The sequence below is a fragment of the Festucalex cinctus genome, chromosome 1 (assembly GCF_051991245.1).
Source record: "Festucalex cinctus isolate MCC-2025b chromosome 1, RoL_Fcin_1.0, whole genome shotgun sequence".
Classification (NCBI taxonomy): Eukaryota; Metazoa; Chordata; class Actinopteri; order Syngnathiformes; family Syngnathidae; genus Festucalex; species Festucalex cinctus.
This window is the reverse complement of record NC_135411.1, coordinates 68942480-69086658: the sequence shown is the minus strand read 5'-3', so window position 1 is coordinate 69086658 and position 144179 is coordinate 68942480. Positions and strand designations below refer to the sequence as shown.

Here is a 144179-nt window from a genome sequence, read left to right as displayed (position 1 = left end):
CTAGTGGCAATTTTTTTTCTTACGAATTTTCTTCTACGTTTTTCTCCAAACACGTTAACTGGACCTACCTCATATTTGCTCAGATGAGGGTTTCGGCCTTCATGATGTCACAACACGAAGTTTGTGAGTTTTCGCGAATTGCTGTGGGTGTGGCTAAGCGCTGTTCGCCAAGAAAACAACGCCAGTTTTGAGGGTCTAAACATGCACAGAAGCTCATGAAACTTGGCACACACATCTGGCCTGGTAAAATGAGCAATATTTTATTGTTGATTGTGCTATTTTTACAAAAATGACTCAATAGCGCCCCCTAGAAGTTTTTAACGAAGCAGCCCCGGTTGTACGTTTAAGCAAGAACGACAAATATTTTTAGGTGTATGAGGGAGCCCAAGACCTACAAAAAAGTCTAATGGACCCATATGCTAAAATGAACAGGAAGTGAGCTACGAATTTTTGAATGTCCCATTTTTGACAATTTTTTCACATTCACAGGGGGCAGACTTTTGCCCACTTCTCCTACACGTTTCATCTGACTGAGTTAAGACTTGACCTGGACCATGTCAAGACCTGAGCCAACGACAGGGGGAAAAATCTTGACCTTTCAAAATACTATATGATGAAGGCGGGGCATCAAAATTTGTGTTTCGCACTGAAAAAGGATATGCTTAATAACTCCCCGGTACATGCTCCAAAAAATCCCAAACTTGACATGTATGTTTATCGTCAAGGCCTGAAGCTATCTCTATGACAACATTCAGTTATATATGCAGCGCCACCTAGCCCTTGAGGCATTAAAAAAAAAATACCCCACATACGGTATTTTGTACAAAAAATGTAAACTCATTCTAAGTGTGATAACTAAGTCATTTATGAATATTCTTTTAGTTTCCACCACTCAAAATGTTCACTGGCATCAGACTTATCCAAACATATATATATTTTTATTCATTTTTGATGGCCTCTGTGGACATTAAAAGCAATATCGTGAATGAAGGATATGCTTAATAACTCCACGGTACATGCTCCAAAAAAAATCCCACACTTGACATGTATGCTTATAATCAAGGCCTGAAGGTATCTCGATGACAACATTCAGTTATAAATACAGCGCCACCTAGCCCTTGAGGCTTATATAAAAAAAAAAAACACATACGGTATTTTGTACAAAATTTTTTTAACTCATTCTAAGTGTGATGACTAAGTCATTTCTGAATATTCTTTTAGTTTCCACCACTCAAATTGTTCACTGGCTTCACACCGATCCAAATGTATGTACGTTTCCATTTTGTTTTATTCATTTTTGATTGCCCCTTTGGACAATAAAAGTAACATTGTGCAATGAGTACAACGAGCGATGATGTATATATACACTTTTACAAAAAATACCAATCAGGGCAACTCATTGCCTAAAAATAAAAAAGGACGCTGATTTTTGCAGGTCTTAACAATCACCAAAACCCGTTGAGCTTGACACACACTGGCAAAAAAAATATTCTACATGTAAACGTTTATTATGCCATTTTCAAAGAAATTTTGCTTCCAATATGCCAGTACCCCAACGTGCCAGTACCCCAACGTGCCAGTACCCTAACGTGCAAGTACCCCAACGTGCAAGGACTCCAACGTGGCCCGGGCTGCGAGGGCCCTTTATAGCTGCTCGCAGCTCTAGTTAGGGCCCGAGCAGCGACCGCTGCGAGGTCCCTATTGTTTTTGTAAAAATTATTATTAGGGCCCGAGCAGCGACCGCTGCGAGGTCCCTATTGTTTTTGTAAAAATTATTATTATTATTATTATTATTATTATTATTATTAGGGCCCGAGCAGCGGCGGCGGCGGTGCCGCTGCGAGGCCCTATTGTTTTTGTGGGAATTCTTCTTATTATTATTATTCTTATTATTATTCTTCTCCGCAAACAATCACATTTTTGAGACACTAAACGTGACCGAAAACTCACCAAACTTTACACGCACATCAGGCCTGGCGAAAAATTTGATATTTTAAAGTCGCCATACATGATAACAGAAAAATGGCTCCATAGCGCCCCCTACATAGGTTAAACGGATCCCTGTCCTGCTACGATTGTCCGACGGCTATGAAAATTGTGTGGCACCTGTAGCACATCCCAATGAACAAAAACCTCTTTGAAGTGTGTACCCTAAAATAGACAGAAAGTGAGGTATGAGTATTTAAATGTCCAATTTTGGCCCAGTTTTGCATATTTACAGGGGTCATACTTTTGCCCGCTTCTCCTACACGGTTAACCCGATTGACTTCAAACTTGGGATGTACCATCTCAACACCTGGGACAACATCATTGTGAAAAATGAAAAGTTTTTGATATACTATATGACAGCGGCGGCGCATCAAATTTAGAGTTTAAAAATTCTTACTTCACGAGGCATTGCCGGTTGTACGTTTAATCTAGAGCTACGAAAATTGGTACACATATGTAACAGACTATGACCTACAAAAAACTCTTTTTGAACCATATGCTAAACCTAACAGGAAGTCCACCATTTTGATTTATTTTGGAACGTGTTGCCATTTTTTTGGCCATTTCATTGGGGTCTTATTTTAACGAACTCCTCCTACAGTGTTTATCCGATCATCTTCAAACTTGGTGTGATTCATCTTAAGATGTTGAAGATGAAAAGTTATTGAAAGCTTTGTATTTCGTCGCACGCTGTTGTCATGGCATGCACTGTTTGCAAAGGAAAAAAAGTATCCTTAAAGAAGCATTGCCAGTTGTACGAAGCAGCTAGAGCTACGAAAATTTGTAGACATATGTAACAGCCCAAGATGTACAAAAAAGTCTCTTGGTGCCCTGTGCTAAACCCAACAGGAAGTCCCCCAGGGGCCGGGCATCACATTTTGAGCTAAAAAAAACTCCTCTTTAACAAAGCATACCCGGCTGTACGTTTCACCTAGAGTTACCAAAATTTGTAGAGGTATATAACAGCCCTCGAGGTACAAAAAACTCTTTTTGAACCATATGCTAAACCTAACAGGACGTCCGCCATTTTGATTTACTTTGGAATGTGTTGCCATTTTTTTTTGGCCATTTCATAGGAGTCATATTTTAACAAACTGCTCCTACAGAGTTTATCCGATCATCTTCAAACTTGGTGTGATTCATCTTAAGATGTTGAAAATGAAAAGTTATTGAAAGTTTTTTATTTCGTCACACGCTGTTATCGTGGCATGCACTTTTTGCAAAGGAAAAAAATCCTTCTTAATGAAGCATTCCCAGTTGTACGAAGCAGCTAGAGCGACGAAAAATTGTAGACATATGTAACAGCCCAGGATGTACAAAAATGTCTCTTGGTGCCATGTGCTAAACGCAACAGGAAGTCCCCCAGGGGCCGGGCATCACATTTTGAGCTAAAAAATTCCTCTTTAACGAAGCATTCCCGGTTGTACGTTTCACCTAGCGCTATGATAATTTGCAGGCATACATAAGAGCCCACGATGTACAAAAAAGTCTCTTGGAACCATGTGCTAAACCAAACAGGAAGTCTGCCATTTTGATTTATGATGGGATTTGTTGCCATTTTTTGTGGCCTTTTTCAGGGGTCATATTTTAACGAACCCCTCCTACAAAATTTATCCGACTGTCTTCAAACTTGGTGTGTTTCATCTTAAGATGTTTAAGATGCAAAGTAATCGAAAGTTTTTTATTTTGTAACACGCTGTTGCCATAGCAATGCATTGTTTGTCAAGTGCTGCTTTTTTTTTTTATACACATGAAAACTCATGAAACTTTGCAAACACATCAGACTCGTCATGAACATGAATTTTCAGAGATTTATTGTGCAATTTGCAATAAATAGCGCCCTCTAGACATTTTTATGAAGCCTTTCCGATTGTATGATTATGCTAGACCTACAAAAAAGTATTATGTAGCCATTTGCCAAACCAAAGAGGAAGTCCGCTATTTTGATTTTATTTTGGGAATTATACATCATTTTTGGCCTTTTTCATTAAACTTTGCACAGACAAGGCATGGAAAAAACTAACATTTTAAATGGTCCTTGTTCCATGTAACAGTTGTCAAGTGCTGCTTTTTTTTTTTTTTTTTATATACATGAAAACTCATGAAACTTTGCAAACACATCAGACTTGTCATGAACATGAATTTTTAGAGATTTATTGTGCAATTTGCAATAAATAGCGCCCTCTAGACATTTTTATGAAGCATTTCCGATTGTATGATTATGCTAGACCTACAAAAAAGTATTATGTAGCCATTTGCCAAACCAAAGAGGAAGTCCGCTATTTTGATTTTATTTTGGGAATTATACATCATTTTTGGCCTTTCTCATTAAACTTTGCACAGACAAGCCATGGAAAAAACTAACATTTTAAATGGTCCTTGTTCCATGTAACAGTACCCCAACGTGCCAGTACCCTGACGTGCAAGTAACCCAACGTTGTGCTCAATAGCGCCCTCTATGCATTTTTATGGAGCATTTCCAATTGTATGATTCAAGCGATACACAACTAAAGATGACTTGACCAAGATTTATGAAAACTGGGAGGCATACCTATTAGCTTAAGACCTACAAAAGGTATTCTGTAGCCGTATGCTAAACCTAAAAGGAAGTCCACCATTTTGAATTTATTTTGGGAATTGCACACCATATTTTGCGTTTTGATTATACTTTGCACACACAAGGCTTGTCAAAAACATTTTAGATGGTCTTGTCCTATTTGACAGTACCCCAACGTGCCAGTACCCCGACGTGCAAGTACCCCAACGTGGCCCGGGTTGCGAGGGCCCTTTATAGCTGCTCGCAGCTCTAGTTATTATTATTATTCTTCCTCTTCTTCTTCTTTATTCTCCGCAAACGATCGCGATTTTGGGTACCTAAACATTCACGAAAACTCACCGAACTTTGCGCACTCTTCGGGCCCGGCGAAAAATTTGATATTATGAAGGCGTCATAACAACGCGACTCTATAGCGCCCCCTAGCGTAGAAAAATAATAACCAAGCCCGGCACGTTTGAGCTAGAGCAACGAAAATTGGCAGGCACGTGTAGCACCCCGAGACGCACAAAAAAGTCTATTGGGACCATGTAGCTAAAATGTACAGGAAATGAGCTATGAATTTTTTAATGTCCAATTTTGGCCTATTTTGGCACATTCACTGTGGTCATGCTTTTTCCCCCTTTGCAAACATTTTTCATCCAGTTGACTTCAAAATTGGCATTTATCATCTCAAGACCTAAGACAACAACTGGGCAAAAAACCTTGACTTTTTGAAATACTATGTGACGGGGGCGGGGCATCAAATATTGCCTTGAAAATTTCATTTGTCCAGAAAGAGCAAATGCTTAATAACTCCCATGTTCAAGCTCCGAAAAATCTCAAACTTCTCAGAAAACGTAATAGTCACGGCCTGAAAACATCTATATGATAAAATTCAGTTATACATATAGCGCCACCTAGTGGTAACAATAAATGTCATACTTTACGTTTTTAGCTACAGTGCTGAGCTCGTTGAAGGGATCCAGTTGAAAATTGGTCAGAAAAGCCTTAAGATGTTGATCATGCCCCACACCGAATATTGTAACTTTTCGCCAAAGGGCGTGGCCGCTACGGTGACGCAAAGTCTGAAGATTTTTCGTGACAATAAAAGCTGCATTAACTTGACCGAGATGATCCTATCTTCTCAAAATTTCACACATTTGATGAGAGTCCAGCCCTAAAGACATCTACGAACTTATATTTAATCTTACTGATAGCGCCACCTAGTGGCATTTTTTTTTTCTTACGAATTTTCTTCTACGTTTTTGTCCAAACACGTTAACTGGACCTACCTCAGATTTGCTCAGATGAGGGTTTCGGCCTTCATGATGTCACAACACGAAGTTTGTGAGTTTTCGTGAATTGCTGTGGGCGTGGCTAAGCGCTGTTCGCCAAGAAAACAACGCCGGTTTTGAGGGTCTAAACATGCACAGAAACTCATGAAACTTGGCACACACATCTGGCCTGGTAAAATGAGCAATATTTTAATGTTGATTGTGCTATTTTTACAAAAATGACTCAATAGCGACCCCTAGAAAATTTTAACGAAGCAGCCCCGGTTGTACGTTTAAGCAAGATCTACGAAAAATTTTAGGTGTATGAGGGAGCCCAAGACCTACATAAAAGTCTCTTGGACCCATATGCTAAAATGAACAGGAAGTGAGCTACGCATTTTTGAATGTCCCATTTTTGACGATTTTTGCACATTCACAGGGGGCAGACTTTTGCCCACTTCTCCTACACGTTTCATCCGACTGAGTTAAGACTTGGCCTGGACCATGTCAAGACCTGAGCCAACGACAGGGGGGAAAATCTTGACTTTTCGAAATACTATATGATGAGGGCGTGGCATCAAAATTTGTGTTTCGCAATGAAAAAGGATATGCTTGATAACTCCCCGGTACATGCTCCAAAAAATCCCAAACTTGACATGTATGTTTATCGTCAAGGCCTGAAGTTATCTCTATGACAACATTCAGTTATATATGCAGCGCCACCTAGCCCTTGAGGCATGAAAATAAAATACCCCACATACGGTATTTTGTACAAAAAATGTAAACTCATTCTAAGTGTGATAACTCAGTCATTTATGAATATTCTTTTAGTTTCCACCACTCAAAATGTTCACTGGCATCAGACTTATCCAAACATATATATTTTTTTATTTATTTTTGATAGCCTCTATGGACATTAAAAGCAATATCGTGAATGAAGGATATGCTTAATAACTCCACGGTACATGCTCCAAAAAAAATCCCACACTTGACATGTATGCTTATAATCAAGGCCTGAAGGTATCTCTATGACAACATTCAGTTATAAATACAGCGCCACCTAGCCGTTGAGGCTTATATAAAAAAAAATTAAAAAAATACCCCACATACGGTATTTTGTACAAAAAATGTACACTCATTCTAAGTGTGATAACTAAGTCATTTATGAATATTCTTTTAGTTTCCACCACTCAAATTGTTCACTGGCTTCACACCGATCCAAACGTATGTACGTTTCCATTTTGTTTTATTCATTTTTGATTGCCCCTTTGGACAATAAAAGTAACATTGTGCAATGAGTACAACGAGCGATGATGTATATATACACTTTTACAAAAAATACCAATCAGGGCAACTCATTGCCTAAAAATAAAAAAGGACGCTGATTTTTGCAGGTCTTAACAATCACCAAAACCCGTTGAGCTTGACACACACTGGCAAAAAAAATATTCTACATGTAAACGTTTATTATGCCATTTTCAAAGAAATTTTGCTTCCAATATGCCAGTACCCCAACGTGCCAGTACCCCAACGTGCCAGTACCCTAACGTGCAAGTACCCCAACGTGCAAGGACTCCAACGTGGCCCGGGCTGCGAGGGCCCTTTATAGCTGCTCGCAGCTCTAGTTAGGGCCCGAGCAGCGACCGCTGCGAGGTCCCTATTGTTTTTGTAAAAATTATTATTATTATTATTAGGGCCCGAGCAGCGACCGCTGCGAGGTCCCTATTGTTCCTGAAGGAATTCTTATTATTCTTCTTCTTCTTCTTCTTCTTCTTTTTCTTTGTTATTATTCTTTTCCGCAAACAACCACATTTTTGAGGCACTAAACATGAACGAAAACTCACCAAACTTTACACGCAGATCGGGTCTGGCGAAAAATTTGATATTTTAAAGTCGCCATACATGATAACAGAAAAATGGCTCTGTAGCGCCACCTACATAGGTTTAACGGATCCCTGTCCCGCTACGATTGTCCTATGGCTACGAAAATTGTGTGGCACCTGTAGCACATCCAGATGAACAAAAACCTCTTTGATATGTGTACCCTAAAATAGACAGGAAGTGAGGTATGAGTATTTGAATGTCCAATTTTGGCCCATTTTTGCACATTTACAGGGGTCATACTTTTGCCCGCTTCTCCTACACGGTTAACCCGATTGACTTCAAACTTGGGCTGTACCATCTCAACACCTGGGACAACATCATGGTAAAAAATCTAAAGTTTTTGACATACTATATGACGGTGGCGGGGCATCAAATTTACAGTTTCAAAATTCTTACTTAACGAAGCATTGCCGGTGGTACGTTTAATCTAGAGCTACGAAAATTGGTACACATATGTAACAGACTATGATCTACAAAAAAGCCTGTTGGTGCCATATGCTAAACCTAACAGGAAGTCCGCCAGAGGCGAGGCATCAAATTTTGTGTTTCAAAATTCTAACTTAATGAAGCATTCCCGGCTGTACATTTCACCTAGAGTTACCAATATTTGAAGACATATGTAACAGCCCTCAAGGTACAAAAAACTCTTTTTGAACCATATGCTAAACCGAACAGGAAGTCCGCCATTTTGATTTACTTTGGAACGTGTTGCCATTTTTTGGGCCATTTCATAGGGGTCTTATTTTAACGAACTCCTCCTACAGAGTTTATCCGATCATCTCCAAACTTGGTGTGATTCATCTTAAGATGTTGAAGATGAAAAGTTATTGAAAGCTTTTTATTTTGTCGCACGCTGTTGCCGTGGCATGCACAGTTTGCAAAGGAAAAAATTACTTCTTAATGAAGCATTCCCAGTTGTACGAAGCAGCTAGAGCTACGAAAATTTGGAGACAAATGTAACAGCCCACGATGTACAAAAAAGTCTCTTGGTGCCATGTGCTAAACCCAACAGGAAGTCCCGTAGGGGCCGGGCATCACATTTTGAGCTAAAAAACTCCTCTTTAACGAAGCATTCCCGGTTGTACGTTTCACCTAGCGCTATGATAATTTAGAGGCATACATAAGAGCCCACGATGTACAAAAAAGTCTCTTGGAACCATGTGCTAAACCAAACAGGAAGTCCGCCATTTTGATTTATGATGGGATTTGTAGACTTTTTTTGTGGCCTTTTTTAGGGGTCATATTTTAACTCCTCCTACAAAATTCATCCGACCGTGTTCAAACTTGGTGTGTTTCATCTTAAGATGTTTAAGATGCAAATTTATCGAAAGTTTTTTATTTTGTCGCACGCTGCTGCTATAGCGATGCATTGGTTGCCAAGTAAAGTGCTGCTTTGTTTTTTTTTATCTATACATGTGTGAAAACTCGTGAAACTTTGCACACACATCAGACTTGTCATTAACATGAATTTTTAGAGATTTCTTGTGCAATTTGCAATAAATCGCACCCTCTATACATTTTTTATGGAGCATTTCCGATTGGATGATTCAAGCGCGAAATAACTAAAGATGACTTGACTTGACCTAGATTTGTGAAAACTCAGAGGCATACCTATTATATTATTATTATTTTTTGTACCTTACAAGATTATCTCTTGTGCCACATTAAACCCCTTTGCAGGCCTGAGCCAAACCACGGTCCATACATTTGATACCACTGCTTTATTTCAATGGTCAAGTACTTCATAACCACACCTACTTATGCTTGTCCTTGCATATATAGTAGACAACAAAGAGCTCTTTCAACAAAAGACATTTCCATCTACAAAGTCATACAAGGTAAGCACTCTATAAATTCTGCAATCACTACACTTCTATTCCTAAATTATCACTTCAAATACCAACAATGGTTAATACAGCTACAAATTTCTTGTATGTTTATGAAGTATGATACTGTATTTATTTCTACTCCTTTGCTTTTCTACAGAACATGAACAAATCAACAAGCAAATTCTCTTTTGATAAAGACCCTCTAATCATCTCCATACGCAAAGATTGCCAACTTTTTTCCGTAAGTATACAATACATAAACTAAACAGGACAACTTTCTCAATCATATACAGTATGCCATACATATATGTATTAAGTTCTCATTTATTAACAGGTTTGTTAAAGGCACCTTTAGTGTGTTTTTCTGTTTGTAATGTTTCTCCACGAGCACGTCTAGCCATTGATATCATGTAGAACACATATGCTAACCTTTTAGAGACAATTGAAGCTTACTTGCACAGTAGCCACTATCTTAACCACTTAATTCACATGTCTACTTGACAACTTATTACATGTAGTGAAATGGTACTTTGTGCGTCTTATGCTTTTTTCTGAACACTGCTTTTCAACTCTTTCCTTAAAACCAATACATGCGGCACTGTTATACTGTATAAATATATATGTCCGTGTGTATATATAACCATTTATGTACCTGTCGTATCCTTACTTTTATTCATCATTTCATCACACAATCCTAAAACATTGCTTTTTGACCCAGAGGATTCAACTATACCATTTTTGCGTGTCTTATTACTTACTAGCTATATTATTTATTAACGGGCAAAAACTATGAATATAAGATCACCGTCAAATATTACGTCTGTAATATCCATATACAGTGCATTACATAATATGCATTTGTATTAAGACACTACCATGCTAAAAATATGCACACGACTGTTCTGTAAACTACACCTAAGACAACCAAACTTCACAGATCTAACATGATTCTTCATTCTTTTTTGTTCTACAGATGTATCAAATGCTGCCACACAGACAGAAGAAGCCACTGAGGACATGCACGAAGACGATGATCACAATATAACAGGACAGGTTAACCCCCCTGAAGTTTTAGCCCGCAGGTCAAAGCGTCCTAGGACTAATTCATCCATGGAGGTTACATTATCCTAAGACAGACTATGTGCTAACCCAAACTCTTTGACCCCAAGGGATTCATCTGTCCCAGAAAACTTTTACACTAAAGAGTTTATCTGTCCTAGGGCGCTGTTAACCCCAGGTTAAAGTGTTATTTAATCTGTCCTGTTACAACAGCTATACATAAACAGCTGCATTCCTCTCCTGTTCCATCTCTCGCACTTCTTTCATCTCTTTTTCTCCTCTACTTATACCTATGCTTGCTCATGTGCTTTTTTCCCCTTTAGATGATGTCATTGGTTAGCCTGCTTCAAAGCTACATTTTTTCATGAATAACTGTCACACATTTACTGTTTGCTGGACCCTACAAAACTGTCACAATACTTCACTATGTCATGAATACATATGTGTTGCACAGCGACACCACATTAAGAGTCATCAAAAAGCTTTTTATTTGATCACACACCATCTCTGTGCCATGCAATGTTTTCAAATAAACAGATGCTGGTTTTGAATATCAAACGAGCGACTTTTCATGAAACTTTGCACACACATCAGAAAGTCCACACTTTTGAATTTATTTTGGGAATTGTGCATCATTTTTGGCCTTTTACTGCACCTTTTTACACACAAGGCACGGCAAATGCATTTCTATTTTCCATGGTCCTTGTCTATTTAATAGTACCCCAACGTGCAAGTCCCCCGACTTGCATATACCCCAACGTGGCCCGGGTTGCGAGGGCCCTTTATAGCTGCTCGCAGCTCTAGTTCTTCTTCTTCTTTATTCTCCGCAAACAATCGCGATTTTGGGTACCTAAATATTCACGAAAACTCACCGAACTTTGCACACTCCTCAGGTCCGGCGAAAAATTGGATATTATGAAGTCGTTATAACAACGCGACTCTATAGCGCCCCCTAGCATAGAAAAATAAAAACCAAGCCCGGCACGTTTGAGCTAGAGCAACGAAAATTGGCAGGCACGTGTAGCACCCCGAGACGCACAAAAAAGTCTGTTGGGACCATGTAGCTAAAATGTACAGGAAGTGAGCTATGAATTTTTTAATGTCCAATTTTGGCCTATTTTGGCACATTCACTGTGGTCATGCTTTTTCCCCCTATGCAAACATTTTTCATCCCATTGACTTCAAACTTGGTATTTATCATCTCAAGACCTAAGAGAATAGCTGGGCAAAAAGTCTTGCCTTTTCGAAATACTATATGACGGGGGCGGGGCATCAAATATAGCCTTTAAAATTTCATTTGTCCAGAAAGAGCAAATGCTGAATAACTCCCATGTACAAGCTCCAAAAAATCTCAAACTTCTCAGGCAACGTAATAGTCACGGCCTGAAAACATCTATATGACAAAATTCAGTTATACATATAGCGCCACCTAGTGGTTACAATAAATGTCATACTTTACGTTTTTAGCTACTGTGCTGAGCTCGTTGAAGGGATCCAGTTGAAAATTGGTCAGAAAAGCCTTAAGATGTTGATGATGCCCCACACCGAATATTGTAACTTTTCGCCAAAGGGCGTGGCCGCTACGGTGACGCAAAGTCTGAAGATTTTTCGTGACAATAAAAGCTGCATTAACTTGACCGAGATGATCCTATCTTCTCAAAATTTCACACATTTGATGAGAGTCCAGCTCTAAAGACATCTACTAACTTACATTTCATCTAACTGATAGCGCCACCTAGTGGCAATTTTTTTTCTTACGAATTTTCTTCTACGTTTTTCTCCAAACACGTTAACTGGACCTACCTCATATTTGCTCAGATGAGGGTTTCGGCCTTCATGATGTCACAACACGAAGTTTGTGAGTTTTCGCGAATTGCTGTGGGCGTGGCTAAGCGCTGTTCGCCAAGAAAACAACGCCAGTTTTGAGGGTCTAAACATGCACAGAAACTCCTGAAACTTGGCACACACATCTGGCCTGGTAAAATGAGCAATATTTTATTGTTGATTGTGCTATTTTTACAAAAATGACTCAATAGCGCCCCCTCGAAATTTTTAACGAAGCAGCCCCGGTTGTACGTTTAAGCAAGAACGACGAATATTTTCAGGTGTATGAGGGAGCCCAAGACCTACAAAAAAGTCTCTTGTACCCATATGCTAAAATGAACAGGAAGTGAGCTACGAATTTTTGAATGTACCATTTTTGGCGATTTTTGCACATTCACAGGGGGCAGACTTTTGCCCACCTCTCCTACACGTTTCATCCGACTGAGTTAAGACTTGGCCTGGACCATGTCAAGACCTGAGCCAACGCCAGGGGGAAAAATTTTGACTTTTCGAAATACTATATGATGAGGGCGGGGCATCAAAATTTGTGTTTCGCAATGAAAAAGGATATGCTTGATAACTTCCCGGTACATGCTCCAAAAAAATCCCAAACTTGACATGTATGTTTATCGTCAAGGCCTGAAGTTATCTCTATGACAACATTCAGTTATATATGCAGCGCCACCTAGCCCTTGAGGCATGAAAAAAAAATACCCCACATACGGTATTTTGTACAAAAAATGTAAACTCATTCTAAGTGTGATAACGAAGTCATTTATGAATATTCTTTTAGTTTCCACCACTCAAAATGTTCACTGGCATCAGACTTATCCAAACATATATATATTTTTATTTATTTTTGATAGCCTCTATGGACATTAAAAGCAATATCGTGAATGAAGGATATGCTTAATAACTCCACGGTACATGCTCCAAAAAAAATCCCACACTTGACATGTATGCTTATAATCAAGGCCTGAAGGTATCTCTATGACAACATTCAGTTATAAATACAGCGCCACCTAGCCGTTGAGGCTTATATAAAACAATTTTAAAAAAATACCCCACATACGGTATTTTGTACAAAAAATGTACACTCATTCTAAGTGTGATAACTAAGTCATTTATGAATATTCTTTTAGTTTCCACCACCCAAATTGTTCACTGGCTTCACACCGATCCAAACGTATGTACGTTTCCATTTTGTTTTATTAATTTTTGATTGCCCCTTTGGACAATAAAAGTAACATTGTGCAATGAGTACAACGAATTACAACCGAATATTGTAACTTTTCGCCAAAGGGCGTGGCCGCTACGGTGACGCAAAGTCTGAAGATTTTTCGTGAAAATAAAAGCTACATTAACTTGACCGAGATGATCCTATCTTCTCAAAATTTCACACATTTGATGAGAGTCCAGCCCTAAAGACATCTATGAACTTATATTTCATCTAACTGATCGCGCCACCTAGTGGCAATTTTTTTTCTTACGAATTTTCTTCTACGTTTTTCTCCAAACACGTTAACTGGACCTACCTCATATTTGCTCAGATGAGGGTTTCGGCCTTCATGATGTCACAACACGAAGTTTGTGAGTTTTCGCGAATTGCTGTGGGTGTGGCTAAGCGCTGTTCGCCAAGAAAACAACGCCAGTTTTGAGGGTCTAAACATGCACAGAAGCTCATGAAACTTGGCACACACATCTGGCCTGGTAAAATGAGCAATATTTTATTGTTGATTGTGCTATTTTTACAAAAATGACTCAATAGCGCCCCCTAGAAGTTTTTAACGAAGCAGCCCCGGTTGTACGTTTAAGCAAGAACGACAAATATTTTTAGGTGTATGAGGGAGCCCAAGACCTACAAAAAAGTCTAATGGAACCATATGCTAAAATGAACAGGAAGTGAGCTACGAATTTTTGAATGTCCCATTTTTGACAATTTTTTCACATTCACAGGGGGCAGACTTTTGCCCACTTCTCCTACACGTTTCATCTGACTGAGTTAAGACTTGACCTGGACCATGTCAAGACCTGAGCCAACGACAGGGGGAAAAATCTTGACCTTTCAAAATACTATATGATGAAGGCGGGGCATCAAAATTTGTGTTTCGCACTGAAAAAGGATATGCTTAATAACTCCCCGGTACATGCTCCAAAAAATCCCAAACTTGACATGTATGTTTATCGTCAAGGCCTGAAGCTATCTCTATGACAACATTCAGTTATATATGCAGCGCCACCTAGCCCTTGAGGCATTAAAAAAAAAATACCCCACATACGGTATTTTGTACAAAAAATGTAAACTCATTCTAAGTGTGATAACTAAGTCATTTATGAATATTCTTTTAGTTTCCACCACTCAAAATGTTCACTGGCATCAGACTTATCCAAACATATATATATTTTTATTCATTTTTGATGGCCTCTGTGGACATTAAAAGCAATATCGTGAATGAAGGATATGCTTAATAACTCCACGGTACATGCTCCAAAAAAAATCCCACACTTGACATGTATGCTTATAATCAAGGCCTGAAGGTATCTCGATGACAACATTCAGTTATAAATACAGCGCCACCTAGCCCTTGAGGCTTATATAAAAAAAAAAACCACATACGGTATTTTGTACAAATTTTTTTTAACTCATTCTAAGTGTGATGACTAAGTCATTTCTGAATATTCTTTTAGTTTCCACCACTCAAATTGTTCACTGGCTTCACACCGATCCAAATGTATGTACGTTTCCATTTTGTTTTATTCATTTTTGATTGCCCCTTTGGACAATAAAAGTAACATTGTGCAATGAGTACAACGAGCGATGATGTATATATACACTTTTACAAAAAATACCAATCAGGGCAACTCATTGCCTAAAAATAAAAAAGGACGCTGATTTTTGCAGGTCTTAACAATCACCAAAACCCGTTGAGCTTGACACACACTGGCAAAAAAAATATTCTACATGTAAACGTTTATTATGCCATTTTCAAAGAAATTTTGCTTCCAATATGCCAGTACCCCAACGTGCCAGTACCCCAACGTGCCAGTACCCTAACGTGCAAGTACCCCAACGTGCAAGGACTCCAACGTGGCCCGGGCTGCGAGGGCCCTTTATAGCTGCTCGCAGCTCTAGTTAGGGCCCGAGCAGCGACCGCTGCGAGGTCCCTATTGTTTTTGTAAAAATTATTATTAGGGCCCGAGCAGCGACCGCTGCGAGGTCCCTATTGTTTTTGTAAAAATTATTATTATTATTATTATTATTAGGGCCCGAGCAGTGACCGCTGCGAGGTCCCTATTGTTTTTGTAAAAATTATTATTATTATTATTATTATTATTATTATTATTAGGGCCCGAGCAGCGACCGCTGCGAGGTCCCTATTGTTCCTGAAGGAATTCTTATTATTAGGGCCCGAGCAGCGGCGGCGGCGGTGCCGCTGCGAGGCCCTATTGTTTTTGTAGGAATTCTTCTTATTATTATTCTTATTATTATTCTTCTCCGCAAACAATCGCATTTTTGAGACACTAAACGTGACCAAAAACTCACCAAACTTTACACGCACATCAGGCCTGGCGAAAAATTTGATATTTTAACGTCGCCATACATGATAACAGAAAAATGGTTCCTTAGCGCCCCCTACATAGGTTAAACGGATCCCTGTCCCGCTACGATTGTCCGACGGCTATGAAAATTGTGTGGCACCTGTAGCACATCCCAATGAACAAAAACCTCTTTGAAGTGTGTACCCTAAAATAGACACAAAGTGAGGTATGAGTATTTAAATGTCCAATTTTTGCCAATTTTTGCACATTTACAGGGGTCATACTTTTGCCCGCTTCTCCTACACGGTTAACCCGATTGACTTCAAACTTGGGATGTACCATCTCAACACCTGGGACAACATCATGGTAAAAAATCTAAAGTTTTTGACATACTATATGACGGTGGCGGGGCATCAAATTTACAGTTTCAAAATTCTTACTTAACGAAGCATTGCCGGTGGTACGTTTAATCTAGAGCTACGAAAATTGGTACACATATGTAACAGACTATGATCTACAAAAAAGCCTGTTGGTGCCATATGCTAAACCTAACAGGAAGTCCGCCAGAGGCGAGGCATCAAATTTTGTGTTTCAAAATTCTAACTTAATGAAGCATTCCCGGCTGTACATTTCACCTAGAGTTACCAATATTTGAAGACATATGTAACAGCCCTCAAGGTACAAAAAACTCTTTTTGAACCATATGCTAAACCGAACAGGAAGTCCGCCATTTTGATTTACTTTGGAACGTGTTGCCATTTTTTGGGCCATTTCATAGGGGTCTTATTTTAACGAACTCCTCCTACAGAGTTTATCCGATCATCTCCAAACTTGGTGTGATTCATCTTAAGATGTTGAAGATGAAAAGTTATTGAAAGCTTTTTATTTTGTCGCACGCTGTTGCCGTGGCATGCACAGTTTGCAAAGGAAAAAATTACTTCTTAATGAAGCATTCCCAGTTGTACGAAGCAGCTAGAGCTACGAAAATTTGGAGACAAATGTAACAGCCCACGATGTACAAAAAAGTCTCTTGGTGCCATGTGCTAAACCCAACAGGAAGTCCCGTAGGGGCCGGGCATCACATTTTGAGCTAAAAAACTCCTCTTTAACGAAGCATTCCCGGTTGTACGTTTCACCTAGCGCTATGATAATTTAGAGGCATACATAAGAGCCCACGATGTACAAAAAAGTCTCTTGGAACCATGTGCTAAACCAAACAGGAAGTCCGCCATTTTGATTTATGATGGGATTTGTAGCCTTTTTTTGTGGCCTTTTTTAGGGGTCATATTTTAACTCCTCCTACAAAATTCATCCGACCGTGTTCAAACTTGATGTGTTTCATCTTAAGATGTTTAAGATGCAAATTTATCGAAAGTTTTTTATTTTGTCGCACGCTGCTGCTATAGCGATGCATTGGTTGCCAAGTAAAGTGCTGCTTTGTTTTTTTTTATCTATACATGTGTGAAAACTCGTAAAACTTTGCACACACATCAGACTTGTCATTAACATGAATTTTTAGAGATTTCTTGTGCAATTTGCAATAAATCGCACCCTCTATACATTTTTTATGGAGCATTTCCGATTGGATGATTCAAGCGCGAAATAACTAAAGATGACTTGACTTGACCTAGATTTGTGAAAACTCAGAGGCATACCTATTATATTATTATTATTTTTTGTACCTTACAAGATTATCTCTTGTGCCACATTAAACCCCTTTGCAGGCCTGAGCCAAACCACGGTCCATACATTTGATACCACTGCTTTATTTCAATGGTCAAGTACTTCATAACCACACCTACTTATGCTTGTCCTTGCATATATAGTAGACAACAAAGAGCTCTTTCAACAAAAGACATTTCCATCTACAAAGTCATACAAGGTAAGCACTCTATAAATTCTGCAATCACTACACTTCTATTCCTAAATTATCACTTCAAATACCAACAATGGTTAATACAGCTACAAATTTCTTGTATGTTTATGAAGTATGATACTGTATTTATTTCTACTCCTTTGCTTTTCTACAGAACATGAACAAATCACCAAGCAAATTCTCTTTTGATAAAGACCCTCTAATCATCTCCATACGCAAAGATTGCCAACTTTTTTCCGTAAGTATACAATACATAAACTAAACAGGACAACTTTCTCAATCATATACAGTATGCCATACATATATGTATTAAGTTCTCATTTATTAACAGGTTTGTTAAAGGCACCTTTAGTGTGTTTTTCTGTTTGTAATGTTTCTCCACGAGCACGTCTAGCCATTGATATCATGTAGAACACATATGCTAACCTTTTAGAGACAATTGAAGCTTACTTGCACAGTAGCCACTATCTTAACCACTTAATTCACATGTCTACTTGACAACTTATTACATGTAGTGAAATGGTACTTTGTGCGTCTTATGCTTTTTTCTGAACACTGCTTTTCAACTCTTTCCTTAAAACCAATACATGCGGTACTGTTATACTGTATAAATATATATGTCCGTGTGTATATATTTGTATATTCTTTCAAATAAACTCGTTTTGACACACACAGCCATTGAGTAACATGCAACACGACCACAACGTTTTGCACCAACACGTTACACTTACATAACCATTTATGTACCTGTCGTATCCTTACTTTTATTCATCATTTCATCACACAATCCTAAAACATTGCTTTTTGACCCAGATGATTCAACTATACCATTTTTGCGTGTCTTATTACTTACTAGCTATATTATTTATTAACGGGCAAAAACTATGAATATAAGATCACCGTCAAATATTACGTCTGTAATATCCATATACAGTGCATTACATAATATGCATTTGTATTAAGACACTACCATGCTAAAAATATGCACACGACTGTTCTGTAAACTACACCTAAGACAACCAAACTTCACAGATCTAACATGATTCTTCATTCTTTTTTGTTCTACAGATGTATCAAATGCTGCCACACAGACAGAAGAAGCCACTGAGGACATGCACGAAGACGATGATCACAATATAACAGGACAGGTTAACCCCCCTGAAGTTTTAGCCCGCAGGTCAAAGCGTCCTAGGACTAATTCATCCATGGAGGTTACATTATCCTAAGACAGACTATGTGCTAACCCAAACTCTTTGACCCCAAGGGATTCATCTGTCCCAGAAAACTTTTACACTAAAGAGTTTATCTGTCCTAGGGCGCTGTTAACCCCAGGTTAAAGTGTTATTTAATCTGTCCTGTTACAACAGCTATACATAAACAGCTGCATTCCTCTCCTGTTCCATCTCTCGCACTTCTTTCGTCTCTTTTTCTCCTCTACTTATACCTATGCTTGCTCATGTGCTTTTTTCCCCTTTAGATGATGTCATTGGTTAGCCTGCTTCAAAGCTACATTTTTTCTTGAATAACTGTCACACATTTACTGTTTGCTGGACCCTACAAAACTGTCACAATACTTCACTATGTCATGAATACATATGTGTTGCACAGCGACACCACATTAAGAGTCATCAAAAAGCTTTTTATTTGATCACACACCATCTCTGTGCCATGCAATGTTTTCAAATGAACAGATGCTGGTTTTGAATATCAAACGAGCGACTTTTCATGAAACTTTGCACACACATCAGAAAATCCACACTTTTGAATTTATTTTGGGAATTGTGCATCATTTTTGGCCTTTTACTGCACCTTTTTACACACAAGGCAAGGCAAATGCATTTCTATTTTCCATGGTCCTTATCTATTTAACAGTACCCCAACGTGCAAGTCCCCCGACTTGCATATACCCCAACGTGGCCCGGGTTGCGAGGGCCCTTTATAGCTGCTCGCAGCTCTAGTTCTTCTTCTTCTTCTTCTTCTTTTTCTTTGTTATTATTCTTTTCCGCAAACAACCACATTTTTGAGGCACTAAACATGAACGAAAACTCACCAAACTTTACACGCAGATCGGGTCTGGCGAAAAATTTGATATTTTAAAGTCGCCATACATGATAACAGAAAAATGGCTCTGTAGCGCCACCTACATAGGTTTAACGGATCCCTGTCCCGCTACGATTGTCCTATGGCTACGAAAATTGTGTGGCACCTGTAGCACATCCAGATGAACAAAAACCTCTTTGATATGTGTACCCTAAAATAGACAGGAAGTGAGGTATGAGTATTTGAATGTCCAATTTTGGCCCATTTTTGCACATTTACAGGGGTCATACTTTTGCCCGCTTCTCCTACACGGTTAACCCGATTGACTTCAAACTTGGGCTGTACCATCTCAACACCTGGGACAACATCATGGTAAAAAATCTAAAGTTTTTGACATACTATATGACGGTGGCGGGGCATCAAATTTACAGTTTCAAAATTCTTACTTAACGAAGCATTGCCGGTGGTACGTTTAATCTAGAGCTACGAAAATTGGTACACATATGTAACAGACTATGATCTACAAAAAAGCCTGTTGGTGCCATATGCTAAACCTAACAGGAAGTCCGCCAGAGGCGAGGCATCAAATTTTGTGTTTCAAAATTCTAACTTAATGAAGCATTCCCGGCTGTACATTTCACCTAGAGTTACCAATATTTGAAGACATATGTAACAGCCCTCAAGGTACAAAAAACTCTTTTTGAACCATATGCTAAACCGAACAGGAAGTCCGCCATTTTGATTTACTTTGGAACGTGTTGCCATTTTTTGGGCCATTTCATTGGGGTCTTATTTTAACGAACTCCTCCTACAGAGTTTATCCGATCATCTCCAAACTTGGTGTGATTCATCTTAAGATGTTGAAGATGAAAAGTTATTGAAAGCTTTTTATTTTGTCGCACGCTGTTGCCGTGGCATGCACAGTTTGCAAAGGAAAAAATTCCTTCTTAATGAAGCATTCCCAGTTGTACGAAGCAGCTAGAGCTACGAAAATTTGGAGACAAATGTAACAGCCCACGATGTACAAAAAAGTCTCTTGGTGCCATGTGCTAAACCCAACAGGAAGTCCCGTAGGGGCCGGGCATCACATTTTGAGCTAAAAAACTCCTCTTTAACGAAGCATTCCCGGTTGTACGTTTCACCTAGCGCTATGATAATTTAGAGGCATACATAAGAGCCCACGATGTACAAAAAAGTCTCTTGGAACCATGTGCTAAACCAAACAGGAAGTCCGCCATTTTGATTTATGATGGGATTTGTAGCCTTTTTTTGTGGCCTTTTTTAGGGGTCATATTTTAACTCCTCCTACAAAATTCATCCGACCGTGTTCAAACTTGGTGTGTTTCATCTTAAGATGTTTAAGATGCAAATTTATCGAAAGTTTTTTATTTTGTCGCACGCTGCTGCTATAGCGATGCATTGGTTGCCAAGTAAAGTGCTGCTTTGTTTTTTTTTTATCTATACATGTGTGAAAACTCGTGAAACTTTGCACACACATCAGACTTGTCATTAACATGAATTTTTAGAGATTTCTTGTGCAATTTGCAATAAATCGCACCCTCTATACATTTTTTATGGAGCATTTCCGATTGGATGATTCAAGCGCGAAATAACTAAAGATGACTTGACTTGACCTAGATTTGTGAAAACTCAGAGGCATACCTATTATATTATTATTATTTTTTGTACCTTACAAGATTATCTCTTGTGCCACATTAAACCCCTTTGCAGGCCTGAGCCAAACCACGGTCCATACATTTGATACCACTGCTTTATTTCAATGGTCAAGTACTTCATAACCACACCTACTTATGCTTGTCCTTGCATATATAGTAGACAACAAAGAGCTCTTTCAACAAAAGACATTTCCATCTACAAAGTCATACAAGGTAAGCACTCTATAAATTCTGCAATCACTACACTTCTATTCCTAAATTATCACTTCAAATACCAACAATGGTTAATACAGCTACAAATTTCTTGTATGTTTATGAAGTATGATACTGTATTTATTTCTACTCCTTTGCTTTTCTACAGAACATGAACAAATCACCAAGCAAATTCTCTTTTGATAAAGACCCTCTAATCATCTCCATACGCAAAGATTGCCAACTTTTTTCCGTAAGTATACAATACATAAACTAAACAGGACAACTTTCTCAATCATATACAGTATGCCATACATATATGTATTAAGTTCTCATTTATTAACAGGTTTGTTAAAGGCACCTTTAGTGTGTTTTTCTGTTTGTAATGTTTCTCCACGAGCACGTCTAGCCATTGATATCATGTAGAACACATATGCTAACCTTTTAGAGACAATTGAAGCTTACTTGCACAGTAGCCACTATCTTAACCACTTAATTCACATGTCTACTTGACAACTTATTACATGTAGTGAAATGGTACTTTGTGCGTCTTATGCTTTTTTCTGAACACTGCTTTTCAACTCTTTCCTTAAAACCAATACATGCGGTACTGTTATACTGTATAAATATATATGTCCGTGTGTATATATTTGTATATTCTTTCAAATAAACTCGTTTTGACACACACAGCCATTGAGTAACATGCAACACGACCACAACGTTTTGCACCAACACGTTACACTTACATAACCATTTATGTACCTGTCGTATCCTTACTTTTATTCATCATTTCATCACACAATCCTAAAACATTGCTTTTTGACCCAGATGATTCAACTATACCATTTTTGCGTGTCTTATTACTTACTAGCTATATTATTTATTAACGGGCAAAAACTATGAATATAAGATCACCGTCAAATATTACGTCTGTAATATCCATATACAGTGCATTACATAATATGCATTTGTATTAAGACACTACCATGCTAAAAATATGCACACGACTGTTCTGTAAACTACACCTAAGACAACCAAACTTCACAGATCTAACATGATTCTTCATTCTTTTTTGTTCTACAGATATATCAAATGCTGCCACACAGACAGAAGAAGCCACTGAGGACATGCACGAAGACGATGATCACAATATAACAGGACAGGTTAACCCCCCTGAAGTTTTAGCCCGCAGGTCAAAGCGTCCTAGGACTAATTCATCCATGGAGGTTACATTATCCTAAGACAGACTATGTGCTAACCCAAACTCTTTGACCCCAAGGGATTCATCTGTCCCAGAAAACTTTTACACTAAAGAGTTTATCTGTCCTAGGGCGCTGTTAACCCCAGGTTAAAGTGTTATTTAATCTGTCCTGTTACAACAGCTATACATAAACAGCTGCATTCCTCTCCTGTTCCATCTCTCGCACTTCTTTCATCTCTTTTTCTCCTCTACTTATACCTATGCTTGCTCATGTGCTTTTTTCCCCTTTAGATGATGTCATTGGTTAGCCTGCTTCAAAGCTACATTTTTTCTTGAATAACTGTCACACATTTACTGTTTGCTGGACCCTACAAAACTGTCACAATACTTCACTATGTCATGAATACATATGTGTTGCACAGCGACACCACATTAAGAGTCATCAAAAAGCTTTTTATTTGATCACACACCATCTCTGTGCCATGCAATGTTTTCAAATGAACAGATGCTGGTTTTGAATATCAAACGAGCGACTTTTCATGAAACTTTGCACACACATCAGAAAGTCCACACTTTTGAATTTATTTTGGGAATTGTGCATCATTTTTGGCCTTTTACTGCACCTTTTTACACACAAGGCACGGCAAATGCATTTCTATTTTCCATGGTCCTTGTCTATTTAACAGTACCCCAACGTGCAAGTCCCCCGACTTGCATATACCCCAACGTGGCCCGGGTTGCGAGGGCCCTTTATAGCTGCTCGCAGCTCTAGTTATTCTTCTTCTTCTTCTTCTTCTTCTTTTTCTTTGTTATTATTCTTTTCCGCAAACAACCACATTTTTGAGGCACTAAACATGAACGAAAACTCACCAAACTTTACACGCAGATCGGGCCTGGCGAAAAATTTGATATTTTAAAGTCGCCATACATGATAACAGAAAAATGGCTCTGTAGCGCCACCTACATAGGTTTAACGGATCCCTGTCCCGCTACGATTGTCCTATGGCTACGAAAATTGTGTGGCACCTGTAGCACATCCAGATGAACAAAAACCTCTTTGATATGTGTACCCTAAAATAGACAGGAAGTGAGGTATGAGTATTTGAATGTCCAATTTTGGCCCATTTTTGCACATTTACAGGGGTCATACTTTTGCCTGCTTCTCCTACACGGTTAACCCGATTGACTTCAAACTTGGGCTGTACCATCTCAACACCTGGGACAACATCATGGTAAAAAATCTAAAGTTTTTGACATACTATATGACGGTGGCGGGGCATCAAATTTACAGTTTCAAAATTCTTACTTAACTAAGCATTGCCGGTGGTACGTTTAATTGAGAGCCACGAAAATTGGTACACATATGTAACAGACTATGATCTACAAAAAAGCCTGTTGGTGCCATATGGTAAACCTAACAGGAAGTCCGCCAGAGGCGAGGCATCAAATTTTGTGTTTCAATATTCTTATTTAATGAAGCATTCCCGGCTGTACATTTCACCTAGAGTTACCAACATTTGAAGACATATGTAACAGCCCTCAAGGTACAAAAAACTCTTTTTGAACCATATGCTAAACCGAACAGGAAGTCCGCCATTTTGATTTACTTTGGAACGTGTTGCCATTTTTTGGGCCATTTCATAGGGGTCTTATTTTAACGAACTCCTCCTACAGAGTTTATCCGATCATCTCCAAACTTGGTGTGATTCATCTTAAGATGTTGAAGATGAAAATTTATTGAAAGCTTTTTATTTCGTCGCACGCTGTTGCCGTGGCATGCACAGATTGCGAAGGAAAAAATTCCCTCTTAATGAAGCATTCCCAGTTGTACGAAGCAGCTAGAGCTACGAAAATTTGGAGACAAATTTAACAGCCCACGATGTACAAAAAAAGTCTCTTGGTGCCATGTGCTAAACCCAACAGGAAGTCCCGTAGGGGCCGGTCATCACATTTTGAGGTAAAAAAACTCCTCTTTAACGAAGCATTCCCGGTTGTACGTTTCACCTAGCGCTATGATAATTTAGAGGCATACATAAGAGCCCACGATGTACAAAAAAGTCTCTTGGAACCATCTGCTAAACCAAACAGGAAGTCCGCCATTTTGATTTACGTTGGGATTTGTAGCCATTTTTTGTGGCCTTTTTTAGGGGTCATTTTTAACGAACTCCTCCTACAAAATTTATCCGACTGTCTTCAAACTTGGTGTGCTTCATCTTAAGATGTTTAAGATACAAAGTTATCGAAAGTTATTTATTTTGTCGCACGCTGTTTCATGGCGATGGATTGTTTTCCAAGTAAAATGCTGCTTTTTTTTTTTTTTGGTCTAAACATGTGCAAAAACTCATGAAACTTTACACACACATCAGGCTTGTCATAAGCATGAATATTTTAGAGATTTCTTATTAAATTTGCAATAAATGCTTCAATAGCGCCCTCTAGACATTTTTATGAAGTCTTTCCGATTATATGATTCAGCTAGATGTGTGAATATTGGCAGGCATGCCTAATATATTCAAAAAGTATTCTATATAGCCATGTGCCAATCCATTTTGATTTTATTTTGTTAATTGTGCATCATTTTTGGCCTTTCCATGAAACTTTACAAACACAAAGCATGGCAAAAACGTTTAAAATTTAGATGGTTTCCTATTTGACAGTACCCCAACATGCCAGTACCCCGACGTGCAAATACCCCAACGTGGCCCGGGTTGCGAGGGCCCTTTATAGCTGCTCGCAGCTCTAGTTATTATTCTTCTTCTTCTTCTTTTTCTTTGTTATTATTCTTTTCCGCAAACAACCACATTTTTGAGGCACTAAACATGAACGAAAACTCACCAAACTTTACACGCAGATCGGGCCTGGCGAAAAATTTGATATTTTAAAGTCGCCATACATGATAACAGAAAAATGGCTCTGTAGCGCCACCTACATAGGTTTAACGGATCCCTGTCCCGCTACGATTGTCCTATGGCTACGAAAATTGTGTGGCACCTGTAGCACATCCAGATGAACAAAAACCTCTTTGATATGTGTACCCTAAAATAGACAGGAAGTGAGGTATGAGTATTTGAATGTCCAATTTTGGCCCATTTTTGCACATTTACAGGGGTCATACTTTTGCCCGCTTCTCCTACACGGTTAACCCTATTGACTTCAAACTTGGGCTGTACCATCTCAACACCTGGGACAACATCATGGTAAAAAATCTAAAGTTTTTGACATACTATATGACGGTGGCGTGGCATCAAATTTAGAGTTTCAAAACTCTTACTAAACGTAGTATTGCCGGTTGTATGTTTAACCTAGAGCTACGAAAATTGGTACACATATGTAACAGACTATGACCTACAAAAAAGTCTGTTGGTGCCATATGCTAAACCCAACAGGAAGTCCGCCAGAGGCGGGGCATCAAATTTTGAGTTTCAAAATTCTTACTTAATGAAGCATTCCCGGCTGTACGTTTCACCTAGAGTTACCAAAATTTAAAGACATATGTAACAGCCCTCAAGGTACAAAAAACTCTTTTTGAACCATATGCTAAACCTAACAGAAAGTCCACCATTTTGATTTACTTTGGAACGTGTTCCCATTTTTTTGGCCATTTCATAGGTGTCCTATTTTAACGAACTCCTCTTACAGAGTTTATCCGATCATCTTCAAACTTGGTGTGATTCATCTTAAGATGTTGAAGATGAAAAGTTATTGAAAGCTTTTTATTTCGCTGCACGCTGTTGTCGTGGCATGCACTTGTTTGCAAAGGAAAAAAATTCTTCTTAATGAAGAATTCTCAGTTGTACGAAGCAGCTAGAGCTACGAAAATTTGTAGACATATGTAACAGCCCACAATGTACAAAAAAGTCTCTTGCTGCTTTGTGCTAAACCCAACGGGAAGTCCCGCAAGGGCCGGGCATCACTTTTTGAGCTAAAAAACTCCTCTTTAACGAAGCATTCCCGGTTGTACCTTTCACCTAGCGCTATGATAATTTGGAGGCATACATAAGAGCCCACGATGTACAAAAAAGTCTTTTAGAACCATATGCTAAGCCAAACAGGAAGTCCGGCATTTTGATTTACTTTGCTATTTGTAGCCATTTTTTGGGGGCCTTTTATAGGCCTCATATTTTCTACAAAACTTATCAGATTGTCTTCATTCTTTGGCATGTTTCATCTGAAGTATTGCCGGTTATACGTTTAATCTAGAGCTACGAAAATTGGTACACATATGTAACAGACTATGATCTACAAAAAAGCCTGTTGGTGCCATATGCTAAACCTAACAGGAAGTCCGCCAGAGGCAGGGCATCGAATTTTGCATTTCAAAATTTTTACTTAATGAAGCATTTCCGGCTGTACGTTTCACCTAGAGTGACCAAAATTTGAAGACATATGTAACAGCCCTCGAGGTACAAAAAACTCTTTTTGAACCACATGCTAAACCTAACAGGAAGTCTGCCATTTTGATTTACTTTGGAACATGTTGCCATTTTTTTGGCCATTTCATAGGGGTCTTATTTTAACGAACTCCTCCTACAGAGTTTATCCGATCATCTTCAAACTTGGTGTGATTCATCTTAAGATGTTGACGATGAAAAGTTATTGAAAGCTTTTTATTTCGTCGCACGCTGTTGTCGTGGCATGCACTGTTGGCAAAGGAAAAAAAAATCCTTCTTAATGCAGCGTTCCCAGTTGGACGAAGCAGCTCGAGCTACAAAAATTTGTAGACATATGTACACATTTGTCCACATATATATATTTACATATGCATGTAAAAAAATTATGTCAGGCTAAACTAAATGGTTGATTAGGCCCCACACATTTTCACCTTACCATACCCGGCCCTCTTTGCAAAAGGTTTGAACACTCCTGGCCTAAACCTAGGTGTATACTCAAACTATGCACGCACATAAAGCCTGGAACAAAATGTGTAATTTAGAGGGTTCTTGTTTTGTTTTTTGTATTCCTTATATTTCATGTCATTATACTTGACACACTATTTTTACTACTCACTGAATCAGTTATAAGAACATTTAATTGATACAATCCAATCACATCCTAGAGAATTGAAAACACATTCAATCATGAGGTTGTTAAGACACATTTACTTCTGTAGCACTTAACCACAAACAAGTTGCGACATCCCCTGATCTAACCCTCCAACCGGGCAAGGAAAAACTTTTGAGTCATATTTTAACGAACCCCTCCTACAAAATTTATCCGACTGTCTTCAAACTTGGTGTGTTTCATCTTAAGATGTTTAAGATGCAAAGTAGGGGTGTGAATTGCCTAGTACCTGACGATTCGATTCGTATCACGATTCAAAGTTCACGATTCGATTCGATACCGATTAATCCCGATACGAATTTATAAGTCGATTGTTGCGATTTTTTTTCATTCAAATTTAGAAAATACTAATCAGTAAGCTTGTAGAGTGTAAGATTTATATGAAAATGTATTATTTATTTATCTGAAATTTCAGTCTTATAGAGGTTGTAATCTGTTTCATGTTTGAACAGCATTAAAATAAAATATTAAGGCTTAATGTTCCGTTCATATAACATTCTTCCATGCTCACGGTGTGAATCCTAACCCGAAGTCAGACGTTTTGTTGAATATTTTTCCATTAAAAATGGAAGTTTAAAAATTGATTCACACACACACACAAAAAAAAAAAGGCAATGATGATAAGACGTTGAATCGGTAAGACTACCGAATGAACAATTCTGAGCTCTAAAAAAAAAAAAAAAAAAAAAAAAAAAAAAAAAAAAAAAAATCGATTTTTTTTTTATTGAATCGATTCGAGAATCGCGCGATGTAGTATCGCGATATATCGCCGAATCGATTTTTTTTAACACCCCTAATGCAAAGTAATCGAAAGTTTTTTATTTTGTAACACGCTGTTGCCATAGCAATGCATTGTTTGTCAAGTGCTGCTTTTTTTTTTTATACACATGAAAACTCATGGAACTTTGCAAACACATCAGACTTGTCATGAACATGAATTTTCAGAGATTTATTGTGCAATTTGCAATAAATAGCGCCCTCTAGACCTTTTTATGAAGCATTTCCGATTGTATGATTATGCTAGACCTACAAAAAAGTATTATGTAGCCATTTGCCAAACCAAAGAGGAAGTCCGCTATTTTGATTTTATTTTGGGAATTATACATCATTTTTGGCCTATTTCATTCAACTTTGCACAGACAAGGCATGGAAAAAACTAACATTTTAAATGGTCCTTGTTCCATGTAACAGTTGTCAAGTGCTGCTTTTTTTTTTTTATACACATGAAAACTCATGAAACTTTGCAAACACATCAGACTTGTCATGAACATGAATTTTCAGAGATTTATTGTGCAATTTGCAATAAATAGCGCCCTCTAGACATTTTTATGAAGCATTTCCGATTGTATGATTATGCTAGACCTACAAAAAAGTATTATGTAGCTATTTGCCAAACCAAAGAGGAAGTCCGCTATTTTGATTTTATTTTGGGAATTATACATCATTTTTGGCCTTTTTCATGAAACTTTGCACAGACAAGGCATGGAAAAAACTAACATTTTAAATGGTCCTTGTTCCATGTAACAGTTGTCAAGTGCTGCTTTTTTTTTTTTATACACATGAAAACTCATGAAACTTTGCAAACACATCAGACTTGTCATGAACATGAATTTTCAGAGATTTATTGTGCAATTTGCAATAAATAGCGCCCTCTAGACATTTTTATGAAGCATTTCCGATTGTATGATTATGCTAGACCTACAAAAAAGTATTATGTAGCCATTTGCCAAACCAAAGAGGAAGTCCGGTATTTTGATTTTATTTTGGGAATTATACATAATTTTTGGCCTTCTTCATTAAACTTTGCACAGACAAGGCATGGAAAAAACTAACATTTTAAATGGTCCTTGTTCCATGTAACAGTACCCCAACGTGCCAGTACCCTGACGTGCAAGTAACCCAACGTTGTGCTCAATAGCGCCCTCTATGCATTTTTATGGAGCATTTCCAATTTTATGATTCAAGCGATACACAACTAAAGATGACTTGACCTAGATTTGTGAAAACTGGGAGGCATACCTATTAGCTTAAGACCTACAAAAAGTATTCTGTAGCCGTATGCTAAACCTAAAAGGAAGTCCACCATTTTGAATTTATTTTGGGAATTGCGCACCATATTTTGCGTTTTGATTAAACTTTGCACACACAAGGCTTGTCAAAAACATTTTAGATGGTCCTTGTCCTATTTGACAGTACCCCAACGTGCCAGTACCCCGACGTGCAAGTACCCCAACGTGGCACGCCTTTGCTGTAGCGATGCATTGTTTGCAAAGAATTTTTTTTTTTATATGATTCAGCTAGATGTGTGAATATTGGGAGGCATACCTATCAGCCGAATACCTCGACAAAGCATTCCATAGCAATGTGAACAAACACAAAAAGCATGGCAAAACATTTACAATTTAGACGGTTTCTTATGAAACAGTACCCTAACGTGCCAGTACCCCGACGTGCAAATACCCCAACGTGGCACGGGTTGCGAGGGCCCTTTATAGCTGCTCGCAGCTCTAGTTATTATTATTATTCTTTATTCTCCGCAAACGATCGCGATTTTGGGTACCTAAACATTCACGAAAACTCACCGAACTTTGCACACTCCTCAGGCCCGGCGAAAAATTTGATATTATTAAGTCGTCATAACAATGCGACTCGATAGCGCCCCCTAGCGTAGAAAAATAAAAACCAAGCCCGGCACGTTTGAGCTAGAGCAACAATAATTGGCAGGCACGTGTAGCACCCCGAGACGCACAAAAAAGTCTATTGGGACCATGTAGCTAAAATGTACAGGAAGTGAGCTATGAATTTTTTAATGTCCAATTTTGGCCTATTTTGGCACATTCACTGTGGTCATGCTTTTTCCCCCTTTGCAAACATTTTTCATCCAATTGACTTCAAACTTGGCATTTATCATCTCAAGACCTGAGAGAACAACTGGGCAAAACATCTTGCCTTTTTGAAATACTATATGACGGGGGCGGGGCATCAAATATTGCCTTTAAAATTTCATTTGTCCAAAAAGAGCAAATGCTTAATAACTCCCATGTTTAAGCTCCAAAAAATCTCAAACTTCTCAGGCAACGTAATAGTCACGGCCTGAGAACATCTATATGATAAAATTCAGTTATACATATAGCGCCACCTAGTGGTTACAATAAATGTCATACTTTACGTTTTTAGCTACTGTGCTGAGCTTGTTGAAGGGATCCATTTGAAAATTGGTCAGAAAAGCCTTAAGATGTTGATCATGCCCCACACCGAATATTGTAACTTTTCGCCAAAGGGCGTGGCCGCTACGGTGACGCAAAGTCTGAAGATTTTTCGTGACAATAAAAGCTGCATTAACTTGACCGAGATGATCCTATCTTCTCAAAATTTCACACATTTGATGAGAGTCCAGCCCTAAAGACATCTACTGACTTATATTTCATCTAACTGATAGCGCCACCTAGTGGCAATTTTTTTTTTTACGAATTTTCTTCTACGTTTTTCTCCAAACACGTTAACTGGACCTACCTCATAATTGCTCAGATGAGGGTTTCGGCCTTCATGATGTCACAACACGAAGTTTGTGAGTTTTCGCGAATTGCTGTAGGCGTGGCTAAGCGCTGTTCGCCAAGAAAACAACGCCAGTTTTGAGGGTCTAAACATGCACAGAAACTCCTGAAACTTGGCACACACATCTGGCCTGGTAAAATGAGCAATATTTTATTGTTGATTGTGCTATTTTTACAAAAATGACTCAATAGCGCCCCCTCGAGATTTTTAACGAAGCAGCCCCGGTTGTACGTTTAAGCAAGAACACCGAATATTTTTAGGTGTATGAAGGAGCCCAAGACCTACAAAAAAGTCTCTTGTACCCATATGCTAAAATGAACAGGAAGTGAGCTACGAATTTTTGATTGTCCCATTTTTGACGATTTTTGCACATTCACAGGGGGCAGACTTTTGCCCACTTCTCCTACACGTTTCATCCGACTGAGTTAAGACTTGGCCTGGACCATGTCAAGACCTGAGCCAACGACAGGGGGAAAAATTTTGACTTTTCGAAATACTATATGATGAGGGCGGGGCATCAAAATTTGTGTTTCGCAATGTAAAAGGATATGCTTGATAACTCCCCGGGACATGCTCCATAAAATCCCAAACTTGACATGTATGTTTATCGTCAAGGCCTGAAGTTATCTCTATGACAACATTCAGTTATATATGCAGCGCCACCTAGCCCTTGAGGCATGAAAAAAAAATACCCCACATACGGTATTTTGTACAAAAAATGTACACTCATTCTAAGTGTGATAACTAAGTCATTTATGAATATTCTTTTAGTTTCCACCACTCAAATTGTTCACTGGCTTCACACCGATCCAAACGTATGTACGTTTCCATTTTGTTTTATTCATTTTTGATTGCCCCTTTAGACAATAAAAGTAACATTGTGCAATGAGTACAACGAGCGATGATGTGTATATACACTTTTACAAAAAAATACCAATCAGGGCAACTCATTGCCTAAAAATAAAAAAGGACGCTGATTTTTGCAGGTCTTAACAATCACCAAAACCAGTTGAGCTTGACACACACACTGGCAAAAAAATATTCTACATGTAAACGTTTATTATGCCATTTTCAAAGACATTTTGCTTCCAATATGCCAGTACCCCAATGTGCCAGTACCCCAACGTGCAAGTACCCCAACGTGCAAGGACCCCAATGTGGCCCGGGCTGCGAGGGCCCTTTATAGCTGCTCGCAGCTCTAGTTATTATTCTTCTTCTTCTTCTTCTTTATTCTCCGCAAACAATCGCGATTTTGGGTACCTAAACATTCACGAAAACTCACCGAACTTTGCACACTCCTCAGGCCCGGCGAAAAATTTGATATTATTAAGTCGTCATAACAATGCGACTCGATAGCGCCCCCTAGCGTAGAAAAATAAAAACCAAGCCCGGCACGTTTGAGCTAGAGCAACAAAAATTGGCAGGCACGTGTAGCACCCCGAGACGCACAAAAAAGTCTATTGGGACCATGTAGCTAAAATGTACAGGAAGTGAGCTATGAATTTTTTTATGTCCAATTTTGGCCTATTTTGGCACATTCACTGTGGTCATGCTTTTTCCCCCTTTGCAAACATTTTTCATCCAATTGACTTCAAACTTGGCATTTATCATCTCAAGACCTGAGAGAACAACTGGGCAAAACATCTTGCCTTTTTGAAATACTATATGACGGGGGCGGGGCATCAAATATTGCCTTTAAAATTTCATTTGTCCAGAAAGAGCAAATGCTTAATAACTCCCATGTTCAAGCTCCAAAAAATCTCAAACTTCTCAGGCAACGTAATAGTCACGGCCTGAAAACATCTATATGATAAAATTCAGTTATACATATAGCGCCACCTAGTGGTTACTAAGGGTGTCACGATTTCGATTTTTTATCGAAATCGATCGAAATTACGTCACGATTTCGAGCATCGAAATAGAAGAGAGGACACTCGATTCGCCGCCCCCCCCCCCCCCTGGCGTGCCGCAAGCCTTCCGCAAGGATAGACCTATTTTCTATTTTTGCCGGACGCCGCAGCGGTAGGCCTCCGGCAAATGGCAAGCTAGCACAAAACACATCGAGCGGGACAGGAAGACAGAGGCAGTTTCAAAATAAATTTCCGGTTACCTTTCAGAAAAAAACACTCGCCAGCTCCTATTTCGCAAGCTTATCAGCAGAACGTGACGTGGGCGTCGCCGGGCCATGTGCTCATTCACGGTTTAGACACCAGCGAACATGGACGCGGAGAGGTTTAATAAATTGGAGGTGGAAAACCACAAAATAATATATGACACGGCACTTCCTTTTTATAAAGACTGTAATGTATTGTGAGTTTGATGTTCGCGATTGCTTGTTGTGCCCGTCTCGCTTGCCGTACTGAGCGGCAGCCGGACGCGGAAGACAGAAATAAAGAGTGGCGCTCGCCTTGAGCACGCACTGACCCGACTCTCGTTATTAATATACTTTACAAGGACAACCAAAAAAAAGATGCTGCATGGAATCTCATAGCAGAAGAAGCACAGACTTTCTGTATGTTTGTCGTTGTGAAATGCCACATGATCGCGCGCGCACGGTCCCGCGAGATACGTTGGGAAGTGGGCGGCGACGGAGCTGCCGGACCGCAGCTGTGCGGAGCCGGTGTGGATTGACAAAAAAATTGACCCGTCCGGAGCACGCAGTCAAGACGCACCGCACCGCAACCGCAGTCAGTGAAAACCCGGGGTTAGCTGACTTCTCCTGCAGTCATGATGGCAAGCGAAGACAGACACAGCAATGGTGCTTCAAGCCGCTCCCGCTTCTCTCGTCACCAGTTTGGAAACATTTTGCGTTCCCGGTGAGTTATGTCGACAACGTTCACGTTGTCGATAAAAAGACCACAGTTTGCAAGATATGCTATGTGCGCGTACTGTACTCGGCCACGGGAAACACGACAAACATGACGGGACATTTACGCAGGCATCACAAAGATTTAGATTTATCAAATTCAACTAGAAGTGGGAAAACAACGGTCCAACCAACTATTTCATCCTCATTTACAGTGAAACTTCCACACACTTCAGCTCGCGCGAAACGCCAGATCCATAGGTCTATTTATAGCAGCAGACCTGCAGCCTTGGAAAACGCTGGATTCAAACATTTAATTAGTGTACTTGAACCACGCTACAGTATGCCCAGCAACTGTAAATGTTGGGATATAGTTTGTTCAGGCTGTATTTGTTCCATGACTTTGGATACAATATATTTTTTGTTGTTGTTGCACATTATTTTAAGAGGAACGCACAGCACACTGTTGTAACCAAAAACAGTCAATAGATGGCAGGCACCCACTGTGACTTTTTGTTTTTGTTTTTTTATTTTTTATTTTACACTTCAGTAAGAACAAGACGGTTAACTTTATATTGTAAATAAATTCTTTGAATTTGATCATTCCTGCCTAATGTCAATTATCATATATTACATAAATTTACACAAAAATAATATGGAAATTGCATCACCTATATGTAGCTGATCTTTTGAAATAAGATTTACTGTACAATGAATAGAACCAATGATCATAGACTAGCCTTAGCCTACAGAAGCATATGCCTCTGTGTTATAAAGTGGGGGAGTGGAGAAAAAAAAAAAAAAAAAAAATCGAAAAAAAAATCGAATCGTGACCCCAAAATCGAAATTTAAATCGAATCGTGGAGTTGGCGAATCGTGACACCCCTAGTGGTTACAATAAATGTCATACTTTACGTTTTTAGCTACTGTGCTGAGCTTGTTGAAGGGATCCATTTGAAAATTGGCCAGAAAAGCCTTAAGATGTTGATCATGCCCCACACCGAATATTGTAACTTTTCGCCAAAGGGCGTGGCCGCTACGGTGACGCAAAGTCTGAAGATTTTTCGTGAAAATAAAAGCTGCATTAACTTGACCGAGATGATCCTATCTTCTCAAAATGTCACACATTTGATGAGAGTCCAGCCCTAAAGACATCTACTGACTTATATTTCATCTAACTGATAGCGCCACCTAGTGGCAATTTTTTTTATTACGAATTTTCTTCTACGTTTTTCTCCAAACACGTTAACTGGACCTACCTCATATTTGCTCAGATGAGGGTTTCGGCCTTCATGATGTCACAACACGAAGTTTGTGAGTTTTCGCGAATTGCTGTGGGTGTGGCTAAGCGCTGTTCGCCAAGAAAACAACGCCAGTTTTGAGGGTCTAAACATGCACAGAAACTCATGAAACTTGGCACACACATCTGGCCTGGTAAAATGAGCAATATTTTATTGTTGATTGTGCTATTTTTACAAAAATGACTCAATAGCGCCCCCTAGAAGTTTTTAACGAAGCAGCCCCGGTTGTACGTTTAAGCAAGAACGACAAATATTTTTAGGTGTATGAGGGAGCCCAAGACCTACAAAAAAGTCTCTTGGACCCATATGCTAAAATGAACAGGAAGTGAGCTACGAATTTTTGAATGTCCCATTTTTGACGATTATTGCACATTCACAGGGGGCAGACTTTTGCCCACTTCTCCTACACGTTTCATCTGACTGAGTTAAGACTTGACCTGGACCATGTCAAGACCTGAGCCAACGACAGGGGGAAAAATCTTGACCTTTCGAAATACTATATGATGAAGGCGGGGCATCAAAATTTGTGTTTCGCACTGAAAAAGGATATGCATAATAACTCCCCGGTACGTGCTCCAAAAAATCCAAAACTTGACATGTATGTTTATCGTCAAGGCCTGAAGCTATCTCTATGACAACATTCAGTTATATATGCAGCGCCACCTAGCCATTGAGGCATAAAAAAAAAATACCCCACATACGGTATTTTGTACAAAAAATGTAAACTCATTCTAAGTGTGATAACTAAGTCATTTATGAATATTCTTTTAGTTTCCACCACTCAAAATGTTCACTGGCATCAGACTTATCCAAACATATATATATTTTTATTTATTTTTGATAGCCTCTGTGGACATTAAAAGCAATATCGTGAATGTAGGATATGCTTAATAACTCCACCGTACATGCTCCAAAAAAAATCCCACACTTGACATGTATGCTTATAATCAAGGCCTGAAGGTATCTCGATGTCAACATACAGTTATAAATACAGCGCCACCTAGCCCTTGAGGCTTATATAAAAAAAAAAAACCACATACGGTATTTTGTACAAAAAAATGTAAACTCATTCTAAGTGTGATGACTAAGTCATTTATGAATATTCTTTTAGTTTCCACCACTCAAATTGTTCACTGGCTTCACACCGATCCAAACGTATGTACGTTTCCATTTTGTTTTATTCATTTTTGATTGCCCCTTTGGACAATAAAAGTAACATTGTGCAATGAGTACAACGAGCGATGATGTATATATACACTTTTACAAAAAATACCAATCAGGGCAACTCATTGCCTAAAAATAAAAAAGGACGCTGATTTTTGCAGGTCTTAACAATCACCAAAACCCGTTGAGCTTGACACACACTGGCAAAAAAAATATTCTACATGTAAACGTTTATTATGCCATTTTCAAAGAAATTTTGCTTCCAATATGCCAGTACCCCAACGTGCCAGTACCCCAACGTGCCAGTACCCTAACGTGCAAGTACCCCAACGTGCAAGGACTTCAACGTGGCCCGGGCTGCGAGGGCCCTTTATAGCTGCTCGCAGCTCTAGTTATTATTCTTCTTCTTCTTCTTTATTCTCCGCAAACAATCGCGATTTTGGGTACCTAAATATTCACGAAAACTCACCGAACTTTGCACACTCCTCAGGTCCGGCGAAAAATTTGATATTATGAAGTCGTTATAACAACGCGACTCTATAGCGCCCCCTAGCATAGAAAAATAAAAACCAAGCCCGGCACGTTTGAGCTAGAGCAACGAAAATTGGCAGGCACGTGTAGCACCCCGAGACGCACAAAAAAGTTTATTGGGACCATGTAGCTAAAATGTACAGGAAGTGAGCTATGAATTTTTTAATGTCCAATTTTGGCCTATTTTGGCACATTCACTGTGGTCATGCTTTTTCCCCCTATGCAAACATTTTTCATCCCATTGACTTCAAACTTGGTATTTATCATCTCAAGACCTAAGAGAATAGCTGGGCAAAAAGTCTTGCCTTTTCGAAATACTATATGACGGGGGCGGGGCATCAAATATAGCCTTTAAAATTTCATTTGTCCAGAAAGAGCAAATGCTGAATAACTCCCATGTACAAGCTCCAAAAAATCTCAAACTTCTCAGGCAACGTAATAGTCACGGCCTGAAAACATCTATATGACAAAATTCAGTTATACATATAGCGCCACCTAGTGGTTACAATAAATGTCATACTTTACGTTTTTAGCTACTGTGCTGAGCTCGTTGAAGGGATCCAGTTGAAAATTGGTCAGAAAAGCCTTAAGATGTTGATGATGCCCCACACCGAATATTGTAACTTTTCGCCAAAGGGCGTGGCCGCTACGGTGACGCAAAGTCTGAAGATTTTTCGTGACAATAAAAGCTGCATTAACTTGACCGAGATGATCCTATCTTCTCAAAATTTCACACATTTGATGAGAGTCCAGCTCTAAAGACATCTACTAACTTACATTTCATCTAACTGATAGCGCCACCTAGTGGCAATTTTTTTTCTTACGAATTTTCTTCTACGTTTTTCTCCAAACACGTTAACTGGACCTACCTCATATTTGCTCAGATGAGGGTTTCGGCCTTCATGATGTCACAACACGAAGTTTGTGAGTTTTCGCGAATTGCTGTGGGCGTGGCTAAGCGCTGTTCGCCAAGAAAACAACGCCAGTTTTGAGGGTCTAAACATGCACAGAAACTCCTGAAACTTGGCACACACATCTGGCCTGGTAAAATGAGCAATATTTTATTGTTGATTGTGCTATTTTTACAAAAATGACTCAATAGCGCCCCCTCGAAATTTTTAACGAAGCAGCCCCGGTTGTACGTTTAAGCAAGAACGACGAATATTTTCAGGTGTATGAGGGAGCCCAAGACCTACAAAAAAGTCTCTTGTACCCATATGCTAAAATGAACAGGAAGTGAGCTACGAATTTTTGAATGTACCATTTTTGGCGATTTTTGCACATTCACAGGGGGCAGACTTTTGCCCACCTCTCCTACACGTTTCATCCGACTGAGTTAAGACTTGGCCTGGACCATGTCAAGACCTGAGCCAACGCCAGGGGGAAAAATTTTGACTTTTCGAAATACTATATGATGAGGGCGGGGCATCAAAATTTGTGTTTCGCAATGAAAAAGGATATGCTTGATAACTTCCCGGTACATGCTCCAAAAAAATCCCAAACTTGACATGTATGTTTATCGTCAAGGCCTGAAGTTATCTCTATGACAACATTCAGTTATATATGCAGCGCCACCTAGCCCTTGAGGCATGAAAAAAAAATACCCCACATACGGTATTTTGTACAAAAAATGTAAACTCATTCTAAGTGTGATAACGAAGTCATTTATGAATATTCTTTTAGTTTCCACCACTCAAAATGTTCACTGGCATCAGACTTATCCAAACATATATATATTTTTATTTATTTTTGATAGCCTCTATGGACATTAAAAGCAATATCGTGAATGAAGGATATGCTTAATAACTCCACGGTACATGCTCCAAAAAAAATCCCACACTTGACATGTATGCTTATAATCAAGGCCTGAAGGTATCTCTATGACAACATTCAGTTATAAATACAGCGCCACCTAGCCGTTGAGGCTTATATAAAACAATTTTAAAAAAATACCCCACATACGGTATTTTGTACAAAAAATGTACACTCATTCTAAGTGTGATAACTAAGTCATTTATGAATATTCTTTTAGTTTCCACCACCCAAATTGTTCACTGGCTTCACACCGATCCAAACGTATGTACGTTTCCATTTTGTTTTATTAATTTTTGATTGCCCCTTTGGACAATAAAAGTAACATTGTGCAATGAGTACAACGAGCGATGATGTATATATACACTTTTACAAAAAATACCAATCAGGGCACTCATTGCCTAAAAATAAAAAAGGACGCTGATTTTTGCAGGTCTTAACAATCACCAAAACCCGTTGAGCTTGACACACACTGGAAAAAAAAATATTCTACATGTAAACGTTTATTATGCCATTTTCAAAGAAATTTTGCTTCCAATATGCCAGTACCCCAACATGCCAGTACCCTAACGTGCAAGTACCCCAACGTGCAAGGACCATAACGTGGCCCGGGCTGCGAGGGCCCTTTATAGCTGCTCGCAGCTCTAGTTATTATTATTCTTCAACTTCTTCTTCTTTATTCTCCGCAAACGATCCCGATTTTGGGTACCTAAACATTCACGAAAACTCACCAAACTTTGCACACTCCTCAGGCCCGGCGAAAAATTTGATATTATGAAGTCGTCATAACAACGCGACTCTATAGCGCCCCCTAGCGTAGAAAAATAAAAACCAAGCCCGGCACGTTTGAGCTAGAGCAACAAAAATTGGCAGGCACGTGTAGCACCCCGAGACGCACAAAAAAGTCTATTGGGACCATGTAGCTAAAATGTACAGGAAATGAGCTATGAATTTTTTAATGTCCAATTTTGGCCTATTTTGGCACATTCACTGTGGTCATGCTTTTTCCCCCTTTGCAAACATTTTTCATCCAATTGACTTTAAACTTGGCATTTATCATCTCAAGACCTGAGAGAATAACTGGGCAAAAAGTCTTGCCTTTTCGAAATACTATATGAAGGGGGCGGGGCATCAAATATTGCCTTTAAAATTTCAGTTGTCCAGAAAGAGCAAATGCTTAATAACTCCCATGTTCAAGCTCCAAAAAATCTCAAACTTCTCAGGCAATGTAATAGTCACGGCCTGAAAACATCTATATGATAAAATTTAGTCATACATATAGCGCCACCTAGTGGTAACAATAAATGTCATACTTTACGTTTTTAGCTACTGCGCTGAGCTCGTTGAAGGGATCCAGTTGAAAATTGGTCAGAAAAGCCTTAAGATGTTGATCATGCCCCACACCGAATATTGTAACTTTTCACCAAAGGGCGTGGCCGCTACGGTGCCGCAAATTCTAAAGATTTTTCGTGACAATAAAAGCTGCATTAACTTGACCGAGATGATCCTATCTTCTCAAAATTTCACACATTTGATGAGAGTCCAGCCCTAAAGACATCTATGAACTTATATTTCATCTTACTGATAGCGCCACCTAGTGGCAATTTTTTTTCTTACGAATTTTCTTCTACGTTTTTCTCCAAACACGTTAACTGGACCTACCTCATATTTGCTCAGATGAGGGTTTCGGCCTTCACGGTGTCACAACACGAAGTTTGTGAGTTTTCGCGAATTGCTGTGGGCGTGGCTAAGCGCTGTTCGCCAAGAAAACAACGCCAGTTTTGATGGTCTAAACATGCACAGAAACTCATGAAACTTGGCACACACATCTGGCCTGGTACAATGAGCAATATTTTATTGTTGATTGTGCTATTTTTAAAAAAAAGAATCAATAGCGCCCCCTAGAAATTTTTAACGAAGCAGCCCCGGTTGTACGTTTAAGCAAGAATGACGAATATTTTTAGGTGTATGAGGGAGCCCAAGACCTACATAAAAGTCTCTTGGACCCATATGCTAAAATGAACAGGAAGTGAGCTACGAATTTTTGAATGTCCCTTTTTTGATGATTTTTGCACATTTACAGGGGGCATACTTTTGCCCACTTCTTCTCCACGTTTCATCCGACTGACTTCAGACTTGACCTGGGCCATGTCAAGACCTGAGCCAGCGACAGTGGGAAAACTCTTGACTTTTCGGAATACTATATGATGAGGGCGGAGCATCAAATTTTGTGTTTCGCACTGAAAAAGGATATGCTTAATAACTCCCCGGTACATGCTCCAAAAAATCCCAAACTTGACATGTATGTTTATAGTCAAGGCCTGAAGCTTGAACAAATGACAACATTCAGTTATATATGCAGCGCCACCTAGCCCTTGAGGCAGAAAAAAAAATACCCCACATACGGTATTTTTACAAAATTTGTAAACTCATTCTCAGTGTGATAACTAAGTCATTTATGAATATTCTTTTAGTTTCCACCACTCAAATTGTTCACTGATTTCACACCGATCCAAACGTATGTACGTTTCCATTTTGTTTTATCAACAAGTGGCTACTACATGAGTGTCACAGTAACAGATTAGCAGAGATGAGATTTTACAAAATTATATAATTTTCATTTCATTTAGTCCAGTTTTTATTAAGTTAACTACATTTTCGCCTCGTCTTAGTCGACAAAAATGCTGACTGATTTAGTCCCACTTATTATTATTATTGAGGATTTTAGTTGAGTCTAGTCTAGTTTTAGTCCAGTGAAAAATGTATGTTGATGAAATTATTTTTTTCGTTTTTGTTGATGAAAGTAACACTACTTTTGCGTGTGTCTCAGGCACCCGCTCATGATGGACTCACAAGTGAAGCCACTGGCAGCCATCTTATGTTGCCACTACAGAACTAATTTCGTCAACACACATTTTTCACCGGGTGAAAACTAGCCTAGACTAAAACCCTCATTTATAAACAATAATTAAATCAGTCTGCATTTTTGTTGACTAATGAAGAGGAGACAAAAATATTTTTCACGTCATAAAAACTGGACTGAAATCTAGACTTAAACTTGACTTTATTGATCCCTTTGGGATGGTAATAAGAACAGATAATAAAATCAAAATAATTCAATTAACCAATAAATAAGGTTATTACAGCAGAGATTTAATTAATAATAATAATAATAATAATAATAATAATAATAATAAAATGAAAATTCAATAAATCAATAAATAAGGTTATTACACCAGAGATTTAATTAATAATAATAATAATAATAAAATAAAAAATGTAATCAATCAATAAATAATCTATTTTTATTCATGAATAAAAATGATATGATTTTGTAAAATCTCGTCTCTGCTAAGAACATTCCTGAACGAATGTCTAATGTTGCGTGATGGCGGCTGAAGTGCGTGTGCGTGTGAATCAGTCTTCTAGTAATGGGATTTATGGCTCTTTGATGGGAGCCATTCAACCAGGAGCCATTCACTTAAAAGAGCCGTTGAAAAGACTGGCTCTATTATGCTTTTTAGGATTATTTTTGTGTTTGTAGGCTGATGGCGGAGGACAAGCGCGCGGTGTGGGAGAAGAAGGCCTTTTGCCAGACGGAGAGCGGCGCGCTGCCGCTAGTGCTGGCCAGCGCCCCCTGCTGGCAGTGGGCCTGCCTGCCCGACATCTACGCGCTGCTGGCCCAGTGGGCGTGTCCCGGACCTTTGGACGCACTGGGACTGCTGCACGCCTCGTGAGTACGGTTGGCCGGTGGGTTGGGGGTCGAGTACGCGCCGGCCCCGCCCCGCCCGTGACCGGCTCCGCCTTTCAGGTTCCCGGACCAGGAGCTTCGGAGGACGGCCGTCCAGTGGCTGGACGCCATCTCCGAACCCGAGCTCATTGACTTCCTGCCTCAGCTGGTGCAGGTAGACTTCGGCTTGATGGATGGATGGATCAATTGATTGATTTTTTAGGAATGTGATCAAGCAATAGGTTGATTTTGTTTTGTTTTGTTTCATTATTAATCATTACATTTATTTTATTTTATTTTTTTTGTCCATTCAGGTTTGTTTTGTTCATTTTTATGTTGTCATTGATTTTATTTTAATCAAATTTAGTTTTTTGATGTAATGGTTTTTATTTGTACTTTATTTAATCATAAAATTAATTTTATTTCATCCATTCAGGGTTTTTTTTAGTTAATTTTTATGTTGAGCCATTGATTTCATTTTAATAATCAAATTTATTTTTTCATGGATTTTTATTTGTACTTTATTGAATCATTAAATTAATTTTATTTTGTCCATACAGGTTTTTTTTTGTTTTGTTCATTTTTATGTTGTCATTGATTTTATTTTAATCAAATTTATTTTTTGATGCGATGGATTTTTATTTGTACTTTATTTATTTATTAAATTAATTTTATTTAATCCATTGAGGTTTTTTTTTTTTCCTTTTTATGTTGAGCCATTGATTTCATTGTAATAATCAAATTTATTTTTTGATGGATTTTTATTTGTACTTTATTTAATCATTAAATTCATTTTATTTTGTCCATTCAGGTTTTTTTTTTTGCTTTGTTCATTTTTATGTTGTCATTGATTTTGTTTTAATCAAATTTATTTTTGATGGATTTTTATTTGTACTATATTTTCATCTTTAATAATTTATTTATTTGATTCATTTGAATGTTTTTTTTTTTTATTGTATTTTATTTTATGATCTTTTCTCATTTTATTTATTCAAATAGTTTTTTGGAGTTTTGTTTTCATGATTGCAAATGATTTTGTTGGCTCTTCATTTTGCTTCTTTGTTTTTATGTCATTTTTTTCTTGTTATTCTGTTGGGTAATCGAGTGAATGTTGTGTTTTAATTGCAATTTGAATGTTTGGTTTTGTTGATACAGGCGGTGAAGTACGAGTGCTACCTGGACAGCTCGCTGGTGCGCTTCCTGCTGCGCCGCGCCATCGGAGACCTGAGCGTGGCTCACTACCTCTTCTGGTCAATTTTATTTTATTTTTTTGCCCTCCTTTGGCCACCTTTTTCGTTTCAACTCCCCTCCTTTTTGCGTGTCAGGCTGCTGAAAGACAACGTGCAGGACAGCCAGTTCCGCGCTCGCTATCAGCACCTGCTGGCCGCCCTGCTGTGCTGCGCTGGCCGCGGTCTCCGAGAGCAGCTGGACCGCCAGTGCTGGATGGTGTCCATCCTGACCAAAGTGGCCCACAGTGTCCGAGACGCCACGCCCGCTACCAGACAGGTAGGGCTGGGCGATATGGACCAAAACTTATATCCCAATATATTTTGGCTTAATATCGATATACGATATATATCCCAATATATATATATATATATATATATATATATATATATATATATATATATATATATATATATATATATATATTTTCCCCCCGTAAGAAAATTCTGAGTCGAAGCTAAATATAACCTGTCACGAATAGTTTTATTTAGGGATGTATATTTTAGCCGATAAAAAGGTCCGATATATTTATTAATGTCTGTACACTGTTTGCAACACGAGCAGCCTACAGTAGACCAAGTCGCGCTGATTACGTCATGTATAGACCACGTCGCGCTGATTACATCATGTATAGACCACGCCGCGCTGATTACATCATCTATCACGCCTCTCGTTCTTTTAGACCGGCCATCTCTAAAAAAAAAAAAAAAAAAGGCCGGCCGCCCCACACTACTGTAGTAGACTACCACATAGCAATCAACATGTCCTCCTCACCAGTGTGGTGTTTTTTTTTCTTCTCCATGGCAGAAGATCAAAACATTTTCAGCAAGGATTCTAAGAGGGGGAAAGAAGGCTTTTGCTCACCTGAAATCCGTCATGGCAGAGCCGTTTTGAACGAACGTGAATGAGGGAGCAATGAGGGAGCATCTGCAGCAGCAGCTAACGGTGCTAAGCTAACAAACCAGCAAAGCAGCACCAAGGCTAAAGCCATGAACGCCAAAGTGATGGCATTTATAGCGCTAGACAAGCAGCCGTTTTCTGTAGCTGACCCACGTTTTTGAGAGTTAATAGCACATTTGGACCCACGTTGCATCCTCCCAAGTGCTTGATTGACAATAACGGACTACAAGTAAGTTTCACCGCAGTTGGAGGGTGGGTGTGTTGTGCTGTAGAGTGCGAAGTGTCGCCTCTCCCTCTTTTTTTTTTTTTTTTAACTGCGATTTGCATGATTGAGTGAAGAGAGAGAGCACTTCACAAGGGTGGAGCCCCCCCAACCCCCCCCCCCCACACACACACACACACCTCCTGTACACGAAAGAGGAGGGCCTGGGGCCGCACGGGGCAATGAGTAGAGCAGAAGTGGAGCACACAGCGCAAGTTTAACTATATCGATATAGACGAAATGGCCTAATTTAATATCCCATTTAAAAATATATCGATATAATTTTTATATAGATATAGCGCCCAGCCCTACAGATAGGTCGGATGGCGATGGCATCGCCATCCTACGGAAGCGTAGAGCTGCCAATGTGGAGTAAACATTTTTGGCTGGCGACTATGTTCGAACATACTCGCAAATATGTTCGAACATACTTGCAAATATGTTCGAACGTATTGAAATACGTTCGAACATACTCGCAAATATGTTCGAACATAGTCGCAAATACGTTCGAACATACTCGCAAATATGTTCGAACATACTCGCAAATATGTTCGAACATACTCGCAAATATGTTCGAACATACTCGCAAATACGTTCGAACATACTCGCAAATATGTTCGAACGTACATGTAGGCTACATGCTACAAAGTTAGCATACCTTCCCATGATGCTACGGGGTATTATTTGCGCATGCGCGAGTGAAAACAAATCCAATTTTTTAGGCATTTGGGCCACGTTACCAATTCATTAGAAAATTAAGTAGACAAAAAAACAGTGTTTATTCGTAACTTTTACTATTTATTATGTCTGCCGTGCATGATTTAGGTTCGTTATTTTCGCCCCATAATGCAATGCGGTATGACGCTGGCGCACGAGTACCACAGCAATCGATTGGCGGGACAGAGCCTCGCCGACAGGGAAAAGCCAGTAAGTAAACATCGTTTGTTCATATTTTTTTTATGGCTTTATTGTTAAGTCGACCATGCATGATTTCCGTTTGGCCAACTGGTTGAATCGTATGCCAAACGCAGTGGTGACTTTGCCGTGAGCGACAACTCGCCATCTATCTATCGAAGAGAGACAGGAAGAAGGAGCCGCGCACATTGTAAGGCTCGCGGCAATATAACCGATTCACAGCAGCCTACGCATCATGCTAAAATAACTTCTTGACGGGCAAGCTATTGCAATCACGGTAAAATAGCCGTTGACGCCAGGTCAAGAATATATCACGAAATCACAGCTGTTCACGGCTAATTAACACTAGCAGGAGAAGAATTGCCAGTCAAGGCAAAATAACCACAGCCTTATGTTAAGCGCTAACGCTGCCCTCCATTTACCCTCGATTGGAAAACCCCCTTTCTGTCATTTTTGTTCCAAATGTTGAAGGAATATTTTAGGACAGGAGTCACCAAGGTAGTCACCGACCTCATAGGTAGCCTGCTGGCCTTTTCCAAAAATAGTTCACCGGTGATGGGGCATTGCGATTTTCTAGAGATGTTGTATAAGTAATGTTAATGTAAACAATGGTAGATATTTTGAGAAATAAAATGCTGCATATTGCTGTTTATCTGTTGTAAATATTGTGATCAGTGTCTTCACATAAATGAATGTCATGAATTATTAATAGTTTTCACAATTTCAAACAAACCTTTTTAGAATTAATTATTTTTTCAATTATTTCACTGGTTACTCACTGAACCCCTTTTGAATGTATTTGACCAATACCCCCCCCATAATGCCACAGGGTCTTGGCATGCACAAGTCTGCACAACAGGCACTAATCGGCAATCAGTAGGTAGACGGGATGAGCACACCAGCACTCCCAACAGAAAAAAGTAAGTGTGTCTATATAAATGGGTATATATTTACATATATATATATATATATATATATATATATATATATATATATATATATATATATATATATATATATATATATATATATATATATACACATATTTTTATAATGCTGACAATTTCTGAACGTCTCATTGACAGATTAACAGTCGGCAGATAATTGTAAGGAAATGGAGAGCGGAATGGAGGCACTCTGTGCATTCTTGCGACGCCGCAATATTAGCGAGGACAACATAGAAAAAATACAAGATGACAAAGTAGGTTGCCTAAAGATTTAGCTCCATTCACTGTTGCTAAATATTACACACTATGCTCTATAAATATACATAGCTCAACTGTCATGTTTATGAAAAACATTCTCCAAAGGGCTCTGCCTCTTTTGTGCTCTCGTTCCACACTTTGGCTGAGCCCACATTGATTGTCCCCTCAGCCCAAGAATATTACCCCCAATTCATTTGTGGAATTGTACGGAGCTAGTGCCAGGGTATGGAAAAAAGAAAAATGTATTTATTTAGTTATTTTTCTGGGAGAGGGTGTAATCTGTACCCACAGTTTAGTAATCTGTACCCACAGTTTAGTAACCTGTACCCACAGTTTACCACATCAATAAGAAACAAAAACGAACACTCAAATATTTAGACAAAAGTTTGATTGTTTTTTTTTTGTTTTGTTTGTTTTTTAAACTGGTGTAGTGTGCAGTATGAAACAGGTGAGAAACTCCATGCCATTTTGATTTTGTGGAAATGAGAGCAGGTTAAAATAAGTGTTTTTTTTAACTGTAGACAACCAGGAAACCATGGTCTTCACCAATGCAAAACTGAGAAAACACTGCCATCTTCAGGCCAGAAAATGCAACATGACGTCACTATACAGTTTGTTCTTTGTGTGTTCTTTTTCGTTTCTTATTGAAATGCTAAAAAGTACTTATTAGTGCCCCCCCCACCCCGCCACAAAAAAAAACGTTTTTTTCTTACCCTGTCACCAAAGAGGCTCCGTAGAATTTACCAAAATAAAGGGAAATGACACAATTCTGTGGAATTCCTGTCCCCGTGCTGAAAAAAACTTTACAAGGTTAAAGTATTATTACATATTCCATCCATCCATCTTCTTAACCGCTTGTCCTCACAAGGGTCGCAGGGGCACCGGAGCCTATCCCATTATTTCATATTTCATAATTTATATAGGTGTCATTTCAAAACATGTTTCAAAGTACATGCCCGTGCATCCTTGCAGTTGCCGTTTTTAGCGACCTTCTGCTTGTGTGCAGCAGATTTTGACGTGGCTACAAGCAGTTAATCACAAATCCAGGTGTGGAACAAAAAATTAATACAATTTAAAAAATAATAAAATTGCATTAAACAAGGATTTTGAACAATACGACCCCTACCTTAGATGTTGTGTGAACAATACGACCCCTACCTTAGATGTTGTGAACACGTAGCAGTGTCCATGATTTCACAGTAGCCACAAATGGTCTAAAAAAATTAATCTATTGAATGTGAGACACCTACAACTGCCTTGGTACATACATGTAGTACACCCAGCCTATGCACACAATGTTTAAGATGTTCTGAGTTCATAGTCTACCATTTGCATAGATTTGATAACTCTTGTATTAATAATCAGATTTTTGTTTGTTGTTGTAGATAGACATTTCCGTTGTTGAAATGATGGAAGACCGCACCTTGGCTACTTACATTCCTGTCTATGGGGACAGGATTGCCACTCGAAGATTTTGTCTTGAGTATCAAAGAAAAGGTCAGAAGGACACACAAAGGCAATCACTACTTGAAAAGCTCAGACGAAAGATGACGACTAACAACGCCTTGGATGAGTGATATATAGTAACACTGCGGCATATGTCAAAAAGTGATTTATGACCCCCAATAAAACAATGATTTATTGCCCCCCCCCCAATAAAACTTTATTGCCCCCCCCAATAAAACTTTATTGCCCCCCCAATAAAACCATTCATATCCTAGTCCTTTGAAGTAAGCCCCGCCCCCTTCCGCTTTCTTAGCCAATCAGAAGCCGTTATTTTGAATTAAGCCCCTACCCACTTGCCACCTTCTTAACCAATCAGAGGCCGGAAGCCAGCTTCTGTCAAAAATGATTGATGATATTCTGCACCCCCCTCCCCACCCCCCTCTTCGTCTTAACCAATCAGAGATCGGAAGCCGCCCCTCTCATCGTCTTAACCAATCAGAGATCGGAAGCCAGCTCCTGTCAAAAATGATTGATGATTTTCTGTTTCCCACAACATCAAACACATGTTTTCCGGCCCCCCCACCCTTCAACAAACAAATGATTCCTTTGAACCCTACAAACAGTAGCTTTTGTTGTTTTCCGGTCCCCCCACCCTTCAACAAACAAATGATTCCGGTCACCCCCCAACCGACTGTCTACGTACTTTCTTTGAACCCCCAAACAGTAGCTTTTGTTGTCCGGCTGATAATATTATTTCGACATCCTCGTGTTAATAAATTATTTTTTATCTTACAGGAAGGATCCTACCACCAGCTTTTGAAGCAACAATGGGGGGAGCGCGCCCCTGTATTCGAATTACTGATAAAGCTGCCTACTTTGAAGAACAAAGTGTATCAACCGAAGGGGGTTTCGTGCGAAAGGACCAAACTTCACACCCAGGATGTGCGTGCGTGAATGTAAATTAGTCACTTATTCTAGTTAAAGTGAATATTTAAAAAATGTTATCCATTTGTTTTATGTTTTTTAAAATAAATAAAAGAGACTTACCGATGTTTCGGAATATGAAGTCGCGTCTCCTTCGAGGGTTTTTTTTCATCCTTTAAAAATAAAAAAAATAAATAAAATAAAAATAAAATGTCGTCGGTTAGAAACAGACGGAGTTGGTTTTATAGAGGTGAAAAATAGATTATTCGTGCGTAAAGGGCGGTTATTTAACCCATTTTAGAATAGCGTCCTTCTTTTTCCTCAGGCTAAAAACTTGTAAAAAAAAAAAGCCAGAGGAGACCGCCTTGAGGGAGGTGTGACCCCCCTAAAGCCGCGGTAAACGGCGCCATCTAATGGGTAAAGGATGTTACTGCATATGGTCAGGGGTGGGAGATAAGGAGGAGCTACCTATCTCTTATAACCACGTCAAAGCGTATCACGTCATCAGTTCATACCCGCGTTGGATTTACCAAGAAGTTTGTCTTTTGAGGTCTCTGAAAAAACCGGCATTCACAATGGTGAAAGGTAATAATCTTTTTATTATTATTTGTATAGATGATATAAAACTATATCGCTATTATATTTCGTATCTTTCAGATACTGTTACAACGGCCGCAGAAGTGTATGATGCTTGTGAGTTTACTAAATTTTAATTATTCGTAATATTCTTCTTAATTTAATATAGGAAATTGTTTTAAAAGGTTCTCAGCAGTTCGACTTTAGCGATGAGGATTTTTCAAAAGAAGATTACGGTGAGCATCTACGTCTAGTCAAAAATATTAGTAGTGTATTGAATTTTAATGTATATTTTGTTTTTATTTTCTAGATTCTATAAAAGCCAAGGAGCTTTCAGTTCTGCATGAAGAGTTACAATCGTTTCCTTTACTCTGGAGAAATCCACCGGAGGAGGTCGCTGTTTTGGCTAACGAGGACTCAAGGCCGGTCGCGAGCGGAAGAGGCGAAGAAGAACCGAGAGCTGTTTCCGGAGAGGCCGCCGGCGCTAACGTATCGGAAGCCGTTCCTATTCCCCTCGTTTCAGGGCGGGCTAGGATAAATATCAGCAGATACGTGACAACGAGTGGTAAGCGAATGATATTTATCATTAATGAGAATTATATAATAAGATAAAGCGCATTCGTTTATTGTTACCGTAGAAATATGCTACGGCGTAATGTTTTGAAATACTACATTACCTATAATACTTACCGACTAGATTGTTTTGTTTTACTTTTTTAAGATAAAACCAATCTATGTATAACGATAAAATGAATATACTATTATGCAGATAGTGAAGAGGTCTCCGTCGTGGACGCCGGACAGGCCGTTGAGTCGACGCTGGAAGCCTCACGCAGACGCTGTGATTCCGACGAACGAGCAGTGACAGGCCGCCAGGGGAGGAGACGCCGACCGAATCCAGCCGAACGGAGATGCAGGGCAGGATGCAGGCTTCGTGAGGAAGATTGTATTCGTGAGCGTATTGAATCGATTAGACGGATTACACGTTTAGAAACGACTATGCGTATTGTACAGTCTATTATTAATAATTTTTAAATCCTTATAATGGAACGCTATGATGTGCCTGAGACGTGTAATATACCGACCGATTTGGAGGAAATTGTAAACCAGTTAAATGATCCCTTCGCGTCTATAAGACAAATTGATGATTTTGAAGACTTCTTCAGTCCAATCGATGCGGCTCTAGCCAGACTTAATCGAGCAAATTCAAACGGAGATGAAAATCATGAAGTACAGACACATGTTATTTCAGATAACACCGTAGCTGGTATATCTAATGAAATATCACTCCCATCCGTTTTGGCATTTGGTGACGGATTGGGAATAGACGATTCAAATGAAATTCAACCTGCTGTACATTACATAAGCGAACCGCCTCAATCCAACCAGCAGGTGGCTGACAGACGTTTTTCTACAACCAATTGTGTCACAATCAAATGAAACACAGCAACACCGATTACATAATTCGACGCATTCAAATGAAATACAACCTGCTGCAGCACAATGCATAACCGAACCGCCTCAATCCAACCAGCAGGTGGCACACATAGACGTTTTTCTACAGCCAATTGTGCCACAATCAAATGAAACACAACAACACCAATTTCATAATTCGACGCATTCAAATGAAATACAGCCTGCAGCAGTACATTACATAACCGAACCGCCTCATTCTAACCAGCAGGTGGCAAACATAGACGAAGCGCAACAACAACATCAACAATCAAATGAAACACAGCATCAGCAACCACCTACGGTACGCATACACGAAAATCAGGCAAGCGATGAGGATGTACAGGAGGGTGCGGGAGGTATTATTAGAACGAGGAGACCCGTTTTTAATAATACAGAATTCCGTAAACGTATTTATACACGTGAGTCCGATGAGCCCCTCGATTTTGCGACTTTTTATACAAATATAGGAGATAATATAAATGAACTAATTGACGAGGTAACTAGATCAACACATCCTGGTGATATCGTGCAAGTGGAATTAATTAGCGGTGATAGGAACGCTAACTGTTATCTGCGTCTTACCGACGATCCAAATATTTTAAACGATGAAGTTAATAATTTATTGGAAAATATAGCTCAATCTAATATAGAGATTTTAGCTAGCGACGAGATCCAAATGGTAGTACAAATTGTCCCGGATATGCGTGGCGCAGGCGGTGTCAGGCGCAAGCTACAGTTAACTACAAACGAAGAAATTTTGAGAAAAAAACGAAATTGTTTGTATATGACCTATAATGAAAATAACAAACTATGTTTTGCTTTAGCATTAGCCTTCTTGTTGGACGGGTCGTTAACGGAGGCCCAGGCTATGCAGAAAGCAGAGCATCTACAAAAATGCGTGGGGGTAAGCAGTCAAATATCAGTCAGTCTGAGAGACGTGCATAGATTCGAGACCTACATCAAACGAAAAATCGTAATTCTTTACAGAAACGATGATTGTAGGCCGATGTCTTTTTTTGAAACGCATTATCCAAAATCAGAGGATACTCTGTTTTTGTTATTGCTGAATGAACATTATTATGGCATAAAAAGGATTGAACGTTTTGTCGGACAGAGTTACTTCTGCCGACACTGCTACATGGGGCATTCAAACTGGCGACTTCATAATTGTGAAGGACGATGCGCGATCTGTCTCAACCCCTCATGTAAACAACAACCGCGAAAAATCGTTATTTGTCATGATTGTAACAGATCATGTCTAAACGATGAATGTTATGCCAAGCATAAAGAAAGCGGTCGGGGGATTGAGAGTAATTGCGACCTTTGGAAAAAATGTCACAATTGCGGTCTATTGTACTACAAATCAAAACATGCCTGCATACAGCCCCGATGTGTTATGTGTAAACAGGTGCTTCCGGAAGGGGGCGACCCGTTGCTTAATCCACATCATTGTTACATGCAACCCCTCAAAAACGAGCAGATTTGTAAACAAATAATCTACTATGATTTTGAAACTTGCATAGGGGCGGACGGTAACCATAAAGCATATCTGGTATGCGCAAAATTAAACGGCCTTGAAAAAGAATGGTTAGGGGATGATTGTGTGCGACATTTCATCGAATACTTCAGAAATCCACGCTTCAAAGGTGCTACCTTTATAGCCCATAATGCACGAGCCTTTGATTCATACATCTTAATTAACAAGATGATCTGCATGGGGGTTAAACCCGAAATTATTATGCAGGGCAGCAAAATCATCTGTTTCACAGATACCGACTATAATATGAGATATATCGATTCGATATCTTTTCTTACAATGGCTCTGAGCAAATTCCCAAAATCGCTAGGTTTCGAAGATCAGGTAAAGGGTTATTTTCCACACGCGTTTAGCTCTTTTAAAAATCTGGACTATGTAGGTCCATATCCTGATTCAAAATGTTATGGTGTGGAACGCATGACATCCACGCAGCGCGCTGAATTTTTTAATTGGTATGAAAAAGTGCGAGGTGGGATCTTTAATTTTACAGGGCAGGCGCTGATGTATTGTAAAAACGACGTCAACATTTTAGCGACAGGTTGTGAGAAATTCAGGGAGGAATTTTTAAACAGCACAGGAATAGACCCGTTTAAAGCAGTCACGATCGCATCAGCGTGCATGAAAGTTTTTCGCAGTAAATTCTTAATTCCTAACACGCTAGCAATTACCCCGACCGATAATTATAGGCGACAGTTCAGAGCATTCTCACACGACTCAATTCAATACTTGATGTGGGTAATGCATAGCCAAAATATTGATATCACGCACGCCCTCAACAGAGGCGAGATGAAGATCGGTCGATATTTTGTAGATGGGTATGCGAATGTAAACGGCGAACAGTGGGTGTTCGAATATCTGGGATGTTTTTATCACGGATGCGTCGAATGTTTTGACCCTAACCAAATTTGTCCTATGACTAAAAGACCTTTCCAAGAAAAATTTGACGCTACTGAAAAGAGAATGCATGAGCTAACTCATAATCACGGTGTTGAACTTTTTGTTATGAGAGAACATGTCTGGCAACGAATGAAACAGACTGATCCGAGAGTGAGAGAGTTTCTGCGCGAATCAAAATTCCCGGAACCTCTCAATCCTCGCCAAGCTCTTTTTGGGGGTAGAACGAACGCATTTGTTTTGCGGTACACAGCAGCGCCTGACGAACGTGTATTGTACGTTGATGTCACTTCTCTGTATCCTTTTGTCAACAGCACCTGTCAGTACCCTCTCGGGCATCCCATTATCATTCATAGAGACTTTGGTGACCTCAGAAAGTATTTTGGTTTCATCAAAGCCGTTGTCCTGCCCCCCAGAAAATTATATTTCCCTCTACTTCCTCATAAATCAGCTAGAGGTAAACTTGTGTTTACGCTTTGCAAAACATGCGCAGAACTTAACAACCAGAATAGCTCGTGTACTCATGATGACAAAGAAAGAGAGCTGGCAGGTGTATGGACGACACCCGAGTTCATTAAAGCTTTAGATCTAGGCTACACCGTCTCACAAGTTGATGAAGTATGGCATTTTAATGACACGAGTAATGATATTTTCAAACAATACATGAATACCTTTCTCAAAGGAAAGCAGGAATCCTCGGGGTACCCCTCTCACATCGTGGATGACGCAGGGAGAGAGAAATACATCTCTGACTACTTGAAGCACCAGGGTATTCAACTCGACGCTAGTAAGATAGCTCCAAACCCGGCTAAAAGACAGGTTTCAAAGCTATGCATGAATTCGACATGGGGCAAACTCGGACAGCGTGAAAATTTAAATCAAACAGAAATTGTAAAAAATCCGGATCGTTTTTTCAACCTACTGTTCTCAGGGATGTACGAGGTGAAATTTTTTCACTTCCTTAGCGATGATGTTTCTCTGGTACAGTACAAATACAACGAACGCGCACAAACACCCGCCTCTCCGACGGCTAACATTTTCATCGCCTGCCTAACAACAGCCTATGCCCGCTTAATAATGTATAGGTATTTAGAACAACTGCAGACTAGAGTACTTTATACAGACACTGATAGTTTGATCTATACTGTGAAACAGGGTGAAAACACTCTCCCGTTAGGCGATCTGCTAGGCGATCTGACAGACGAGCTTGATAATGACACTATCCAAGAATTTGTCTCCGCAGGTCCGAAAAGCTACGCTTATCAGACCAGAAACAAGGGGAAATTGGTCATGAAGGTGAAAGGTATCACGCAAACGCATGACACCTCTCAAATCATCAATTTTGACAGCGTGAAGGAGCTGGTCGACGGCTACGTCGACAGCATGGGGGCGCGACCAGGGATGCTTCATACCCCTCAATTCAACATTGTCCGAGATAAGAAGGGGTTTCATTTGAAAAACACTTCATTTATGAAAAAGTTTAAGGTGGTTTACGACAAACGTCGGTTGCTTCCAGGCGGTCGTAGCGTTCCATTTGGTTTTTGATGTGCATGTGTTTTTGTTTGTGATTGTGACTGTGTCGGAGCAAAACAAAAAAAAAAAAAAAAAAAAAAAAAAAAAAATAAAAAATAAAAAAAATAAAAATAAAAAAAATAAAAAATAAATATGAATCCGAACCACATTGATTTTGATACTAGATTAGAAACACCATTCTCATGTCTGGTCGCCGGTCCAAGCGGATGCGGCAAGACTTATTTTGTGAAAAGTATTTTGGAAAATTGTGAGCATGTCATGAAGTCGCCTCCTGAGAATATCGTCTGGATTTATAATTCTTATCAGGAAATGTATGATGAACTTGAAAAAAAACTGAATAAAAAGATAAAGTTTGTAAAAGGTCTCCCCGAAAGCTTTGAGGACGAATCTCTCTTTCCAGTCCATCTTTCGCACCTGATCATCTTGGATGACGTCATCTTCGAGGCGAGCGATCACCCGGAAGTGGTAAACATTTTTACCCAATACAGACATCATCGGAAAATGAGCGTCATGTTACTCACTCAAAACATTTTCCACCAAGGGAAGTATAGCAGAACAATCAGCTTAAACAGGAATTACATTATACTGTTTAAAAACCCTCGCGATAAATTACAGGCGAGTGTTTTGGCTAATCAAATCTACCCCACGCGTAAAAAGTACTTTCTGGAATGTTATGAGGACGCTACAAAAAACGCTCATGGGTATTTATTGGTAGATCTTACCCCCGCGTCACCAGATCGATTTAGATTGAGAACCGGTGTGTTACACGGGGAGTGGCCAGCAGTATATTTACCCAAAAGCTCGTAAGATGTCAAAACTTTTAAAAAGAAACGCCCCGCTTCTTAAATTATTGTTCCGTGCCCTCCCTAGCAAACGTAAACAAATTCTCAAACAAGCCCCCAAAGCCCTAGTGAAAGCGCTCTGTGAGATTGCTTTAAATCTCTTAAAAGGGCATATTCCTCTAAACCCGTCTCAATATAAGAAGCTGAGGAGGAGAAAGAAGTTTATTCGGATATTGGCCGATAAAAAAAACAGTCTCAGAAAGAAGCGTATGACTTTAGTTCAAAAAGGTGGTTTCATACTCCCTCTACTGGCCGCTTTTGCACCTGTCCTAGGCAGCATCGTCACAGGTCTAGTAAACAAATAAAACATGAGTTTGAAAACAGCTCAGAAAATGTTTTTAGTTTCCCCGCACCAACTGGAACGTTTAAGCAAACCCACACCCAATATTCGGGAGACAGCACAAGATGATTTGGACGTTAGAATGAGAGAGTTATTAGACGATCGTTCTATAACACAATATGAAAAACTAAGAAGATATCAAACTTTATTGCAACGGTATTTAGGACTGCTTAAACAAAGAGATCGTGAGTTGGTTCCGGTGGCTTTGACAGTTCCTAATCCGAGGGGGGGTTTTGAACGGGCAGGAGGTGGCGCTGAAAAGAAGGACGTGGAGGAGGAGGTGGGGGGAGAGCCGGGGGGAAGTGTCAAGACGAATGCGGATGAATGGGGTGAAATATTACAAACTATTCCGCAACGTCACCGCAAAAACGCCGAATATGTTTTAAGAAAAATATCGTCTCGTGAAGAAAAGGCATGGAATCAACGGGGGGAGTTTATCTCTAACGGTAGACCCGTCAGAGGCTCGCATATGACCGATTTAGTCAGACATCTTATTGTAAACGGAAAGAAGATCAACGAGCGAGGGTTACTGGGTTGGACGGAATTCTTGCAACTAATATCGGAGCATAATATACCCGAGACTGTAGTATCGAACCCTCACGCCAGAGAGCGTTTAAGATTAATAAAAAACGAATCTATTTTTAAGCAAGGTGACGATGACGTAATATCCGGCGGTAAAAGGAAGAGGAAGAGGAAGCAGAAAATCATCAAATGGGAGGATTATTAATTTTACACCTTTCGTCGTGAAAAGAAGAATAAACACACCCGCTCGCATCTTTTGTATCTTTTTGCATATGAATTTTATTGAATAAAAAATTTGAAAAAGACATCATGAGCATTGACATTTTTTTTTAAATATATCTAAACAACATGAAATTTGACCGCCGCACATCGTCCTGGGAAACATCCTCCGACTTTCCACGTACGTTGCAACCATAACATCATTCGTAACTACATCGTCATAATAATGGGTTAAAACCTCGCGGTAAGATTCGCCACAGCCTCTGGCTGATAAATAATAAACACAATGCTGACCGCATACTGTCGAGAGTTCGTGCTGTAATTGGCGGTCGTGGTGAAATATCCGGTCGGAATGTTTTTTTAAGAAACGGTTTATACTCTCGGGGTAATAATAAAAATCCGGAGGGAATCCGAAAGAATCGAAGAACGTAGCCGTGCCGTCGTCTTCTAACGATAGCGCCACCCAGTGTTCGCCAGGAAGATGGCGAGGGTGCGTATTAACAATAAAGAAGGCGGGGGTAGGGGGCGCTAATATGTCAGTCAACTCATCTTCGGCGAAGACGCCTTGGAATCTTTCCCCCTGAATTTGCGTCATCAGACGCTCCAAATCACGGCCGTTCATCTTTTAATAATAGTCGATCAAAACTTCTCTTTTTGAATTAATTTCTATAATGCTGTCGTAAGCGGCGTAAACGATAAGGGTTGCTGTATGGGGGAGAGGATTTCTAAATCTCATATCTAGTCTTACGACACCGCTGGAGACGGGTGATAATGCCTCTGTATCGGAGGTGGGACTTAGGTTAAAAGCAAAAAGCGCGTAGCCATTTTGAAAGTCCTGCAAGTCTAAAAATAGGGGCAAATCTTTCAGATACCTTCCGGTTGCTTCATATAAATTATGGAATTCACGCACAGAGTTTCCCGCCGCAAAAAGCGGTTGAAAAGGTTTATTTGGGATCTGAGTACCGTCTCTCGATAGTGCTAAATATTCAATATCGTGATGAGCGAAATTAAAGGGGTTTAAATCTCTTCTGCCCACAAAAGCGTTATGATTAACGAGAGCCAGGACGACACTTTTTGGTATAGTTCCTAGAAAGAGGTTGTCTTGATGACATATTCTTGAATTTTGAGGGATGGAATAAGTTTTTATGTTGACTCTCGTAACCGGATATAAGGCATTCCCCTTATTGAGAGCTGAGGCGTGACCCAACGTCACCGCTGGGGAGACGCATACTTTTTTAATAAACAGCGAAGCACCCATAATTTTCAAACGTGTATCGCTGTCAGGTGCACTCATCAGACAGAAATCATCGCTCGCTCTCGTCAGCTTCAACCTTAAATCCACATTATTCAAAAGGTGTCTCTCGCAGAAAAATATATCCGTATGAATCGGGCCGATGACGTCAAATTCTTTTGAATTCTGTATTAGACGAGCCCGTCTAACAAAGCCTTCGTTTACCCCGTCCCCTTCGACGGCAAGCGAGTCCATAACACCTCTCGTATCTTTAAAAAACATCCCCGCCGTAAATTGACTTTTCAGCGTATCCCCTGAGAAATTTAATAACGTCTCTATTATAGCCCTATAGGGATGCGAGGCGCTAGATTGTGAAATTAAACGGTCGCCGAGGGTGACGTCAACTTGGCTAAAAATAGTATTCAGAGGAAAATTAATTATGCTAACGCGTTCGTTAGGGGCGATATTAGACCCGTCTCGTCGTGTTATTTTTAAACGTAAGTGTAATAGCGTATCCGCCAAGTCAAGATATTTCGTCCCATCACCGGGAATAAAAAATTCAATAGGGGATTGGTCGCCAAGAGCCGATAGGGGCAAAATCTCAATATACTGACTCTGTTCTATTGAGAGCTGTGTCATAGGAGGTGAAAATAAATCTAATTCGGACATGGTACATTCTTGCGACTTGTGATGTAAGAGGGCCATTTTTCTTTAAGAGAAAATATCCACGCTGTTTCTCGTACGCTTTCTTTTTCGAACTGATTTTCTTTTAGTAGCGCGCTTGCGTTTTTTATGCGTCTTAATCCTGCGCCCCACAGGTCTAGAGGCCGGACGCCGCGCCAATACGACTAGGCCGGACCCGTCTTGGTTAACGCCCCTTTTCTGACTCATTCTTTCCATAACACGCCCTGCGACGTCTGTGGCAATATTTTTAGCCGCTGACTGTAAATGCGGTTTGGCCACGTTCAATCCTCTTTTGACTAAGGGGGCCACGAAACGAAATAATTTTGCAAAAATAGATCCTAATCCGCGGCCGTATTGTACTGGCGCACCTTGAAAGCCTGGTATTCCGCTTCCCGTTTGATTTTCATAATATTGAACAAAGCGGTAGGGGTCCGGATGTGACGTCATAATAACCATGGTCTATCTAGGTCTAAAGTGTAACGTTAAAATGACCTTCCCAAACCGAAAACCAACGGGTTGATTTTGATCCGTCTTAATATGAATCGCTATATCTTCGATGTGCTTTTTACTAATAGGATGGTAATAAGCCGGGTTAAATTTTTTATAAATAATCTCTCCGTATCGGCCTAAAACAGGGACTGCTCTCAATAGCGGAGCGGATGCGTCACCAACCGCCTGATGTCGAATTACATCCGTATATAAATACAAATAATAATGACCCGCGTTTATATCCGCGGGATGAGGTGCGATAGTCCAATCTAATTCGATAGTAAACCATTCACCGGCTCTCATGCCCAGAATATAAGATAAAGGGCCTACGAAACGAATCTTGTAGCCGTCTTTCGCCGTGAAGAAAAAAAAAGTTCTTTTCAAGAGGTTGAAATTTAATAAAATGAAAGGGCCTATTTTATCTTTTATAGCGCCCTCTACCGCCTGTCGTACCTTATCGAGATTATCATAGTCACCGGGTTTAACGTCTAGGACGTAATGGGCGGACGTCTTTGTATTCAATAAGAAAAACGACGTGTGTTCTTCAGGAATGTTTACCCAGCTGCGCGGATATGAAATATCCGTTAGGGCCACCTCCCATTCCCCCTTGACCAAATCTAAATGACGCGCAAGATTAACTCTGTATTGCGCAATTGTATTATCCTTAAACATATCCATGCTTGAATTTGACGGGAGAGTTACGAAGAAACCTCCTTCGTTATTGGGATCCATAATAACGTATGATTTATATTGTATATTTCCATTCATTTTAAATATTTACAACCTGCGATGCGTGCACCCAGCTATTAAATTTTTCCGGCCACCCCTTCCAACGGATTAGATATTGAGTCCGCCCTTTAACCTTTCGCCTTTTAATAATTTTTTCAATTTGAAAAGCATAATCTTTTGAAATATTGACCTTTTGCAGTTCTTGCTCATAAAATGACCCATCTATTTCCTCGCCGTCGTAATCTGCTAGTTTGTAGACAGGGGGCGCTCGTGGAATACATTTAGTAATTGTGAAATATTCGTCGGTGAAGCTCTGTTCATATTTCTTATCGAAAACCCCTCTTAGTTTTGAAATCCGGACAATATCTCCTTTTTTAAAATTCATTTTAATCTTTCCCCCTACCGGGATATTTCCGTATAAATTGAAAAATGCTTTTCGAGTCGTTTCGGCGTTCACTTCATTCGGTCTCATTTTAATGCTGGAATGAATACTATTATTGTAGGCGGAAATGAGTTCTTGTAAAATATCTATATATCTGCGGGTATTTTTCGCCGTAAAATAACGCCACATCCTAGTTTTCAGCGTCCGATTAAATCTTTCCACCGTTTGGGCTTTTGTGTCGCTGTGCGTTGCAAAGTGTATGATACTATGTTTTTTCATTAATTTAGCAAAACGGGTATTAAAAAATTCTTTCCCTCGATCCGTTTGTAATTTTTTAGGAACGCCGCTCTCGGCGAAGACTGAATCGAAGGCCTCTGCCACCCTCATCGCTGATTTATTTTTCAATACGCGTGCGTACGCGCGCTTTGAAAAAATATCAATAACGGTTAAAAGATATTTATTATTGTCGTTGTAGGAAGCTAACGCTTGCATGTCACACAGATCGGCCTGGAATTGTCTCAGAGGCCCCGTAATAAATACTCTATTTCTAGGGAAATTAATACGGGCGGGTTTATGTAACGAATACGTATCTTGTTGAGATAAATATTCTTTAACTTTATCACGTTTTATTTTTTTATTCGAGGCCTTCCGAAGGCCTCTATGGAGGCGTTCAACACCCCCGAAAGTGGATGGTTCATTAGGAGTGTAGTAGAGCTGCTTCAAACGTGCGGCCTCCTTCATTCTCATCTCTCTTAATGGTTAATGAAGGTTGTGTCTATAATTTTTATACACATTTAAATATTTTTAATAGGTAGTAAAATAAACATGGTTAAAATTAATTTGCATCGTTATATTCCAATGCATTATTTACCGTGTGTGTGTGTGTGTGTGTGTGTGTGTGTGTGTGTGTTTTAGACAAGCCTTGCGCTTATACTTTTTTTATTTATTTTTTATTCATAGGATAATAAAAACACATAATTCTAAAAACTAAGAAAAACAGAAAAACATACATTTTCAAAAAGCGAGTATACATGATTTGTTTGTTTTTTTTGTTTTTTTTAATCAATGGATAACAAAACACATAATTCTAAAAACTAAGAAAAACATACATTTTCAATAAGCGAGTATACATGATTTTTTTTTTTTATTCAAGGATAATAAAAAACATAATTCTAAAAACTAAGAAAAACAGAAAAACATACATTTTCAAAAAGCGAGTATACATGATTTGTTTTTTTTGTGTTTTTTTTTAATCAATGGATAACAAAACACATAATTCTAAAAACTAAGAAAAACATACATTTTCAATAAGCGAGTATACATGATTTTTTTTTTTTTATTCAAGGATAATAAAAAACATAATTCTAAAAACTAAGAAAAACAGAAAAACATACATTTTCAATAAGCGAGTATACATGATTTTTATTTTTTTTTTAATCAAAGGATAATAACAAAACACATAATTCTAAAAACTAAGAAAAACAGAAAAACATACATTTTCAATAAGCGAGTAGAAAAATTACGGATTAACATAGTAAAACACTCTAAACAAGATACGAGGTTGTACTTTGCATTCGATAAAGCTTTTAAATTGTTTCATTTCAATTACCAAATTACGAGGAATGTCATTATCTTCACAGTATCGTACACAATCTACGAATAGAGCAATGAGAGTAATCACTTGGCCGGCCTTCACAGGATCACCTCTCCATTCGCAAGTTGCATATTCCAGGGTAGTAGTAATATTGTGGTGACTTATTTCAACAACGCGTTTTACATACTCCCCCCAGGGCACACCAAACAAGGTGGGGGCTAATGTCCTGACTTTATCAATTACTAAAGCCAGGCGTTTGACACGTTTACAATCATCATCATCATCATCAACAGCAGCTTCATCATCTTCATCAATATCGCGTTTCTGTATAGTTTTCTCTATAATTTCAATCCAATTTTCCATGCCGTAGTAATAATTGATTTGCATTTTTCTTAGAAAATTACCCATCGCGATCGTACAGCCCTCGGATCAAGTCAGGAAGAGCGAAGGGCAGGTATCCGTCCCACGTACTGGAAAGAACGTTGGCTATTCTATCTAAAATCAGTCGTTCATGTACGTAGTCGTGTAGCACCGATTCGATGATGCGTTTTACGTCAGCGTCTGAGGACGGATGGTTTGAGATTGTTACAACTCTGAGGATTGTCGATCTAAAATGCCCGTTACATAATTCCCTGATAATGCCGTCGAAATTCGTCCCAAAAAAATACGGGCTTCTGGGTGCATGAAAACAGGTGTGCTTATTTCGACAGGCGTATGAATAAAAACACCCCTCGCACGTTTTTCGGCTATATCTGAGGATAGCAATTCTTAGCATATAGCTAACAGCCTGCTTAATACATTGATATCTCGCGTTATTCACCCACATAAAAGGCGTCTGGCTCCAATCCAACCAAGTGGCTCGTTCGTTACACGGTGCTGGAGGTGGTGGAGGGATGAGGCCCGCCGGTAATCCTAGAAGCATAACGTTAGGTGACGACGTGGCGTCGAAAGCTCCAAACATAGATACTTCCGTAGTAACGGGGTTAGCCTTACCGTTTGGGAATTCCGTCGTCGTCGTCGTTGTCACCGGTGAAGGGTGAAACGCTGAATCGGATGAGAAATTCCACACAGGCCGATCCGGTGTCTCGGAAGCCGATGAAGATTCGGTGGAATGACCCCACGCCGGAATCCCGTGTGCTACCGGCGAACTGCTCTCACCACACCACGTGTCGCTTATGGCCGAGAGCGATTGTGCGAGCGGTGGAAGATTCTCTTTTCCACACGCCCCTTTGACGTCATCGCACACCCCAGCGTTTGAGCATGCGCAGAGACCCTCCTCCTCCTCCTCCTCCTCCTTCGCCGCCTCCTCCTCCTTCGCGGAAGTCAGGTCTCCGTAACACCCCGCCGATATTGACGGGCGGGGATCCCCGCCAAACGGCTCGTCCTTCCGGACAACCGCAAAATGAGCATCGTAAGGTCCTACGGTGCTCATGATTTGGTAGACCACGGATGAATGGGGACCGGGAGGGGCATCCATCGGGCAGTCTCCTCGCTGGACGGGTGTCCCAAGAAAGGTAACGTCTGCAACGTTTTCTTCAGTGTCCGAGCATTCGGGACTCGATGTAATTAGAATAGGAGGAGGAGGATCAAAACAGGATCGCGTACCTTCGCTGTTTGTAGAAAATAGTTCCGGAGAAGTTGTCTGCGCCGGTGGCGGGGTGCTTCCTTTTCGTTCATCGGAGGGCCGCATGATCGGAGGCATTTTCTTGTTGTGTGTCAAACGAATGTAGGTGGTCAATACCTTGCTGGGGGGCGCATACTATTTTTATACTTGTAGAGGCGGGAAAAAGGTGGTTCGGGTGTGAGGAGGGGGGAGGTCGGCAGACTGTAGATAATCAAATTTTCAGAGTTTTTCACGCCCCATTGTCGGACGAATGTAGATAGTTATTACCTTGTTGGGGGGTAGTGCGTGGGGAAGGTGGTTTGGATATGAGGGGGTAGGGGTGTAGCGGGGAGGGAGGGGGGAAGCCGGCGGACTGTAGTTAATCAAATTGCAGTGTTTTTCTCACCCCAATGAGGTTCACCCACAATCTACTATTAGAATACAATGTAGAAATTCTCTCCGACTCACTCAGCATGTGGTCCCGCCAATCAGGCCATGGTACGCTTACAATTTGGTAAAAAACACCGCATTCTGTATTGAATGATTCTAAGGTAAAATTCATGTGCTCGGGCTCTCTACATCTACCCGTAGATTTTATTGGACATTCATCATCTCTTTTGACATGCTCAATCTTTACTCGAAAGTACCAACGCCCATTTGGCGTGGTTCGACTAACCCATGTAAAACATAAAATCTCACCACGATGTCCTAGTTGGTTCGAATGAAACGTTGTGTACTCTCTGAAGTTTCGGGGGATGAGTTCGATGATTACACCCCAGTCATTTGAATTCAATGTGCCGAACCCAGCCGCCGGCGTTGTCTTGATCCCATCATATTCCATAAAAATACATAGTTCCCCCATCTCGTACAAAAAACGATATCCCCAAAATGCATCATCCAAAGCCCACTTCTTATCCAAAGCCCCTTCAACAGGTTTTTGGACACGACGTAAAAACATTCTTTGTTTTCGAGGCGTCATCAGCGGGTTCAATACTTGCATTAAAACGCTAGTCTCGCCTATTACACGGTAGTCGGGGTCAGACATTTTGTTTCAGCCGTCGCCGTTCAAATGAAGAAGAAAAATCGAATCTCCCTCGTTAGTCAGTCTAAAAACACACCCACTGCTTTAAATCCATCCCACCCTAATACCACGTGGTAATTAATCTAAAAAAAGAAAAAGTACAAACATCGCTTCGTTTATTTTTATTTATTTTTGAGAAAGAAAACCCATGACCATATGCAGTAACATCCTTTACCCATTAGATGGCGCCGTTTACCGCGGCTTTAGGGGGGTCACACCTCCCTCAAGGCGGTCTCCTCTGGCTTTTTTTTTTTACAAGTTTTTAGCCTGAGGAAAAAGAAGGACGCTATTCTAAAATGGGTTAAATAACCGCCCTTTACGCACGAATAATCTATTTTTCACCTCTATAAAACCAACTCCGTCTGTTTCTAACCGACGACATTTTATTTTTATTTTATTTATTTTTTTTATTTTTAAAGGATGAAAAAAAACCCTCGAAGGAGACGCGACTTCATATTCCGAAACATCGGTAAGTCTCTTTTATTTATTTTAAAAAACATAAAACAAATGGATAACATTTTTTAAATATTCACTTTAACTAGAATAAGTGACTAATTTACATTCACGCACGCACATCCTGGGTGTGAAGTTTGGTCCTTTCGCACGAAACCCCCTTCAGTTGATACACTTTGTTCTTCAAAGTAGGCAGCTTTTTCAGTAATTCGAATACAGGGGCGCGCTCCCCCCATTGTTGCTTCAAAAGCTGGTGGTAGGATCCTTCCTGTAAGATAAAAAATAATTTATTAACACGAGGATGTCGAAATAATATTATCAGCCGGACAACAAAAGCTACTGTTTGGGGGTTCAAAGAAAGTACGTAGACAGTCGGTTGGGGGGTGACCGGAATCATTTGTTTGTTGAAGGGTGGGGGGACCGGAAAACAACAAAAGCTACTGTTTGTAGGGTTCAAAGGAATCATTTGTTTGTTGAAGGGTGGGGGGACCGGAAAACATGTGTTTGATGTTGTGGGAAACAGAAAATCATCAATCATTTTTGACAGGAGCTGGCTTCCGATCTCTGATTGGTTAAGACGATGAGAGGGGCGGCTTCCGATCTCTGATTGGTTAAGACGAAGAGGGGGGTGGGGAGGGGGGTGCAGAATATCATCAATCATTTTTGACAGAAGCTGGCTTCCGGCCTCTGATTGGTTAAGAAGGTGGCAAGTGGGTAGGGGCTTAATTCAAAATAACGGCTTCTGATTGGCTAAGAAAGCGGAAGGGGGCGGGGCTTACTTCAAAGGACTAGGATATGAATGGTTTTATTGGGGGGGCAATAAAGTTTTATTGGGGGGGGCAATAAAGTTTTATTGGGGGGGGGCAATAAATCATTGTTTTATTGGGGGTCATAAATCACTTTTTGACATTTGCCGCAGTGTTACTATATATTGAGTGTGACGAGGGAGAACCTGGACCATCTTTCAAACATGCACGACCACATATGAGACGTAATAAGATTGCTGCTAGACAAACAAGGAAAGTGGAACTCGGATGGATACATGAGGGGAAACAACAACGAAAGAATCAAGGAGGAGGGACAAGGAAACTTGATATGCCAAAGGACTCAAAAAAAGCGGATATCTTACAAAGAGCACTGGAACTTTTCTTTCCAAATGGGACTTCTAAAAAGGGGAAATTAGAAGAATTTTGCTGTGATATCTTAGACTATCAAGAAGACGCGGTACTGGATGAAGATGTTAGTGTAGGGGAACTTTATTCTGTGCTAAAGATGGGAATGCTAAGGTTCTACCTCTGCACAAAAGTAAAAGAATCCACCAACTCTGTCCTCACTGAGCCAGAGGGAGAACACACTGAGCCAATGGAGGACACTCAACCAGATGGTGAAAATGTATCATTATCATCTAGTACATCTGAAGTCATCATAGGGGCCTGTGCAGATGAACCTTTACCGTTCCATCTAGATGATACTGTCCCTATGTTGGAAAGTGAAGAAGAGGAGCACAGTGAGCCAAACGAGGACACTCAACGAGGTGCTCAGACAGTATTATTATCATCATCTAGTACCTCCGAAGTCATCATAGGGGCTCACGTAGCTGAACCTTTGTCGTTCCAGCTAGATGTTACTGTCCCTATTTCAGAAAATTATGAGAGTCATGTGATTGGGAGTATCCCTGCAGCTACCTCTGACTCATTCATTATCATCGAACCATATTCCTCAAGTGAGCCAACTGCAAGTACCAGTGAGCAGAATGATGTGGTAATGGCAAGTGCTACTTTTTCTCATGCTGAAACAAATGCCAGCTCTGATCTCACAATAGGCCAACTCACCAATGTCCACATTAAAATTCATAGAACAAATCTTATGGATGAATTAATTGCACAGTTCATAAATCCAAATCTCCTAAAGTGGCCTCTCACATTCGGCTACATCAATGAGAGAGGAGCAGATGCCGCTGGAGTCTCTCGAGATGTTTACTCTGCATTTTGGACTGAATTCTATGACTATGCGACTGAAGGGCAAGACATGCGAGTTCCAATACTCTCTGCCAAGAGGAAGGAAGAGGAATGGAAATCTATTCGCCGCATCCTGATTAAAGGGTTTCAGGACCATGGTTATTTCCCTTGTAGACTTGCAAAAGCATTCACAGTAGCTTTGCTGTTTGGTGAAATATCTGTCACACCAGACTTGCTGTTTGAGTCCTTTCTATTATACATCAGCAAGGAAGAACAAGATCTTGTGAACAAGGCTTTACAAGAGGAGCTTAACGATGAAGAGGAGGAGGATATGATTGACTTTTTAGATCGGATGGGAGCCAAGTCTATCCCAGGAAAAGACAACTTGAAAGCTGCACTTTTAAGTGTTGCTCACAAGCTGATGATCCAACAGCCAAAATATGCTCTTGATAAAATGTCAGTGGTTGTGGGTCCAGAGCTCAGGCAGTCTTTTGGTAGTGTGGACAGTCTTGAACAAATCTATGAAAATGTGAAGCCCACCACAAAGAAAGTTCTGAAGTTGTTGGAAGCTTCTCCCTCTACACAAGCAGAGCATCAAAGTCTCCGGTACTTGCAACAATATATCAGAGGACTCGATCAACGTGGCCTTCAAAGGTTTTTGAGGTTTACCACAGGTTCAGATGCACTCTGTGTTGGTAAAATAGGAATATTGTTTACCCCTTTGGATGGAGTTGCGCGTAGACCAATTGCTCACACATGCGGGCCTACCATGGAACTGCCCTGGACATACACGGCCTTCCCAGAGTTAAGGGTGGAATTTGATCATATCCTCAGTAGTGAAAGCTGCTATGTTTTGGATATAGCATAGAGGAAAAAAACATAACTGTCATTTCTGAAGCACTTCAAATGTTTGCTTTTTACAGCATATTTCTAAAATAGTTCGCTTCATCAGGTTTACCATGCTACATGTTGCACAATGTTTAATAGTTTACATATTGTTGTGTGAGAACATTTAGTCAATTATTGCACTTTAAATATTTTTGATAAAAGAAATATATTTTTCTTTCAAGTATTTTATTTCAATAGTGCTCAATTTCTGAACTGTTCCATGAGTGCACTGGGAATATTTTTGTTAAAAGAAATATATTTGGCTTTGGACAAGTATTTTTATTTTTCAAAACAGCAGATTTTATTGCTCAATTTCTGAACTGCTCGATGAGTGCACTGGAAATATTTTTGATAAAAGAAACAATTTTCTTCGAAGTTTTTTTCTCTCTCTCTCTCAAAACATTGTATTGATTGTATTGCACAATTACTGAAATGTTCCTTAAGTGCTACTTTACCTTCTCAAAGGGGGGGGGGGGGGGGTCTTCTTAAATAAACGCTTTTCAAGAATTTGGTGGCGTTTAAGTTGTGATAGCGAACTTGGTGTCCAACAACCCCCAGTGGGGAAACTTTAATATGAGGGGGGTGGGGAAACATGACACCACTAGTTTTGAGTCTACAATATTGTAATCACAGTGTTGTGTAAACTAAAATTTAAAAATCATGTTTCAACATAGGCGGCATGATACTCGAGTGGTTAGCACGTCCGCTTCCCAGTTCTGAGGTGTCCGGTTCGAGTCCAGGCTCAGACCTTCCTGGGTGGAGTTTGCATGTTCTCCCCGTGCCCGCGTGGGTCTTCTCCGGGTACTCCGGTCTCCTCCGACATTCCAAAGACATGCATGGCAGGTTAATTGGGCGCTCCGAATTGTCCCTAGATGTGCTTGTGAGTGTGGATGGTTGTTAGTCTCTGTGTGCCCTGCGATTGGTTGGCAACCAGTCCAGGGTGTCCCCCGCCTACTGCCCAGAGCCAGCTGAGATAGGCGCCAGCAGCCCCCGCGACCCTTGTGAGGAATGAGCGGTCAAGAAAATGGATGGATGGATGGATGGATGGATGTTTCAACATAGTCGGTATTAAAATAAAATGCTTAAAACATGTATGGTGACCTAGGGCTGGGAGATATATCCAAATACGTATCAATTTTTTTTTCTTCTTCAATTTATGTCAATTACGATTTTAATCAAATTAAGTCCAACAAACATTTAAAGGAAACATCCATCCATCCATTTTCTTGACCGCTTATTCCTCACAAGGGTCGCGGGGGTTGCTGGCGCCTATCTCAGCTGGCTCTGGGCAGTAGGCGGGGGACACCCTGGACTGGTTGCCAACCAATCGCAGGGCACACAGAGACAAACAACCATCCACACTCACACGCACACCTAGGGACAATTCGGAGCGCCCAATTAACCTGCCATGCATGTCTTTGGAATGTGGGAGGAGACCGGAGTACCCGGAGAAGACCCACGCGGGCACGGGGAGAACATTGCAAACTCCACCCAGGAAGGCCGGAGCCTGGACTCGAACCGGAGTCCTCAGAACTGGGAGACGGACATGCTATTTAAAGGAAACATTTATTCAAAAATAATTCTTGTGCAAAACGTTCAGACAACTGTAATGTATAGGCTACCGATTCTAAATTGTTTAACAAACAATAGTTTGTGCTTAAATGCCACAATGAAGTAGTTGGTAACTATTGTAAACATCTTTTAAACCACCCATCCAACATTCTGGCACTTGTGCAAAATTACAATGCAAAAACATTTTAATGTATTCATGTAACAGAACACAAGAACAACATTTAATAAACCAGCAGACAAAACTTAATGTCACAATTTAATTTGGATTGGATTTTTTTTTAAATTATGTATTGAATTAATTTGATTTTTTTTTTAATTCGATTTGACTGTGTCTTATTTCAGAGATTATTGCGTATGTAAGTTCTTAAAAATAGGTACAGCTCAATTGCCTCATCGGGTGTGGATGGGGCACGAAGGAAGTGGTCTGACATCAACTGACAGGATAAAGTGAATACTGTCTCATCACAGGGGTAAGGTCCTCGTTGTGTGCACTGTGCTTTGCAAGTTTGTATTGCGTGATATGGTACATGTTTGAGATGGTCTTCCACCCCAAAAAGCTGAGGAAGCCTGTACATCATGTACGGCCGGCCACTGGGTGCAACTGCGTTCCTGCTTTTGCGGATGATGTGGGTGTTCCAGAGGTGAGAAACACGCTGGAGTTCGCTCTGAGACAGTAGACACACAAACAAGTTGGTAAAATGAACACGCCTTTCCAATATGCATATTACATGGGACAATATTGATATTTTTTCTAATATATTGTGCAGCCCTAGTTCTAGCATCTACTGATACCAACCAATACTGCAAAACTTTCTCAAAAGTGTACAGGACTGTCTTAGAAATTTAGAATATTGTGATAAGGTCCTTTACTTTCTGTAATGCAATTAAATAAGAAAAAATGTGATACATTCTGGATTCATTACAAATCAACTGAAATATTGCAAGCCTTTTATTGTTTCAATATTGCTGATTATGACATTATTTTTTTTACTTGGTCTGAGGAAATATTCTTATTTTTGAGATAAGGTTATTTGAGTTTTCTTAAACTGTAAGCCATAATCAGCAATATTAAAATAATCAGCAATATTAAAATAATAAAAGGCTTGCAATATTTCAGTTGATTTGTAATGAATCCAGAATATATGACATTTTAGTTTTTTTTAATTGCATTATAGAAAATAATGGACTTTATCACAATATTCTAATTTTCTAAGACAGTCCTGTATTGACATAATTTGTCTCTGTAGCAAACTAGTCTATAGTGAGTTAAAAAAAAGTGAGTGGTCCCTCTGCAAACGAGATATTGCATCCGATCTCAGAGTTTTCCAAATGTAAACTGAAATTTAAAAAACCTTCAGCAAAGTTTACTGGTATTTCTACTAGTTTAGTACTGAATTGTAAGGTTTGGAGCTTTTGGTATTAGTGAAACCTGTGTTTTTATACGATTGACAGTAAAAAGCTTCGTATTGGACATTGCAAGCCGATATCTGATACTGTATTGTTTCCAAGTACACCAATATTTAAAATAATTAATCAAATACACACCTCAATGATATTTAGACAGGTGAAAAGAATCAGTTGCTTATCCAAGGAGTCACCAGTGAACTCATCAGAATCCTTAAGTTTCTGAAAAGCATTTATCCAGAACTGGGCATGATGTCGTCTTATGAAAGCCCACCAGCTCTCGATGCGTTGATTGTGTGTGCTGGAGCCATAGATGAAACAATTTCTTGCATAATTGTCATCATGTTCAAGACGCAAAAAACGCTGCATGTCTTCCATAATCCCATTTTCAGTTTTCTTCAACTTCTGAAATAAAATATCCAGCAATAACTCTGGGATTGCTGTTGGTTGAGTATGCATGAAGCCAGATAATCATTCTAGAAAATCCATCTACTGCACCGTTAACACAAACACCATAGGGTTTCAGCTTGTCATAGGAATCTACATGCCAGATGAAGTTTGGGCCAGGGTTGCAATATAGGCGTCTTTGCAGTCGATTTCGTTGTCTAAGCTGTACACCTTGGGGATCTAGAATGCCCAGTAAATGTCTGATGGTGTTCTGGGAAACAGTAAATCCCTCCTGTATGCACCAAAGGTGTTGCAGTTTGTATCCCTGAAGCTGACCATACGTTTCCATCTGGTTCACAAGGAATAATGCAACATCAAGAACATCACTTCTGTTTTTCCTTCGATAAAGCCGTAGTCGCGACAGGATCCTTCTTAATGTCCGAAGGCTCATGTGAATTCCATGAAGAGAGGAAAGTGAAATCAAAATTTCTTTATGATTAAGTCCCAATAAGAAATATGTCTTCAGCAAGTCATCCATATGCTCCTGTTCATTGTCCATGTTGAGAATATTTGTAATCCTAATTCTTTCACACCTGTAAAACATAAAAACAAAGTTACTTGGTTCGCCAGCCAGAGGGGGACATGCAACACATAAGTTCACAGGAACAAATACAAAATGTGCCATGAAGTTCTGAGTGTTGAGCCGCTCCATTACTATGGTGTGTGCTGTCTGAAGGGCAGGACCACCACTATTAGGATATGAAATTGGTCTAAAACAGGAAAAGCATGGAATCAGACTTGCCAGGTAAGAATCAGCCTACTGTTGTAACATCATAACAGGGTATTCTTCAGTTAGTTGTAATTCTATTATTATTATTATTATTATTATTTTACTACAATACTCTATAGAGAAACTGTGAATAAAGCACATACATGAAAACATGCCATCCCATTGAGTTTTGGCCAACGGTGCGTCGCCACGGTAGGGGTGTGCCAAAAAATCGATTCATAAAAGAATCAAGATTCTCATTTATTAATCGAATCGAATCAATATTAACATCCAAAAATTGATATTATTTAAATTAGAAATGAAAAAGAAGGAGAAAAGGCAGTTGTTGCTCACACTCTGTTTTTGTGGAAAAAGGCACTTACAATACAAAACTAATACATGTTTAAACAAAAAAAAGACTCTTTAAAGGGGCAGGAAGCAAGATTCCGAGTTTTTGCACATTTGCGACCACTCTGGCGAAATGTGGAATGGACCCCAGCGACGTGCACACGAACAGGAGTGTGCGCGACTTTTCGGGCACAAGCAAACCTCCAAGTTAATCGAACAAACGTAAACACGGAGCACAACTCCTTTTTCATAGGCTTAATAATGTGTACAGAGGAAAAATATGTATTAATTAATTAATTAATTAATGTTACTTTGTATGTGAAAGTCATTTTGAGTGACAAAAGCTTACGTAATTCCAAACGTAAATAGTCCATCCCGTGAGTCCGATGACATTGAGGATAGCAGTGCGTTGCAAATATGTTTGAATTAGCTGTCCTGTCCATGAAGTTGCGTGAACAATCGCAAGAGCTAACAGGGACAATAGCGTGCATGACGTCATGCTCAGAGCCACAGTTAAAGTTTCTGGCTCCAACAGTTTTTCCTTTTATAGAAAAATAGGGGCAACAGTCATTGTGCCACAGTCGTGCCTCCTGTCCATTATACAATTCTTAAAACATGTGCAGGTGAAAAATATGGTTATTTTAACACTCAAATTTGAGTCTAATCTTGCATCGTGCACCTTTAATATCTCTATTTGTCATTTTGTCTTGCAAAGCAGATTGGAGTACATCATGACAATGTTGTGCATATCTGTAAATTGAAGCAGAAATCATTTGTCAATCAAATCATTTCTAATCGAAAATCGTTTGAATCGGTAATCCAAAATCGATTCTGAATGGAATCGTAGACCCAAAAATCGTAATCGAATTTAATCTTGAGACAGTCAAAGATTCCCAGCCCTACACCACGGCAAAGATTCTTTTGGAAGGCCACTATGACTCATTGCAAATCCAAACAATTGTTGCATGTAGACCACAAATTGAAATCCAAGGCTCATGAAAGGAGATTTTAGCAGGAAACAACCAAGGTCATTTTAGTTAGTTAACTTAAAACTAACAAAAAAACTAAAACTAAAATTCAAAAACCAATTTCGTTAAAGAAATAAAATAAAAACATAAATGCATTTTACAAAACGAAAACTAACTGAAACTACATTTTATGTTTACAAAACTAATTACAATTATCGCGCAAATGTCAGTTTTAGTCTTTGGTAATTAATTTAATTCATGAGCCTTTGGGGGTGATTTTAAATGTGATTTTGAAATCATTTGTACTTGTACTCTTTTTAAATGCTTTTAGGGTGCCTTTTTTTCATGTCCCATACACTTTAAGTAGACGTATTTTGATATTAACCGCAGAAATAAGGACGTTTGAAAGTGTGTCACACAGAAGTGATGTCATCTCGCATCAGCCAATAGAAAAGCACCTTCACATGACATCGCTCGCCTAGTGCTTTTCAAATATAGCGCACAAGTAATACATTTTTTTTTAAAAACTAATACTGAAACTAACTAAAGCTAAACATTTATTAAAGAACTAAAACTAAATGTGAAAGTCGACTTTTGTTGCGCTGATTGATTGTTGTGCATGCGTCAGACGGTGCTGCGAGACGGCCTGGAGGAAATGAAGCGCTTCTTCTCGGTCAACAGCAGCTGCCGACTTCCTCTCAATCCAGCGCTGCTGGTGCGGGGGATCCACATCCAGGTGAGTGGGGCGCTGTCCGTCCGTCCATCCGTCCGTCCGCTCCGGGCCCACGTCGCTGACCGCTGTGTCTGGCCCATGCGTGTCAGGCGTGCTCCTTTTTCAACTCCAACGCCGTCCCACTGAAGTTGTCCTTTCGCAACGTGGACCCGCTCGGCGACGACATCAGCGTCATCTTCAAGGTCAGGACGCCGCCGTCGCCTTTGCATGGATGCTCTTTCCCTCTTACCGTTTCCTCCTTTCAGTCATTTTCATTTCACATTATTCTTTTGCTTTCATTTTCTATTTATTCAGAATTGCCTTGTTTTGTTTGACTTTGTGTTTTTAGTGTTGTCTGAATCATTTTATCATATTTTGATTTTTTTTTTATTAGGGCCCGAGCAGCGACCGCTGCGAGGTCCCTATTGTTTTTGTAAAAATTCTTCTTCTTCTTCTTCTTCTTCTTTATTCTCTGCAAACGATCGCGATTTTGGGTACCTAAACATTCACGAAAACTCACCAAACTTTGCACACTCCTCAGGCCCGGCGAAAAATGTGATATTATGAAGTCGTCATAACAACGTGACTCTATAGCGCCACCTAGCATAGAAAAATAAAAACCAAGCCCGGCACATTTGAGCTAGACTCTAGCTCAAACGAATTCCCTCATTCCCTACACGTGCTACACGTGCCTGCCAATTTTCATTGATCTAGCTGCTAGAGCAATGAAAATTGGCAGGCACGTGTAGCACCCCGAGACGCACAAAAAAGTCTATTGGGACCATGTAGCTAAAATGTACAGGAAGTGAGCTATGAATTTTTTAATGTCCGAATTTGGCCTATTTTGGCACTTTCACTGTGGTCATGCTTTTTCCCCCTTTGCAAACATTTTTCATCCAATTGACTTCAAACTTGGCATTTATCATCTCAAGACCTGAGAGAACAACTGGGCAAAACATCTTGCTTTTTCGAAATACTATATGACGGGGGCGGGGCATCAAATATTGCCTTTAAAATTTCACTTGTCCAGAAAGAGCAAATGCTTAATAACTCCCATGTTCAAGCTCCAAAAAATCTCTAACTTCTCAGGCAACCTAATAGTCACAGCCTGAAAACATCTATATGATAAAATTCAGTTATACATATAGCGCCACCTAGTGGTAACACTACGTGTCATACTTTGCTTTTAGCTACTGTGCTGAGCTCGTTGAAGGGATCCAGTTTAAAATTGGTCAGAAACGCCTTAAGATGTTGATCATGCCCCACACCGAATATTGTAACTTTTGGCCAAAGGGCGTGGCCGCTACGGTGACGCAAAGTCTGAAGATTTTTCGTGACAATAAAAGCTGCATTAACTTGACCCAGATGATCCTATCTTCTCAAAATTTCACACATTTGATGAGAGTCCAGCCCTAAAGATATCTGCGAACTTATATTTCATCTTACTGATAGCGCCACCTAGTGGCAATTTTTTTTCTTACGAATTTTCTTCTACGTTTTTCTCCAAACACGTTAACTGGACCTACCTCATATTTGCTCAGATGAGGGTTTCGGCCTTCACAATGTCACAACACAAAGTTTGTGAGTTTTCGCAAATTGCTGTGGGCGTGGCTAAGCGCTGTTCGCCAAGAAAACAACGCCAGTTTTGAGGGTCTAAACATGCACAGAAACTCATGAAACTTGGCACACACATCTGGCCTGGTACAATGAGCAATATTTTATTGTTGATTGTGCTATTTTTGAAAAAAAGACTCAGTAGCGCCCCCTAGAAATTTTTAACGAAGCAGCCCCGGTTGTACGTTTAAGCAAGAACAAGGAATATTTTTAGGTGTATGAGGGAGCCCAACACTTACAAAAAAAGTCTCTTGGACCCATCTGCTAAAATGAACAGGAAGTGAGCTACGAATTTTTGAATGTCCCATTTTTGACGATTTTTGCACATTTACAGGGGGCATACTTTTGCCCACTTCTCCTACACGTTTCGTCCGACTGAGTTAAGACTTGACCTGGACCATGTCAAGACCTGAGCCAACGACAGGGGGAAAAATCTTGACTTTTCGAAATACTTTATGATGAGGGCGGGGCATCAAAATTTGTGTTTCACACTGGAAAAGGATATGCTTAATAACTCCCATGCTCCAAAAAATCCCAAACTTCACATGTATGTTTATAGTCAAGGCCTGAAGCTATCTATATGACAACATTCAGTTATATATGCAGCGCCACCTAGCCCTTGAGGCATGAAAAAAAATACCCCACATACGGTATTTTTACAAAAATTGTAAACTCATTCTCAGTTTGATAACTAAGTCATTTATGAATATTCTTTTACTTTCCACCACTCAAAATGTTCACTGGCAACAGACCGATCCAAACATATGTATTTTTTATTTATTTTTATTTATTTTTGATAGCCTCTATGGACGTTAAAAGCAGTATCGTGAATGAAGGATATGCTTAATAACTCCCCGGTAGATGCTTAAAAAAAATCCCAAACTTGACATGTATATTTATCGTCAAGGCCTGAAGGTATCTCTATGACAAAATTCAGTTATAAATACAGCGCCACCTAGTCCTTGAAGCATAAAAAAAAACAAAAAAAAAAACACTGACGGTATTTTGTACAAAATTGGTGAACTCATTGTAAGTATTATAACTAAGTCATTTATGAATATTCTTTTACTTTCCACTACTCAAGATGTTCAATGGTATCAGACCGATCCAAACATATGTACTTTTTTATTTTGCTTTATTTATTTTTGATAGCCTCTATGGACAATAAAAGCAACATCGTGCAATCAGTACGAGCAATGATGGGTATATATACTTTCAGGTCAACTCATTCCCTAAAAATAAAAAAGGACGCTGATTTTTGCAGATCTTAACAATCACCAAAACCCATTGAGCTTGACACACATCAAACCTGGCAAAAAAAAAATCCACATGTAAAGGTTTATCATGCCATGTTAAAAGAAATTTTGCTCCTAATGTGCCAGTACTCCAATGTGCGAGTACCCCAACGTGCAAGTACCCAAACGTGCAAGTACCCCAACGTGGCCCGGGCTGCGAGGGCCCTTTATAGCTGCTCGCAGCTCTCGTCTTCTTCTTCTTCTTCTTCTTCTTTATTCTCCGCAAACGATCGCGATTTTGGGTACCTAAACATTCACGAAAACTCACCGAACTTTGCACACTCCTCAGGCCCGGCGAAAAATTTGATATTATTAAGTCGTCATAACAATGCGACTCGATAGCGCCCCCTAGCGTAGAAAAATAAAAACCAAGCCCGGCACGTTTGAGCTAGAGCAACAAAAATTGGCAGGCACGTGTAGCACCCCGAGACGCACAAAAAAGTCTATTGGGACCATGTAGCTAAAATGTACAGGAAGTGAGCTATGAATTTTCTTATGTCCAATTTTGGCCTATTTTGGCACATTCACTGTGGTCATGCTTTTTCCCCCTTTGCAAACATTTTTCATCCAATTGACTTCAAACTTGGCATTTATCATCTCAAGACCTGAGAGAAAAACTGGGCAAAACATCTTGCCTTTTTGAAATACTATATGACGGGGGCGGGGCATCAAATATTGCCTTTAAAATTTCATTTGTCCAGAAAGAGCAAATGCTTAATAACTCCCATGTTCAAGCTCCAAAAAATCTCAAACTTCTCAGGCAACGTAATAGTCACGGCCTGAAAACATCTATATGATAAAATTCAGTTATACATATAGCGCCACCTAGTGGTTACAATAAATGTCATACTTTACGTTTTTAGCTACTGTGCTGAGCTTGTTGAAGGGATCCATTTGAAAATTGGTCAGAAAAGGCTTAAGATGTTGATCATGCCCCACACCGAATATTGTAACTTTTCGCCAAAGGGCGTGGCCGCTACGGTGACGCAAAGTCTGAAGATTTTTTGTGAAAATAAAAGCTGCATTAACTTGACCGAGATGATCCTATCTTCCCAAAATTTCACACATTTGATGAGAGTCCAGCCCTAAAGACATCTACTGACTTATATTTCATCTAACTGATAGCGCCACCTAGTGGCAATTTTTTTTATTACGAATTTTCTTCTACGTTTTTCTCCAAACACGTTAACTGGACCTACCTCATATTTGCTCAGATGAGGGTTTCGGCCTTCATGATGTCACAACACGAAGTTTGTGAGTTTTCGCGAATTGCTGTGGGTGTGGCTAAGCGCTGTTCGCCAAGAAAACAACGCCAGTTTTGAGTGTCTAAACATGCACAGAAACTCATGAAACTTGGCACACACATCTGGCCTGGTAAAATGAGCAATATTTTATTGTTGATTGTGCTATTTTTACAAAAATGACTCAATAGCGCCCCCTAGAAGTTTTTAACGAAGCAGCCCCGGTTGTACGTTTAAGCAAGAACGACGAATATTTTTAGGTGTATGAGGGAGCCCAAGACCTACAAAAAAGTCTCTTGTACCCATATGCTAAAATGAACAGGAAGTGAGCTACGAATTTTTGAATGTCCCATTTTTGACAATTTTTGCACATTCACAGGGCGCAGACTTTTGCCCACTTCTCCTACACGTTTCATCTGACTGAGTTAAGACTTGACCTGGACCATGTCAAGACCTGAGCCAACGACAGGGGGAAAAATCTTGACCTTTCGAAATACTAAATGATGAAGGCGGGGCATCAAAATTTGTGTTTCGCACTGAAAAAGGATATGCTTAATAACTCCCCGTTACATGCTCCAAAAAATCCCAAACTTGACATGTATGTTTATCGTCAAGGCCTGAAGCTATCTCTATGACAACATTCAGTTATATATGCAGCGCCACCTAGCCCTTGAGGCATAAAAAAAAAATACCCCACATACGGTATTTTGTACAAAAAATGTAAACTCATTCTAAGTGTGATAACTAAGTCATTTATGAATATTCTTTTAGTTTCCACCACTCAAAATGTTCACTGGCATCAGACTTATCCAAACATATATATATTTTTATTTATTTTTGATAGCCTCTGTGGACATTAAAAGCAATATTGTGAATGAAGGATATGCTTAATAACTCCACGGTACATGCTCCAAAAAAAAATCCCACACTTGACATGTATGCTTATAATCAAGGCCTGAAGGTATCTCGATGACAACATTCAGTTATAAATACAGCGCCACCTAGCCCTTGAGGCTTATATAAAAAAAAAAACCACAAATGGTATTTTGTACAAAAAAATGTAAACTCATTCTAAGTGTGATGACTAAGTCATTTATGAATATTCTTTTAGTTTCCACCACTCAAATTGTTCACTGGCTTCACACCGATCCAAACGTATGTACGTTTCCATTTTGTTTTATTCATTTTTGATTGCCCCTTTGGACAATAAAAGTAACATTGTGCAATGAGTACAACGAGCGATGATGTATATATACGCTTTTACAAAAAATACCAATCAGGGCAACTCATTGCCTAAAAATAAAAAAGGACGCTGATTTTTGCAGGTCTTAACAATCACCAAAACCCGTTGAGCTTGACACACACTGGCAAAAAAAATATTCTACATGTAAACGTCTATTATGCCATTTTCAAAGAAATTTTGCTTCCAATATGCCAGTACCCCAACGTGCCAGTACCCTAACGTGCAAGTACCCCAACGTGCAAGGACTCCAACGTGGCCCGGGCTGCGAGGGCCCTTTATAGCTGCTCGCAGCTCTAGTTATTATTATTATTCTTCTTTTTCTTTGTTATTATTCTTTTCCGCAAACAACCACATTTTTGAGGCACTAAACATGAACGAAAACTCACCAAACTTTACACGCAGATCGGGCCTGGCGAAAAATTTGATATTTTAAAGTCGCCATACATGATAACAGAAAAATGGCTCTGTAGCGCCACCTACATAGGTTTAACGGATCCCTGTCCCGCTACGATTGTCCTATGGCTACGAAAATTGTGTGGCACCTGTAGCACATCCAGATGAACAAAAACCTCTTTGATATGTGTACCCTAAAATAGACAGGAAGTGAGGTATGAGTATTTGAATGTCCAATTTTGGCCCATTTTTGCACATTTACAGGGGTCATACTTTTGCCCGCTTCTCCTACACGGTTAACCCGATTGACTTCAAACTTGGGCTGTACCATCTCAACACCTGGGAACACATCATGGTAAAAAATCTAAAGTTTTTGACATACTATATATGACGGTGGCGGGGCATCAAATTTACAGTTTCAAAATTCTTACTTTAGCATATGGTTCAAAAAGAGTTTTTTGTACCTTGAGGTCTGTTACATATGTCTTCAAATGTTGGTAACTCTAGGTGAAATGTACAGCCGGGAATGCTTCATTAAATAAGAATTTTGAAACACAAAATTTGATGCCTCGCCCTTGGCGGACTTCCTGTTAGGTTTAGCATATGGCACCAACAGGCTTTTTTGTAGATCATAGTCTGCAGCAAGACATACATAAACATACATAAACACACATGAACAAGTTTTTTTGGGGAAAAAAAGGTGCTTACATTATACAATTCAGAGATGCGTGGAGAGAAGCAAAAGAAAACGAAGCACGTCAGTCACGTTCGGCGGTAAATCTTGGTGCGTTCATTGACTACTCACACAGTTGGATATTTCAAACATACATAGAAAAACTCATTCAATGTATCAAACAGAAATAAATACTACGTGAGCACTGTAGAGGGTACTTGGAATAATTTATTGTGATATAATTAGGGCCCGAGCAGCGACCGCTGCGAGGTCCCTATTGTTTTTCAAGGAATTCTTATTATTCTTCTTCTTTTTATTTGTTATTATTCTTTTCCGCAAACAATCACATTTTTGAGACACTAAACGTGAACGAAAACTCACCAAACTTTACACACACGTCAGGCCTGGCGAAAAATTTGATATTTTAAAGTCGCCATAGGTGATAACAGAAAAATGGCTCCATAGCGCCACCTACATAGGTTAAACAGATCCCTGGCCCGCTACGATTGTCCGACGGCTATGAAAATTGTGTGGCACCTGTAGCACATCCAGATGAACAAAAACCTCTTTGATGTGTGTACCCTAAAATAGACAGGAAGTGAGATATGAGTATTTAAATGTCCAATTTTGGCCAATTTTTGCACATTTACAGGGGTCATACTTTTGCCTGCTTCTCCTACACGGTTAATCCAATTGACTTCAAACTTGGGATGTACCATCTCAAGACCTGGGACAACACCATGGTAAAAAATCTAAAGTTTTCGACATACTATATGACGGCGGTGGGGCATCAAATTTAGAGTTTCAAAACTCTTACTAAACGTAGTATTGCCGGTTGTATGTTTAACCTAGAGCTACGAAAATTGGTACACATATGTAACAGACTATGACCTACAAAAAAGTCTGTTGGTGCCATATGCTAAACCCAACAGGAAGTCCGCCAGAGGCGGGGCATCAAATTTTGAGTTTCAAAATTCTTACTTAATGAAGCATTCCCGGCTGTACGTTTCACCTAGAGTTACCAAAATTTAAAGACATATGTAACAGCCCTCAAGGTACAAAAAACTCTTTTTGAACCATATGCTAAACCTAACAGAAAGTCCACCATTTTGATTTACTTTGGAACGTGTTCCCATTTTTTTGGCCATTTCATAGGGGTCCTATTTTAACGAACTCCTCTTACAGAGTTTATCCGATCATCTTCAAACTTGGTGTGATTCATCTTAAGATGTTGAAGATGAAAAGTTATTGAAAGCTTTTTATTTCGCTGCACGCTGTTGTCGTGGCATGCACTTGTTTGCAAAGGAAAAAAAATCTTCTTAATGAAGAATTCTCAGTTGTACGAAGCAGCTAGAGCTACGAAAATTTGTAGACATATGTAACAGCCCACGATGTACAAAAAAGTCTCTTGCTGCTTTGTGCTAAACCCAACAGGAAGTCCCGCAAGGGCCGGGCATCACTTTTTGAGCTAAAAAACTCCTCTTTAACGAAGCATTCCCGGTTGTACCTTTCACCTAGCGCTATGATAATTTGGAGGCATACATAAGAGCCCACGATGTACAAAAAAGTCTTTTAGAACCATATGCTAAGCCAAACAGGAAGTCCGGCATTTTGATTTACTTTGCTATTTGTAGCCATTTTTGGGGGGCCTTTTATAGGCCTCATATTTTCTACAAAACTTATCAGATTGTCTTCATTCTTTGGCATGTTTCATCGGAAGTATTGCCGGTTATACGTTTAATCTAGAGCTACGAAAATTGGTACACATATGTAACAGACTATGATCTACAAAAAAGCCTGTTGGTGCCATATGCTAAACCTAACAGGAAGTCCGCCAGAGGCAGGGCATCAAATTTTGCATTTCAAAATTTTTACTTAATGAAGCATTTCCGGCTGTACGTTTCACCTAGAGTGACCAAAATTTGAAGACATATGTAACAGCCCTCGAGGTACAAAAAACTCTTTTTGAACCATATGCTAAACCTAACAGGAAGTCTGCCATTTTGATTTACTTTGGAACATGTTGCCATTTTTTTGGCCATTTCATAGGGGTCTTATTTTAACGAACTCCTCCTACAGAGTTTATCCGATCATCTTCAAACTTGGTGTGATTCATCTTAAGATGTTGACGATGAAAAGTTATTTAAAGCTTTTTATTTCGTCGCACGCTGTTGTCGTGGCATGCACTGTTGGCAAAGGAAAAAAAAATCCTTCTTAATGCAGCGTTCCCAGTTGGACGAAGCAGCTCGAGCTACAAAAATTTGTAGACATATGTACACATTTGTCCACATATATATATTTACATATGCATGTAAAAAAATTATGTCAGGCTAAACTAAATGGTTGATTAGGCCCCGCACATTTTCACCTTACCATACCCGGTCCTCTTTGCAAAAGGTTTGAACACTCCTGGCCTAAACCTAGGTGTATACTCAAACTATGCACGCACATAAAGCCTGGAACAAAATGTGTAATTTAGAGGGTTCTTGTTTTGTTTTTTGTATTCCTTATATTTCATGTCATTATACTTGACACACTATTTTTACTACTCACTGAATCAGTTATAAGAACATTTAATTGATACAATCCAATCACATCCTAGAGAATTGAAAACACATTCAATCATGAGGTTGTTAAGACACATTTACTTCTGTAGCACTTAACCACAAACAAGTTGCGACATCCCCTGATCTAACCCTCCAACCGGGCAAGGAAAAACTTTCAGGGGTCATATTTTAACGAACCCCTCCTACAAAATTTATCCGACTGTCTTCAAACTTGGTGTGTTTCATCTTAAGATGTTTAAGATGCAAAGTAATCTAAAGTTTTTTATTTTGTAACACGCTGTTGCCATAGCAATGCATTGTTTGTCAAGTGCTGCTTTTTTTTTTTTATACACATGAAAACTCATGGAACTTTGCAAACACATCAGACTTGTCATGAACATGAATTTTCAGAGATTTATTGTGCAATTTGCAATAAATAGCGCCCTCTAGACCTTTTTATGAAGCATTTCCGATTGTATGATTATGCTAGACCTACAAAAAAGTATTATGTAGCCATTTGCCAAACCAAAGAGGAAGTCCGCTATTTTGATTTTATTTTGGGAATTATACATCATTTTTGGCCTTTTTCATTCAACTTTGCACAGACAAGGCATGGAAAAAACTAACATTTTAAATGGTCCTTGTTCCATGTAACAGTTGTCAAGTGCTGCTTTTTTTTTTTTTTATACACATGAAAACTCATGAAACTTTGCAAACACATCAGACTTGTCAGGAACATGAATTTTCAGAGATTTATTGTGCAATTTGCAATAAATAGCGCCCTCTAGACATTTTTATGAAGCATTTCCGATTGTATGATTATGCTAGACCTACAAAAAAGTATTATGTAGCCATTTGCCAAACCAAAGAGGAAGTCCGCTATTTTGATTTTATTTTGGGAATTATACATAATTTTTGGCCTTCTTCATTAAACTTTGCACAGACAAGGCATGGAAAAAACTAACATTTTAAATGGTCCTTGTTCCATGTAACAGTACCCCAACGTGCCAGTACCCTGACGTGCAAGTAACCCAACGTTGTGCTCAATAGCGCCCTCTATGCATTTTTATGGAGCATTTCCAATTGTATGATTCAAGCGATACACAACTAAAGATGACTTGACCTAGATTTGTGAAAACTGGGAGGCATACCTATTAGCTTAAGACCTACAAAAAGTATTCTGTAGCCGTATGCTAAACCTAAAAGGAAGTCCGCCATTTTGAATTTATTTTGGGAATTGCGCACCATATTTTGCGTTTTGATTAAACTTTGCACACACAAGGCTTGTCAAAAACATTTTAGATGGTCTTTATCCTATTTGACAGTACCCCAACGTGCCAGTACCCCGACGTGCAAGTACCCCAACGTGGCACGCCTTTGCTGTAGCGATGCATTGTTTGCAAAGAATTTTTTTTTTTATATGATTCAGCTAGATGTGTGAATATTGGGAGGCATACCTATCAGCCGAATACCTCGACAAAGCATTCCATAGCAATGTGAACAAACACAAAAAGCATGGCAAAACATTTACAATTTAGACGGTTTCTTATGAAACAGTACCCTAACGTGCCAGTACCCCGACGTGCAAATACCCCAACGTGGCACGGGTTGCGAGGGCCCTTTATAGCTGCTCGCAGCTCTAGTTCTTCTTCTTCTTCTTATTCTCCGCAAACGATCGCATTTTTGAGACACTAAACGTGAACGAAAACTCACCAAACTTTACACACACGTCAGGCCTGGCGAAAAATTTTATATTTTAAAGTCGCCATACATGATAACAGAAAAATGGCTCTGTAGCGCCACCTACATAGGTTAAACGGATCCCAGGTCCGCTACGATTGTCCTACGGCTATGAAAATTGTGTGGCACCTGTAGCACATCCAGATGAACAAAAACCTCTTTGATATGTGTACCCTAAAATAGACAGGAATGACAGGTATGATCATTTAAATGTCCAATTTTGGCCCATTTTTGCACATTTACAGGGGTCATACTTTTGCCCGCTTCTCCTACACGGTTAACCCGATTGACTTCAAACCTGGGCTGTACCATCTCAACACCTGGGACAACATCATGGTAAAAAATCTAAAGTTTTTGACATACTATATGATGGGGGCGAGGCATCAAATTTAGAGTTTCAAAATTCTTACTTAATGAAGCATTCCCGGCTGTACGTTTGACCTAGAGTTACCAAAATTTGAGGACATATGTAACAGCCCTCGAAGTACAAAAAACTCTTTTTGAACCATTTTCTAAACCTAACAGGAAGTCCGCCATTTTGATTTACTTTGGAACGTGTGGCCATTTTTTGGGCTATTTCATAGGGGTCTTATTTTAACGAACTCCTCCTACAGAGTTTATCCGATCATCTTCAAACTTGGTGTGATTCATCTTAAGATGTTGACGATGAAAAGTTATTGAAACCTTTTTATTTCATCGCACGCTGTTGCCGTGGCATGCACTTTTTGCAAACGAATGCACTTTTTGCAAACGAAAAAAAATTCCTTCTTAATGAAGCATTCCCAGTTGTACGAAGCAGCTAGAGCTACGAAAATTTTTAGACATATGTAACAGCCCAAGATGTACAAAAAATTCTCTTGGTGCCATGTGCTAAACCCAACAGGAAGTCCCCCAGGGGCCGGGCATCACATTTTGAGCTAAAAAATTCCTCTTTAACGAAGCATTCCCGGTTGTACGTTTTACCTAGAGTTACCAAAATTTGAAGACATATGTAACAGCCCTCGAGGTACAAAAAACTCTTTTTGAAACATATGCTAACCCCAACAGGAAGTCCGCCATTTTGATTTACTTTGGAACGTGTTGCCATTTTTTTGGCCATTTCATAGGGGTCTTATTTTAACGAACTCCTCCTACAGAGTTTATCTGATCATCTTCAAACTTGGTGTGATTCATCTTAAGATGTTGACGATGAAAAGTTATTGAAAGCTTTTTATTTCGTCACACGCTGTTGTCGTGGCATGCACTTGTCTGCAAAGGAAAAAAAATCCTTCTTAATAACTCCCAGGTATAATGCTCCAAAAAAACCATACTTGAAATGTATATTTATAGTCAAGGCCTGAAGGTATCTCTATGACAAAATTCAGTTATAAATACAGCGCCACCTAGTCCTTGAGGCATAAAAAAAATAAATAAAATGCCTCACTTACGGTATTTTTACAAAAATTGTAAACTCATTGTAAGTGTGATAACTAAGTCATTTATGAATATTCTTTTACTTTCCACCACTCAATATGTTCACTGGCATCAGACCGATCTAAACATATGTACTTTTTTTATTTAGTTTCATTTTTTCTTTATCGCCTCTATGGACAATAAAAGCAACATTGTGCAATGAGTACGAGCGATGATGTGTGTACATATACTTTTACGAAAAATACCAATCAGGGCAACTCATTGCCTAAAAATAAAAAAAGACGTTGATTTTTGCAGATCTTAACAATCACCAAAACCCATTGAGCTTGACACACTCATCACACCTGGCAAAAAAAATACAAATCCACATGTAATGGTTTATCATGCCATTTTCAAAGAAATTCTGCTTCCAATGTGCCAATACCTCAATGGGCAAGTACCCCAATGTGCAAGTACCCCAACGTGGCCCGGGCTGCGAGGGCCCTTTATAACTGCTCGCAGCTCTCGTTTCAATTGTTTCTTCTTAGTTTCTTTTCATGTTTGTGAGCGTTTCGGCTTCTGGAGTCCAAACAAACATAATACTGTCTTCCATGCATTGTTACAAAAATCTAACTCAGCTGACCTCAAATGCCAATGGGGCATAAAGACAACAGGAACATATTTTAATTTCAATGAATGCAAAATGTATGTCCATGATAAGTTGCTGAATTCCACAACTGTACTTACCTAATATCACAAAAAAAAGAAAGCAAAAAAAAAAAAAAGAAAGATGTACGTTACTTGTTAGATGATCAAAGCAATTTGTCATTGGCTAGATCTGCGTTTTTCGATATGTTTGGTGTAGAGAGTAACATAATTCCATACACCATTAAAACGTGCAGGACTGGCAGACAGACGGCCGCAGGGCTAACGACTTTGTCATTAGGTGCGTTTCCATTACCCTCAGTTTTGCGCAAAAGGCATGTTTCGCAAAAGTAAGCTGGTAATGGAAACACCGGATTTTCGAAAAAAACACTCTCAAATATCGCAAAAAAGTTTTTGCACTCTTATGAGGTGGTTTTTGAGATGTATCGAAAAAGAAGTATTTCGCAAAAGTGTAATGGAAACAGTTTTTGCGCATTAGTAGTCATGTGACACCCGCCCGGTCACAGAGGAAAGGACTGTAACACGTTCATGTGTAATTTTATTAAACTTGCAATTACTATTTGTTTTGAGAATTATTAATTTCGGTTTTGTATTTTAGTTTTACACGCTGAAGTGATTTGTATCGGCTACTGCACGTCATGAGAGAGAGGTGTAATCGAGCGAGCCCCCTTCTTGGAGAGCTTGAAATCCTGTCCTGCCATGTCTGGTTAATTTAGCAGGGAGGACGCCAGAAAACATCAAACTTTTAACAATTTGTAACCCGCCTTTTACCCAGCCTCTGCATGGGAACAACAACATTTTAGGATTACAGGAAGTAGGAAGTACGGGGCCACTCGCTTTCGTGTCGGAACTGCTTGCCTACTGCCGAGGGACACACGCAACAACACCAACACTAATTGCCTGAAGCCGCCCGATGAGCGGTGAGTGTTTTTTTAAAGCAATATAACTACACCGGGCGTCCGTCTATCGTAAACATCATGAGCACCTACTACAGAACAGCGAAGTCTCGCGAGACGGGACATTCCGAGAATTGCGCCTCAGAAGCGAAACTCTCTTCAATGGAAACACCGACAATTCGAAATTGTACTTTATCGAAATAGTACAATATCGCTTTTATTTTTGCGAAAAAGGGTAATGGAAATGCACCTATTGAGAATTTAAGTGGAAATGTGTCTATCATGCTGCCCTCACTGACAGAATGTGATCAGATTCCAGATAACAGGAATGAAATACCTACACCAGAGGCACAGCAACTCATCCTCATCTACGCCCGATAGCATCACAGATTCCTCCTCTAGACCCATCAGCTGACATCCTCCTCCTTTTGGGCAGGGATATAATTAGAGCACACAAGGTCCACAATCAGGTAAATGGCCCCAACGATGCACCTTACGCTCAATGTCTGGACTTAGGATGGGTGATCATAGGAGACGTTTGCCTCTCAGATGCACATAAACCAACAGTGAACTCCTTCAAAACAAACATTCTCAACTACGGACGGCCCAGCTTCCTCACTCCTTGCACGAACACTATCCACACCAAAGAGAAGTATATAGATAAATTCTCCCTCCGTGACAATGCACAAGATGAACTGAGTAAACTCCTTTTCAAGTTGACCCCCAATGATGACAAAGTGGCTTTTTCAGTAGAAGATGCAACATTCTTAAATGTTATGCATAATGAGTTTACAAAATATGAGGCTAATAATTAGGTAGCCCCACTTCCATTTCGTCCCCATAGACAGCGTCTGCCCAACAACAGGGAGATTGCTCTCAGTTGTCTGATGTCATTTCGCAAAACACTAAAAAGACAAACTGAAATGAGAGAACATTATATCGAATTCATGGGAAAAAATCTTCAGAAAGGGTCACGCAGAACCTGCCCCACCTCTCACCCCCAAGCAGGAATGCTGGTATCTCCCAAGCTTTGGTGTATACCACCCACAAAAACCTGGAAAAATCAGAATAGTATTTGATTCAAGTGCTCAATGTGATAATGTCTCTCACAATGATGTTCTGCTTTAAGGGCCAGACCTCAACAACAGTCTGGTGGGAGTGCTGATGCGTTTCCGGTCCGACCCTTACGCAGTCATGGCAGACTGTTCCACAAATTTTCCACAATTTCATGGTCAGAGAAGATCACCGGGACTATCTCCGTTTTCTCTGGTTCCACGACCTTGATGAAGAAGTGGAGGAATTCCGGATGTGCGTGCACGTGTTCGGCAACTGCCCATCACCATCAGTTATTATCTATAGACTGAGGAGGACAGCTCTAGAGGTGAAAGTGAGTATGGTGAAGGTGAGAATTTATTTAACGTCACTTCTATGTGGATGGCGGACTGAGCTCATTCTCATCCACAGACGAGGCCATTGATGTACTTAGTAGAACTTAGAAAATGCTCGCTCCGTCTAATATTCGTTTGCACAAAATCTCATCTAACAGTCCTGACATTACAAAAGCATTCCCAAATGAAGACCTCTCTACTGGTATGCAGGGCCTGGACCTAGGGCAAACATTGCCACCCATACAGCGAAGTCTAGGCTTGGGTTAGGATTTGTCCACAGATCTCTTTAAGTTCCAAGTAACAATAAGTGAACGGCCATACACCAAACGAGGAGTGCTGTCAGTCGTTAACAGTGTGTTTCACCCCCTTGGCTTCGCAGTGCCCATCATTATCGAAGGCAGAGCCATACTAAGAGAAATTTCATCTGATGCCAGTGATTGGGACACTGACCTACCAAAAGAGAAACAGAGAAATGGCAAAAATGGAAAAACTCACTCAAATATTTGCAGCAACTAGAGATTCCTAGAATGTACACCCCGATTCCCTTGTCCGAAGCACATACAAAAGAGATCATTGTGTTCTGTGATGCCTCCACGAAAGCTGTGGGCGCTGTTGCCTACCTCAAGCTCACGACTGCAAACTGTCACAGTGAAGTTGGCTTCCTCCTGGGCAAAGCAAGATTTGCTCCAAAGCCAGACATCTCTATACCCAGGTTGGAACTTTGTGCAGCAGTGTTGGCTGTGGAAGTTGCTGAACTAGTTGTGGAGGAGCTGGACACCACAGTGGACGCTTTTACGTTTATGTGCATAACCGAGTGGAGCGCATTAGGCGTTCCACACACGCTCACCAGTGGCATTACGTGCCCACTCACTTAAGCCCAGCTGACCATGCCACGCGTGCGTTAGCTGCAGAGAAACTCTCTTCCTCCACTTGGCTCAGTGGGCCTGCTTTTCTAATTGGCTTTAATCAAAGCCATCAACATGAACCATTTGATCTTGTGAGTCCAGAAACCGGCACTGAAATCCGCCCCGTGAAAACTACATGTGTCACTGCTTTATCGAAAGTTACTCTTGGAAGTGCACATTTTGAAAGGTTCTCGAGTTGGAGCCTATTACTGAGAGCCATTGCTAGACTTCAACTCATCATCAAATCCTTCCAACACAGCACAGACAACACATGTCATGGACGATATGAAAACCACCTGGATGAAAAGCACCAAAGTCAAGCCAAAGTCACAATCGTCAGAACTGTACAAAGAGAGCTCTACGCAGAGGAAATGAGGTGCATCGATAAAGGTGAGCCAATCAAACAATCAAGTCCACTCAGCAAACTATGTCCATTTATTGACACAGATGGGATCCTTAGAGTTGGTGGCAGACTGAAAAGAGCACATTTGACGTCGGATGAAACACACCCCATGCTAATTCCTGCAAAACATCACCTTGCCCTACTTATAATCAGGCACTTTCACGAGACTGTATACCACCAGGGCAGAAATTTTACTGAAGGGTCAGTTAGGGCTGCAGGCTTTTGGATTGTAGGGGGGGGGGGAAGAGCAGCGAGTAGCGTGATATTCAATTGTGTCACGTGCCGCAAATTAAGAGGAAAACACCAAGGTCAAATCATAGCGAACCTTCCTGCAGACAGATTATCCACCGACCCGCCTTTCTCACACGTAGGTCTTGATGTGTTCGGCCCATGGTCTGTTGCAGTCAGAAAAACACGTGGAGTTCAGGCAGATGCAAAAAGGTGGGCAGTCGTCTTTACGTAGATGAGCACGCGTGCCATACACATTGAGTTAATTGAATCGATGGACACATCATCATTTATTAATGCATTGCGTCGCCTTTTCGCAATCAGAGGAGCAGCCAAACTACTCAGGTCCGACTGTGGCACCAATTTTGTAAGTGCCTGTAGAGAGCTAACAGGACTGTAATAACCCCAAAATTAACTCCTTCCTCAAAGACAACCACTGCACATGGGAGTTCAACCCCCCTCATGCATCATATGGCCGGATCCTGGGAACGAATGATTGGAGTCACACGTCCTATTCTGGATGCAATGCTCTTGGAGTACAAAAATTCAACACTCACGCATGAGGTCTTGGTGACATTCATGGCCGAAGTGACTGCCATAGTTAATGCACGACCGCTTACAACAGTTTTCACGGACCCACGAAATCCAGTCATCCTAACACCTGCTATGCTGCTCACACAGAAAGTTGGTAGGCTATTCCTCCGATACCACCCAGTCAATTTGAAGCCCGTGACTTATTCAGAGCGCAGTGGAGACGTGTGCAGTATCTAGCTAACGTCTTTTGGAGCCGGTGGCAAAAAGAGTACATCGCTGGACTCCAGGAACGTCGCAAGTGAAAAATAGTGAAACCAAATCTGCAACCAGGAGATGTGATCCTGTTGAAAGAATGCTTTGAGCATAGGAATGAATGGCCACTTGGACTTGTCACAAAGACTTTCCCCAGTGAGGATGGACTAGTCAGGAAGTTGAGGTGAAAACATTTCGGAAAGGGGAACACAGGTTTTACCTACGCCCTGTTAGTCAGGTAGTGTTGTTGGTGTCTAAAGACAACGCATAGAAATAGTCATGCTATTCTTTGTTGTATTTTCCATATGTCATTTTTTGAGTTAAAATGATGACATCTTACAGACGTCAGGCGGGGAGTGTTCTGTCCCTCATATGACAGTAAATTGAGTCATATTGTCAATTTTTGTTATGTAGAAATCGTATGTTCTATTTTTGCCAGTAGATGTTGCCCTTGTCATTGTGTGTTCATGTGTTTGATTTTGTGAAGTGAAGCGGAGCCGCCTACTGGCGAAGCAATGTAAATAGCAGCTATGCTTTTGAGGATCTGCACACGCAATCACAGCATGGGAGGAAACGCAAGAATTTCCTCTAGTCTCACCATTGTTTTTTATTTCGGAGCCTTGGCAGAGCATTATCTGTAAGTCATAACGCTGTGACGTATTTGTGTTTGTGATTATTTTAGGTTTCTTGGTGGTGAACTTTCTTTGAAAAGGCAGTGACTCGATGCTATTAGCCATTAGTTGCTAACCTGCGCTAAAGTTATTGTTAGCCTACTTGTGTTAAGCTGACGTTAAATGGTATTGCTCACACTGTACACTTATTTGTAGACAGAAGCATTTATGTTTTGTTTTAATCTGTATGTTGCAGTTTCACAAATAGGAAAGAAGGAAGTAAAGAGCCACGACTACAGCAACTATGTGTCTTTATTTATGGAACTTTTTCACATATTTAGCTCGCTGCCTAAGTTGCGCTAACTGAGGGCAGAAGACAACTGATAACAGTTGTCTTGACAAAAGGTTGACCCAGTAGCAGTAGCATGCCAAAACCACTAAGGACTGCAAGACCTGGGGTCAGAACACCACAGATGGCCGGACATTGTCCAACCTAATAAAATAAAAAATATCTATACATTTTAAAGAGACTTCTTCAGTGTAAAACATTTGTGTCAATTCCAAATTTCTGTAAGTAGTTTCAATATATTAAAAAAAAAAATAAAATCTGTCGATGACCTCCAGCATGATAGAACACAAAACGTGTTGGCAATGGCGTAGGTGATAGAGAATAAATTGATCACCGACGATGAAGATTTCTCAAATTCCCACTGCATCGACATGGAGGTAGAGTATGTTAGGTATAAAGGGAAGACATATACAGTAATAAGGTTCTGCTCTTGTGAAACAAATCAAAGAAATGCAGCACAGGGCTGCATAAAAAATGTCGCTTTTACAAAGTGCCATTATTATTTTTGTAACAACCAATGTAGGTGACTATCCGTGAACAATTTTAGCCACCAAGAGGCTGAAACGGGGGAATCCCTACCTGCTAGACGCGCTGGCTGTCCACATGTGCACTTTCTCGATCGCTCCAACGGCTGCACCCATATCCGTTGCACTTACCGTGGAGCGCAATCTTGTGGATGGTATTGATGGTCGTTGATATGTTCAATATGTTCAATTAGTGAGCTCCATGTGTGTTCCAAAATAACAATGTGCCTATATGTGCGTTTGTGCGTGCCGTCAGCAAAAAGTTGGCTCTCCCCACTCTCACCCTCTGACAGTTCAAAGGAAAAAGGAACCCCTCCACCAAGTGAACAGCTGATTTATCACCTGTGCTGACCAACCACACCCATACCTGCTGACCAACCACACCCATACCATGTGACAGACATCCAATATACCAATCACCAATTCACCAAAAAATACTCTTCAGTGTGTGCCACAAAGCTGGCATCTACATTCCGGCCCCTAATTATTACAATCGCTACATAGAGCTATGTAATAATTACAGATATGCTACTGAACTAAGAAAGTTCAAATAAAAATAAATATATAGAAAAATATTACAAAAGTCCTTTTTTTTTTCCTTTTATCCATTTTTTTTTGTCATTTTTTGTTTGTTTCAAATATCCAATAATTAAGTCCATAGATATGTGAAGTACGCAAAGGTTCCTTCAAGGTCCAATCCTGTGATTCCAATTTAGTCAAAACAGATTTCAAGTTTGTTCCAATTCCTGAAGCAGACAGATCTTTGTTACAGGCCTACAAAGAGTAACAGCGCTGACGTAGTCTTGCTAACACATGGTTCCTGCCACCATGGCCAACCTCCTGGTACACATGTCTTATAATTATGTTTGAGATGTTGAGGTCTTTAGGTATTATAGCTGGATGTTTACACTCCTCAGGCATGGCAGCATTACTAAGGCGCCCTCCAACTCTCAATACTCCTTCCTCCAGCATGGGGCTTAGCTTGTATATGTGACTGCTTCGTTTCACACATTCACCTTTCTGCAGGCTGTATATTTCTTCTGGAAAACTTTTTTTTTTACATAACTTTATTATCTCGAGTTCAGCTTGTTCAATCTCTTCCACCGAGGGGGAACCATGTAAAGACCGGCACCGTGTCTTCCCTTGAAGTGTGTCACTTCCAAACAGTTTGGGTGAAGACTCAGGAAGCTGTGCAGCATCTTTTCTTCTCTCTCTGATGGTTTGAAGAACAATTATCATCCTCAAAATCCATGCCATTACTCTTCTGAGACGTGTCCATGATGAACTATCATGCATCAGACGTAAGATATCAGATTCCACTTCTGCAGAAGTTATGGCAGCTGACACCTTGACCTCTGAGTCATCAGATGGAAGTTCTCCCAGGTTCATGGGGTTGACAGTCCAGGTGTCCTCTGTTTGCGTCAGAAATTGGGGACCAGGCTGGAGGTGGGGTGGGCACGTCTTCCCTCTCTGCGCTGCTGCCCGGTGCCGGTTTCCGGGGGGGGCTCGCGGGGGGCGGGGTTCGCAGGGGGTTGGCGGTCGTCGATGGGGGATGGCGGCTTGTTTTGGGGGGGGTGGAGGTATGGGTGGGTGGGGGGTTGGGTGTTGGGGGTCGGGGTGTGTTCGGGGGTTTGGGGGCCGGGGGTGGCGGGGCCTGGGTCGTGGTGGGTGGCGGGTTTGGGTGGGGTGCGGGGGGGTCGTGGGGGGATGGGGGCTGGGGACCGGTGGGGCGCTGTGGGGACCCGCCGGGCCTCATTCTGCGGCCTTGGGCTCGGGGGTGTGGGCCGGGGCGGGGGTGTTCCGGGCGTCTGGGTCGGCTCGCCGACCGGTGTCCGCTCGGGTGGCGTGGGGGTGGCCTTGGTGCTGCCGCGGCCTGGGGATTCCGGGGGGGGGGGAGTGGCGGTGCTCGCTTTGCTGGACCGCGGTTGACGGCTTCTTTCTTTGGTGGTGGTCCTTATGCATGCCAGATCCATCGCACCAGCTGAAACTCAAACAGAATTTGCCTCTCCCTCCCACAGCCCCTTGAATCAGTGGGTGCTGGTGTCTGTGGATCTCACTTTGCTTTATCTATCCTTCCCTCCTTCCTCTCTTTAGTTTTTCCTCTGGTCACTTGAGATCTCAATTTATTGGAAGTTTGAGGTTTCTGGGGTTGGCATAAGACTCTGGTTTTGTAACCACGCAGGAGGGGTTTGGTTGGTGCTGGATTTCACTTTGATGGATTGGATGTACTGGCTTCTATGGATCTCACTCTGCCTCATCGATCCTTCCCTCCTTCCTCTCTTTAGTTTTTCCTCTGTTCTCTTGAGATCTCGCTAATTTGTTGGAATTTAGAGGCTTCCGGGATTGGCGGTAAGACTTTGATTTTGTAACCATGGGGAAGGCAGGAAGTGTTTGGTCGGTGCTGGATTTCACTTTGATTTATCTTTCTTTTCTCTTTATTTTTTCTGACCTTTTCTCTGGTCTCCTGACCATTTGAACCTCACGACTCTGGCAAGATTCTGAAGTACCTGGTTAAGGCGAAGGGTAATGGGATATTTATAAGGTTTTAGGTGAATTAATGAGTATAAATTTATACGTATTTGCACGCGCACGCACGCGCACGCACGCACGCATGCAAACGCACACATGCAAACGCACGCAAACGCACGCACACATACACACACACAAAAAAAAAAAAAAAGAGCAATGATGATATGACGTTGAATCGGTAAGACTACCGAATGAACAATTCTGAGCTCTTTAAAAAAATAAATAAAATTAAAATAAAAAAAAGAAAAAAAAGAAAAAAAAAAAAGAAATGGGGGACCAGAAAGCCACATTTCATTTTTCAAAAAAAGCTCTGCCTTCAAACCTCTGGAGGCAATGTCAGCTGGATTTGACATGGTAGACACATACCTCCACTGGGATGGTTGAGACATCTTCAGGATTTCTGAGACTCTATTTGCAACAAAGACTTTGAATATTGAGGTTTCATTTTTAATATATTTCAGAACCGTGGTGCTGTCTGACCAAAACACTGAGTCTTGTAGTTGCAGTCTCATAATTTGTCCATACGAGGTGCCATCACTGCTGCTGTCAGTTCCATTCGTGGGATTGTCATGGGCTTCTGAGGTGCCACCCTAGATTTTCCCATAATAAAGGCACTGCATGATTCGCCTTGTTGCGTCCGTATCAGCAGATATGTGACAGTACCGTAGCCCTGCTCACTTGCGTCTGCGAAATGATGCAGCTGAGCACTAGTTTCTCCATCAAAAGTGGCTTGCTTTAGGCATCGTCTGATAGAGAAGCCTTCTAATAATTGCAGCTCTTTCACCCACTCCAACCAGTCTTGAATTGTAGATAACGGTAGCGTGTTATCCCAACCTACACCTCTTCTACACAAGTCTTGAATGATTCTCTTGGCTATGAAGATGACTGGTGTCAGCACTCCCAGTGGATCATAGAAAGAGCTGACGGTTAACAATATTCCTCTCCTGGTGATGGGTCTGTTCCGAAGTGTTACATTGAATTTGAAGGTCTTAAGTCTGCATCCTCGTCAGGCACACGGACTTGGTTGAACATAGCCTCGATGTCGGCCATCAGAACAAAAGGTTCCTTCCTGAACCGGGTCAAGACGCCAACCAGCATGCTTGTGAGGTCAGGCCCTTGCAGAAGTTTTGCATTGAGTGACGAGTCTTTAAATGATGCACCACAATCAAAAACAACACGGATCTTTCTTTTTTGAGGATGATATACCCCATGATGAGGGATATACCAAACTTTGCCATTACTACGTTCCAGGTCTGAGTCTGGGACTCTCTCAACATGTCTATTAGCTAATAGGTCATTCATAAATGCTGTGTAGTCTTTATGGAAAGTTGCATCCTTGTTAAACCTTCTCTTCGAGCTGAAGGTGCGCTGTTCTGCTATCTTGCGGTTGTTTGGCATGCTGACATTTCTGTCCCTCAGAGGTAAAGCAAGACTATAATGGCCATAATGCAATTTCACAGATCTTTCAGCCATTTCCAAGAACATCTGGTCTTCTTTTGATAGTCCTGGTTGTTCATCCTGAGTGCTTTCAGGAACGTCCATCTTGAACTGCTGATTCCACATTTCATCGAGAGCAGCAGCAGAAATTCTGTTCACTAAAACACTAGGTTCGTATACAGTACTGCAATTGTCCAGTGGTCCATTTATTGTCCACCCAAGTCTTGTCTTTATGGCATATGGCCCTTCATTCTCACTCCGAACAACTTCCAAGGGCTCCAAAGCTTTTGGTACGTTTATTCCAATTAAGACCTCCACATCTGCATCTATTTCTGGGAGATTAATATGTTTCAAATGAGGCCATTTTTCCAGGTCCTTTTGTCGTGGAATGTTGTTTCGATTAACAGGCATTTTTTGTTGCATAAATAACTTTGACATTTTACAGTATACATCACTGTCCAATCCAGAAACTTCTAGGTCATATACAACAACACTGTCAACGACTTTCTCATAGCCCATAGTGCGCAAGAGAATCTGTGTGTTTCTCCCAGTGAGATCCAATTTTTCCATCACCCCATTGTGCAGAAGGACGCAGAACTCCCTGGGTCCAGAAATGCATAGGTTTGCACCACTTTCTGACCTTTGACCGATTTAAGTTTCACAGGTACTATTGCAAGCTTGCAATTTTATTCACCGGCCCCAGTGAGGCCACCGGTATTGATCTTCACCATAGCTGTGTCCTTTGTGGTAACTGATGGGTTCTTGTCTTTCTCCATATCTTCTTTATTTTCCTTTTGATGGATGTGCAGCAAGCTGGGATGTCGTAAGCCACACACTTTACAGAAGAGGCGCTTCCTACATTCTCTGCTGATGTGCCCAGTGCACATACAACCAAAGCAAACTCTATTAGTTTTCAGGAATTCCAACTTCTCACTGTGCTCTTATTCCTCCAATAGGCCACATGACTCCAGCTTGTAACTTCCTCCTTTGCAATAAAGACAAGTCTTCTCAGTTCCGTCTTTCAGCTTTTTCTTTTCTGTAGCATTTTGCTACTGCTTGGTGCTGCTGTATTTGTTTGCTGCTTTGGTTCCAGAGTTGCCACAGTTGTTGCAAAACTACTCCCTCTAGTTGTTGGTTTATGTATAGGCCTTCCTTTGCTACTGTTTATGTTTCTGCTAACCACAGGGGCATCCTGTATGTCGCGAAATATGGGGTCAATAACAATCTTCACTTGCCTTTCAATGAATGTTACAATATCCAAGAACATTACCCTTCTCCTGAGGTTTTCTTGGATGTCACACGCAACAGTTCTCCATTTGTCCCTCAGCTTATAAGGTAACTTCTTAACGACATTGAGCATGTTAGCTGATGTATTCAAATCACACAGATTGTACACATCCTTCATGGCGGTACAACCACCACACAGGAACAACCTGAATGACTGTAAAGCCTTTCCATCTTCAGACTTAATTTGTGGCCACAGTAATATTTTGTTCATATATGCAGATGCAATGTGATGTTCATTTCCAAAATTTTCACCAAGTAGAGCCTTTGCTGTTGCATATTCTGTGCCATCGGTTATATGTTGACAACTTCGAACAAGCCGTTGTGGCTCGCCCCGTGTATACTGTTCAAGGTAATGTAAGCAGTCCACAATGCTACTGGTCTTGTTCTCAATGACAAGTTCAAATGTTTTTGTAAAAGAATGGTATTGCAGAGGATTACCCTCAAAAACCTTGATCTCTCTCTTTGGCAGTGAGGCGTTTGTTGGTTTACCAATACTGAGGTAATGTCATTTTGTTTTTCCAATATGGACAAAATGTTGTGTTCACTTATTTTTACACTTGAAACACGAGTTTGTGTATCCTTGATTTGAGTCATAGAGGGTGCTGTGACAGTTGGAACTGTGGTTTGTGTTGGTTGGACTACTGATGGCACTTGTGGGACATACTTGATATGACGCCTGTCAGGTGACCTTGGTCTTACTCCTCCTACATACGATTTTGATTTGTCAATTGCTTGCTGTATTGTTCCATCCTTTTCGTCTTTGATTGGTAAAATAGGCTGGGCAGGAATAATGAGACCTCTCTTAAAATAGGATTTCATGCCATTTTCCTGTGACACACGACTGTGCACACTTGAGCTGGAGGATCTAAACACATTCACTTTTGCTGCAAATGCAGCGATGTCAGCCTCAAGCTGGAGTTGTTCCTTTCATCCACAATCTCTTCTTTGTGGGCATTTCCTGGTTTCCTTCTTGCAGGGCCTTATCCAGCTGGAACCGTCCAGTGGCATGAGTCTCCAACACTTGGCTGGTCACTTTACACCAGGCCTCAACGTCCTGATTGAATCCATCTTTATGTTTTGATATTTTTGAGAACCACTCATTTTGCCTCCTTTGCTCATCCAATGGAATTATCGGCATCAACAGATTATGCAAAGCCACAGCACTTTCAAACATCAGCAACATTTCCTCCATTTGCGATTTTACATTTGGGACATTTTTTTCATCTTTTATAAGATTTTTCATTGACAATTCCATACGTTTCATTTTATCCACTTTCCTTTTCCGTTCCTTTTGAATGGACTCAATTTTATTCATTAAAGCCTTCTCGGTGAGAATTGGCTTTCTTTTCTCCCCCTCACTCGCAGCATTTGATCCAGTCCTTTCCATGTCACTCATTTTCGAATCGGTTGTTTAAGCAGCAGATCATCAAGAAACCAAATACTGTCACAATAAGCCACGCCACTCACATCAAAACCGGCGAGTTGCGAGCGGCTCAATATTGCGCATCAAATCCTCCACTTCAACACCACAACGACTCTTTCTTGGATCCAATCAATAACACGTCAAAGTTCACACTGTTTCCAATATGCCACGTAACAGAGGAGCAGGTTAAATCCTGCAAGCGAATTGAGAACAAAGTCATTTGCGTGCGAGCTGTCAAACTGTCATGTTTCAGTTTTGTTTGGGTTGGGTTTTTGTTTTATTTTGGTGAGTGTTGGTTGTCTGGTGTTCTTGTGTTTTTCCCCAGTCTCGTTATGGTTAACCTTGTCCACCTTCTTGTGTCTTCCCTTCCCCGTGTGTGTTGCTGAATGGTTCCCCCTGCCTGCTGTGTCTCCCAGGTGTGTCCTGTTAGTGTCATTAGTGTTGGTATAAGGGAATGGTGTTTGTCTCACGCGGGTGTGGGAGCATTGTTATACGTTGCACGTTGGTAGGTTTGTATGTTGTATCCGAGTCATCCTCGCCAAGTCATCCACGTCACGCCAAGTCTTCCAAGTCTTCCACGCCACGCCAAGTCTTCCAAGTCATCCACGTCACGCCAAGTCATCCACGTCACGCCAAGTCTTCCAAGTCATCCACGTCACACCAAGTCTTCCAAGTCTTCCACGCCACGCCAAGTCTTCCAAGTTATCCACGTCACGCCAAGTCTTCCAAGTCATCCACGCCACGCCAAGTCTTCCAAGTCATCCACGCCACGCCAAGTCTTCCAAGTCATCCACGTCACGTCGAGTCTTCCAAGTCATCCACGCCACACCAAGTCTTCCAAGTCATCCACGCCAAGTCTTCCAAGTCATCCATGCCAAGTCTTCCAAGTCATCCACGCCAAGTCTCAGCATCAGTCCACGCCAAGTCTCAGCATCAGTCCACGCCAAGTCTCAGCCTCAGTCCACGCCAGGTTTGTCATGCCAGTTCTGCCCCCGTTTGCCATGTCAGTTCTGCCCACGTTTGTCATGCCAGTTGTGCCCCCGTTCGTCATGCCAGGTCTATCCCCGTTTCATCCTGTCAATAAAGTTTTTCTAGTTACTGTCAGTCTTCTCCCTGCCTGGTTTTTCCGCCTTTGGAACCATCCACCATACCCCACCCTGACACAAACAGCATGTGACGTCATCGATGCGTTCGCAACACTGCACGGAAGTGCTTTGCACCTCGATCCAATCCAATTCCACTTATGTCCGAACCGTTTGCTGACAAAATTGTAGGTGACTATCCGTGAACAATTTTAGCCACCAAGAGGCTGAAACGGGGGAATCCCTACCTGCTAGACGCGCTGGCTGTCCACGTGTGCACTTTCTCGATCGCTCCAACGGCCGCACCCATATCCGTTGCACTTGCCGTGGAGCGCAATCTTGTGGATGGTATTGATGGTCGATATGTTCAATTAGTGAGCTCCATGTGTGTTCCAAAATAACGTGCCTATATGTGCGTTTGTGCGTGCGGTCAGCAAAAAGTTGGCTCTCCCCACTCTCAACCTCTGACAGTTCAAAGGAAAAAGGAACCCCTCCACCAAGTAAACAGCTGATTTATCACCTGTGCTGACCAACCACACCCATACCTGCTGACCAACCACACCCATACCATGTGACAGACATCCAATATACCAATCACCAATTCACCAAAAAATACTCTTCAGTGTGTGCCACAAAGCTGGCACCTTCATCCAAACTCTAGCAGCGCTTCCTGTAGGGAGAGTGAGGTATTGTGAGACACTGCGTAATGTGAGACACCACCTGTATCTAAGAAAAAGAGCACATCTGTGGTCATGTGACCAATTAGTTATCAGACCCCTCCCACTTCATCTTGGCCATGAAAGAGATGACTGGATTGTGCTGAGGTAAGCATGTTTTGTACAAAAATATATTTTTGGGATGTAAAAGTACTTTTTGGCTTTCAACTTAATCAACTGAAAGCTAATTGACTCGAGTGGAAAAAATGTACATCCCACATATTGTTGAAGTATCAACTTATAAAATTATGTGACACTGCTAGCTAAAAATTGTCCTGAGTTGTGAAGAGATGTTCTTTATAAAATTGTGGTGGCGGGTTTAAGTGAGACAAATGCCATGGGGCAAATTGAGACACTGTCTTTTCATACATGTTTTGTTTTTCAGGTCAGAAACTGTTTTAAAAAGCCACCATGGAAAATACAACAACCTTGAAGAAAAGAAAATTGCAGCCAGTATGATCCATTCAAAGCCCTATGCCACTGAGCCCTTGATGGGTGGATGAGATCAAATCCTGGCAAAACAGTCACCGTTTATGAGGTTGGAATCTAGTTTTAAGTTGGTACACAACGCAACATCACTTCTGGGTTTAGGTCCACTGGGATTTTCCTATATAATTGTGACATTTTCCCTGATGAAGTCTTTGCACCATATGGTGTCAGACAGACCAAACCCTCAGCAGCAGCCTGCGGCCTGCCAGTGGGGATAATAGGTCTTGCTATAGTGTGACAGATCTCCTAGTCTGAGTGGTTCTGCTCCTGTTTTCTGAGTCACAGTCTGCTCTACCTGTTTTAGTTCGTTCTTTGCCCTGATTTCCAGAGCATAGATGGCTTTAAGGGTCCAGAGTTCTGACCCTAACTGTGTGAAAATAGTTGTTTCTCTCATTTGATTGTTAAATAAAAAAATATTAAATGCTATTTTGTTGTATTAGTTTTTGTTTAGTTACCTTCAAATGTTTAGGGAATAATTGGGCTTAATTGACCTGTCTCCATGATTTTTAAATTATTCCAACATTAGGAATCAGTGCTTGTTTAACCAGTTGTCAGGATTCTGACTTTTACAACAGGTGTTGTTAGGCCTGATTCAGAGTAGAAAAAGTAAGTGGATCATTTTACCCCTAGGAGGATCAATTTACGCCTTTGAAATTTGGGCTTTGTCTTAGTTTACCCCGTAGTTGGGTTGAAATGAGACACTTTACCACTTTTTTTTTTTAAACAATCATATTTTCACTGTCTTTAGTACTGCATGCATTCTGATCATTTTCATTCTTAGGAAACATCCTAAATTAATGGAAAATGTGTTCATTTTAGTGATACATCATTTTAGTTTGCTTAGAGGGGGAAATGTAAAAAAAAAAAAAAAAAAAAAAAGTCTCACATTATGTCACTCTCCTATATTTGCTCTGATTAAGAAGGTTTGAATCAGATGATTTTGAGAACGCTGTTAGAGTGAAAGGATCCCATCACTTTAGCGCAAACATCCATATATTCAAAAGAGTGGTTGTCAAAATGCACAGCAATTCTCCTAATTCTGAAGTCCAGGTCCAAAATGTCCTGAAGTGCCTCCACTGTCAGAATATTGCCATCACTCGTTGCAATGACTGATGCATAGTGTCCGTTAGTGCTGAGTCTCAAAGGTGAAAACATGGAATCATTTCCAGCAAATGTCTCCTGGATGTATTTCCTGTCCAACTTGGCTTGGCCATCAACAGGGGTGAACTGCTCCTCAGTGTTGTTGGACAGCCTTGGACCCACTCCCAAAACCTGCCGAGACAACAAGTGGGGCGATGAGGAACCAGCATGGATGAGATCCAATAAAAGCTCCCATCATCCCAAAACATATGCGTAAAGGTCTCTCGATGCAGTCTGTGTGGCATGTGGCCATGGGTTCTGACTTGGGTTCAAGCTTACAATGAAACATGCAAACTCACTACCAGCTGTATTTATGATGCATCAGACTTTTTCTAGGTGCTTTGTATCATGAGATTTGCATGATAACAGGGTTGAAAGGAATAATAGCGGGAAAAGGTTGGAGAGCAGTTCAGCCATAGTGGCTATTGAGGAGTAGTGGTAGGTGTAGGATGGTTCAGTGAGTCTTCTCAATGCTTGCTACTGTCACTGGTTTGGCCCTCAGGTCTTTCCTTTTTACTACTTGACAAGCACAATGATTCTCTATGCGTGGTACGAGTACCACTAGTGGTACACAGGCTCTATCTAGTGGGATGGGGGTAATCAAGTAAAGTTGACCATATTTAGAACATTCAATACAATCGAACATGTTGGAATGAGGAATGATGCTTGGAGTTATTCATATATTCTTTTCAAACCTAAAATGCAATCTCGCACTTTTTTTAAACTTTGCCTGTCAATATATTTTTGGCTTTTTAACTATAGCATTTTTTCGAGTACAGTTCAGTTGCACTTAACCTTTCAGCACAGTCAATGTTTTTGCATTTAACCTTTACAAATGGACTTATTTAAATATTAAGAACATTTTCTATTGAAATACTTTGGGAATATTAAAAAAATATATATATCTATAATGTGGTAGTGTTAATGTTTAAACTATGCATAATGTTAGTGTGGATTACAATAATAAATATACTTTATAAGAATAAAACCTACCCACTATGCTGCTGCAATTTAATGTTGCCTATTTTGGTGCTACTTGCGGAGAGAGAATTTTTTTTATTTTTATTTTTTTGAGGAGAAACCTGTTCTAAAAAGTTTGAGACCGACCCTATAAGATAAAAGCATTAACCGTTTTTTTCATGGCTTGAACTGAGAAATCTTGTCTATATTTGAATTTTGTTTTTTCAAGGCGTAGCATAAGATACAATCTCGCCACATTTTGTTTTGATCACAAAATTAATTTGTGTGAATTATTTTGGGAACTTTACATTCTTCAAAAAGTGCAAGAGAAGACCTTGAGTAGCTGAAGAAAAAATATTTCAATATAGTGTGCATTTAAACTGAATGACAATAATGCATCAATTGCATCCATTGAAGAAAATATAACAAAATCAAAGCTGAGTTTGCGTCTCTAATTTGGGACGGTTACATCATTATATTGCTATTTATTTATTTATTTATTTATTTGTTTGTTTGTTTATTTATTTACTAGCCTAGGGCGGCACGGTGACTGAGTATGGAGGACGAAAAGTACCAACATTAAATAAATAAATACACCATTAAATAATTAAATAAAAGTGTCATTAATTAATTATATGTGTCATTAATTAATTAAATTCCCTGTGATTATTTAATTATTTATATATTTATTTATGTATATATTTATTTATGTATATATTTATTTATTTTGTAGCGAGCAGTGACAGGAGTCGGAGGCAGAGTGTTGAAGTCCGGAGCCAAAGACCGGCGATTTATTGACATCAGCTTCTCAGCGTTTAACAGCAACAACTCACTCTGCGCGAGGCTCACAGACCTACTAACATCTCGTCCTTTTATCCTTTCATCCCAACAAACTCCCCCTTCGTCCCAACGTTCCGTGGGTGAATTATGTTCCAATCACAAGCCCCCCCAGAATTCACCCACAATCAAACTCCGGATGACGGGGCGGCAAAACTGCCCGACCCCTGCGGTTACAGGACCCAGGAAGCGAGGGCGGGAGGGACACCGCAGAAACACCAGAACAGTCCCGCTGGAAGGGACCCCACACGGTCCACAAGGCGCAGCCCAGGGGGGCAGCCGCGGCGGGGGGCGCGGGGCACGTCCAAGGGTCCGGCCAGGTCAACATGAGCCGGTTTAACTTGCAACCCGGTGTCGGAGCCCCGAAACGACTGGGTGTCACGGTCGGAAGCCTGGTCGACCGCGATCCGGGAAAAGTTGAGGCCCAGCTGTACCGTGTTGACGGCTGCCCTGGACAGACAATCCGCGACCATGTTGTCCTTGCCAGCGATATGTCGGATATGAACGATAGCTGGCGCTGTTGTCGCGCGGACCACGGCTCGGACAACTTCGACATGGAGAAGGTGAGGGGCTTGTGATCGACGAAGACCGTGAACTCACGGCCCTCCAGGATGAAGCGGAAGTGGCGGATCGCCAGCCAGACAGCAAGGAGCTCCCTGTCGAACGTGCTGTACTTGCGCTCCCGAGGGACTAACCGGCGGCTGAAAAAGGCGAGCGGCTGCCACGCACCTTCGACGCGCTGCTCTAAAACGGCCCCGACGGCAAAATCGGATGCGTCAGTAGTGAGGGCGATCGGGGCATCCGGGCGCGGGTGGGCCAACAAGGCCGCTCGGGACAGCGCAGCTTTCGTCTCTTCAAAAGCCTTGACTCTCACATCGGTCCAGTCGACCGCACGGTTAGGAGCCACACCCTTAAGTGCGTCGTAAAGCGGGTGCATCACATGGGCAGCGTGGCGGATGAACCTGTGGTAAAAAGTCACCATCCCGAGGAACTCCGGGGTCGAGGAAAAGCGGCAACAGCTTCCACTTTCGCCGGGAGCGGGGTGGCGCCGTCCTCGTTGATGAGGTGGCCGAGGAATTGGATGGAGGGCACACCAAAGACACATTTAGCTCGGTTAATAATCAGTCCAGCCTGGCTGAGCTTGGAGAAAAGCTGCCGCAGGTGCGAAAGGTGTTCTCCGATGGAGGAGCTGGCCACTAGGATGTCATCCAAGTAAACGAAGAGGAACGGCATGTCCCGGAGAACAGAGTCCATGAGACGCTGAAAAGACTGGGCCGCGTTTTTAAGGCCGAATGGCATCCTGAGAAACTCGAACAGTCCAAAAGGTGTTATCACAGCAGTCTTAGGCACATCGGCGGGGTGTACCGGAACTTGGTGATAGCCCCGTACCAAGTCCACCTTGGAAAACACCTTCGCACCTGCCAGGTGGGCAGAGAAGTCCTGTATGAGCGGGACCGGATAGCGATCGTGCGTCATGGCATCATTGAGGCGGCGATAGTCTCCACACGGTCGCCAGCCGCCGTCCGACTTGGGAACCCTGTGGAGAGGCGAGGCCCACGGGCTGTCCGAACGACGAATTATGCCAAGGCGTACCATGTTGGCGAATTCGGACTTAGCTGTGGCCAATCTATCAGGGTTGAGGCGTCGGGGCTTAGCGTGAACCGGCGGGCCCACGGTCTCGATGTGGTGCTCGATCCCATGCTTGGTAGAAGTGGCTGCAAATGTAGGCGTGGTCAGGCTGGGGAATTCTCCAAGAAGTCGCGTGAACACGTCGTCATCTGAGAGCGGGCTGGCGAGGCCCTCAAACGTCTCCACATCACACCCACAAGCAACAGTGGAAAACGTCAAAGCGTCCAACAGGCGGCCATTTTTAACATCCACCAGTAGACTGTGGGCCCACAAAAAGTCCGCGCCAAGAAGGGGAAAAGAAATGTCCGCAGTGACAAAGTCCCACGTGAACCGGCGCTCTCCAAAACATACATCCATTGTCTTAGTGCCGTAGGTCCGGATCGGTGCATCGTTGGCCGCTGACAGGTGAGTGCCCCCGGCAGCATCTTCAGCCGCGGCAGGCAACACGCTTCTGCGGGCGCCGGAGTCACAAAGGAATTTGAGTCTGGAGAGGGTGTCCATGACAAACAGCAGCCGGCACTCTGCGCCCCCACTCACAGCTGCAACTGAGTGGAGGCGTTGCCGTTTCCCGACACAACAAAGGAGCAAGGGGCGCGGCCTTGGTTCCAAAACGTGCGTGAAAATAGCATAAGCCAGGGGCTGATCGGCCATCCACGGCAGCGCGTGCCTTATGAGGTGCAGTTGCGGTCGCCGGGAATGGGAAGGCGCGTGCAGAGGCCAAGACCTCGTGGTTGTAACGCTGGGTGGCCAGGAAAAAAACGGTCAGCTTCCTCCGCCAGAGCACGTGGCTCGGAGATGGTAGTGTTCGCTAGCGCTGTCTGGACATGAGGAGTCATGTGGCGCAGAAACAGTTCAATAAACAAAAAGTTCGGCTCCTCCGCGCCAAGCAGGTTCAGCATTTTTTCCATTAGCTCGGACGGCTTACAGTCCCCCAGGCCCTGGATGGCGAAAAGGCGGCGAGCCCTTTCCGGTCGTGACAGCTCGAAGGTCTTAAGGAGGTACGCTTTGAGCCCCGCGTACATATCCCGTGCTGGGGGAGAGGTGATAAAACTCACGGCTCTGGCCGCCGTGAAGCTCCCGAGCGCGGCCACGACGTGGTAGTAGCGCGTGGAATCGTCCGTAATTCCCCGGATGGCAAACTGAGCTTCAGCTTGTACAAACCACGTCGCGGCGGCCGACTCCCAAAACTCCGGTAACTTGAGACCAGCGGAGTTCGCCATGTCGCTCAATTCGATCAAATTCTCAGCCTCGGAAACGTCAACGAGGCGGATGTCGGGGTCACCAATGTAGCGAGCAGTGACGGGAGTCGGAGGCAGAGTGTTTGACATCAGCGATTTATTGACATCAGCTTCTCAGCGTTTAACAGCAACAACTCACTCTGCGCGAGGCTCACAGACCTCCTAACATCTCGTCCTTTTATCCTTTCATCCCAACAAACTCCCCCTTCGTCCCAACGTTCCGTGGGTGAATTATGTTCCAATCACTACAATTTATTTATTTATTTATTCATTTATTTATTTCTCTATTTAATTATTTCATGGTCGCTATTTTGCGGTGTTTCGTGAATTTATTTTATCTGTCAAGCTCGCCCGTCAAAGTTAGTGGGCGGGGCTGAGGCCTAATTCACTCAAATCTTGTCTAAGCGACTGCTTCGGCCTGAAGTGGTTGTCAACATGGCGGCTACGGTGACGGAGGACCTTCACGAGCTTTCAAGGGAGTTAGTGAGAGATATTTTAGACCTTGCTGAGTATGCAGAATCAGGACCTGCAGACCCCGAGCATATAAAGGGTAAAGTGGAGGAATTTATTGAAGTTGTTGGACTTATTTCGGCACTTTCCGACCAAGACATTGACCGTAGCGTGACCGCAATTTTAGAAGAAGTACTCAACAGCTTCACTGGTACCCAGGCACAACGATCCCAACACACACAGGTACCAGGACAATTGGCGTTTGATATACCCAGTGTAGTTCTGGAGCAACACGTTCTTTGTGGGATACCAGCAAGTCAAATCGCAGAGATGTTCGGAGTGTCAAAAAGGACCATCAGGAGACGCATGAAGCATTGCGGTTTGAGGTTTGTACGCCATTACATACATACATACATACATACATACATACATACTAGTGCTGTCAAAGTTAAAGCGTTAACTAATTCATTAATCACAAAAAATTATCGCATTAATCATTGTATTGCCACAGATTAATCACACTATTAATTTTGACCGCAGATGATCCTTTTTCGCCGACAGTGGATGGTTCCATTAAAGGTAGCTGTTGGACTTTGAGCAATAAACATAACTACATGCATTAAAGTAAAGCATTTAATAAATGTTTATATTGCCGTAGGTCATTTTTTCCCATTTTAAATTATGCGAATAATTAATTGATTCGAAAAAGCAGGGTGGAAAAAAAAAGAAAAGAAAAGAAATAGCAGGATGAGCGTGTGCAGTGGGCAAAAATGTTGGGGGGAAAAAGCTTTTTTAAGTCAGTGATTAATCATGATTAATCAAAATTCTACTATGTGATTAATTTGATTAAAAAATGTAATCGTTTGACAGCTCTAATACATACGTACATACATACATACATACATACATACACACATACCCACACACATATATATATATTATACATATACATATATATATATATATATATATATATATATATATATATATATATATATATATATATATATATATATATTATACATATACATATATATATAATCTATATATGTATGTATATGATCCAGATCAATTGTTGATGTATTGTTTGCGCAGAAAGAGAGACCTCTATTCACCTACAAATGATGAGGAGTTGGACCGCATTGTAACTGAAGTCCACTGAATACATCCAAACTCCGGTTACAAGTTAATCCATGGCCATCTCAAAACAAGAGGTGTACGTATTCCAAGTGAGTATAACAATATGGGCATTGATGTAATTTAATTTTAAATATTGATTATTTAATATGAATTGGTGAGCCTAGCAAATTTTATGCTTCTGTCATTTTATCTGCCATCTCCTGAAGCCAGAAGCTATGCATTGAAATATGAAATATTGAAGTTTAGGTTAGCAACTTGTTTAGTCTCTTTCAGAACATTAACTGGACTTTTATTTTGGGGGCTTTGGTTGTGCTGTAGCTACTGTAGTAGTTTTTCCACGCATTATTGCTTCATAATATGTGACGCCACAGGTAAGAGTCTGGCTATTTCCTCCCCTCAGTCTCAAGACTGCAAGAGTCTTTACGCAGAGTTGATGCAGAGGGAGTTCACATGAGACGATTATGGTTGCGTGTAACAAGACGACGGCAGTATTCTGTTCCTGGCCCAAACTCTTTGTGGCATATAGATGGAAACCACAAGCTAATCAGGTCAGTGATATTGTCAGAGAATCAGTGCAAATTTATTGTAGATGTACTGTAATCAGAAATGCTTTACAATTAAAATTGTGTTTATGTGTGTGCATGTGTGGGTGTGTGTGTGTGTGTGTGTGTGTGCTGACAGGTGGAGATTTGTTGTCCATGGTGGGGTGGATGGATTCAGTCGCTTAGTGGTCTACCTGACTGTGGCTGGCAATAATAGAGCTAGTACAGTGTTACAAAGTTTTATCACTGCTGTTGAGCAGTATGGGCTGCCTTCAAGAGTAAGGTCTGATAAAGGAGGAGAGAATGTAGATGTGGCAGAATTCATGATCAGGAGCAGAGGTACTGATAGGAATTCGCACATCACAGGCCGAAGCGTCCATAACCAACGGTAAATATGTTTGGCTTTTACAACAAGCACTGAATGTACCTCTTTAGCATAGGCCACACATAAATTAACACCTTGTCAATATTATCCTAAACACAGAATAGAGAGGATGTGGAGAGACGTTTATGAACATGCCCTGGACCTCTTCTATCAGATCTTCACTTCATTTGAAGATCAGGGAACACTGAATCCAGACAATGAAGTTCATCTTTTTGCACTGCACAGGATCTTCCTTCCATTAATCCAGCAAAGCCTCAACTCTTTCCGAGATGCCTGGAACTTTCATGGTCTGAGAACTGAACAGAATCAGTCACCACAACAACTCTGGAGAAGATAAAGAGAGCAAGACCCTATTGAGGATGCTGCTGAGGTTAAAGAAAATTACACACCATTTCAACCGTAAATTAACTTTGAAGGGGAAAAAAAAGCAGTAAAAGTAATAATAAGCTCAATGAGCAAAGACATCAACATGTATCCCATGCAGAAAGTAACACCTCAGTCGACCTGTGTCAGTGCATGTCATTTTGAGTCACATGACCAACAGACATTACCAGACCACTTATTTTGTCATTTGAATCTGCCACATGGCAGTTTTAATCTGCCACGTGGCAGTTTTAATATCACGATATTGCGCTTATCGTTACATCCCTAGTACTCTCTAAGGAAAAGTGTCTCACCCACACCCACTTTGTGATATCATCTACACACCAATCAATATCTGAAATAAAATTAGTCTTATGTTAATGTCATCGCAAAAAAGAGACAAAGTTATGTTATGTAGCAACAACAATGCGTCCCTGTACTGTTACAAATCTCATTTGGACAATGCAGATACCTAATATTTTTAGTACGCAATTGATCATGCTTGTCCTCCTTTCAGGTGTATGAGGACTATGGGATTGACTGGAACGGACCTCATGCTCTTCATGGTCGCATTGTGTTAGTCCCGGAGATTGAGCTGGCCCGTGAGCTCTCCGATGAAGAAGTTGCCATTTTGCCAGCTCCAGGAATATCTGTTACTGAGGCAATCAGATCATATATAGAGACTGTGCAGGTTTTAGAACAAATCATACCAGACTGATAGCCAACCCATGCCTTTATTACATTATACAAACATGCATGAACTAAAAGTTTTGCTTTACTGTGGACAAAAAAAAATGAAAAAAAATAAATAAAAGCGGTTTACTTCTAAACTGTTCTACTCACTTGGCATCAAAATTTTGTTAATGCCAGTTGAGAGAAACAGAACTGTTTGTTCGGTGAAAATTAACAATGCACGTTTGAAAAAAAAACATCAAATGCTGCAGTTTGATTTTTAAAACAAAAAACATTTTCACAGGTACTGAATGTGTGTCAATTGAACTGACGTACCAAACAGTGTATTCAATAACATGTCATTAGTAAGCTTGATACTTGACTCATTTTAGCCATTTTCAGCTGTAAGAAGATATGTTGTCTAATTAATGTGATAATGACATTTTTGATATCTGATTAAGAACTTTAAAAACATTTTGCCACATGCTGTCAACTGAAAATGACAACACAGGTGCTCAGGAAACAGGTAACAGCCAATCACGTTGATCATGTGGCATTAGCAAACTGAGCCACGATTGGTTGTTCACCCGTTTCCTGAGAACACGTTATGGCATCCTCAGTCGACACACTGTAAGTTCTAGGGGTGTGTTCAAAAAATCGATACGGCAATACAGTGGTACCTCTACTTACGAAATTAATTGGTTCTGGAAGAAAGTTCTTAAGTAGAAAATTTTGTAAGTAGAGACGCATTTTCCATGTAAATGCCCTAATCCGTTCCAAGACTCCCAAAATTCAGACATAAATGTTTTATAAAGCATAAAAATGCATCAAAACTTGTAACAAATACATGTTACAATTAGATTATTGCACAATAAATGAGAGTTGTGCATAATGTAAAAAAACAAAGAATAAAGTAAAGAATAAAAATGATGGTAATTTACCTTCTTAACTGCTGTCCTCATCGTTTTTTGCCCTCTTTGGTTCATGTTCCTCTCTCTCAGAAGTGTTTTTTTTTTTTTTTTTTTTTGCCTGGTGTTTTGTAAAGAACTTATCCATGGATGTTTGCTTCTTTTTTTTTCTCATCTGAGTGAGCAAACGCCGGACTGGTGAACACTTTTTCTGGGCGATTCTTTTAAACAAATTCTGAAACTTCCGGTATGGCGAGGCATCTTTTTCAAAAAAAAAAAAAAGGCCCGTCTCGTCGCAATTAAAAACGTACTGTGCCTTCATCAATCACCAATTGTTTGAATTTTTGCACAAATTCGTTGGCCGTTAGTTCATACATTTACGAAAAACTATCGGAACACGTCATGGGCCGCGGGATGAATGATGAGGACGCTGTATAGACACCGATCTAGTATACGCTCATACCTATGGTAGAGGTTCCTCTTAGCCAATGGGATGCCAGAAACATGCACAAACACCGATCTAGTATACGCTCATACCTATGGTAGAAGGTTCCTTTTAGCCAATGGGATGCCAGAAACATGCACAAACACCGATCTAGTATTTACGCTCATAGGTACCTATGGTAGGAAATAGCCATAGCCGAAAGTATGTTGCGTTCGGTAATGCATTTTTACCTTTTGTATCTAGAAATTTCTTTCGTAACAAGAGGCAATATTTTCCCGTTGAGGCGTTTCGTAACTCGAAAATTTCGTATGAAGAGACGTTCGTAAGTAGAGGTTCCACTGTATATCGTTGCGGGCCTCATTACAATACACGTATCGATACGCAGGCGTCAGAATCGATATTGCTCGTTAACTTTAAATTGGCAGTTTATGTCTTTCGTTCATGTCTTCATTGCCTTTGCAGCTTGCATTGTACCTAAAAATTAAAAAACCAGCAGCGTCTTTGAAGTTAATTGCCTTCAATTAATGCAAAAATAGCTCACCGGTGATTGGACACTGTGTCTTGCTAAGAAAAATTAAAGCAGAGGAAGAATATCAACATTTATTTACTTATAAACTTGGTCTTAATGTACCAATTTTCCTATATTTTGTTTAAAAAAGGAAATAGAATGTGTTACATGAAAAAACATTGTTTTTATTTCCCCAAATATTTCAAATAAGCACATTTTAGAGCTATAATTTTAATACTTTGATATTTTTACTCAAATCGGCTCATGCCTATTAATACATTTTCCCAGCGTGTCTGTGAAAAATGCTCTGCAGTGCGTACATATTTAGACCAGGCATGTCGCTTGGTGGTAAACCAGAAGAGCTACTAACAAAAACATTTTTGTCATCCAGCATAATCAACATATCCTTTAGGTATACATATGACTGTTATTATAAAATGCAAGTAAATGAATGTGAAATATCGGGATACGTATCACCTTTAAGATCAAGTATTGGGATACATATGTATCGCGATACGTATCGTATCGTGACCCCTGTATCGTGATACGTATCGTATCGTGAGGTTGGCGGCAATACCCAGCCCTAGTAAGTTCCAATGTGTGTTTTTAAAGGTTTTATTTGTACAGGAAAAATAATTAAGTTTATCACAATTTGAGACGAAATATCTTCTTACAGCGGAAATGGCTAAATTAGTCAAGTATCCCTCTAAACAAGTCCAAATCCAGTTTTTGCAGTATTCATAGCAGACAGGAGTTCTTGCTCAAATTCCATGTACATTTTTAAATGAGCAGGCAGCTTTAGTGTTTCAAAACATGTGGATGATGTTGGAAAGTTTCCTCCGGAAACCTCCACTTTTAGATCAGGAGGAAGCATAGCCCAGCCTACCCAGAATGTCAGCAGTTCGGCCAGTGTGTCTGATGAAGCTGAAAGTCAAAATGGATTAAGATGACATTTATTTCAACTTTAATTTATCTTATCCATCAATGATACACAGAATAATTTGCTAATAATGTAAAACATTGGGGAAAAAGATGTTATACCATTCTCAATAAACATCCTTAGAAAGCCAGTGATGCGGCACATGGACTCTATGTCAAAGTCTTCATCAATGTCCTCAACTGGCCATGTGATTTTTTCAAGGACCATCTAAAAGAATAATTAAGCAAGTATTTTAACTGGAGAACTTATTTTGGTCACATTCTTGGTCAAAGTAAAAATAACCTGCTAATACAGTACATGCAAACACATTAAGTCACAAATAAAACTACATTTCTGACATACCTGTGGTGTGAACTGCATTTCACCTGTCTTGGGGAAAAGAATTGGAACAACATCGGTCTAGATGTCAACAAAGGCCATAACATAACATCTTTCAGTCCCTTTCTCAACTGTTTAATTTGGCGCATGGTCCTCCCAATCACCTAATAGACAGACCAGACCTATAATACAATCTAAATGCTCAATTTTTCTCTTTTTTTGCACGGGGTATGTGTTCATAATATAATGTGGATAATAAAATCAGTAGCACATTATATTAACCTGAAAGACCGTTAGACATTTTAAAATAATGTACCCCTTTTCCACCCTGCAACTCACTGAATGAAGAAGAAGTTTGTTATACAGCCACCTCCGATTTATTTTGGTGACTGCTGGGAGATCCCAAGACATGGAGAGTTCTGAAACTGTGTCCTTTTGTCCTTGTGTAAGTTCCTCATGTTCAAGCTAAACTCAAGAGCATATACGTTATTACATTTTCCAAGGCAAAGATGTCTTCAAGTTACCTACCAATTTTATGATACTTCTGATGTGCAGATCAGCACAGTCTTCTATAACAACAGTTGCTGTTTCAGGGTCCCCATTAAACAGTACATGAATTACAGCAGGGCTTAATCCTGTAACACGTGGGCCGTCATGCAGGAAACTGTGGGCCAACATCCTTCCTGCAACCCGGAAGAGGTCGCTTTCAATGAGTACCTCTGATGCTGCTGGAACGAGGTGGTCAGGTTCACCCTCAAACAGCAATGTTCGGCACATTCCTCCTGTTAAGAACAAAGAGCCATTATCACAAGCAGTCCCAACAATTACCACTGAACTGCATTTCAAATGATATAATAACCATAAAATTATGAACTTGCAAAGATTTAGACAAAATCCAAATTGGAGTTTGGATATTATTGTTGTCATAAAGTACCGCATCACTCCCTCTCCAATAGCAACATCACCTGAAATAAAATACTGATAATAACACAGTGGTGGAGAAACAGTAGCTGACTGATACAGGTAACTGGACCGAGTAACATTTAACAAGCAAAGAAAAAAGTGCTCAATATTTATGTTGACTGTAATCCTAGATTAACAAACTAAGGAATCCAGATAACAGGAGAATGGTTAGAAACAGTGTCGTGTTCGTGTTGATAATAAATGCTGAGGATGTTTGCTGTTGCTTCAAGTGAACATTTATTTCACCAGGTCGACACATGCACACGCCATCCCATGTTAATGCACTCTTCCTCAAATCATTCTCCTTCTCCTCATCAATCATTTCAACACTCATGGACAGCAGCGACTCCTAGTGGTAACACTGATCATAACATCCCCCTTTCTTTGAGGTGATGAAATCAAAGATAAACATTAGTATCAAAATAAGTTAGATTTTTTTTTTCATTCAAATTTATGCAAACTCAAACATGCTTGAATGACATATCAAAACGAACATTTGCTTTAACATTTTTTTTTTCTTTTTTTAAACATAAACTTTATAAATCCAGTCGATCCGGTTTTCTTATTTCTCGTTTTGACCTTCTCAACGCATTTTTGTCCGGTGAAATGTTTGCATTACAGCTCATTGGAGGTTTTGGAGTTGTTATTCCAAGCGGTCCAGGGTGAGCGTTGTGGGATACACTGGATGCTTGTGGAGTCTTCAAGAGACTACGACAATTTCGCCTGAGCACTTGTCCATCCTCCGTTATGACTGTAAATGATCTTGGTGCAACTTCCTGTAATACTGTTCCTTTTGTATTACAACCGCATCCTCAATCCTAACTGGGTCGTTGTTTGCCAGTGGAGACAGTGGCCTGGTTGAAACATCATAAAATGGCTTTTGTGTCATCTTCTACTTTTTGAGCTTGTTCTCAGGTTTCTTTTGTGTAATAGTATTTGAATATGCAGGAAGCTTTTTGCGTAGCTTTCTGTTCATCAGTAGTTCTACAGGTGACAGTCCGCACTGAAGTGGAGATGCACGGTTTCTTAGAAGTGCCATGTACGGATCAGAATCGCTATCCGCAGCCTTCTTCAGCAGTTGCTTTAAGATGTGGACACCTTTTTCTGCTTGACCAATTGATTGTGCATAGTGGGGACTTGATGTCACATGACAAAACTCGTACTGCTCTGCAAACTTTTGCCATTCCCTGCTACTGAAACATGGTCCATTATCACTCACTACAATGTGTGGAATACCATGCCTGGCAAATATAGATTTGGTGTGCGTGATCACGCATGTTGATGATGTGTTTGCAAGCAATGCCATTTCCGGAAAGTTAGAAAAGTAATCAATGATTACAAGATAGTCTTTTTCCTTTAAGGTGAAACAAGTCCATCCCTACCTTGTGCCAAGGGGATATGGGCATTTCCGGTATCACCATTGGTTCTTTGCTTTGTTTCTTTCTGTGCTTTTGACACGTTTCACACTGACTCACAAGTGTCTCAATGTCTTTGTTTAGTCCAGGCCAGTACACTGACTCTCTCGCTCTCCTTTTGCATTTTTCTATTCCGAGGTGTCCTTCGTGTATTCTATTTAGTAGATCTGGCCTCAGAGATTCTGGGATGACTATTCTTCCTTTCTTCAGCAATAGTCCCTCAACAAAACTGAGATCTCCTCGAACATGGTAATAGTGAGGGCATGAACCAGCTGGCCATCCATTGTCCATGTTCTGAATAACACTCTGTAGCTCAGTGTCATGTGTTGTTGCGTCAGCAATTTGTCTGGTTTTTACATCAGATACTGGCAAAGCACTCAACACCATGTTTATGTGACTTTCAATGTCCTCACCAGTTGTACTCACGCAGCTCTCAGCAGGTGCTCTGGACAAGGCATCTGCAAGTACCAAGTGTTTTCCTGGTGTATAGACCAGTTCAAAGTCATATCTTTGTATTTTCATCATTAAGTGCTGAATGCGCGGTGACATCTCGTTGAGATTCTTCTTGATAATGGAGACTAGCGGGCGGTGGTCAGTTTCCACGGTGAAAGACGGCAGTCCATAGATGTAACTGTGAAACCGTTCCAACCCGTATGCCACGCCTAAACACTCCTTTTCAATCTGGGCATATTTGCATTCTGCTTTTGTCATAGCCCTTGACGCGTAAGCTACTGGCTTCCAGTACTGTCCCTCTGCTTGCAGGAGTACTGCTCCAATACCATCTTTGGATGCGTCAGTAGACACTTTGAGATTTTTTCTATGGTCGTAGCAGGCTAAAGCAGGTACTCCAGTAAGAGTTTCCTTTAGTCTTTGCCACTTTTGCTCATGTTTTGCAGCCCATTTAAAGTCACAATCATTGTGTAACAACTCACGGATGCAAGTTGTTTTCATTGTGAGGTTGGGAATAAATTTGCCTATAAAATTTACCATTCCCATTATGCGCAAAACGCCAGTTTTGTCTGTTGGTTTTGGCATGTTCAGTATTGCTTTTATTTTGTCTTGATCTGGTTTTATTCCTTGGGCTGTGAGTTTGTCACCCAGGAAGAGAATTTCTTGCACTGCAAACTCACACTTAGCTCTGTTGAGTTTCAGTCCATACCTTTGTATGCGCTCCATCACTTTATAAAGTCTCTGGTTATGCTCTTGGAGAGTCGAGCCCCACGCAATAATGTCATCAACATAAACCCTGACTCCCTCTAGGCCTTCAATGATCTGTTCCATTGCTCTGTGGAATATTTCTGGTGCGGATTTTATCCCAAATGGCAGTCTAAGAAAACTACTACTCTCATCAGTGCTACTCTCATCCAGTCTTAACTGCCAGAAACCTTGTGAAGCATCTAGTTTTGTGAAATAGTTTACTCCTGCCATTTCACTGATGATTTCCTCTCTTGTGGGTATTTGATAGTACTCGCGTTTGATGTTCTCATTCAGATCTTTTGGGTCCATGCATGTCCTCAATTCACCATTCTTTTTCTTTGTGACGACCATGGAGTTGACCCAATCTCCACCTTTTCGATCGCGCCAAGGCTCGTCATCCTGTCCAGTTCCCGTTTGACGGCTTCACGCAATGGAGCTGGGACCCTACGTGTGCGTGCACCACTGGCTGGGCGCCTTCCTTCAGCTGGATTTTGTATATAAAGGGCAGTGTACCAAAACCTTTGAACACATCAGCAAAGTTATGTACAATTGCATTGGTGTCACATTTCAAATCTGTCTCAATACAGTACACTCTTTTCACTAGCCCTAGCTCTTCACAGCTCTTGTCACCCAACAGTGACTCACATTTGTCACTCACCACAGAAAAGTGTACAGTAGACCGATATGCTTTTTTCAGGGCCGATACCGATTATCGGTAGTCAAGGAGGCAGATAACCGATATTTGAAGCCGATATTCATTTGCAGTAAAAGTTAAAATGTTGGCACCAAATTTTTGAATATGAAAACCCTAACCGTTCTTTACAATGGATTCTCACACTTCACTTTTCATTTTACATCCTTCCATCTGCAATAAGACGTTGGTGGCGGGGGGAGTTAAATGTGGGGGCCAACGTGACATTACCTTTTATAGCATTTGGGATACTTGTAGTTTTATTCTATAAATGTTATATTTTTATATTTTGAAGTAATAGGAGGAACCCTGTCATTCAAAATGTGCATCAGCTGTGGCATTACTTATTACTACAGCAAAAAAAAATAATAATCCATGAGAAAAACTATTCATCCCTGAACACCATACAGTTCTTGTAGATCTTATTATGATTATTGTTATTGTTACCATATAGACAGTATTGATAAGCTTATGATCTTAAATCGAGAACAGCAATATCATGCTACTCCTCTCTACAAGAGAACTGTCAAAAGACAGCTTCAGGATACAACACACTTCATCATGTAGTTTACTGCCACTTAGGATGTCCCAATCAACGCAGAAAAAGATAGAGTAAAATAACTTGGTTATAATAATAGTAAGAATAACTTGGTTAAACAGACATTGTTGCGGTGGACCGCTGCCAGTTTCTGCTGTTTAATGTGTTTTACACTTATAGACACGTGTGTATATGGGCACACTATTCTCTCACTACTGTACTGTACTGTATCACTTAATGGCACAGATTTACTTGTCTAAATAATAACTGGGCTGCAACATTGCTAATTCACATTAACAAGCACTATCTTAGCTGTCCACATGAATAGTTATTAACACACGAGAAAGTTATACAACACACCAAACATGAGCTCCTTATTCAAAGTATGATGCACGTAACGAAATTACATCACTGAACATTAATTGCAGCCGACTACGGCCGTAGATGTTACATATTAGTGGCATCCATTGAGAGGATAATGTCCCAACTGACGGCAGACATAACGTGAAAAGAGAGACAAAACGAGCAAATAAGCACACTATACTTTAGTGCACTTCTCTACTAATGCCTAACATACGGAAGAGAACACGTTCGTGTAGTTAAACGGTGTTTGAGACACTTAATTAGTTACGGAGCGGTCTTTAACGAGGTGCACAACGAGCTGTCAATCAAATCGACGTCGAAGCTTAAGGTATGGAGTTAAATATGGTGCAAAAGTAACTCGGAAAAAAAAAATGAAATTTTTATTTGTAAAAGGCGTGATTTGTACTTGTTAAAAAAAATGTACGTAAAAAAAAAACAATGTACGTAAAAAAAAATAATAATTGTGCGTAAAAAAAAAAACAATTGTACCTGTAAAAAAAAATGTATACCCGTAAAATAGAAAAGGTGTACTTAAAAAAAAATGGACGTTAAAAAAAAATTGTACGTAAAAAAAAAAAAATTGTACGTATAAAAAAAAAATGTACGTGTAAAAATAAAATTGTACCTGTAGAAAGTATTTTGTATCTGTAAAAATCACGATTTGTACCTGTAGAAAAGACAAGTTGTAGTCAAAGAAGTCGCCACTAGGAGTCACGAGTGCTTTTTCTGCTGCTGTCCAGTCACGGGACTTTTGCACCAAATCTGACGCCTAGAAATATAGCAGAACGATTCGTACTCGTAGAGCTCCGTGATTTGCCCGTCTTTGGAAGGGGGCGGGCTCTGGAGGATTTGGGAGTGGGCTGAAGCTCAACCTCATTGGTTCAGCGAACGACAGTGGGTTGATCTCAAAAGAGGTGACGTTATTCTCATTAGTATGCAAGAGATCTCAAACAAACAGTAGCAACACCAGTGTATGGTCATTTTGGAAGAAGAGGACGTCGCAGGCGTGAAAATGTCAACATGCTTCAATATACCAACAAGGTGTGGAGCACCTTAAACCTTGGTTGACATGCAGAGACCTCAAAGTGGACAAAAAGAAAGCCGTTTTAGTAGGAAGGTAAGATGTATTGCTTGTAATCCAGTGCTGGCTAGTTTAGTCCACATATCAAATTTCTTACTCTGTTAGCCGTCATTGAACACAACATTCTCGAGCCACTACACTCTCATAGTAACCGACTGGCTGTATTGCTGAACGTTTATTAGTGATGCAAACGGTGAGTTAAATCACCCATAATGTCCGTCCAAAGTTTGTTGTGCAGTATAGCATACACGTATGCCCGTGCGTGATGTCACATCAGCCAGTGTTAGTTAGTGGTTTGGGCTAGCATGCTAACGAGACTAATGATGCTCTTCACATGAATGTGGATTGTTTAATTTGTGTTCGGTTGTTTAATTTCTGAATGCGGTGTAACGATTATCGGCCGGTTGTAACTTTTTGCAACCTCAGTTCCAAAGGAATTGAGCTCCTGTGGCCTGAACATGCCACTGTGGGGGGTGGGGAGGACAAGAACATCCCCCACAAACAGCCACACATGCTCTGACTGACACGCGCACGCGCGCACACACACACAAATCAGAACAGTAAAAGCCTTCTTAGAAACTTGACTTTCTTATTTTGCAACAGAATAATGAATTATGAAATGTTATGTTTGTCATTTGTGAAATGTTGACTCCATGAAATGTCATGAAAATGTTCCATTGCAGTGGCAGATTCTCCACTAAACTTTCATGTGTATGCACGTCTTAACAGTGTAAGCTAGGTAACATTTCATTTGAGGTATTCAATTGTACGTGTTGCATTGGTTGAATTCTGACCTTAGAATCTTAACACACATGGGATCCAGATTCAATCTGATTAGTCTACCAAAAACCTCCCCCAGCTGGTAACTTTCCACTGTGGTCTCACCCGGCCCCCCCTGGTGTGGAGGCCGCCGCCCTCCCAATTTAAAAGCACGCTCCCTGCTTGCTGCTCGCTCTCTTCTTGGCTGCTCTTTGGCTCCCGCTCTCTTCACTGCTCCTTGGCTCCTCTTTGCTCTTTCCTGGTCTCCATCGGCGCGGCTGCCAGACAAAGGGCTAGCCCAGCTAGCTTAACCTCCAGCACATGGCAATGAACAGAAGCCATCGCGTGTAGCGACAGGCGCAGCGAAACACGCTGCTTTTAGTCCCTGCAAAGGCTCAACGGATGGTGCTTTTCCCAAGCACCCTGAGGCCTCCACCAAGAGGGCCTCTCCCCAGCCAGCAGGTTGACCCCGTGACGCTCAGTTGGCCAGCCGGACGACCTGTCTCTCCCTCTCCTGAACTGAACCTTCTCCATTCTATCTTCAAACGGGCTTGGCGAGTCTCCATCCAGGGTCCTGCTTCTCAGATCAACCCCATCTGTAAGTGCAACTTTGCAGGCCTTCGCCCTAGTACAAATTGGTGCAAACTAGGTTGATTGTGGGTCCCATGTTGGTTGATTCAAGAAATCCATCACCTTGGTTAAGACCATTTCTCTTTTCTTCTTTTCTTCCCCTTTGATTATTTTTATTATTTTAGTTCTCGTTTCATTTCCTATCATAGTAGTTAGTTTTGCTTCTTTAAATTCTAAGTAGATTATCCCACCTAGGTTAGAGAATAAACGTGCACAAAACTCAACCCCTGGTTTACTGTGTGTGTGTTTCATCAATTTATAGTGACCTCTAAGCTGAACAAAGAACTCACAAAATTGTAGTAAGGGCACAACCTTCATTTTAATGACTGATTCAACGAGGTTCTCATCTGTTATCCTGATAAAATTATCAAAAAGAGATGTGGTGCTCCGCAGGCAAGCCTCAACTTAATTTAAATATTAAGTTTGAGTCTCCTTCAATTAATGAGCCAATTGATTATTGATTTAATAATTAATAATTATTGATTTAATAATTAATTGGACCGATTTCCCTTACATAATGGTGCCCCGTGTGAGGCCAATTTATGTTACATATTTTGTGAAACACACACATGTAACAATCCAAAAACAGCTTAGTGCAGCGTGTTCTTCTGGGAAAATTTCAACTCGTTTCCATAGCAACCTAACTAAAACTTTATGCCAGAGCCAATCCGCTGTATAAAAGCAGTGTATTTGAAGCGCTAAATAACAGTCTAACGACTAGTTATTGAGAAGAGAATGTATTTGTCGACTATGTGAATGTTACACACACAAAAGTGGGAGAGTAACAATCACATTTTTTTTATTGCATGCAAAACTTTTTTTAGGCCTGGGAATGTTTTTTCTAACTCGTCACGAATTCTGATTGGGTTAAAAATATATTCCAAACCTCACGTGGCGCAATCAGCTTAGCTACCTGATTACGTTACAAGCCTTTAGGCTGAGGAAATAGTCTAGTGCACGAAATTCTGCATTCAGACCACCATTTGAGTCACAGCACACTTCTCAAGGTGTTAAGTTGACTCTCTTTTGTTGGGTAGCGTAAGGCACATGGTGCTAAAACTGCTAGCCTTTTGTGTAAAACACCGGTGTTAAGATCCGCCATCTTTGTAGGCGTATCCTTAACTTAACTGGGATTCAGGTAACCACCCCTTGAAACCAGTCGACCAATAAACTAATTTGAGGGGCGGGCCCAACGGCCAGACTTCCAAGTCGCTCCTCATTCGACTGTGGCCTCCAAAAAGGATCACGTCTCACCACGTGACCCCCCACTGAGAGCCCAGTCTCCGCCAAATTGTAGCATTGAAACACTAGTAATATAGTTTGCTTAAATTGTTGTAATTAGAGGTCCATCTGATTAACACTTAAAGTCTACTGTTTGATTAATATTCATATTGCTACACGGCCAGCTGCCAAACTACAGCCAATATAGTTGACTCCTGCCTTCTACCAACTCACGTGTGAAGAGGGACACATCGCAGCCCCCCCTCCCCCCGTGAGCCTACTGTCTGCCTTCTTCAACATCGCATTCAAAGCACTTTATAATTTAAATAATCAAGTTACCGTGATTTGAAACTAATCGAGGGATTTAAATTACTACTGTACCGTCCTAATCTATGATTCTTACTGGATTTAAGACAATTTAACATCACGTGTCTTCGCCACTCTTAAACGTTACATTATAATATTTTTCCTACTCCTGTTTCACCAAGTGTTAACATTGAGTTTAGGTTTAATATTTTTGTACGTTTTGCACTTTTTAATCTTCATTAATTCCGTCGTGTTTAATGAATTAACACCGTCTTACAGGAAGTAGTAGTCTCCCTTTCCCCTCGACGCGAGTCCTTATAGGATACTAGCATCGCGATATAAACCCGTGGGAATTAAAACGTTTCCGTGGTTTCCGCTCCTTGATTTATTTAAATTATAATCACTAGTGTCTTCTTAATAATTCGGCGTCAGTGCCGCGCATAACACACGCGCGATTATCCGTAAGGAGTGAATTTAACGTGTTTGACAGATTGACAGCTGGCGACACACGCACGCGCAACTTCCGGTGACGTGCCACTCATTGACAAAGTTTACGTTAGCTGCGTCTTGCTAACAACTTTGCTTGCCAAGTGCTACGATTTTAAAACTTGTGCAAGGTATTTAAACACTCGTTTTAAGACACATTCTGTGTCACTTACGAGCGACGGAGTTGTTTTGTCTATGCGGTAAAGTCATAAAACTTTATTGATCGAACAAAAGTACGACTCTATACTACACACAGGAGCCTCGTTGCGTTTTAAACGCCGACGGCGTCCTCCTGTGGCTATTCACGGTACCGCAGTCGAGGAACTTTTGCTAACAAAATTAAAACGCTTGATAACTTTAATTATTGACTTACCAAAGAGTTTGTTTAAATAATTAACCACCATTTTCAAGTACTTAATTTTGTTTTAATTAAAAGCAACACTCAACCAGTAGTGTATAGCTTTTCTCGTTGTAGTAAAAGTGTTTACCCAATTTTTAGGCACTTTTGGAAACCTCTATTGAATTAAATGTAATTTTAATTTAATGTGACTGTCCTCAGTAGACTTTTGTTTCCTAAAACCTGTAACCTCAAACGTATGTCGTGGTTAATAGTAATTTAGCAGACTAAATTGCTTAACACAATACTTTGTTGAGGGTCTTCAATTATTTAATGCATTGCCATTTAAAATAATTGGTAACATATTTGGATACAATCCTTTAATCTGTGCCTTAATAAATTTTGGTAAAACATTTTGAATCAACTAATTGAGCCCAAAAAGCTAATCTTTAAGCATTTTCAGCATTGTCTAATTGGCTAACAATTAGTCCTTCCAAATTGAGTAAAGTGAGCTTACACATATCTTTGATATCATAACGCTACTTTTAACCATGGATGCTTTGCAAAATGCCCTTGCGACCGTGACTAACAATCTCATTCCAGGCTATGCCAACGCGACAGCCAGCGCTAGCGCAGAGATTCTTGACACCAACATTGCGCAACTCGTTTGCGACGCTCAACAAGGATCGTTAACCCACGAAGATATGGCACAAATCCTCAGCCGACTAATGGTGAATTTAGTGGCTAGGTGGAAATTGAGTGACCATGAGCTTGAACAAGTGAAAAGCGTTCTGACAGCAGAACAGCAAATTCACGCCCAAGTTAGCAGCAAGCTAACCGAGTTGGAAGCATGGTTGCATGAATCTGACCGCGTGGACTTGGGAAACCAAGTTACAAAATTGACACAGGAACTTAAAGTGAGTACACAAACTGCCCGCACGCATGAACAAAATTGGCATAATGCCACATCGGAAATTCGTGAGTTAAAAGAATGCATTGCAGAACTATCAAATCAGCACACTGAAGCCCATTGGATTGATCTCCAAACTGAGCGTGAATTTGACAAGTACTTGCTAGCTCTCGCGAATGATGAAATTGCGGAATTAACTCAAGAGATTAGACTTTTGAAAAATGAACGCATTGAAGGAAAAAGGCAGACGTTTCGTTTGAAATCTGAGTTGATGGCAATGGAAGAAAAACTCCGGCGATTGCAGCATCCATCCTTCAACACTGGCCGGGATGACGAGTCATCCCATGCTGAACCGAAATTACAGCAAGTCCCACAAGGTAACACCAGGTGTCCATTGACGCCGTCCCAAACCACTGCTTTGGAGGTCCCCGTTCAGGACCTGTCTCAGGTGAACTCTCCTTTGCATTTTGATCCACTTGTGGTGCACGCACCTGTTCCTTTTTCAGACGCTGCCACGTTGTCTGATGTGCTGCAGACTTCCTCTGCAAATCTTGGACCTGTTTCTCAGCCACCTGTGCCACTTCCGGTTCCTACTCGCTCCATGGCAAGCACGTCTCCAAGTGCTGCTCAACACACACAGGGGCCCCTTCCCTCTGCAGTGTCACTGAGAGGAGCAAGCTCACCTGGCTCTGTGCTTCCACCAAGAAGCACAGTTCTTGTTTCGGCACCCCCGCTAGGCGCCACGCCTTCTTGTGCGTCTCCAGTTGCTGCCAACCTTCATTCCCCTGCTCAACAAGCAGATGCTTCTTCACCTCATCATGTGGCGCAACCAGGCATGTCTACAAAAGAGTTAGACACGATTGCCAAGCACATTCAGAAGTTTCAGCCAAAACAAGATTGCTCTGATAACACTTCTGTGTACCTCAAAGACCTTGATTTTCATTTGAGGAGATTCCCACAGGCAACAACGGAAGACAAGATTTACCTCATGAAATTGACGTCCACTCGAGAAGTAAGTGATTGGATCGACCGCCAGCCGATCCACATCTTGAATGATTATCGAGCACTGTGTCACGCATTGTCTCGTGAATTTGTTGGCCCAGTATCAGCAATGAGCTTTCTTGCTGCCTGGTCAGTAAAACAAGGCCGAAAGGAATCACCCAGCCTGTATTATAGTCGCCTGCGCAAGGCATACTTTGGGCATCGTAACGAACCCAACATGGAAGAACAGGTAGAATTCAAAACACTATTTTTGAACAACCTCCACCCAAACACAAGCCGCCTCTTGGGTGTGACAACTTGTTCTCGCACGCTAAGTAGCCAAGAGCTACGTGAACTTGCATCCAAGGCCTTTGTGTTTTTACGCGAAAACGCTGCTAAATCAGTGGAATCCTCTGTTTACCATGTTGCAGGTGGTTCAGACGAGGTCGAACGACAGTCCGAATCACAGCAAAGCGACGATGACATCGCCGCTTCCCCATCAAATCCTGCACAACGGCCTCAAAATGGTTCTCATCAGAAGCACCAGTACAGCCGCAGTGCACCTGCGCGGTGGAGTCATAGCTCCAGCCGTGGTTGTGAACGGGAGAAACCCTTTGCGAAAACAAAACCTCGCAAAAAGAAACCTCCCCGCACAAATAGTCCTCAGGAGCCCCCATCCACGTCAGGTGACTCCTCAATTGACAGCAACATCTGGACAAAGGTTCTTGATGGGCTGCGCAAATTGTCCAACGACAGTCAGCCGACAGCCATCAATGAGCCAGAGGTGTCGGACAACACCGTTCTTTCAGTCCAACTGGATCCAGCACCTTCTTTGCCTTCTGCCAGTGCACCTGTTACCGAGTCGAATCAACCATTCAAACAGCTCTTAGGTAACCTCAAGATTAAAGGTGCATCGCGTAAGTTCTATTTGAGGACGACACTTGAACAAACATTAGACTATGACGCTTTGGTTGATCCTGGCGCTGACATTACAGTAATGTCCAACACGCTCTTCAACCAACTTCAAGGCATGCTGAAGAACAGTGGCCGGATGCTCCGCCTCAACCACTGCTCATTGGAGATCGGTGCGTTTGCACTGACTAACACCCATCTGGACTCCATGGCAACGTTACACTGGACGATTGGACCACACAAATTGGTCCATCCTGTGTACGTGTCTGCTGGGGAATCAGTCCCGCTCCTCATTGGTCAAGATCTGCTGGGCCGCTTCAAGCCCCTGATAGATTACGACCGACGCAAAATCTGGTCACAGGTGCGGCAGCCTCTGCCAGCAGCACCGCTGACCAAAACTGCCAATTGTTATGCGGTAAGCCTAACAGAGACTTCTTGTGAACCTGTTCGGAGTGTACAAAACTCACACCAGGACTCTCACCCAGCTCAAGGGGGGACCATGCCTGTTGTCCCCGAGATGCCCTCAAGAGGTCACCTTCGCAACACCACCTCTCCCCTCGGCCAAGTTGAACGTCCCACTCAGGGTGTGCAACTCTGCCACCTTACGGAACGCGACTTGGATTGCACCTCTGAGCTACGCATGACACAAATTGAGGCCGTTGTCCTCACTTTTGAAGCAAACCATTCAGCTTCACCGCGGACTTTGAACTTGAAATCGCACTTGAAATTGTCATCGAACAACCCAAACAACACAGTGGTTGTCTTTGCAATCTGCTTGGCGCGTTGTGCCTATTTCTGAGCAATTTGTTACCCACCCTGCCCACCCTTGCAATGCAGATGGTGCGCGCCACTGCCCTGCCATTCACTGCCCCCGCTTTCGCGCCTGCAGTACTTCTTTTGGGCCACACGTTGTCAGCCTTTGTGCTCAACAACACTTATCTGATTTCAATGAACTTGCAGTCCATTGTTTTTCTCTTGCTTTTGCTCACCGCCGCCGCGTGCCTTCCTCGTTCGCCTGTCGACGGCTCACCTGTTCATGCCAAGACATTCGCTTTTGGTGGTCACCTTTTGCTTCCTATCATGGGCTTTCTTCTTGCTCCTCCGTGGAACGCACATCTCTGCCGTTCGTGGCTCCACGTAGCCGAAGGGGGGGTCATGACATCATACGCCCATGACATGACACATAGCTGTCAAAGGGAGGTCATCACAACAGGACCGGACCAGCCAATCAGGTCCAACCTCCATGAACTCACTTCCTTGGTTACAATTGAGGGACGAACCTCGCCCATCTTTGTTGACCATCATCAGCAGGTCCAAGATACACCTGTGATTCTTCCTGTGGTTCATCCTCAAGATGACTTGGAGCTTTTGGCTCCCACCCATCAGGCACCTATGGGTGCATTTGCCTTTCCAACTGATGCAGGACCCAAACGGTCCCTTCCCAAACAGTGGTTTCAGACACCCTGGCGCCTAATGGCTAACACATTTTTGCTGCTGTTGTGTATGACTGCGCTGATTACATATTTAAAATGGCTAGCGCTAAATCTAACTGCCGCAACGCCATTGAATTGCCAATTCAAATTGCGCTTCACCCATTCGCACACCCGCACTCACTTATGACACATGTGCATAAACAAACATCCTAGAAAGTGTACAGTGACTCAAATGAACTTCAGCAGACTCCCCAAACGACTAAAGCGATTGGTAAGAAATGTGCTTTTAGCTACTGCTTTTATTAGCTTCTTATTTAAAATAAGAACCTTAACTGTTAACGCTGTTAGTCCAAACACCGTTAACTTGAAAATGGCGAAACACGCGAGTCACGACCGAGATTCCTTTTGCCTAACAACGCGTAGCAAACAAATTACCAATCTACCGTCTCCCGACAAAACAACCAAAAGGACTACGCTAGTCCTCAATCTGCCTAGCATCACGCTAAGCTGAACCAAACTAACCACGAGAGTTTGTTTCTTCTCGGTGTCCCAACCAGAGCACGCTCACACGCAAGGTGTGACCGCGCTGAGACTTGACATGCTGCACTAATCTGTTTGATACATCAACAGCTCAGTTGTGAGAACGTCTTCTCGGCCTGCATGCTCCCTTAATACAGCTTTCTTTTGCCCTAGAAAGACCTAAAGTCATAGTAAGAACCGAAAGTGCCCCCTTTCAGTCACATTGACATGACATTCCTACACAGGCCTCTAGACAACTATTGGACTTCTATTTTTCACTCTCGTGTTCTTCTCCTGTTGCGTCTGTTACTTTCCCCTTCCACTCTATACACGACACGTAGTGTAGACCTAGAGGGAAAGATAACATCATAGCCAACTGCCGAGTCTAGCTTTAGCAAAGGGAGGGGAGGGGTGGGTTTGCACCAACTTTGTACTCTGGTAACTGCATTGTTGTGCTTCACCTGTCCAACTGCCGATGCCACGTCTAGAAGTGCCGACCGAAACGTTCTGTCGAAGAACGTTTCCATCGCCAAAGGGAGGATCTGTAACGATTATCGGCCGGTTGTAACTTTTTGCAACCTCAGTTCCAAAGGAATTGAGCTCCTGTGGCCTGAACATGCCACTGTGGGGGGTGGGGAGGACAAGAACATCCCCCACAAACAGCCACACATGCTCTGACTGACGCGCACGCGCACACACACACAAATCAGAACAGTAAAAGCCTTCTTAGAAACTTGACTTTCTTATTTTGCAACAGAATAATGAATTATGAAATGTTATGTTTGCCATTTGTGAAATGTTGACTCCATGAAATGTCATGAAAATGTTCCATTGCAGTGGCAGATTCTCCACTAAACTTTCATGTGTATGCACGTTTTAACAGTGTAAGCTAGGTAACATTTCATTTGAGGTATTCAATTGTACGTGTTGCATTGGTTGAATTCTGACCTTAGAATCTTAACACACATGGGATCCAGATTCAATCTGATTAGTCTACCAAAAACCTCCCCCAGCTGGTAACTTTCCACTGTGGTCTCACCCGGCCCCCCCTGGTGTGGAGGCCGCCGCCCTCCCAATTTAAAAGCACGCTCCCTGCTTGCTGCTCGCTCTCTTCTTGGCTGCTCTTTGGCTCCCGCTCTCTTCACTGCTCCTTGGCTCCTCTTTGCTCTTTCCTGGTCTCCATCGGCGCGGCTGCCAGACAAAGGGCTAGCCCAGCTAGCTTAACCTCCAGCACACGGCAATGAACAGAAGCCATCGCGTGTAGCGACAGGCGCAGCGAAACACGCTGCTTTTAGTTCCTGCAAAGGCTCAATGGATGGTGCTTTTCCCAAGCACCCTGAGGCCTCCACCAAGAGGGCCTCTCCCCAGCCAGCAGGTTGACCCCGTGACGCTCAGTTGGCCAGCCGGACGACCTGTCTCTCCCTCTCCTGAACTGAACCTTCTCCATTCTATCTTCAAACGGGCTTGGCGAGTCTCCATCCAGGGTCCTGCTTCTCAGATCAACCCTATCTCTAAGTGCAACTTTGCAGGCCTTCGCCCTAGTACAAATTGGTGCAAACTAGGTTGATTGTGGGTCCCATGTTGGTTGATTCAAGAAATCCATCACCTTGGTTAAGACCGTTTCTCTTTTCTTCTTTTCTTCCCCTTTGATTATTTTTATTATTTTAGTTCTCGTTTCATTTCCTATCATAGTAGTTAGTTCTGCTTCTTTAAATTCTAAGTAGATTATCCCACCTAGGTGAGAGAATAAACGTGCACAAAACTCAAAACCTGGTTTACTGCGTGTGTGTTTCATCAATTGATAGTGACCTCTAAGCTGAACAAAGAACTCACAAAATTGTAGTAAGGGCACAACCTTCATTTTAATGACTGATTCAACGAGGTTCTCATCTGTTATCCTGATAAAATTATCAAAAAGAGATGTGGTGCTCCGCAGGCAAGCCTCAACTTAATTTAAATATTAAGTTTGAGTCTCCTTCAATTAATGAGCCAATTGATTATTAATTTAATAAATAACAATTATTGATTTAATAATTAATTGGACCGATTTCCCTTACAACCTTAATGATGCATTTATATAACAGCATTTGTGGTATCTGTATTACTTACCAGTGAGAGTACAATGGAGTGGACATGCCCATTCTTGCTGCCGTTTATAGAATCTGAGAAGTTCCCGTTCCCTGTCCTCTTCAGTCTCTTAGGTCCATCTTCATCCTCAGTGGAATCCCAGATGCATGTTCCCTTAGCAGACTCTCTTTGTACACCTTGGAAGCTTGAGCTGGTTCTTTAATAAGCTTCCACTCTAGACAACAATGATAATAAAGTTACTGTTTCAATGAGTTAGGCATGTTACATGCAGATATCCACTCAGTCTACTACAGAAAAGGAGAAAAGTTATGGCTATCCCACCAACAAATTTGTGAAGCATCATCAGAAATTGTTAAAAAGCCCAGAGATAAAAGGAAAAATAGCATTCTGAACAAAAAAATAAATATTTTCAACTGAAGATCATATACTGTAAAACCTAGTTGCATGTTATGTGTATGACCGAGTTGTGTTACACACAAATGTAGAGAAATTCTTTTGTGATGCCAAACCTTTGTCTGTGTCTTCATGATTCAATTCAACAATGTTAATCACTGCTGGTACTGCTGCACTCTCAGCTGATGTTTCAGGCCTCACTTGAACACTGTCATTGACTGAGGTGGTCTGTTCATCATTTTCTTCACTTTGGCCTGTCCCTTGATCTGCTTCATATTCTTGCATAGGTGTCCTTGAAGTGAACAAATTAAAATGATCATACTCCCTTTATTGAATGTGCAACACTCTAAAATAGTCATGTTTCAAAACAAAAAAATAATAATAATAGTGTGCTATCCCTGCACTTATGTATAAAGCACTTACCCATTGCAGCTCAGTCTGTGAACCTTCATTTCTGAAAAAGGCACTACCTTTTCACAAGTTAGGCAGTTGATGTCCGGCCCAGAGACATGATGTGAGCTCTCCTATGAACAACAAATTGCTTTTAATTCCTTATTAAGAAGTTTGATTATATATTAAACTTGAGTCTCTGTCAAATTCCATACACAATCTAAGGGTAGATCCTGTTGAAGTGGACGTATGTCGAGTGTAGCCTGTCCGACCATCGTTGATGGGTTCTTCAGGTAGGCAAGAGTGTATCCAGAGCTGGGACATGGAAGCAATCCAAGATTTCGACTGCGAGTAGATCCTGAAATCTTCAGAAGTTCAAAACCTCCTCCATCCTGAAGCTTTGGGAATACTTCTAGGCCGTCAGGTCACACACGTTTTTGTTCAGTTTCGCTCCACTACCAGGGGCACTAAATAATCTTTACTTCATAAAATAGATTTATTAGTAGTAAGTAAGAATCCGTGGAGTTCACCCTCTGAAAACCTGCCAATTTTGTATTTTCGGTGGTGAAACCCCGGCACTATTTTGCGATGAGGCGCAGTGATCTCCGGTGTGGGCGTAGTGCCATTAGGTCGGTAGTGGTGTGATTTAGGTCACATGAGCCAATCAGGTAGCTGCTGCTTTCTCTTCACCATAGCAACCGCATATCAAAAATGGCGACCACAACGTCGGAGAGCGAAGAAGAGCGAAAGGAGAAAAAAGTTAAAAAGAAAGTGGTGAAAAAACTTCGTTCCCGTTCAGGTTTGACCATCGCTTCAGCTGGCCCCGTCCTTCCAGCCATCTGCATCATTTGTAAAAATAAATTTCAAAGTATATTCGTCTGGGATCGGAAGGCACACGGAAGAGGGATCATCTCGCCAAAGCAGAAACATTGTCAGCAGGTATGTGCTACACACACGCGTGCCCATTTCTGTTATTAATGTGACCGATATTTTGTATAGGGCTGAAAATAATTTGTTGCTAGGTTAAGTTTTAAGGCTATAGTTTATTAAAAACGCGAGCTGCTGAATGATTTATCGAGTGAATCCAACAGTTGTTACCAAACTCGAGTTACCTGTGCCCATCAGTCATAATAGAGAGTCACAGCTACACGCTCCCTTTTCCCCAAACTCTCTCTCATCAACCTCAACAAACACTTTACTTAAATCTGTGATGTGCATATACCGTAAAGAGGTGATGTGACAATAACACTTATAATGTAATTCTTTTTTGTCTAAAGGCGGGTTGCTGCAGGCAGCTGAGATGAAGAAAGACTGTTCCATTCTTCTGCATATTCAAGACAAAAGACTGTCACAATGGAGGTGCAGTTTTGTTTCAGAGATTACACAAGGTTCTTAAAGTCAACAGAAACAGCAACCAGGGACGAACAAATGTGAGTTGTTACATTGCACTATTTCATTGTCACTTGGCTAAAATTACACATTTCAAAAGTAAAGCATTGGTCAGCAATATGTCACTTGTATTCCGTTTACATTTCGAGACAGCATTAATTAGAAAGCATGACTCTGCACATGTTAAGTGAGTGTAGGTGTGTTTCAGACAACCCTATGCTGAGAGCTACAAACTCTTTTGTGAACAAGTAATCCGTCAAAGGATTATAGTTGACAAAGATGTGATGAGAATGGACAAGCTAAGAGGTTTGTGAACAGTGTTAAGAAACACGGGGATCTTGATGCTTCAGACTACAGGTAACGTATAAATCTTCACACTGAAAAACATTGTCTGAAATCTATGGGAAGAGATTTGTCTAAAATCTCACTGTTTCAGAAAAAAATAGTTTGCTGACAAGCTCAATTTAAGTTAAAAATAAATAAATAAATAAAATTGATTCTCTAAAAATGAAAAACAGTTGGTTGTTAATTATTATATGCAAATGTGTTTTTTTGTCTTCTGTATTTATAATTGTTCTTTGACCAAGAAAGTATATAGGCCTATAGGTATATTTTTATTTCTATCCAAATATACGATTATTCACTAGAATTTTCAGTAGGATATCTGAATACCAAAATATTCGATAGCTGCAGCACTAATAATACTAATTTTGAGTTGTGGCACGCCCACACGAGTTATTTTACCACACACCCATGTCAAAACTAGCTTACTGCACACACTGCACCCCAACGTCAAATTTTTGCTAACGTCATAATAATAATAATAATAATAATAATAATAATAATAATAATAATAATAATAATAATAATAATAATAACAATAATAATAATAATATATATTATAAATTTTGTTGGATCCAAAAGCAACTTACAGAATTATAGTTTCATATGATTGTAATTGTCTTATTTTCAAATGTTTAAATATTTTCTTGATTTGAACAAAATATAATTGTTTTGAATAATCTTGATTTCAATTATTACCAAAATAATTGTGATGATTATTTTTTCCATAATAGAGCAGCCCTAATGTGATGTGAATATGTGTATCTTGTGCTCATCTTTCCCTTTAATTTTCTATTTCAGGCAGTATATACTGAAACGAAGATTGAGGTGTGATTTCCCCCAGCTGGTTTTTCACACCCCTTTCCAGCAACAACTCTGCAATGGTTTTTGTAGAGACATTATCAACAACTGACAAACTTTTAGACAGGGTACCTCACTCATCAGATACATCAACTACTGAGTCTACTGACGTAAGCCAAGAAAGTGACACTAACACATAGCTGGTAAAACATCAGGTTGTAAAATCACAGGGCATACGAGGACACTTGACAGTGCAGGGCTGTAAAATCTATGTAAAATTTGCCTTTTTGTTTGTTTCATTATCAAGATGTTAACTCTCCATTTTAACACTTTTCAAGCAAAAATAAAAATGTCTGTATTCCATTTTTCCACAACACAGACCTTTGTTAAATTGGTCTGCCAAAAAAAGAGAGCTGTTCCAATGAAGTTCCAAAGGTTTTATTGTGAATGCACATTTGATTTTTATTTTATTTTTTTTATTAATATTTTTTGAGTGGGGGGGCAGGGGTGGGGGGCAGGGGTGGGGGGCGGGGGGTATAAATGACATGCTGTGATGACACAATCTGATACTTTAATAAATATTCTATATGTTATAATAATCTGGGCTCTGAATGCATCTATTTTCATCTAGTCCATTTTGCCTTGTTCCAGGTTTGTGGTGCATTGTAGTATTTTTGGCCGATGTATGCTGCTTCTTGTGTACCTTTCATGACGTAATAGGTTGTGAATTGTTTTCATATATGAAACATAAACATAGCTAAATGTAACATCCGTGTGCTGGTTTCACTTCTAGTTGAAGCGTATTTTTGTTTTTTTGGCACAAATTTAATATATTTAATTATCTAAATTCACATGATTGCACCAAACCACCAATACTTGTTTCTGATGTTAGGTACATGTATTTATAACATCTGGGAATGATTTTCTGTTGCCAAATTTAATGTAAGACGTTTTACAACCAAAAACAGTAGCACAAGATTTCCGTTTTTTGTTATTTACCTAAATATGCATTTCTGGCTTGTGACAAAATTGGGGCAGGAAAACATTGGGTGAACTTTTAACCCAAAGTTCAGAAGGGTATTATCTATCAAAAAATGCATTGAACAAGTAGTGCCCAGACAGTGGAGCGAAACTCATTTTCTAGGCACATTTTTGGGGTTCACCCCACGGCCTATTCTATCAGTTTATTTCTTAAAACCATGGGATCATTGTCATTCCCTGTGAAAACAAAAGACTTCGAGTCACTTAAAACTGAGCAAATATGCCTATAAAAAAAAACATAATTCATAATATCAACATTAAGTTGTGAATCAGACATGAACATATTATACATATGATTTTAAAATTAAATACAGAGTAAGATAGATAGATAGATAGATAGATAGATACACCCCTAAACACACACACACATACATACATACATATTTTGTAACAAAAGAAAAAAAAAATGTAACACACTGACCTGAAATTGTTATTTTTTGCTTCCCAAGCCCCGAAGCAAGGATGTGTGATTTAAGCGGCATGTTGGGTACTTTGTCTGTCTTTTTTTTTTTTTTTTTTTTTTGCTTTATTAAACCAAAGAACAAGTACAAATCAGAATAATGATTTGAACAAAATGGAACATATATCAATATACTTAAGTACAACACAAAACAAAGACAACACTACTAAACAAAAAACAAAACAATAATGCCAGGGGTTTCATGTACAGTCAAACAATCTATATTTTTTACAAATAGTGATAGTTTTCATAGCCTTCCTGTTATGAGAGCCATTTATAAGTCTAATATAGGTGAGCATGTCAATGTGAAAGTGTGTGAAGTTGGGTTTTTGATTTCCATACTTGCATTTATGAATAAAGAATTTCGCCATAAGTATTAACAGATTAATAATAAAAAATATATCATCATTAACATACTTCCTAAAGAAACAAAACACTATATTTTCCCATTTCAACAAAAAGTCTCTATATAGATGCCTAATAACAAAATTACTAAACTCTTTCCAAAAAGTCCGAGTGTGTCCACAGATCCAGAAGAGGTGTTGAACTGTCTCTGGGTGGGTTCCACACAATGAGCAGTTTGTGTCGATGTCCCTTTTGAACTTGGTCATATAGTGGTTGGCCGGATAATATTTATGTAAAATCTTAAAGGACACTTCCTTCACCTTATTTGTCAGCAAATACTTATTTGGAATAGACCAGACCTTTTTCCAATTAATGTCTGTAACAAAACAATTCCAATAGGACACAACATATGAGATTGTGACAATATTTTTCTGAAACAGAGCACGAATTTTCTTATTGCCATCTTTACTTGATGTCAGACAGAAATGACCAATCTCTGTCTCTAAAATACTGGGGAGAGAAAGAGGACAGGGCAATACAGGATTATTTTTAAAAAGCATTTTAACTCCAGTCGGTATTGCATTAAATACAATAGCATATTGTTTTGGCGAAACTCGAAATTTGTAGGTATTCAAAAACTCTAAATAAGACATGAGTTGCCCATTGCTGTCAAATAACTGCCGGACGAAAAGCACCTTTTTCTCTACCCAGTCAGAGAAATAAAGAGATTTGTTCTTGTATAAAATGTCTTTGTTGTTCCATATTGTATATTTATGTGGCGAAAAATTATGCTTGTAAATCATTGACCATGCCAAAAAAACTTGTTTGTGGAAAACAGATAGTTTAACAGGAATTTTGTCCACATTATAATTACAACTTAAACTAAAATTTAAGCCACCAAATTTAGCAAAAACATAATGAGGAATAAAGTTCCAAACTGAAACAGGATTTTTAATAAAATGTTTAGCCCAATTAACTTTAAAAGTATTATGTAATGTAGTAAAGTCCAGTACATTGAGACCTCCAGACTCATAGCTGTTCATTACAACACTCTTTCTGATATAATGTGTACGGTTCTTCCATAAGAAGTTAAAGAGCATACGATCGACATCCTTACAAATTTTGTTATCTACATGAAGGGATAGAGCAGCGTAAGTCAAACGAGATAAGCCCTCCGCCTTAGAAAGTAAAACTCTCCCTTTCAAAGTTAAATTTCTTTGCAGCCATCGATTTAACTTAGTTTGTGTTTTCTTAATCAGTGGAGTGAAATTATCGAGCATTCTTGTTGTTTCATCTTTACAAATAACAAGGCCTAAATAAGTTGCTTTCATTTGGATCTTAATATTACAAATACTGGTTTCCATACAGTCCCTAACAGGTAAGAGTTGGCATTTGTTCACATTTAGTGTCAAGCCAGAAGCCTTTGAGTATTTATTTATAATGTTAAGAGCAATAGCTACTTGACTAGCATTCTTAAGAAAAATTGTTGTATCATCAGCCACTTGGCTGATGATAACTTCTCTCTCAGCAATATGTATACCTTGAAGAGCACTATTTGAAATATGAGAAGCCAGAATTTGTGTACAAAGTAAAAACAAGTATGGCGAAATTGGGCAGCCTTGACGTATACCGCGCTTAACACTGAATCTCTGTGTAGTGCCATTTTTCATTTTAATAGAACTATTTGCCTTATTATATAATGTTTTAACACTGTTACAAAATAAATCCCCAAAGCCAAATTTTTTTAGACATAAAAATATAAAGTCATGTTCAATTGTGTCAAAGGCTTTGTAAAAATCCAAAAAGAGGATGAAAGGATCGTCAACTACGAGGTCAGAGTAGTCAAGAATATCTAGAACAAGCCTGACATTATTAGAGATGTGTCTACCCATCATAAAGCCAGACTGTGTCTCATCTATAATCGTGTCTAGAACATGTTTTATTCTTCTTGCTAGTATCAAAGCTAAAACTTTATAATCATTATTCAGTAAACAAATAGGTCTCCAGTTGTCAATATAAAGGGTATCCTTGTTAGGTTTAGGAAGTAATGTAATGAGGCCTTGAGTGAGACTTGGGGGGAGAGCGCCAATCTCTATGGCTTCCACATAAACTTGTAATAAAAATGGAGCCAACTGATCTGAAAACATTTTATAGAACTCGGTGACCAAACCATCAGTTCCTGGAGATTTATTAGTTTTGAGAGACGCAATAGATTTCACTACTTCCTCGACATCAAACGGAGTGTCACAAAAAAGTCTGTCTGACGAGTCGATGATTTTTGTGTTATTCACCGAGTCTATAAAGAGTGCAGCAGCCTCCGCAGTATAATTTGAATCATACAACTTTGCATAAAAGTCACCACAAAACATAGAGAGAATTTTTGCATCATCTATTATTGTACCATTAATGTTTAATTGATGGATTGTGTTGGATGTTGAGAGATGTTTTTCCAAACGAAAAAAATAGGCAGAATTCTGCTCTCCCTCCTCAAGCCATTTTTTCCTCGACCTAACAAACGCACCCTTGGCTTTGTGCCGATAAATTTCATCAAGGTCATGTTGGAGTTGTCTTAGCATTAGCTTATCTTCTTCATTAATCTGTTCTGGGGGTTGTTGGTAGATTGAGGTAATTTGTGCAATTATTTTTTCTTCTGCTACTACCCTGGCTTTCGTCAATTGGGCTCCATACCTTCTTAAAAATGTACCTGCTTCAAACTTAAAAAGTTCCCAATTCAGACCATATGAACCCTCACTTACTGCCTTGCTAAAAAAAGTATCAATCATCTTTGTAATTTCAGATTTTACAACAGAATCCCCTAAAAGTGAACCATTTAATTTCCAATATGACGACCTATGAAGATTGCTTTCAGATGTGCAGAGCTGCAGTTTAATGTATATTGCTCTATGGTCTGTAAGAGGTGTTGTAAGGATGTCGACCGAAACTCTGTCTTCAGGCCAGTTATTGGATATCAGCCAAAAATCAATGCGCGACTGTCTCGAGCCTGAACGGTTGCTCCAAGTAAATAATTTATCATCAGGAAACTTCCTTCTCCATATATCTATAAGACTAAATTTTTCCATGAGATTTTCCAATCTTACATTACGAGTTACATTTTGTTTAGTAGGCCACCTATCCAGTGTATTGTCTAAGGTAACATTAAAGTCTCCTCCTATAATCAAAGTTGAATTTGGATATTTAGAAAGCCATACCATCAGTTTGGTTTCTAAGGAATCAATTAAACTGTCATTTTCGTGTCTAGTATTATATCCGTATAAATTTATAGTAATAAAGATTGCATTACCACAGTCAATTATAAGACAAACATAATGACCGAGGGAATCACACTCTGAAAGTAAAACATTTCCACAAAAATTACCTTTAAGTGTTGCAACACCTGCTGATCTTGCAGAACCATGTGAAAACCACACATCATTTCCCCACTGGGACCTCCAGAAACTTACATCTGGACCTAAAGAGTGACTCTCTTGAAAAAAACAAAAGTCAGTTTTAAATTTCTTGGCAAATAAAAACAAGGCTTTACGCTTACAAAGATGTCTTAACCCCCTGGCATTAAGGGATATCAATGACAATGACATTCAAAAAATAATAAAAAAATATCAAACTTACAAAAACAAACAGTCAGAACAAGTATCAAAGTTTAGAAAGTAGTATTAGTATACAACGAAAAGGGACCGAGCACTGCAACCTTAAATAAAATCTCGGTAAGAAAAAACAAATGCAAATGACCATTCACGTCCAACTTTCATACAAGTATGATGAACTCAACCAACATAACTTATTAGCGGTATAGAATATAACTATTCAACAAAGAAAAGTCAGTCAAAAGCAAATTCAAAGCGGCAACTTCATCCTAGAGTTGGGTTAACTTCTGAGCCTTCAATGAACCCACGACAGCCCACAAAGTAGGCTTTTTTACCATCCTTGCGAGCCTTTTCAATGAAAGGCCACAGCTTGCTCCGACGTTCCCGGTCTTCTTTAGATAAATCTTCAGCAAACTTCAGGTGCTTCTCCTTCAGGAACGAGGAAGTTTTTGCAGCTTTCCAAATGGCATCTCGACAAAGCCGTGAGATGAATTGGATAATGATCGCCCTCGGTTTGTTGTTGTTTTGGTGCTTGGGACCAAGACGATGTACAATATCCACCGCACCAGGCAGACGGGTGTTGTATTCTGGCAACACTGCTTGACAGACCTCAATGACGACCATCCTCACATCTTCTTTCTCTGTTTCTTCCACTCCAAAGAGCTTGAGGTTCCATCTGCGTGAATACCTCTCCAATTCGGTGATTCTTTGTTGACACGTGGCACCTTGAACTTCTTGTTCCGAGACTCTTGCTTCCAGCTTGACCACTTTTCCTTTCACATCTTTGATTTCCTCACATACGAAGTCCAAAGTCTTCTTAAGACCTTCCATCTTCATAGCTAGGGAATCCGACCTAGCATTGATTAGCTCCGACAAGCTAGCAATAATGTCCACATTTTCCGTATCCCGCCGTTCATGCATAGCTTTCTTTGACACTGGAGACTTACTGGGTGTGAGAGGAAGAACTGGGAATTCATCATGCACATCCTCTGTCAACGGGAAGGTCAGTGTAGCTGTGTAATCATGGCAATTGTCGATAAGAGGTTTACCCTCCACCCTGTTGCTGCTGCTAGCCTTGCTTTCGGTTAGCATTAGCTTCCTTTTGTCGCTTCCCAACGGCCTTTTATTCTCACGAGCAGTTTTCATGTTGTCCTTTTCTTTGATGCAAAAGCTTTATGTTGTCCTAAAGAAGGTTGTGAATGTCTCAAACAGTATACAAATTTGGTTCCTACCGCTTTAAAACATTTATCTTCGCAGAGCTCGATAGTAAACGTCTGTTCACTCGGCCATCTTGGAACGCCCCCCCCCTACTTTGTCTGTCTTGTGGTCAGCCAAACAGCAGAAGGTGTGCGTGTAGCTTGTTCTATTAATTTGAATTGGGGGTCGTCTCGCCCACCCTCTATTCGCACCACCAACACCACCACCACCGTGACCACCACCACCACCATATGGCGCAAAGAGCCTTGCTATCTCGCCTGCAATAAGAGAAATCTGGCACAGCTTCATTTTTTATCTGGAATAATTCTGCCAGCTAACAACATTTTGCCGTATACTTATCTTGACATTGTTCCTACCTTTAAAGATTTATGTTTTACGTACATAATCATAATGAACCCATTGAAACATTTTTTTTTTCAAACTACAACGTAGAAGCACAAGTGATCTTTACTTTACCTTGGACAGGTGTTGTAGGTGTTCTAGAGGAAGTGGCAGGTGTCTGCTGCGACTGAGCAGCTACCAGTGGCTGAGGAGCTTCTTCTATTAAATTAGCTGCCACTCGTAGCAGTTCCGGACAACTTTTTGCCATTTTAGGCCAACAACCCGCAAGACTCGCGCATTGACGAGCAGTCTCTTCTCCTTCTCCTTATTCTTCTTCTAATTTAATGACGAATAGCAACCTATGCACGTTTTCTGCCACCTACACGCACTTAACTTTTCAACTATTAACTATTCAAGGACGCATCTGTTGAGGAAGGACGCATCTGTACTTGCTCCTGAACTCGCTCGTGAATCTAACTACTTGTTGATTTTTGCATTGGGATTTTTAACTACATTGTTGCAGAATGCCTGGCGGAAAAAGAGCTGACGAGATTGAGGAGATAAAATCTTCTCTTAAAAAACTCAGTGGAATGGTTGCCGAATTACTTGAAATGAAGAAGAGCATTGAGCCACTTCTTCAGGAAATACAGCAATTGAAGAAAGAGACACAGGAAAAAGATCGACGCATTGTTGCCTTGGAACAAAAAGTGGATGATTTGGAACAAAATCTTCGTATCAACGATGTGATAGTCACCGGTATCAAGATCAAGCCGCGCCGTGGCCCTTTGAGAGCTGCGGCTAGCACGAGCACGGAAGATTCTGACCAATATTCAGGGAACGAGACTGTGGAACAGCAAGTGACACTTCAACTCAGAGATTTGGGATTAACTGTTGATCCTGCGCACATTCAGATGTGCTTTTCGCTTCCAACTGGAGGGACACGACCACCGGCAGTTCTGATCAGGTTTGTTGACAGAAAGAAAAAGATTGCTCTTCTGAGAGACCGTCACAAGCTTCGTGGGAAACATGTCTACATCAACGAAAACCTCACCAAACAAAATGCTGACATCGCCAAAAAGGCTCGACAAATGAGAAAGAATGGACCTATCGAAAGTACGTGGACAAAAGACTGCCGAATTTTTATTCAAACTAAAGATAACTCTGGTCAACTAAAAACACGAATCGTGAAAGGAGCTGAGGAATTGGCAGCGCTTGAGAGACAACAGTAATTCACAATATCACAACAACAACAACAACAACAACATCACTAATTACCCAAAGCTGGAGTTGTATATGATTATTTGCTGACTTTGCCAAGGCTAACTCTTGTTTATACACCTGCATTGATAACATGTATTGCTGTTCCCGTTTGAATCTAAATATTGTCTGGCTCGAATTCCGTTTGGACATTTGTTCTAACAGTCAAGGCTACATGATAAGGCTGTATTGTGGCTCCAATGAATCTGCTGTCAATACGCAAAATGGGGGTTGGTGGTCTGGTTCCTGGAATGCAGCTGGCGTGGGCCGCTCTGCTGGGTGAGCGAGGCTGGGCAGCGCACAGGAGTCATCAGATCCACAACATGCTAGCAACCAGTGGTGCTACCTGACCAGAATCGAGTGCTGAAATTGCTTGAAAGCAATGGGCTGAATGCAAGCCGATCTACTCTTCTGGAAAGCACAACATGTGTGAAAGCTGATCCGAGGTCAGCGAAGACCCTACTGGTGAAAGAGAAGAATTGCGCTTGCCTTGGCTGCTCGCCTGGCGGGGTGGGCTTGCTGGTGGCGTC

General features: G+C 40.6%; 2 protein-coding genes and 1 long non-coding RNA gene across 6 annotated transcripts; 2 read left to right on the top strand and 1 right to left on the bottom strand.

Moving 5' to 3' along the window:
* The first annotated feature begins 24062 nt into the window (after positions 1 to 24062).
* On the top strand, positions 24063 to 75121 carry LOC144008276 (phosphatidylinositol 4-phosphate 3-kinase C2 domain-containing subunit beta-like). 2 transcript variants are annotated; one of them, XM_077508257.1, is made up of 9 exons: positions 24063 to 24152; positions 42695 to 42883; positions 42962 to 43055; positions 44036 to 44130; positions 44206 to 44386; positions 46095 to 46196; positions 47014 to 47104; positions 47270 to 47385; positions 48775 to 48945. In XM_077508257.1, exons 2-7 carry the CDS (start codon positions 42699 to 42701, stop codon positions 47062 to 47064), a joined length of 708 nt encoding a protein of 235 aa, XP_077364383.1. In that variant the 5' UTR covers positions 24063 to 24152; positions 42695 to 42698; the 3' UTR covers positions 47065 to 47104; positions 47270 to 47385; positions 48775 to 48945. The 2 variants fall into 2 exon arrangements, with proteins under 2 accessions (XP_077364383.1, XP_077364384.1); XM_077508258.1 differs by lacking the exons at positions 46095 to 46196; positions 47014 to 47104; positions 47270 to 47385; positions 48775 to 48945 and adding exons at positions 65890 to 65939; positions 74846 to 74953; positions 75040 to 75121.
* Positions 75122 to 114555: 39434 nt separating this feature from the next.
* LOC144008139 (uncharacterized) lies at positions 114556 to 133130 on the bottom strand. The gene is made up of 9 exons (XM_077508256.1): positions 133089 to 133130; positions 132907 to 133007; positions 132600 to 132775; positions 132112 to 132304; positions 115789 to 116042; positions 115600 to 115725; positions 115285 to 115311; positions 115044 to 115149; positions 114556 to 114926 (listed from the first exon to the last, which is right to left on the bottom strand). Exons 2-4 carry the CDS (start codon positions 132933 to 132935, stop codon positions 132192 to 132194), a joined length of 318 nt encoding a protein of 105 aa, XP_077364382.1. The 5' UTR covers positions 132936 to 133007; positions 133089 to 133130; the 3' UTR covers positions 114556 to 114926; positions 115044 to 115149; positions 115285 to 115311; positions 115600 to 115725; positions 115789 to 116042; positions 132112 to 132191.
* Positions 133131 to 133323: 193 nt separating this feature from the next.
* On the top strand, positions 133324 to 135898 carry LOC144008052 (uncharacterized). Of its 3 annotated transcripts, XR_013280620.1 has the most exons (4): positions 133324 to 133812; positions 134151 to 134303; positions 134471 to 134619; positions 135406 to 135898. It is a non-coding gene; the product is annotated as an uncharacterized LOC144008052 (long non-coding RNA). The 3 variants fall into 3 exon arrangements; XR_013280600.1 differs by having other exon boundaries at positions 134471 to 135898; XR_013280611.1 differs by having other exon boundaries at positions 134460 to 135898.
* The last annotated feature ends 8281 nt before the right edge of the window (positions 135899 to 144179 follow it).

Excerpts from the sequence above, each read along its gene's own strand:
- LOC144008276 (XM_077508257.1), top strand. The coding sequence starts at position 42,699 with ATGGCGGAGGACAAGCGCGCGGTGTGGGAGAAGAAGGCCTTTTGCCAG. Across the intron at positions 43,056-44,035 it reads TCCTGCCTCAGCTGGTGCAG|GCGGTGAAGTACGAGTGCTA; the intron begins GTAGACTTCGGC and ends TTGTTGATACAG. Across the intron at positions 44,131-44,205 it reads GTGGCTCACTACCTCTTCTG|GCTGCTGAAAGACAACGTGC; the intron begins GTCAATTTTATT and ends TTTGCGTGTCAG.
- LOC144008139 (XM_077508256.1), bottom strand. The coding sequence starts at position 132,935 with ATGAAGGTTCACAGACTGAGCTGCAATGG. Across the intron at positions 132,776-132,906 it reads CACAGACTGAGCTGCAATGG|GACACCTATGCAAGAATATG; the intron begins GTAAGTGCTTTA and ends GTTCACTTCAAG. Across the intron at positions 132,305-132,599 it reads TCATGAAGACACAGACAAAG|AGTGGAAGCTTATTAAAGAA; the intron begins GTTTGGCATCAC and ends ATTGTTGTCTAG.